The 127,467-nt window shown below is 38.8% G+C and overlaps 1 protein-coding gene and 1 long non-coding RNA gene across 10 annotated transcripts; one reads left to right on the plus strand and one right to left on the minus strand.

Moving 5' to 3' along the window:
- Positions 1-14,977: 14,977 nt before the first annotated feature.
- On the minus strand, positions 14,978-103,617 carry LOC143387324 (cyclin-dependent kinase 14-like). 8 transcript variants are annotated; one of them, XR_013089836.2, is made up of 6 exons: positions 91,634-91,645; positions 89,291-89,368; positions 41,923-42,058; positions 33,220-33,420; positions 21,195-21,296; positions 14,978-15,049 (listed from the first exon to the last, which is right to left on the minus strand). XR_013089836.2 is itself a non-coding variant. In XM_076841828.1 (4 exons), the coding sequence occupies exons 1-4, from the start codon at positions 91,642-91,644 to the stop codon at positions 33,400-33,402; spliced, it is 246 nt and encodes an 81-aa protein (XP_076697943.1). In that variant the 5' UTR covers position 91,645; the 3' UTR covers positions 32,968-33,399. The 8 variants fall into 8 exon arrangements, 1 of the variants encoding a protein (XP_076697943.1); XR_013089835.1 differs by lacking the exon at positions 14,978-15,049 and adding an exon at positions 20,178-20,320; XR_013089834.1 differs by lacking the exons at positions 14,978-15,049; positions 21,195-21,296 and adding an exon at positions 32,554-32,741.
- Positions 56,465-121,429, plus strand: LOC143387325 (uncharacterized). Of its 2 annotated transcripts, XR_013089843.1 has the most exons (4): positions 56,465-56,822; positions 111,934-112,069; positions 120,566-120,766; positions 121,242-121,429. It is a non-coding gene; the product is annotated as an uncharacterized LOC143387325 (long non-coding RNA). The 2 variants fall into 2 exon arrangements; XR_013089842.1 differs by lacking the exon at positions 121,242-121,429 and having other exon boundaries at positions 120,566-121,206.
- The last annotated feature ends 6,038 nt before the right edge of the window (positions 121,430-127,467 follow it).

The raw sequence follows: 127,467 nt of genomic DNA on the forward strand, positions 1-127,467 counted from the left end.
CCCAACAAAGGAGACCATTAAGAGTATGAAGAGAGCCTACAGAGTGGGAGAAAATCTTTACCCCCTGCACCTCAGACAGCGCATTAATCTCCAGGATACACAAGGAACTCAAAAAACCCTAACACCAAAAAAATAAGAAACTCACTCAATAGATGGGCAAAGGAACTGAACAGACACTTCACAGAAGAAACATACGAATGGTCAAAAAAAATATGAAAAAAAGGTTCAACATCTCTAGCAATTAGAGAAAAGCAAATCAAAACTACATTGAGATCCCATCTCACTCCATTCAAAATGGCAATTACTAAGAAAATGAGTAACAATAAATGTCGGAGAGGATGTGGGGGGAAAGGCTCACTCACACATTGCTGGTGGGACTGAAAATTGGTGCAACCACTCTGGAAAGCAGTATGGAGATTCCTCAAAACACTTGGAATACAACCACCATTTGACCCAGTTATCCCACTCCTTTTGCATATACACAAAGGAGTTAAAATCAGCAGACTACAGGGACACAGCCACATCAATGTTTATGGCACCTCAACTCATTAGTTAAACTATGAAACCAACCTAGGTGCCCTTCAGTGGATGAATGGGTAAAAAAAAGTGGTATATGCACACAATGGAATATTACTCAGCATTAAAGAAGAACGAAATGATGGCATTTACAGGTAAATGGATGAAACTGGAGACTCTCATGCTAAGTGAAATAAGCCTGTCCTGAAAATCCAAAGTCCAAATGTTCTCTCTGATATGTGGATGCTGACTCCCAACAAGGGAGGGTGGAGAGGGGAAGAATAGAAATCCACTGGATTAGACAAAGGGGACCGAAGGGAATGGATGGGGAGGGGAATAGGAAAGACGGTAGTTAATCAGACCTAAGTTCCCTCACTCTGTATTTGAAGACACCATCAGAGAAACTCTGCATCATGGACAATCACAAGAGTGGAATCCTAAATAGATTAAGTTATACTCTTATTTAAAACAAAACCAAACGAAATAAAAACACTGATATCTGCTCTAAAATAATTAAGTCAGTGGGGGCCACCCAAATATCCTGACAGGTCTAAACCACATTATTGCTAAATGGTGGGATCATTTACATATTAGAAAATGACATCGTTGGGACTTAAGGTGGTGGGGTCCCATTTAGAATATCTGGGAGACATTTACAGGACAGAACCCACACAGAGAGCTCATTGGTCACTTCTCAGCAACTGGAATCCCCATTCACTGGTTTCTGCCGCTGTACTTTTATTGCTGGTTTGAATATTTAGTGTTAAGTAACTGCTGATGGAAGGAATGGTAGCTTATAGCCAATAGCCCTCCTCCCTTTGTTCTTTAATAACAGAACCACCATTTTCAGTGTACCCAGGCGAGATACTACCACTGCTGGCACATGCCCAACTAATGTGATCGTACGACTATGTTCTGTCTTGAGAAACGTGAGCAGAAATCTGTGGTGGTAATGGGGTAGTGACTCTTGAGAAGTGTCTTTAAAGGGAGATGATTCAGCTGGTAACTGTTGTATATTGTCTTCCCCATCCCTTTCACTTTTTTTGCTACCTGGAATGCAGATGTAATGACTGCACCTCTGTTAGCTATCTTGGACCAAGTGGTGATCTTGAAGATGAAAGTAATATGTTACCATAGTGGAGAAAGTTAGTGGAAGAATCACAGGTCCTTAAGAGATGATTGTGGAAATACTATACTAACCATGGACTATTTATTAGGATTTTTTTCTCCCTTGAGACAGCAATGAACTTCTCTTTTATTTGAATAATAATAATAATAATAATAATAATAATAATAACACATCTAGTTTAAACCAATATTGATAAAGATCCATGAAAATTAAAGTTCCAGAAGATAACAAACACATAGAACTAAACCCCAATAAAATTCAGAAATTCATAAAATGAAAAGAGTCATTTAATTTTTCCTCTATCTTACTTAATTTTGAAAAACAGAAATACCTAAACTACTTATCACATGGAGACCGTGTACAAATTCTTAGAAAAGGGTGAGATCTGCTTACCTGAAGTACGTTTTCCATGAATAACATTCTTGTGGTCTGAAGCAGAGCTCTCTGCCCAACATTCATGAACTCCTTGAGGATTTATGAAAATTTTATGGGGAGCTACAATTTTCATTCCTGGGAGGAAGGTCGACCAAGCCATCAGCAAAATTTAGATATTCAAGACCGTGTCCAAAGTGGAGAGATGATGTTTATCAGGAGAAAGGGCTCCGTGGCTTTGCAGCACAGCTACAGAGATCATTTACAATTCCCATTTCAGCGTGATGATCAACATTTAATAGCCATGCCTACGTGTCCAAAATCCACAGGTCCTTCAAGTTCTCGTTTCAAACACCACTCCCTCGTGGAAATCATGCTTCAAAGTGCAAGGAGGGGAAATCATGGTTCCTCTTTTTTTCTAAATTCCAGGAGGTCTATTCAATTTTCTCTTAAAATATTAATCTATGGGATTCTTAGTTCTCCACTGGACTTCACGTCCCTTGAAAGCAGGTGTAAGACCTAGGTCTGTGTTCAATCCCTGACCCCTAGCTCATACGACTTATTCAATAATTGCTTGTTGGATGGATGCCTTGTTAAAAACAATTGCTTCCTTTAGGACTGAAGGCCTGTCCCTTTTTATATAGCTCTCATTTGGGTCTTAAAAAAAAACACACACACAACCAACTGATGCCAAGCCTCAAAAGTAATTTAGTGTGAAGGGCTCCACATTGGATCCCGAGCTCAGCCTCTTGAACGTGCTCAGAGGTGCAGCAGAATGAGGATCCGCAATGCATGGCTGAAAGGCACAGCTTGTCACTTATCTCCTGTCCCTAACCATCCGGATGACAAGAGCAATTAGATGTGGACATGGGCTTTCTCAGAAAACTTAGACTTAAAAAGAAACTGTTTTCCCCCCTGGGAGATGCTAGCCTTTAGCACACTCTACTCTGTGTAGTAGTTATGGAATAAAGGAAAGTTAATCAAATGCTTCCTTCAGACAAAAAAACCTAAATGTGTCGCTCCATCCGGAAGGCACTGTAAAACTGAACCCGACGTAAAGCCATTTATGCTCAATGACATTTGATGTACGTGGTTCATATGGGGTTATTTCTACTCGATTTTAATATCCCATTTTAATACCCCATTTTTGATGGGGCATTGGATGTCCTTAGAGATCCCATTAAAACATGGGGGTTTTAGAAGTTTTAAGAACAAGGCTAGCCGGGTGCAGTGGCCCATGCCTGTCATCCTAGCAGCTCAGGAGGCTGAGGCAGGAGGATCTTGAGTTCCAAGCCAGCCTCAGCAAAAGGGAGGCACTAAGTAACTTGGTGAGACCCTGTCTCTAAATAAAACACAAAATAGGGCTGGGGGTGTGGCTGAGATGCAGAACGTTCAGTGCTAAAACCTTAGCCCCATGTAGCTGGGGCACAGTGGTCCCCCTACTTTGAAGCCAAGGACCCTGTGTGTTGCGTTTTTGTATGAGGTGCCACTCTTTTCAGAGTTATGACACTTTGTGGTTTAAAAATGGGTCTTTCATCGAGTTGGAAAGCATGCATTCTGTTAGAAATAATGAAGTGCTGCAAGAAATCAAATGTATGCTTCAAAAGTGGCGAGGCAAACCTTAACTTTGGCACAGGGTGTGCTACCAGGGTCTGGCTAGCAAGCACCTGGGCTGCAGGTGTACCTGCTTATATTTCTAACCCCACGGCAGCCCCGCCCTTCACTCTGATTGGAGGAGGTCAGGATTACTCTTTACGTGATTGGCTATTTTTAGAATTAGGGCGGGCAAAAGGGAAGGGTGGATCTGATCAAGGCTGAATATTCTAAAAATGGACCCTCAAAGAATTTTATTTCTCACAATTCTGACATGGATCTTCATACGTCTTTCTTGCCAGCTACATTTATTTTGTAGCATATAATCTCATGAAACTGTCAGGTCTTAACTATATTTAATCATTTCAATCTGCTGACCTTAGGGTGGCAATAGACTTGGTTGATCAAGGTGATCTAAGGAGTTCTGTCATCTTTAGAAATGACATTGCTGGGAGCTGTAATATGTTTCTCTTTCTGTTTTCACAAATAAGTAGCTCACTGTTCCCTAGTTAAAATAAATGTATTGTGAATTTTAAGATTAATGAACAGATGATTTATTTTTTTACAGATTTGGGGGAATGTGATTTAGTTTTCCTTCTGTCAACAGGTATCTCTCAGGATTTTGAAAGTTGTGTTTATAGAGTTTTCTGCCATTGTTGGATCCTCCTGCAGGTGACATGTCTGTGTATCAATAGATTCAGGGTTTGCATCTTAGTGTGACTTACAAGGTGGCTGACATGGCTTTGGTGCCTTGAACTGTCTCTTTCTTTGACCTGGTGAAATTATTACTAATTTCTTTTTGCTCAACTTCTGGATTAATGTCTCTGATTTCTGATGAAGATGTGTGTCCCTGGTCTGTCCCATGCCATGTTGATGGTCAGACTGCTGGTTCTCTTCAGGGATACACCAGTCTTGAAGGCTGGTGACATAACTTTGTGAACTTGATAAAAGCAAAAAAAAAAAAAAAGAAGGCCCAGGTTTTAGCATGAGCCCACTTAGTCTGACATAGTTCATGGTCCTCTTTGGGACTCTACAATTCCTGAAATATGCTCTACTTCTCTCAAGTCCCAAATTGTTTGACAGTATAATATGTGATGCCTGTTTGACCTGATGCTGGTGTTGTTCTTGTTTGTTATTTTCTAAAATGGAAACATAAATATTTAGAAATGGCATGATACTCAAATCTGGCCCTCCACTTACCTTGTCAATAAAGTTTTATTGGCACATAACCATTGGCTTGCGTGGTCTCTGTGACCACTGTTAGGCTACAGTGTCAGGATTCAGATATTGCAATACAGGACAAAGGGACATGTGACACTAAAATATTTATGGTCTTTGTATTCCTATTACTAAATCTTTTACTTTGCATGATAGCTCCAACCTACTGTTCTCCCTTATTAGTATGTAAGTCATAGGTCATGCTCAAAAACAATCAATAACTTAACATTGTTAATTTCTCTCTTAAATCACAGTAAAATTTCAGAGAAATTCCTGTGATTCATCTGTATCTTATCATCGGAGTGTGTTTGTGAATGTGTGTAGGTACATGTGTGTATGTTATGCATTGAATAAATCTGAGGAATGCTAGCAATAATTGAGGAGTTTCCATTTTTAAAAATATGTATAATTTAAAATTATGTAAGTAGAATTCAGGAGTCTTATTAACTTTTGTCAAAGATTTACCTGGGCAAAAGCAAGTCACTCACTGTACTTGATCAAGCCCATTTGAGTCTCCTCAAGGACGGCATAGTTTACTTCCATTTACTATGGACTGACCTCATTAGCAAAAGGTTTTCTTTGCGTTCCCATCAGGTCTCATCCTTATGGGCCCTTTGTGTGAGTAGAAATAGTTCAAGGCATGATTTCTCCAGGAAATGAAGCCTCCTTAATGTTTTCCAAAAAGCAGGGACTCAGATGTCACGCTTGACGCTTTTTCTCTGTATTTGCCACTTGGGCACTCAGGCTCCTAGGTCAAGAAATGAGCAGGAGGCAGCATCAAGGCAAGCCGTGGAGCTGAGGTTAAAACCCATGCGGTGCGCTAGATTATGGCGGTGAACACTGAGTTTTGAAAGAGTTCATTTATTATGTATAGCCATATGCAGTTAGTGGAATGTGTCTGTTACTGAGTCTCACAAATGTTTAATAAACCCCACGGGATCAGCCGGATGTTCCTATGCACCATAAAAGGGAAGTGAATTTGATGTTAAATACATGCCATAATCTCAGGACAACAAGACCCCTAACTAAGCACTACCATGTACTACAGGCGACCCCCCAGTTGACCCCCGAGGGGCATTCATAGCCCAATTTCCATGTCCTATAATGATAGCTGTGATCATGTGACCCAGGCACTGCACGGAGGGCTTCCTGTATCAAGTTACAGACCGACTGGTTGCCTTTCAGTCATTCAAACACTTGTGAGTTTCCCCAGAAGGCTGGAACAAATCGGTTGGGGGTGAGCATTCAGGGTAGTGCTTTTCTTTCCTCTGGTAAAATATGTCCCTCCAGGCCCCAGAAGCATGCTCCACAGGCTCTGAGAATCACGAGGCCATCCAGACCCACTCAGCAAGCTTCAGGTTTGCACCTCTGTCCACAGTGTCATGAAAAATTCCTAAGAGGACTGTCCAAGGGCTCTTAGTGGGAATTTCACCTGTGGAAGTTACATTTACCAAGGATCCCAAAGCATCGAGCCATTTGGCAGGGATGGTAGGATCTCATGGTTCTTCAGAGCAACAGTGTGCCAGCCGCCCAGCCTGAAATCTGCCCTTAATTCTCTTGGCTCTGCCCAAGGTGTGTATCATCAGTGTTGTCTTTGTTTTAGGGGCATGAAATCAAGGGGCAGAAAAGCTGGGTAAGTTACTCGAGGTCCCTCTGTGAATGAGTACCCAGATCAGAATTGAAACACCATGCACACCCTCTTTGCCATCCATCCACACTGTCTTAAGTACCCAAACCATGGATAATTGAAACATTACAAGTAACGACAGATCTATTTAAGACTGTACAGTATCTGGCTTTGGCTTCAAGTTGCTTTATTAAAAAAAAAAAAAAAAAAAAAAAAAAAAAAAAAAAAAAAAAAAAAAAACTTCTGTATATTTATTGGTTCGTAGAAATCATTTAGCCATCTCGGTGTAAGCAATCCAGTCCTCTGAACATCAGCTATAGTTCACCAAGGTCCACTATCCAGCACACAGCCCTGGAGCTGTTCACAGGGCAGGTAGCGCCCCCTAGAGGCAGTGGATCTGTGCCTGTCCTGCCTGCTAGAGGTCGGATTCATCCAGAAGTTTTGCTGAATGGATAACCTTCTAGGACACACTAGGTACATTCAGGACTTTGCCTCCAAAGCCTGTTCCTGTCTATATTTAATACACAAAGATGTCAACACATGATCCAACTTTTTTTTTGGGGGGGTGGGCGGGTACCAGGGTTTGAACTCAGGAGCATTCAATAAAGGAGCCACATCCCCAGCCCTATTTTGTATATATTATTTAGAGACAGGGTCTCACTGAGTTGCTTAGCACCTTGCTAAGTTGCTGAGGCTGGCTTTGAACTCGAGATCCTCCTGCCTCAGCCTCCTGAGCCGATGGGATTACAGGTGTGCACCACTGCACCCCACTTACATGGTCCAACTTTTAAGTTGTGAGACCTTCTGTTTGGTGGCCTGGGGTGGGGGGTCCATCAGCCCATTGGCTTCTTGTCTTCATATAGAAACCCAGCCTTGACTTTGAGCTTCCTCCGACTGGAGACAGGCAGCATATCTTTTGATTGGGTGGAGATTTTTTGAAAAGTATCTAGCATGTCTGTTTCATTAGTAATAACAATGCAATCATGAAAACAGCTGGATCTAAAGTATCCTCTAAGTGGTCACACTCATCTTCAAACTGTCAGAGTCCCCAAGAAAGCAGAAGGATCGCATTCCTAAGCTTGCTGGCATGAGGTTAATTTCAAAAGTCAGTTGGTCTCTGCTCTTGACCTCAGAATCTACTTGCCCTGTAGGAAGGGGAAGGGGGACGGTGGGAGGGACCATTTCCTTTTGTCTCCGGTCAGGAAGTGAATGGAAGAAATGGGATACCCAGAGGAACATAATAGAGTGGAAACTCCCATTTTTTTCTACTTTCATTTCCATTTCCTTTTGATATTGTTGAGAGGGTCGGTAGATAAAGAAAGGCCCGCCTACTCTCTACAGATTCTCGGCTGTCCTTGACCACCTTGTGGTCTCGTGAGCAGGCGAGCATAGTAGTTGGAAAACCCATTTAAATGGTTTCCAAGTTCTTTAGAGAATCTCATGTAAATTCATTAGTAACTCGGGGAAACCATCTACTCTGCGTTTCAGGTAGTGAAAAATGTATTAGTTTCCCTACACAAATGTATTAGCATCCATTCTGTCCTTAAATGAAAAATGTATTAGCCTGATGTACAAATACATTAACATTCACTCTGTGGCATTTTTCTTAGACGTTACTCCACTTGAACTACTCTGTAAAGACTCAATACTAGAGAATTAGACTTTTAAAAAAATTCTCATAAGTAGAAAAAAAATTGGCCGCATCTGTAGTTGTACTTGTTTATTACAACAAATAAGATTTGCTTCCTGGGGTAACTGCTGTTTCAGAGACTCTTTGGTGCTAGTTGTAGAGGATTCTAGGGAAGGATCTTATCTTTAACAATGTCTACAAATAATCAGACTCATTAAACACGTGACAGGCAATTTCTTTCTAATCCAGAATTAGGGTGAAGATTATTTTCTTCAAGTTCAGACATAGCATGAATCAGTCAGTTATCCAAAGGATGACTTTTTATTTTATTTTATTTTATTTTTTTTAGTTGTAGGGGGACACAATAACTTGATTTTATTTATTTATATGTGGTGCTGAGGATCGAACCCAGGGCCTCACACATGTTAGGTGAGCCTCGATTGCCGAGCCACAACCCCAGCCCAAGGATGACTTTTGGGGTAATATCCAAATGTAGATCAGCATCCTTCTCTGAACCTCCAGGGGAATTTTCAGGTTTTCATGGAATACTTATTTTCTCTTGAACTATGTGGCTGGATGACATTTAAACTGAAATCTCTCCCTACCTGCTCAATTCTTTCATTCTGGCTAACTGTTAAAATTTCTTGGGTTGGGGGCTGTGGCTCACATACGGGAGGCACTGGGTTTGATCCTCAGCACCACACCAAAATAAATAAACAAAATAAAGTTATTGTGTGTATGTATAACTAAAAAAATTTTCAAAAAAGTTTCTTTCTGTCTATATCATTTTTAAAAAGTTGGTTGGATCAATGTGACAATCTCCAAAAGTCAGTTGGTCTCTGCTCTTGACCTCAAAGTTTGCACATGTCTTCCAAAGTTCAGAATGTCGTTACCATAGGAATGACTTAGTTATGACAACAGTAGGTTCCTGATGGCAACAGGAGGAGACCCCTGCCTTGCCCCGCTCCCCACCTCCCCAGCACTCACAGGTCTGTGTATTGCCAGCTCTTTTCCCTGTACTTCCCACCAGGGGGCGACACAAAAAGACGGCAAGAAGAATATAGGTCCCAGACCTGGGGCATCCCAGCCTCTAGAACCGTAAGAAGTCCATCTCTGTTCCTTATAAATTAGCCAGTCTGTGGTTTTCTGTTATAGTAGCCCAAAATAGACAGTGTGAAAGGCTCTCGCTAAGTTACTCAGGGCCTCGATAAGTTGCTGAGGCTGGCTTGGATCTTGAGATCCTCCTGCCTCAGCCTCCTGAGTCGCTGGGTTACAAGCATGTGCCACCGTGCCTGGCTTCCCAAACTTTCATTTGATATCAAATTTTTTTTTCTCTTAATTTTTCTAACTCCCACTCCTTTTTTTCATCTGTGAATAATTTTAGCCAGGCCCTATTCCCTGCTAAAATAGAATTTGAAAATTAAGATATTATGAGCAACAATAAAAGGGTCTATGGCACCTGTGTATCTATGTACGCCTTCGTGCGCCTGCATAATCTATTTTCCACATGTCTGTTGGCTCCTTCATGGTGAAATAACTGGATCCAGTGATCTCTTGGTCCTCCATTTATTTTCTCTTGAACGATGTTCAAAGGGGCCCACAGAAAGATTTGTTAGTTAGATGGCAGCCCCAACACCTACCCTGGTTTTTTTCTGTTCCATCTTTTCTGGTCCTTTTCAGAGCTTGCAAGAGTCTTTGATCTTGATAGGAGCTGCCACCGGCCATCAGGAGAGGGATGACAAGACAGCCAAACCCACTTGCTCTCAGAACCTCCCCATCACCCACCATGGGCATACACACATCCCCTCTCCCCTCTGACCCCTGCCTTCTTGCTGAGCAGCATGAAATGTGTCTAGTTCAATTAGACATGGACAGCGAACACTCACAGCCTTTAGGGACCATGCCGTCACTCGACAGGAGAAGTGTGAGACCTGTTAAGAGACCTACTCACTTCATGCAGGATGCACACCAGACACCATCTCTGCTCTCCCCTACCTGAGTTCACCTGGAAAAAGAAATGGCTTAGAAAATAAATAGAAAATTCTTCTCAGGGCATTTTATTATCAGGCGAGATCCAAGCTCCCTGATCTGACTTTACACCTGTTGATGACTTTATAAGTACTCTCCTCCTCATATCCAAAATGAAACCCAAACGGTGCTATCAAATCCTAACCGAATCCTAAGCAGGGGAGTTTTAAGGCGTCAGACTTTATGAAGACTCTTTCTGTTTTATTCAAAGACATTTGCTGCTGAGGAACAGAATAGCATTACCCATCTCAAATGCACTTGCTTTTGAATGGACAACACAGCCCTCTGTATGTTTCTGTATCTGTTTTTAATTATTTGTTAATGTGGTATATAATTTCCTCTTTCTATACTTGCAGAGATTTAAAAAAAACAATTTTAATAAGCTCATGTTTCCTTTGACTGATTCCTAAAATAAAGGGCACACATTTTAGCGATTTTTCTTCAGCTTGTGTAGTGCAAGAGCCGAAATAGGTCATCTGGGGTGGTCCTTGCATCAAGAGGAAATATCACTGAGCTTTGGAACGTCCCTCTTGGGATTTGTATCCCTCCCTCTGTTAATTTCTATTCTGCTTATTCAACTCCCGGGCATTCTCGATTCTTGGCCAGTAGCTCGTGTTCTTGAACTACAGCTGTCCCCAGGAATATGACCCCGGGGTATCTGCCTGACCTCCAAGGTCCCTCTAGACCTGCCATGTCCTGCTCATGCCTCTTGCTACCTAAGTGCCTTTCCAAAAATCTCTAGTCCCCAGTCGCAGAAGCAACTCCTAGTGATTCTTCCTCTCACTGCTCATCTGACTTGAACTGCATGTAGCAGTCATGCCTAGAATCAGACCCCTTGCACTGTTAATCTGCAAGACCTTGGTCCTTGGCTGATCCCTTCTTTGAATAAACTCTGCCTCTACAAGACAGGTAGAGAAATGGCCAGTCTTCAGTGAGCTACATGTAGGAACTTCCAAACTCAGTTCAACACCCACAAATAGTAGCTATTTTTTTTCTTAATCGACTTGAACTTCACCTTACTGGAAAATTTTCTCCATTACTTTCCACCTCGGGACCAACCCTCATTTGCCTGCAGATTCATGCATGAGTCTCTCCTTGAAGTCTTCCAGGGCTCCTTGGGTCCTAGAATCACTTTTTTCTCCCTTGTCCTTGTTTTGACCTTCAAACTTTTGATCCCGGGTGATTCAGGGCTGGACCTCTCCCTCCAGCAGGGCTATCGCAGTAAAGGGTGTGTCGTTTCAGCAAAATTTGGGTATGCCTTAAACACCTCTAAGCCCTTCAAATTAAGGAGAGAGTCTGACTTGATCAAAAAAGACAAGGTATACAACCGAAAGGTGTCTGTTGTGATTTTTTTTCACTTTCGACCATAAATTCAGACATGGCCCTAATGTGTGCGTTTCCCTGCCCCCCGCTTTGGGTATTAAAAAAAGCTATTAGCAATCAATAAATAATTTAAAATAAATTTTATTGTGCATATTAAAGTTACACAAAATGACATTAATGGGTACAGACAGATAGGTTCCTGTAGCGAAGCAAATTAACATATCCATCATCTCACGTAGTTAACCACGTTTTGCTTTATTTTATTTCATTTTATTTTTTTATTGTTGTTTTGGTGGTGAGAGCAGCTAAAATCACCTCATTTAGCATGGGTCCCACATGCAGTACCACTTGATTACCAATAGTCCTGCTAAACCTTAGGTCCCTTCCCTAGACTTATGCATCCCATATATCTGTTACTTTGCTTTCTATGACCGGCATCTCCCTATTTCTCCCCGATGCCCATTCCTGGGTGACCACTTTTCTGTTCTATGCCTCTGGATATTTGATTTTCTTTTAACTCCACATATAAATGATATCATGCAATTTTTCCCCTGTATCTAAACTATTTGACATAGCATAGGGTCCACCAGGCGCACGCATGCTCCGATAAAAGGCAAAGTCTCATTTCGTTGTTAGGGATGGATGATATTTCATCGTACATATGTTTCCTGAGCCGTTCATCCATCGATGGATGCTTAGGTTGTTTATGTATATCTTGGAAGATGCAAATAACAATGATCATGGGAATGCAGATGTGTTTTCAAACTAGTATTTGCGTTTCCTTGCTGTGTGTGTGTGTGCAGAAGAGAGATGGCTAGGTCCTATGGTAGTTCTAAGACTTACTATTTTCATTCTAGTTGCAACTCTAGAAGCATATCAGAGTGAATTTTTGTGCATAAAAAAATGGATAGTTTTTGGAATTATTTAGCCAGCCATACAGTTTGAGGTGCAATACTCTCAGGTCAGACTCAGTGGGTTTGCCCCACCTCTTCAATTTCTCTGGTTCACCCGCATTTTTTTTTTCCATCTCACTTGATAGCGACTTCTTCTTAGACAAAAACCTTTGATTCCTCTGCTGTTCTTTCCTTCCTGTTATGTTTCAAATATCTCCAGAATCCTGCTAGCTCTCACTGCGGTTCCTGCCACCATCCTGACCCGAGTCACCAGCCAATGTCTCTCTCCTGGTGTAGCAACACACCCTCTGAATTGGTCTCCTCTTGGCTCCCTACAGTCTATTCTCAACATAACCATCAGGGCAGTGGTTTTGAAAAAGTCAACTAGAGCATGCCTTTCCTCTATTAGAACATTTGTCTGCACTCTGCATTTTACTGAGAGCAAAGCCAAAGTCCTTCTAGAGTCTGCTGTGTGACCTTCCCAGAGCCCCCACCTCCAGCGAGTGCCTATCCCCTGATTCCGTTCCACTCTGTCCTTGCCCCAAATGAGATCAAGGCTCTATTCACCTCCGGGGCCTTGGAACCACTTTCCCATCATCTGCCATGATCTGATCTTCCTTGAGATCAGAGCTTGGCTAATTCCAAGCCCTCCTCAAAGCTCTGCTGAGGTCTCCCCTGCTTTATGGGGACCAGTCCTAAAAACTGATTTCCTCCTGCACCTGACCCACCTCCCTCCTTATTCATAAACCTCCTCCCCTACCCTCTCCTGCTTCTTCTTTTTCCTGTGATTTGATAAGCTTGGAACACTTCATACATTGTATTCAAGGACAGGTGTCTTCATTTGGTCTAAGACTGGCACAGTACATTTATTGAGTAATGAATGAATGAATGAATGAAAAATTAACCAATTTCACCTTTTCTGAAATAACCCAACCACTTGGGAAATGTTTAATACATTTATGTTTTACAAAAGTGGTTTTTTTCCCCCCCATTCTACTGCTATTTCTATATAAAGTTGAAATGCCAAAAAGGAAAAGAAAAGCCTCACTGGTTAGCTGGCATTGTGCAGATAAAGCCAAATGATTGAATGCTTAACTGAACTGACTTGTTGTTTCAACATTTTTTTTATAATAGCTTAAGGAGAAAGGAAGCTCTCTGACTCCCACCCCCTCACCCTTTGCTAGAGCTAGAGTTTTCAAAAAGGCACATAATACACACTTGGTTTTTAAAGAATTTAGTTAATTGAATTCAATGTAGCAAAAACACTCACAGTGAAAAATCATCAACATTTATATGTAAAACAAAATCTGTTTTTGTCTGGCTTGAAGGGGATGTAGCTGGGGGCTAAAGATTACAAATGAGAACCAGCATCGACTGATGCTGCTCTTCTTTGCATGCGAGCTTTCTGAACACTCAAAGAGCATCGTTGGGAAATGGGTTCCATGATGGTAGAATTGGACAATTTGGAGCTTACATTGAGGAGCAGAAGCAAACGCAGGCCCATTGTATGTGAAAACTGCTGTCGAAACAACAGATCAGACGCTGTACTCTAACAGCACAGGGATTCATAGGATTCGGCATGGCCTGTTGGCAGGGATCCTGTAAGGCCTTTGCCCATTAGCATGGGTGGAATGAGGTCTTAACCTGCAAAGGAGAAACTTTTTGAAGGGAAGTGTTTCTGGCAGGATAGTGCCATCAGGAGATGGTGGATTGGTGGAGCAGATAGGATGTCAAGGGAGCTTGGGTATGTGGTCAGGAGCCAGTGGTGAACCCGATGTGGTCCTTTAGGAAATGAAGATGGAGCAAGGGTAGATAGTCCCCGAGAGCTCTCCCCAAATAAACAGCAGCTGTGGTATAAACTAACTAGACACAGAGACAGTTACGTAAGGTCCTAGGATGGCTTCTACAGGTGTCTGTGCAGATACTTACACATGCACACAGACCTATCACACCCACTGATGAATATGTGTGTATATCCATATATAACATGCACACACATGCCTATCACACATCCATATATAAATACACACACATGCCAATCATGTGTACATATAGAAACACATATGCACATCTACCTATCATACGTATAAATACATGCATATGCACATGCATACCTCTCACATGCATATCTACAAACACATATACACACATACTTATCACATGTATATATAACTATATATGTTAGCACACAGCAATCACATGCATGTATTAATGCATATACATGCACACCAATCACATGTGCACACATAAACACATGTGTATGCACAAATACCTATTGCAAGTGTGTATATAACACATGTACATGCACATATCTATCACATGTGTGTATATTAATACATATATGTGCATGTGTATCTCTATCACATGTGCATATAAACACATAGATATTTAGACATGCCCATCACATGTGCATATATAAACACCTATACATGCACGCATATACCCATCACACATACACACGCTCACATATGTTGCATGTATTTATGTGGAGAACACAAACAAAAGTCCTTCATGAAAAATACAAAGACCCTCATTCCATCCTCATTATCAAACGTTCTGCCCTTGACTGCCAGGGCATTTTAGCTGATTGACTTTGGAAGCAGAGGCCCTTCTCACAATGCAGCTGTGTCTAGGATCCTACTGTCTCATCAATGGCTCTTTGGAAAGGTGTCACATTTATCAGGTCACTTTTCTCTCTGATGGGAGGTAACTTCAGAGAGCTGGACAGAGGATAAGAGAAGACAAAAATAAGGATGATTAACAAAGAGAACAATCGGACGGTGGGCCTGAAAATGTTCCTTGATTTCTCCATTCTGCCTAGGCCCATGGCTGGAAGAATTCTGCCGGATTGCTCGTTAAATCTCAATGTGTTCATTAATGCCCAAGAAATTAATGCACCACACCACTGTAAGTCTGTGTTTGTTCAAAATGCACCACATGCATCAGGTTTTAGTGATGGATGAAATTAAATGCTGTCACGTGCTTGACAGTTGCCAGATCATTCTATTAATTATGATAGGTATTTTCACAGTGACACGGATTAAAAACCCCATTGACGTCATCGATATGTCGATACCAAATGCCTTGCATGTCTTTTCTGAATGCTTTCAGGGAGATCACTTTATTTTCATTTTTTCACAGAGACACGAAAGCAGGAAATATTAAAATCATCCTGAAATCAGCCTTTGCATTTAAACATCCAGTTTGTTTTATTCCTGCCGACTGCAGGAACTCTCTCATTAAAACAATCTGCACATTTGTCAAATAAGTGCAAATAAATTTTCCAGCGGAGAATGACAGATGCATCAACTTTAGTTCCTCCACTCCCAGTGTTTTTAGTCTTACCCTTAAAACCCGGTTCTCATTTCCCTTTCCATTGCTATGTTTGCAGAGGAAGCCCACTGTCTTATTCCTGGTTGTATATGGTTCCTCTGAGTGGCCCACTCCCAAACTGGAGCAAGACCTTTGCAGCCCAATGAATAGCAACACCCTTGGGTATCCTGGAGGTGGATTTGTAAAAAAATTGTGTTCCTGGCTGGTTTGCCAGAGCTTATGTGGAGCCAGCAAGGAACATTTCTAGGATTCTGTCATAGCCTGAATCGACAGATGGCATTTTTAAAGCCAGTCAGATTGCAAGATGTATGTGCACGATGTCGAATAATACATTTCATTATATCTGTATTTCTCTCACACCTTAACTTTGGTGGAGCTCAAACTATTTCAGGACAACTTTGTAAAAAAAAAAGGATATACTCTCATTTCTCAAATAAATCACTTAAATTATAGAAAGTTCATTGCTGCTGTTGAGGGCCAATGTCTTCCAGCCTTAGGAGATTTTTGCATATACCTAGATGCAGGTATGTGTGTACATTTTCTGCATCTGTTTATATTATGGCCAAGTCTAAAATGCACGGCTTTTCTGTCTTTCATGCTTCCTGTCCTCAACTACTCTTATCTTGCCTGGTGATCACACAAATCTTTATTCCTGCCCATGAATGGTATAAACCTTACATATTTCTGTGTTTCTGGGTTTCTGACTGTTATTGCTTCCTTATCTCTATTTACTGAAATTCTCCTTGTGCTTTTAGATCCCACAGACTTTGATTCCTTGGGTCTCTGTTTGCAATCCACCAACAGAAGAGGCTGTGTGATTTAGTGATGCAGCCTAACCACTCTGAAAGTCCGTTTCCTCTTCTAGACAGTGGAGATGGTGGTAGAGTATATACTTCATGGGGCAGGTGTGAGGTTGCATTGAAGTAATCCCTTTGAAGCATTGCACATGAGACCTGTTGTGTAGGAAGGGCTTCGACTATGCAAGTCAAACGGTCTCATCTAGGTTCATCTCTTTCCGTCAGGCCACCTCATAATGCTTTGGTGTCAGGAAACTCTAATGGAGCCATGTTCTGTAGTGTGCATGCCCCACTAAGAGGGTTTCCCTAGTGCCTGGAGTGGAAAATAGCAGTTAAATTACAGACAAGATACCCCTGCTCGCCTTTCAGCTACAGAAGACGATACCAAATAATTATATAAATGGCAAAATTTCAGGTAGAGATCAAGAGCTTCGGCAGAAAAGGAAGAGGTGGTCTAGTAGCAAAAACAACACTTCAATGTCAAGACCTCAAATTCTGCTTTGCTGCAATCTGTTCAAGAGGTTCCATTTAAACGTCTGCATTTGGGTCTGTAGGTTGTAAACTGTGCTCCAAAGAGTAGAGAGAGGACCCACTACTTCTTGGCTGTCTTTCAAAGCCGTCCTGATCTCCTGGGTCAGGTCCCCAGCAGTGGCATACGAAGCTACCACTGCTGTCTGTTAAGAGTGGGGGTGAACTGTTCTGGGAGAGCTTCCTCTCATTCAAATCCATGTACTCTCATCAGATTCAAACTCCCTTGTATCTGATCACCCCATTTTCATTTCTGTTCTATTCCAATTAAAGGTGTCTGGTGTGGATGGCGGGTTCAGCCCAAGACACTGTCACCGACATCTCTGTTCCCTTCCGATTCCTTTAGCCTTAGCCCAGGAGCTAAGCACAGGGGCCCTGCATCTGCCCTTGAACATTGTTTGAGTCAACTTTTCACTGCTGTGACTAAAAGGACCAACCAGAAAAGTTGGAGAGGAGGAAGAGTTTATTTGGGGGGGGCTCATAGTTTCAGAGGTCTCAGTCCACAGACAGCGGGCTCCATTCCTCCTTGGGGCTCATGGTCAGGATGAACTTCATGGTGGAGGAGATTGGCAGAGGGAAGCAGCTCACATGGTGATCAGGAAGCAGAGAGAGACTCCACTGGCCAGTTACAAATATATACCCCAAAGCCACGTCCCCAGAGCCCACCTCCTCCAGCCACACCCACCTCTTCAGTTACCACTCAGTGAATGCCTATCCCAACCCCATCGTTTTTTTTGTTTTGTTTTGTTTTGTTTTTCCGGTGAAGATCCCCTGCATTAGGTCACATGTGAGCTTCTGGGGGGGACACCCCTCATCCAAACCATAACAGACTCACGTCAGCTTTGGGCTCTCCTTCCCAGTTTGTGTTCCTCCTTGCCAGGGAGGGAAGAGGAACAGAGAAGCAAGCCCCTAAAGGTACATTCTAATGGTGTCCCCAAAGGCACAGAACATTATCAAGAGATGCTCCCAACATCGGCGTCAGCTGTCAGGGCTGAGGGTCCCTGTAGAGGCTGAGCAGCAGCCGGACAGCCCTTGTTCTCACGATCAAAGAGGAGGGTCGTTGCACTGAGTAGGTCTAGGGTTCTGGTACTTTCCACAGTGCTTTTCAGAACCTCTCCCGAGTCTCAGAGCCAAAACTGAATGCCCGAGGGCAAAGGGCGATTACACCCTTCTTGCCGGGTTTGCCTGGTCTGTCTCTCTGTCTGTCTGTCACTCGGTTCAGATACATGCTCTCCTTCTCCATCCTCCAAAACACCACAGGATTAAATCTGAGTTGGCAAAACTGTGGTGGAATTGTATTTTTTAAAAGATTTCCATGGATTTGAGTCAACACGTCCTGTAGGATCTGTCTTTAGGAGGATCACAGAAACGTCGGACATTTGAGTTTTCTGGCCTCCCATTGTTGAAGATGGACCCAGTCTTAGGGTACCAACCCTGAGTGCCCTCGGTCAATACCCCTGTCTGGGGCCATGCTAGTAGTGCCTCAGCTACAGGCAAACACGGTGGCTCTACCTGGTGTCCAGAAAACCCATAAATCGCTCAACTCATGCCTTACTATGGCTCTGATTATGACCCTGTTTCCAAGACACAGGACTTTGGGAATGAATTCCTCCTGTCCCAGGGAAGTATTCCAAACTCTGTGGCAAAGAAAATGAATCTTCAAGATGGGTGGGAGAAGGGGGTTGTACTGAAAGTGGTTTATTGAAGAGATTGGAGAGCCACCGTCAAATGAACAGAGACTGAACACTTGATCCATTTCTCCTTCTGATTCTTTTCAGACTCGAAAATTGTTCAGACTTCCTGTCTAGGGAGTGAGATACCATTAAAGATTCCAGAAAACCAATATGTCCTATCAATCCATTGTGCTCTGGGTGGTGGGGGGGGGAGAAAGGAGACAGGTGACATTGTTCCCTTATACGCTAGAAACCTGATAACACCTTATTGTGCATCAAGGGTATAAGAAAATTTCATTGTAAAGAGGTTCTTGTGACAAGATCCATGAGGAATGTGATGTAATCAACTTGGATGTCGGCTCTTTACAGTGTACTTTTCTCCAAGACGGTCTTTTTGGGTTGGGCTACAGGTGGTTATTTAAGACAATCAATTTACATAGAACAATTTGTTCTTTTTTCATGCTGTTAAAGCAAATTGGTATGTAATTAGATTTATATACTGAATAATCTCATTTGCATATCCAATTAATTCTTCCTGTTTTAATTTGCTAGGGTTGAATTCACATTAGTAGTAAAAATAACACTTAAATCATCAAGGCCTCAAATTTTCCTTTGCCGCAATTTGTTCAAGATGTTCCATTTAAAAATTGGTCCCCAGTATCCTTTTTCTACACCTATGGGGAATAGGCAAAATACTTTTTTTTTCTTAAAAAGCACCCTTAGCCCAAACCCACAACATTGAGGTTTACCCTTTTTATGTGTGATCATGGGGTTGTGCGAGCTATGAGTCACTTTTTACACAATATTCTTCAGAAGAAAGAAAAGCTAGGTTCCACATTTGCAACCTCTGACTCTTTTTACATTTCAGAATCTCCAAAAACACAGACACAGGTGTGTGCAGAAATCACATCTCTTCCTACATGATATCTATATTTATTCTCAGTTGTACCCTGCCAACTCTTGTGGTTTATCTCCATAGACGTGTAGGTAGAGAAGGAAGGTATGGGGCACTAAGATTCCACTGCAGAGGACTCCAGATGGATTATTTCTGTCTTGGATTCTGTGGGTCAGTGGCCTCTTCTATTTAAATGAGGGAGAATAAGATTTACCACTTAGAATTACTACGATGCAAATGAAAGTATTATTGTGCATGCGTTGGTATCCTTGGTTTCTACATCTGCAGACCCAACAGCTCATGGATGAAAAATACTTGAAAAAACAAAAAGTAGGAACAGAGCATATGCAGATCTCTCTCTCTCTCTCTGTGTGTGTGTGTGTGTGTGTGTGTGTGGGTGGGTGGGTGGTGTGTGATTATTTCCTAAAACTATTCCTTTAGCATCTACATTGTACTATGTGTTGGAGGCATCTAGAAATGACTTTGTTTCAAGTCCATGGATCATAGGCAAATGCTACCTTATGGTATATAAGGGACTGTAGCATGGTCACATACGGAGGGGTCAAGTGTCCTAGATGGAGCTCATGGTACAAGATCGAGAGGAATTGTCTTTGGTTGGCACGAAAGGTTCAGGAAGACTGTGGAAATGACTATTCAGTTCATGGGACTCCATATTTAGATCAGTGAATATTAGATCCTGGACATAAACAGGGGCTGAGCAGTTTGTTCAAGTCACTGAATCCCTCTGGGCCTCAACTTCTCCATCTGTAAATAGCAATAACAATACTTGGTTCCAAGAACTGTGGTCAGCATTGAAAGTGTTCGAACAGGTTAAACCCTTAGCATATTTCCGGGGACATCCTAGGTGCTCAGTAAGTGTCCACTATGACTATTCCTGCTACCATCTTAAAATAATATATGCGCAGTTCAGTTTCTTTCTCGTTATCCATTACCAAGCCTGCTGGGGCTACCCCAGATGGGTGTGTTTAACAGCAGAAATTGAATTCCTTGCAGCTCTGGAGGCTGGGGAGTCTCAAGATCAAGGTGTGGGAAATTGGGTCTCTCCTGAGGCCTCTCTCTGTGGTCGCCTGCCCAGCCTGTGTGCATATGGACTTTCCTCTGAATGCATTCAGATTTCCTCCTCTTACCAGATGCCAGGTGGGATTAGGACTCACCCTCGGGGCCTCATTTTATCTTAACTGTGTTTTTTAAGGACCTGTCTTCAAGTAACTGTATTTGTACCCACTCTGAGGATGTGGGGATCAGGGTGTTAGGATGTGAACCTGGAGGGGGCAGGGATCAGCTCACATTCCCTGACATTGTGCCTTGACAAGTACTACCAGAATGGACACGTCCCCTCTTCTCAAAGGATTTAGAAAGCATAGGTCATCTCTGCCTTATTTCTAAACCTCTGCCTGCTTTCTGTGACCACAGTCATTATTTCAAAGCCATACTCTGGTTTTCTCCTCTCCCAATTTTAGCCTGGGTTCTGACCCAGGGAGTAGAATTCTCCTAACATTTGTGGTCCAGAGACCTAGGCTCTCATCTCGGGGTGGCTAGTTAGTTATACCGACAGGCACACACAACTTGTGTCAACTCAGACAATTTATTTCACCCTGTGACTCCGCCTTGTACTTACCTGTGAACAGGGACAGGCATCCTCACAAACCGATGTGAGCCGAGACAGGACAGAGGAGGGAATTGGGTAAATTCCAAATTGCTGTAAAAATCCCAGCCGTCTCTGCTTACCAAAAAAAAAAAAAAGAAAGAAAGAAAGAAAGAAAGAAAAAGAAAAAAAAAAGGTCATCTCGATCCTGCTTTCTATATTATGATCACGGTTAGTTTACAATTATTGATATTAAATGGTTTCATTGGTCACTTTAGAAAACACATGAAACTTTTTTTCATTAAAGTAGCACATTGAGATTTTGGATTCTTTGCAGATTTTAAGGAAATTGTAATCTGCAGCGGACACTTTGGCAGTGCCCAGCCCTCGTTGAGTGTGTATAACAAATACAAAGCAGGTGTCCTGGAGATTGTGCCTTTTATTTTATTTTTCCTCCCTCTGCCAAAGTGCCATGTCCCCTTGGGAATCACCCCTTAAAACATCACAGTAGTGTCACTCTGTTTGTTTGGATTGCTGATATCCTGTGCGTAACTCTCCAATAGACTACAGACACTTGATACAAACTATCCAATCTTCTTCCTCCTTTCACTTTGAGAAATGATACAGTTAGAAAGGTGTAGAATTGTCTAGGCTGTGCTTTGAAAACAAATGGGACTAGCATTTTTTTAAATATTTTTTTTAGTTGTAGTTGGACACAATATCCTTATTTAAATTATTTTTGTATGCAGCACTGAGGATCAAACCCAGTGTCTCACCTTTGCTGGGCGAGCGCTCTACCACTGAGCCACAACCCCAGCTCTGGTACTAATATCTTTTATTAACAGATACGAACTGACCACATCCGCAGATCAGAAAGATTATGGAGAGTCCTCTTGGGTTAATACTCAAGAGTGACCACTGTATCTATAACGGCTCCATGTATCACCAATCCATATCCATCTATCTATCTATATCCATATCTATATATCTAGACCAGATATAGATATGGATCTATATTTTGGTAAATTGAACACATTTATTTAAAAGCTAAAAAAAGCAAACATTATTTGTATAAATTCTCTTGCATTCAATGCAAGGCACATTCATCAAATAAATATTTAGAATAGCCTTCGTATGCACTCGGCATTATCAATTCATAATTTCATTCAATTAACAGCCCCAACAACATTGTGAAATGGGCATTACCACACTCTTTAATTATCATTTCTTTCTTTTTAAAAAATCTTTTATTTTATTTGTTATTTTTCAACATAAATGACAGTAGAATGTGTTTCGACAGACATACATGGAATATCACCTATTTTCGTAAGAATATTATTCTTGTGGTTGTGCATGATGTAGAGTCACGTATTCAAATACAAGGTTGGGAAATCTTGTATTTTAAAATCATCTTTGTCTCTTAGAAAGAGGCTGAAGTGAAAAAAGAAAGAAACCTTCCCTCTCTGATCCCTCTGCTTCTTCCATTTGTGGGTCTCCTTAGTAGCTCTGTGCCCTTCTCCCTCAATGTGACTTCTTCACCAGGGCCACCTGGGCATGTTGTCAGTCCCTATGACACTCACGTGGGACCTCCGAGACATGCACCCTTTTTTACATCTCCAAGAATGGACTCTCTGAGAGAAAGTCTAGAGCAGAAGAGACAGCCAGGGGCTTCATCTTATCACATGTCCATTCACAAAACGAATACGTCAGGACGCCTGAGCTGGTTCCTGAGAATTTGGCCTACCATAGGGTTTCTGCCCTCGGGGACCTGCTCATCTCAATAGACACCTCCACGAGAGAGAGGGGATGTGCTACTGTGTCTAGATGCAAAGAAATGAACAGGAAACTCTGTAAGGTCCCAAAGGGTACCGGAACTTGTCCAAGGACACCAGCAGGAGAGAGTGGCACAGGTCTTGGTGGGATTGGTGCCTCAGGATGAGAGGTCATTTTTTGGTGGTGCAGACTGGATCTCCTTTGGGTGCTTCATCCACGAGCACTTCCCAAACTCTGCACTTTTCTTCGTACTTTGACTATTATTTTAAACATCTCTGCGTCTTCTTCTCGGAATTTTCTTTATGACTTGCCCTTTCTCCCTCTGAGTATTTTAAGTTTCTGGGAAACCCTGTCCTTTGAAGTTGGATTTTATTTTTTGGCAACAGCGAAGCATCTTATTTTTGGAAACTTGTTCAGAGCCAAGTCAGAGTAAACCCTGGTGCTCACGCTGGGCCTTACCGGTTTTTCGTCCAGAATGAATTGTGACTATAAATTAATGAAGGTAATTTTCTAAGGTGTCTCTAGATCATGTTTTCAAAAAAAGAGTTTTTAAACTTGCATGAGAGAACACATGGGAAAGCTGAAGGTGGTAAATCGGTCCACACACGTCAAGACTCCATTTTCATGGAACTTGGGTGATGGTCAGTACATGGCCATGAGATTCATCAAGAAACAGAGGAGCAGAGAAAAGAGGTTTTTTTTGCGGGGAGAAATTCTACGGTGAGTGTGCAGCAAGACCATGAGAGAGACATCTGGCGAGGAACTCATATGGGGTGTGGATTAATATGTGCCTTTGAGTTCTTTGCCTTTGATGGGCTTTTTGCTAAGTGAAGAGTGATTGACAGATTCCTGGGTCTTGCCCATAATGTTCATTATACATGGGCCATTTGGGGCCATTTCCAGGTTTTACATTAGATACATGAGATACAGGAAGTAAGTGTGAGATCTTCAGTGTGGGGGGGTCTCCCTTGTGGGTTACAGTAGGTGAAACTGGAGTGTCTCTGTGCGTGCTTCCCAGCATGGTTGGGCAATCTTGTGATAAACAGAGTCTTCTTCTTTATAATCTGGGAAAGTTACCAATTCTGATCACAGGAGAGCATGAAAGATAGGTCCTTAGAGGTCCTTGGCTTCATGTTGGTTCTGCTGATGAAGGTAGAGTAGGGCCAGGGACAAGGGTCCCTAATTTTTCTCTTCTGCCCCATCAATAACTTTTTTATGCAGGGCTACTCAACTACTGAGCCACATCCCCAGCCCTTTTTATTTTTTAAATTCGAGACAGGGTCTCCCTGAGTTGCTTAGGGTCTCACTAAGTTGCTGAGGCTGACTAGGATCTTGAGACACTCCTGCCTCAGCCCCTTGAGCCCTGTGCCTGGCTCCTTAACAACTATTTGAAATCATCGATTGTATTTCAACATGCTGCTTTTAGCCTCAATATACTGAGCACGGTGGTGCACACCTGTCATCCCAGCGGCTCGGGAGGCTGAGGCAAGAGGATCGTGAGTTTAAAGCCAGCTTCAGCAACTTCGCAAGGCCCTGAGCAACTCAGTGAGACCCTGTCTTTAAATAAAATATAAAAAGGGCTGGGGATGTGGCTCCGTGGGTAAGGGCCCCTGAGTTCAATCTCGAGTACTAAAAAAAAAAAAAAAAAAAAAAGAGAGAAAGAAAAGAGAAAAAAAAAGACTCACAACACATACTTTAAATTATGTAACCACTAGCTGTTTCTTTAGTAACTGTTCCTTTGGTGTGGTGTCTACCAGTGAATCTGTAGATAGAGCTCTGTTCTATATTCAGACTGTGGTTCATTGGAAAATGTCTTAAGAGGCTTGTCAAGGGAGGAAAAGAAAGTTCAGAAAGGAGAAAAAAATATATGTACGTTTACAAGAGCAGCCAATGGACCTGAGTTGTGGGAGCTCCTAATTGTTTGGAAGCTTTGTCTTTAACAAGAACCAAGCGACGGGATCGTCTGTACTAAATCCAGGGTGTGTGTTTTTCTTGATTTGTGGGTTTTTGAGTTGTAAGTGGTTCCACAGGTCCAAGAAGCATCTGGAAAACAGTCAGTTTGGGAATATAGGCCTTTCTAGGGAAGCATAAAAGGGTTCTGGTGGTTGTTTCGATGCTGTTGTTAATTCTGTTTTGTTTTGTTGCTCTTGGCAGAGGAGACCACCATGATGATACAACTCGCTTTTGCCCAGTTACCCCAATGCCTTGCTTTCTGTCTTGAAAACAGTCAATGTGTCTCAGGGACCGAGTTTGGCCTCCTGAGCTCCAGAGCTGAGCTGCAGGAATTCAGTTGCATCTGGATCACCATTGCCAAAAGCATTCTTTATTCTTGGCCCAGTTGGTGGCCCAGCCGGATTCTTGGTTGATTGTTGAGAGCCTCGTCCAGAAACCCCCCTCAAGTGGGAAGCCCTTTAAACTATTCAGATCAGAAGGCCCCAGAAGGAAATCTTACCATTTTAATTATCACGCTGCTTTCAAAATTATACTGTTTGCAATCATGCAGGTCGAAATAGCCTAAAAATTGGGGCTTGATTATGTACTTCGGAACCACAAGATAGATTCCATCTCCTCCCCCCACCCATGATTTTAATTACCTGGGTCTCCTTTTTCTCAAAGACTTAAAGAGGCCATTCCAAGGGTGTCAATTCTGAGAATGAGACAACCCAGGGTTATTATTTCTCAAAACTGGGTTTGTTATAAGCGTTCAGCTCTGACGTGCAGCATGGATTTGAAGAATACATATTTCTTTAGGAAAGAAAAAGACTATTTGGAAAGAGAGTGGGGTAAATGATATGTGCTGTAACCTTTGAGTCTTTTATTCTTTTTCTCCTCACCCTTAGCAAGCTGGATAGAATTTTATAAAACCAAACAGGACTCTGAAGGTCTTATTGGAAGTTCATTCACTTTACTGTCTACTGCATATGACGAATATTATACCCAGCTAAGAAGGACTGGACCTGTGGACATTATTCAGGCAGCCAAACATTCTAGAAGCTGTAGGACCTTGTCAAGAAGGTGGTCAGTCTCTCACTCTGAAATCCGATGGCTGTTGTTTTTGTTTTTTAATTTTTTTTTCTTTTTGAATTTAAATTCTTTTCTTTTTTTATTAGTTACTCAGAACATTACAATGATTTTGACATATCATACATTTGATTCAAGTGAGGCATGAATTCTTTTTTTTCCATGTGTTCACCCAATGGCTTTTTAAGAAACTCATTTCCCTGAGCAAATGTTTTGGAGAGCTCTATCTACAGATAAAGGTAAAGAGTCCCACATGGTCCTATTCTCTCATAGAAGTCACACTCAAGGAGGGATCCAAATGCTGATTTTCAAAGAATTTAGATAAACCTTCTTGTTTGACTCCTACTCTCCCCAGAATGAGAATCTTCATGAGAAGTTAGTTGCCTTTTGAATCAGGAATTCAGAAGGCTCCGGGATGTTCCACTTGGAAGATTTAGGGCTGGAACTGGAAAAGAGAGATCTTGTAGGTGAAAGAATGTGCGTGCACTCTTAGGTCACCAAGTGTGGACGCGACTTCTTTCTATTTACAACATTTTTAATGAAAAGCTGTCTCCTGGGTTCGGTGTGCCCTTCACCTTTCCCAGAATGAGATTGCTAGTGAAAATTTCTCTGCTGTTCTCATGAAAGCAGAATCAAGGGTCTCGATGTTGGTTTAAGGCCCTACAGCCTCATCTCCCACTTATCTAGTGGTCTCCTCTCTGGATCTGTCCCCCACCCCCATATTCTAGCATGCACGGCCATTCCCGGGGATTGGCCAGGCAAAATAGAGGCTAGTCGCAGAGGAAGTCATGAATTCTGCCGGAAGGATAATATCACACTGAGATACCTGACATGTCTGTAATGTAGAAAAAAAAAAAGTCTTAAGAACTTAGCTAAAGGATTGGACTTTACCAGAGTTATTTGAAATGACGGAACGTGAATATTTCCACATGTAGTATAGTAAGGCCTCTTGACCGGAAAGATGGTCATAAGACAAATATATAAATTGCTGTCATATTACCAAAGTTCTTTTCACTCTTAAGTTTCAGAAGGTCCCCACCCCAAGTTATCAGCTTTCAAATATTTCAAGGCCCATCACGTGGAGAAGGAATTCGACTTATTGGCAGTGGCCCCAGAACTTGAAAAAAATTGGGGGAACATTCTAGCTCACGTTTAGCATTGGCTTTCTGATCATTAGAGATATCTCAAAAGTAGAATGGACTTTCTGGAATGGAAGAAACAAGAGCATTTTTATTGTCTAGGAGGAATTAGAATTGGGACCATATTTGGCCAAAAAAAAAATGTGGCGATTGGACCGTGCGTTCTATGGAATTTTAGAAGCAATTAGAGTAGAAATCAAGTGATGAGATTTTTACTTTACAACTGTTGATAAGGATGTATATAGTATCTCAAGACAGGAAAAATTGATGTAAAGCCCAAGAAAGTCAGGATAAATTCAAACCAAATATATATATATCAACAGAAGAATCCTAACTACTTCTGCGGGTGTAAAAAGAATTTTGGTCTAATGCCAGAAGAAATTGCCGCAAAGCATTTTGTGGGGTTCTGTCTTTAGAGCATGTTTCACCAGTTGTAATCAGAGATTTTTTTTTTGTGACTGATTAATGTGCATTTTTTTTCTCTCAGTGCACTGTATCTTACAAAGAGCAACTGTGACTCTCTGTTCTCCATTTAAATCTCCAGTTCTAATACAGTGCCTGGAACCCAATATGAACTAACTGAACATTTGAACCAATGAACACATGAGTGCTTTTGGGCAATTTAATGTGGCAATAAATTATTGAGAGGTCAAGTCTCTGAAAGGAGGACTGAGCTAATTAATGTTTTAAGAGTGTGTGCAAAAACAGCTTGCTTTGCAAAAGCCTTTTCTTTAGATGTGCATAGTGGAGCAGCCCCTGGAACTCAGTGAAGATAGATATACACAAATCTGGGTACCCTCTCATTGAAGTATGTTTCTCAGACCTTATCAATTGCCCCCATTTTCCTGGGGTGTGAGGATTAACCATGTCATCTAAGTGATTTGCCGTAGAGTTCAGATGAATAGCTCTTTGGGAGTTCTGGTAGGGTATTTCCAAATTCAAATGAGCAATCTCTTTGGGAAATCTACCTATAATGCAAAATACTTTCAGGTTGAAGGAGTGGCTGGGTGTGTAGCTGTACGCCTGTCATCCCACCAGCTCTGGAGGCTGAGGCAGGAGGACCCCCCAGTTCAAAGCCAGCCTCAGCAAAAGGGAGGTGCTAAGCAACTCAGAGAGACCCTGTCTCTAAATAAAATACAAAATAGGGCTGGGGATGGGGCTCAGTGGTGGAGTGCCCCTGAGTTCAATCCCCAGTATTAAAAAAAAAAAAATTTTAGGAGTGGTTTGATGTGATCTGGAACAGTTCACCCAATCAAGGTTAACAATAAAAATAAACTATGGAATGGGGATAACCAACTATTACAGTTTGGAAAACTGTAAAAGGCTGAAAATAAATTCACAGGTTAAGACCATGAACCACTTGACCCAACAAGCATATTTTTCCGATTCGAGGGCCAGAACGTATCTGTAAACATTCTCGTGTGTATAGAAAACTAAGGGAAAAATGACCTCTACCTTTGAGGCACTTATGGAAAACCTATTTTAAATCGAATACACCAAGCCAAGATAATATAGGCTGTTTGATAAGAAACATTAGAGAAATATATAACATGAGGCTTTTTATTATGGGTTTATTACATCAATCTCTCCAGTGGGCAATGGAACTTGTAAACATGCTGTTATGGAAGGAGTCTCCTTGCAGGCTTTTTATTCATGCCAAAGTAAGCGCAGCAAACTTATTTGCTGTCAGGGTACATTGAATTTAAGATTAGTATTTATTTTGGTTCTAAGGAGGTTTTGCTTTTGTGAATTGGAAGTTGGATCAGCTGCATGAAAACAAGATGGGTCTACCGGGAGTGCAGAAGTAAATTAGTTTTTTTTTTTTTTTTCTAAATATGCACTCCGTAAACCCACATATTCACTTAGGCTGGATGGTGCATGCACTGCTTCACGCACCCGAGGTGTGTGGTTAAGGTGCAGTGGTCTGGGGACAGAGAGACATTCAAACTGGCATTCTGCAGTGGCTGGTTTCTCATGAAAAAAGTTCTAGAGGAAGAAAAGAATAGATAATTTTTTTGTGTGTGAAGCCAATTCAGAACCTCTTTTTAACCAGGCGCTTCATTCATTCTAGGGGACGGGTGAAGTTAAGAGTGTCCCTGTCCATCTAGCCACACTATCCACTCAAGGCACATAGCATCGTCCAATTATTCTAACTTTTGATGATGCTCAAGTACGATGTATCAGGTGTCCCCGGTGCCCCTAGGAAGGATCCCCATAGCAATAACAGATATTATGCTAAGTGATCTATGCATTGCCTCATTCAATTCTAGGATTAAATGGCATAAATATGAAGGCAGATCTATTGATATTTCTGCTTACGGGGGAGGAAAGGTAAGATCTCAGGGAAGTAAAGTGATTTATTGAAGCTGAAAATCTATTTCCTATATTTGGACGTATTGTTATTCCATGATCTGACTTTATATCTGAATAGGATCCTCTTTCCCATTTTCTTAAATGCTAGATCATGAATATCATTGGTTCCATCCTTTATTTCTAATAGACATTTACAGTGCAAAATCCTTTTTGCCATGAATGTGGGGCTCACCCTGGAACTCCTCTAGACATCTGCCCTGGGATCTCTATTTTATTGGATCTTAACTCATCGTTGGGGAAGTGAGTGGCCTTCTTCAGATTTTATCTGAAGGAACTGAGACTTAGATGCAATGTCAGAATTGCTTCACTGGCTCTTAATTTTAATCATTTTCCCCCGGAGACCCAACATTGTCTCAACTAGAGCCCATTCAGGGTTGTAGATTTCAGTCACGGAGGGGATTAGCTGTATGCCTTCATGAGTTCGCGTTTATGTAAGCCATGAATCCGTGGGAGTCAACACTGCTTGAAAACAAAGTTTAATGCGGAGATTCACACAGAGCTATTAATTATTTCAGTTCTCATTAATTGTATTTGCTTTCAAAATACATTAATATCTGAGAGAACATGTTTAAAAAATAATAAAAAAATGTGTCATGCAAGACAAAGCTGGTAGTCTTTTCTTATCGAAGAGTCAAATTTAATAAGAAACTTCTTAGAAACAGAAGCAAAGTGGTAGGAATGGTGGTGATTGCCTATAATCCCAGCTGCCAGGGAGGCTGAGGCAGGAGGACCTTATATCCGAGGTTAGCCTCAGCAACTCAGCGAGGTCCTAAGAAACTTAGCAAGACTCTGTCTCAAAATAAAAAAAAAATTTAAAAAGGGCTGGGGCTTTAGATTAGTGGTAGAGCACCCCTGGGTTTGATCCCCAGTATGAGAGAGGTGGGGGGAGAGAGGGAGATGGAGGGAGGAGACATAGAGTAGAAGGCAAATCCATAGGCTACTAGTCTGCAGTGAGGTTGCTTTTCTCTTACTCTTACAGTGAGTGAGTTGTGATATCTTTTACGTTGATTTTCAAGTTGTTCTTTAGTTATTATTATCTGACATTTCACTCATTTTACTTGGCTTTATAAATATAAGATGATCACCCAGCAACCATTTATATGTGTGTGTGTGTGTATTTGTGTGTGTGTGTTTATTAATCCTCTGTAATTTTCTCATTGTATCCAGTATATATTTGATATGCACATGTATTTATTTAGTAGCCTCCATTGGATATGGAGGTCTGTGAATTCACCCTTAATACATATAATCATTTGAAAACATATTGTATTAAATATGGCAACATGTGAATTGCTGAAAAGGTTGCTCTTGTCCAGATACGTCAACCTGGAATGCTGATCAAGGATTGTTTGAAGAGCTTTATTTTCTCAGCTCTACCTCGTCCTCAGAAATCTCATTTCCAGTTGTCATTTAAGGACTTTTAAAATAGCATGACAATTTGATGCTATTTTTTTGCCAATTTCTGTTTTCCTTTGTGGTCACAAGAATTTTACATTCCTTCCCAGACCTCTCTGGCTGTGAACAGCCTGTGGAGGGGACACCTCGCTTTGGTTAAAAACACCCGACATCTTCAAAACTGTCATGCCACAGCCCTGGCAGATTTTCTGAGGTCAAAGAGATGATTTATAAGTGATAACAAAACTATAGCAACACACTCCAAACATTAAAAAGAAAGAAAGAAAGAAAGAAAAAGAAAGAAAGAAAGAAAGAGAGGACTTTATTTAAGAAAGATGGGCTAATATTGGGGGGTGGTAGAGTCAGTCACACTGTGATATCAAATAAGTATTTCATGTGTGCAAAGATAAAGCTGCAAAGTAGGCAGAATAAACAGCATATGTTCACCTTAGATAACCAGGACATTTTACTCTGGGTAAATTTGCTCTGCTTTTAAGAATTCAAGGCAGTATTGTCTGTTTAGACAGATTCTGCATTTGGTCTGCTTCAGGCCTATCTTAACCCTGCTATTAACTGGCCTAGGTCCAGGCAATTAGAATTACAGAATCAAGCAAATTAAGAAGGTGAATTAAAAACCGGAAAGTCATTGGAAATTCCAAGGTCAGATTGAAATGACATTGAATTACCTTCTTTGGGGAATTACCCCTTCCTCTGTGTGTCCCCACCAGCAGTGAAAATCTAGATTTGATTGCTAACTCCTTGCATCTTCAGATTGGGGGGCAAAAAAAAGTAAGAATGTAATTTGCCAAAGACCAGAATAAAAGATGGAGGACTGAAGTCGAAACAGAGTGAATCCCAACATGACAGTGCAGAGCTAGGAGTCAGAGGCAATGGAATCCCACCCTATTTTGACAGGAAGAACCCAGGCACAGAGCAGTACATGTGACTTGTTTAAGGTCATTACCACGGGGCTCCCCTTCAATGCTCAATTACTAATGATGGTAGATAACATTGAACTCTTGCCTGCATCAAGTTCTCCTTCAAACTCTTCCCATGTTTTGATCATATCGCTGGGGACACTGAGTTTGCTTTTCGTCATTCTCCAATGAGAACAACTTGTAGGAGGAAGAGTTCATATTGGTTCATAGTCTCAGAGGTTCGGTCCATGGCCGGGCAACTCCATCGTTCTGGGTCCAAGGTGAGTAGGAGCATCTGGCAGAAGGGCATGGTGGCAGACTACTGCTCTATTCATGGTGGCCACAAAGCAGATAGATCAGGGGCAAAGGGCTGAAGGGGAGATGCACCATTCCAGGGCAAACCCACAGTGACCCATCTCCTATAGTTACCACCCAGGAAGGGCGTTCCCATTAGGCTGGACTCATTAGGTCGGTTGCTCTTGCAGTCCAATTGTGTCACCTCTGAATGTTCTTGCATTAACCCAATGCAAGGGGGGGACACCTCATCTCCAACACTAACGTCCAGGGTGAGTTAAACCAGTTTCCACTCTAACCTTACTGACTTCCAGACGATCTTTCTAGCTGAGATAATAGCTGTAGTCATTCTGGCTCATTCTTAATTCAAGAAAGACAACAAGAGCAATGTACAAAGCATGCTAGATTTTATCCTCAAGTCCCTTTCTGTATGTTATTACTCATGGCAGAAAAATAACCCAATGCTAGGCATCCCTCAAGAAGGTGCACTCTGGTGTAGTGATTCTAGAAATTTATCAAACCCTGACTATTTCAGTTGACTCTCTGATTTATATATTTAGGATGGAAATATAACATTTCTGGGTATCCATGTAAGATTTTGCAATATTTATATTAGTCAAGGTCAGCTTTTTCCAAATATGCTCTGTGATTCATTCTTTCGAGATGTTCTGGGTGGAAAAAAAAAAAAGAAGTCTGTGACCAAATATTTTTGGGAAAAGAAAACCTATATCATCTTGATGATGCTCATTATCATGTGGAAGTTCAGAACATACCCATAATAAAGAAACACGATGCTTTGTTTAACCCAGCTTTTTTGCAAATTTAGATAAACAAAGATACCACACCCCTACGACCACTACCACCTTTAAAAAAAAAAAAAAAACTTGTGTTGATATTCCAGTGAAATAGATGTGGGGAGAGATGTCATTGTACCTTGAATTCCTTAAAATATATATATACTTATCAAGTAGGCTGGATTGTTATGGTAGATAGTGGCTTATAAAAATTAAAGACCCAATTCCCAAGACATTATGGAGCTCCAAGCTGGTGAAAGAGATAAGTTTGAAAACCACAATTACAGTATAAGGTGGTGAGTTGTGGGATGCATAAGAATGTGGAGTCTACAGAGTTAGAAATGAAGATCACCTGATTGTTAAGAGTATCGTGGACAGCAGCCTTGGGTTTAATGCTCAGTTCTGAGGCTCAATATTGCTAAGTTTTAGTTCTGACCCGTGGAAAATTCATTGGAAGAGAGAGGAGGGAAAAACTTTGGGCCAGGAGGTCATTCAGGCATGTAGACCAATCTTCAGGGAGTGACTTGCAGGATCACAGTTTTTGGACGTTGACCTAAATGGGAAAAGAAAAAGGCATAACGTTGTGAGGGGGACTTTTATGACCTAGACCCAGAAGATCATTTTCACTCATGGTCCAATGACTGGAGTTTACTCATGTGGCTCCACCTACCTGCAAGAGAGGTTGGGAAATGTGGTCTAACCTTAGATCCATCAAGGAGGGGGAGAGGATTGGAAAAGCATCTGACTAGTCTCTGCCTCAAGAGACAATGTGAATTTAGACAACAAAAGGTGGATACAATCCAGTTTGTGGGAATACCCCATCCAGTGACGTAAGGGGAGGGAGATCATAGCACTATAAACAACCTACAAAAACACCCTGATATGAGTAGAGAGGCCCCCTCTGGAAGCGTGGTTGGAGGTAGATTAGAGAAACGAAGAGCCAAGATCATGGGGCCATTTTGTATTCTGCTGAGGAGGTTGGATTTTGTTTTTCAATATAGTGAATTATTCAATCATCTAAAATAAATTAACCTAGAATCCAAAAAGTGAGTCATTAGTGTGGGATAGATATAAATGTTAGATATATCTCATAGATAAAATGAGAGGTAATGGATGACATGGATTAGTGATGGAGTCGAGACCCCTCAGTAGGCAGGTTATACATGGTTTGGGGATCCTAGAGGTGAAAGTGAGGGAGAAGAAGGAAGAACCAAGAAGATATCTTGAGGATGTCTGACTAGTTAGATCCTGGGCTGATTTATTAAGAACACGAGATTTGGATGGGAATGATAATAAATAGGAGAACCACACGGGCTTATAACAAACCTGCAAACAGAATTTAAAGAACTGAGAGAAGAGTCTTTCCACGAAGAGCCCTGATTTGGTCACAAGGAGAATTAAGAAAAGAAAGAATTCTTAGAAAAAAAGGTAGGAAACAACCCAAATATCCATCGGTTGATAATGCATGAAGACATGGGGTACATCGATAAAATAATATTATTTAGCCATATGAAGGAATGAAAAACTCTGATACACGTGCGATATGGATGAACCTCAAAAACATACTGCAAAGTATTTTGGGAGAAAAAAAAATATTCTAAAATTAATTTTGGTGATAATTGCATAACTGTGAAAATAGTGAAAACCATTGAAATTTGACTTCATTAGGTAAATTTCATGGTTTGGGAGTTATATCTCCATAGAGATGTCATTTAAGGAAAATAAAAGAGAGAAAGAAAGAAAGATGAGACCCCAGCAATGTCTTGAATCAAAAGAATACCAGATTTCCTCTAAGAACCTGTTGGAGGCAAAATTCTGTGATTTCTAAACCAGTCAGGAGCTTTTTTTGGGTGGGGAGAGGGAGCGGGTCCAGAATTATATTTAAATTTCTAGACAGAAATCACTTGTATTTTTCTCCTGTCATCAATGGTCACATTTGGGGGGTGGGTATTGAGGTCCTCAGCATTGACTTTTCCTTCTTTAAATGAAGTCTGGGTTTTCTGTGAATCCACATTGTGTTTTATGATAAGTAAATTGGCAAAGTTTTATTTCTAGTAATGTAACTTTTCCTATAAGATACCATATCAGAATCATCGTGGAAACTCTTCAGTGAGCTGCAAACACATTGCATCCCCGCATTCAAAGCTACGCAGTCTTTAGTCCCATCCTCAGGCATGCCTGGGACCCAGAGTGAACTCCGGCCAAATGTCTCAGAGGAAAACATGTGTCATTTCACATTGAAATTCTCACCCAAGATATTCTCCAGGTTTTCTTGGAACTGGAGAAATATCAACAGTTATACATTATTTAGTAACAAGGCTTGCTTTGCAAAGGTCAAGTTCATACTTAGTATGCGATAACACTAACAGATTTGTTGTTTTAGAGAAATAGAATTTGATGAGTGAAACGAACTTTTCTCTGGAAGGGAAAAAAAAAGTCACCTTTCCTGGGCATTTGATTTGCAAGTGGGTTTGGCCTCATTCATATTTAATCACCTTTTTAATCTGTATGTCAGCTTTTATTGCAGTCTGCTCCGAGGGAGATTTCCTTTTGAAATACCAATAACACCCATTCTTCACTCTAACATCCAAACAAGCACCCTTTCAGGGGGCCGGCTCGTGGTATTTCATCTCTGAGGATATAATTATTTTGTGTTTATCCACAGTTCCTCAAGGGGCTGATGATGTAGGACACCTTTCTTAAAGACCTTGGTGATTTTAAGGAACGGATCTGATCTGTTGGTGTTGCAAATATCAATTCTTGCATCATTCTCGCGAGTTGCCTGTTCGTAACCAAGTCTCTGCGAGTTCTCCTTTTTATATTTTATCAGCATGGTAGTTGCATGTTTGAAACTATATCAACAGATCTTTTCAAGAGGTCTTCATACGCCACCACCATGCTGGTAGAAAGGTAGAATTTGTACAGAGCTTCATGTGCTTCAGTCATTTAGAGAAGAGGGTGTCTCTTCTGTTGATGTGTTCTGAACATTTAAATTTGTTTTCCGGCTCAGGATAATTCTGAATAGAGAACAGAATTATCCTCAACCCACTCTGAACTATCAACACAATCATAGAGAGCAATAAAACTACAAACAGGAACTCAGAGTCCATATTTCAAGAGATTGATGTGGAGAAATGGAGGCTGACACTGCGGCAGCAAGCCTGAGTCTTTTTCATCAAAGTTGGTAATTGTTAATACCTGATCGCTCAGGAGAATCTGGGTGAAAAAATTGCAAATCACAGTTTTTTTTTTTCATTTCTAATAGAGGAAATCCATACGGTATGAGCTTTAAGTTAATTAGGTAACTGCTCTTGGTCCTCTCAGGAGAGAATTGTGAGGGTAGATGTATTGGGAGAAACTGAAGTACCTCTGGATCCATCCCACATTGATCTCCAGCTGCCATGTAAGAGAGGAAAAGGCATATGGCAGACACATGTTTTCCCACATTCTACAGAGAAGGCTTACCAAGATGGCCACTTACCAAGATGGCCACTTACCAAGATGGCCAGAGGCATCCACAGGATCTGCCTTATGAATGTCATTGTAGCATGGCCTTACCTTGATTTTTCAAATTTTCATCTGTTTTTAAAGAATAGTATTCCTCTGGAGGGGTATACTTTCAAGTTAGAATAGAACCTGTGATTAAGAAGGTCCAATCCCCTAGGTATGTATACAACTAATCAATAACCTGCATTGGGAACACACTCAAGCTAACAATAGAATAAATTTTCATGACCTTATTTTATAACTTTCCCTAGAAGAGGATTCACAATTAATCATCTTTTCCCCAGGCCAATTAATACTCTTCCTCTTTAGATTTCTCAGTTCCATTTACCAACCCTTCTTTTTGGTGTTAGAGGAACTCGTTTCACGTCCTTGGGGTTTTCACCTACATGTAGAGTCTTGTTTCTGTAGAGTAGCTTAAGCCTTTGTAGCTGTTGTTTATGATTCTAGGAGAATTTCATAAGTAAGCTCTGATTTTTGTGGACAGATATTAAGAAAATGAACATGATTGACAACAACCTGTTCCAGGGAGCTGCCATTTTGCTTTCCAGATCATAATGTAATAGTCGCCTCTTTTATGATCACCATTGACTTGTTCAAAATAAGACAAGGCTGATTTATTTTATCTGTGCTCGCTTTTTCCTTCTAAAAAAGAAAACCCCAAGGCAATTTTCCTCACAAGAAATAAAAAAATTTCAAAATATAAAACTTTCCATTGCCCAAGGCAGAAAACACCCTTAATTAGCTTTGCAACATTTTTTAATTCATTAAATCAGTAATAGTTATGTGAAGTCTGCTGTAAAGCAGTCACCCACTGTTTCAGGTCCCCAGGACACAGCAGATGCACAGATGATGAAAACCTTGTCGTTGACCTAAGGGAGCTTTCAATCTAGTGGGTAGAGAATCACATCATCAGGGAAACTTCAATGGAGTTTGATGACCACCATAGTTTTTCAAAGTATGAAAAACAGGACATCCTGGTTTCCAAAGGACTTTTGTATTTCGATGGTGGAAAGCATTCGATGTCTTAATTTTCCTCTCCTCTCCATATAATATAATGAGAAGCGGTTGAACATTTTGATTAAAAGTGCACAATCTGTGGCCATATTGCCCAGGATTTACTTTGACAAGGGTTGTTCAGCCTCAATTATTTATGTAACTTGATAGTATACACAGGAGAATGCCCTGTGGTGTATTTGGGAAAAGTAATGAATTTCTTCTAAATCAGCCCTCCATGTACTTTCCTGCAATTAAATCTTTGTGAAGAAGTGGGGCAAGGCTATTGGGGTTTTAGGACAGAGGGAGAATGATAGGGTGCCAGTGGAATGAACCAGTTTGAACTGCCAGACCCCAGGTAACTATATCATTTATTCTTGCTTGATGCATTTATAATTCTGCCAATACATTACTTCTAAATTTTGATGTTATGCAACTGCAATGAATGCTCAGTTTTAATGTGCTTCAGCATCCATTTTGAACATAAGCTGAATTTTCTCATACGTAAAGCAGGGCTCAGTTGCCCTGACACAATTTCCAGTTCTTACACACCCCCACTCTAGTTCCTCAATCTGCTCCATCTAGGCACCTGCCCTATATAGCTGCTCCCGGATGACTACTTCCCTATGGGCCTGCTGGACTGGCCCCATGACCCTCCCACCCTGCATGGACTGTGGGGACATATGTAGGAGCCACCGCCAATTACAATAAGACAAAAGGAATTCTTGTCTGTTTGGTTTAAATCTGCCAATTAAAACTCCCCAAGGGAAATCTGTTTGGAAGAAAACCCTGGACTACCCAAGGGTATTGACTTCAGTGTCCCCCTCCTCTTGGTGACTGTGCTCCCTGACTTCTATACTACAGACATGCAGTGCACCCCTCAGGACCTATAAGTACTAGAACTTGTAAACTTTCACATTGTGTTTGTATAACTGCAGCCATTTCTGAGATTTGTCTCCTGAGGGTAAAGCCTCTGTGAAGTGACCCATGCGGGTGGACCTCTGTGAGTACTCTACTGCCTGGGCCTCTAAGTTGATAAAGAAACCTGAAAGTTCCATTCACATCAGTAACTTGAAGAGTTTTTAGGAATAGTCAAATATCAAAGATATTACATTATTGTTTTCTTCCAAAGCAAATAAGAATCTAGCATAAGCATAACACTTTATTTTTTTATACAATTCTATGAAACAGCTGCCTGCAGTACCTAGTCTACAATAACCCAGATGCTCTTCTCAAGGGTCTGACAGATCAGAGCACACCAAGAAGGCTAGGGGGCACTAATATTTTTGTTCCCTGCCTTCTTTTTAAAATTATCATGATTATTATGATTATTATATTACTATTATAGTGGGGATTAAACCCAAGGGCACTTAACCACAGAACTACATCTCTAGTCCTTCATATTTTGACACAGGGTCTCATACTCTGTTTGTTTAGAACCTTGCTAATTTGCTGAGAGTGGCCTCAAACTTTGGATTGTCCTGCCCCAGCCTCCTGAGTGGCTGGGATTACAGGCATGTGTCACCATGCCTATAGTCTTTTACTTTTAACCTGGTTGAACTACTTGTTGAAATAAGTTTTTCTTTTTAGGGCTATAAGCCACCTTAGAGAATGAGAATGCTATGGACTGATTTGAGTCCCATTCCCAATCCAGGTATTGATGCCCTAAACCTCAACGTGATGTTACTTGGAGATGGGGCCTACAGAGGCGGTTAGGATTAAAGGAGGTCAGAAGGGTGGGTCACTCGTGATGGGATTAGTAGCTTTGTCAGAAGAGGAAGAGAGAAGTGTTCTATCTACTCTGTGAGGACACAGCAAGCAGGCCCTCTGCCAGACAGGAGGAGAGACCTCAGCAGGAATCATTCTGTGGGCACCTTCATCTTGAACTTCCCATCCCCAGAGCTGTGAGTAATAAGTGCGTATTGTTTAAGCCACCCACTCTGTGGTATTTTGTTATAGCAGTCTGAGCTGATGAAGACAGCGAGATTCCTGGAATTGGTGAGTCTGAACAATGACTTGGTTGCTAAGACAATCCATTTATTGATTCTGCAACACTTCTTCCTCCCAAGTGGACCTTCTTCCAACTCCCCTTGGAAGAGAAGTACTTGAGGGCTTTCAGCTGCTGCTACTGCAGCTGCCATGAAGTCAGATGGAGAACTTTCATAAGACTACAGTAACACGAAACTTAATTTTAAGAATTTCTAAACGTAGTCTGCATAATATTAACCCAGACAAGAGCGTCACCAAAACCAGTCACTTCACTTAAAGAAATAATGCTCAAAGTCTGTGAACCAGGGAATTCTTTGTTTTGTAAACATGTTTACAAGTACAGCTGCGTTGTTCTAAATGGAAATGACTATAGTATTTAACCTGGGATGTCCTTGCTTGCGACTGGATTTATGCTTCATAATGATTATCTTCTAGACACAGAAATAGCATTTCTGTAACTCAAAATTGTTACTGGAGGCATTTAGTAGAATCTTGCCTTAAAAATATAATGATTTTTCATCTTTATTCTCCCCCCTTCAAAAGGTTTTACTGCTCCTGATGTTTAACGTTATGCAAAGACGTGTTTCTGCCAATGAATATCGCCTTATGGTTATGCTTCTGCAAATAGCCTGCTGTGAGCTGATAAAGGGATTAATTCAGCCAAAATTCTTAATCTGTGAAATTACAAATTAAATTCTCATATTAAAAATACCACCCTGAGGTATTTTTTGTGGTTTTAATTCCCCTCTGGTGTTCTGCATACATTGTGCTTGTTAATGATGGGGACAAGGCTGTCTCCACTGGCAGTCTGCTGTGGAGTGATAATGTGTAGGCATTTACTCACTGATAGAAACTGGATTTAACCACTGCCTGATAAACTAAGTGGCAAGTGGGTAATAAGTCCATATTAGCAGAAAAGTACTACTACAGAATTCAGAATTCATAGACCATCAAAATCCTGGCTTAAACTCAATCATCAAGTCATATGGGATTGAGATGTCACAAAGGAGGGGTGATATCAAGTTACAAGTTCCACTAAAGAGGGAAAACAAGCCATATGCTTGAGTGTGGTGAGCAGTAAATGAATGAGCCTATATATGTCTTTTTTTTTTTTTCCTCAGTATAGTAAGATGTGTCACAAAATCATTATTTTCCATAGAAATTTCATGTTTTCTTTTTTTATTTGGGGGAATAACTGTTATAATGATGGCCAGTGGGTTGATTTTTAGAAAGGAGGTAGAGTAGAATATAGAGTAAATATGGTCAGGGACATTATGAAATGTTAATGAGAATTTGCTAGACACAAGGAGAGTAGTAGATTAATATATCTATAGTCACTTTCAGGTAAAAAAAAAGTTGTTGGAAGTAAGTGTGGGATAGCAAAAAGATTTAGGATAGGAATACTCAACAGGAGTTGCTACTTGGGGTTATGTTATAAAGTAAAGGGCTACTGTAAAGGAGAAACCAGTGCTGCAAAGAGGAGGGGAAAAAAATACAATTTAAGAGACAAAGGAAATTAGCTTTGTGTCTACTGTAAATGTTGTATACACAAGGATTAATATACATATCACAAATATTTGTGCACAGAGGCAGTATGTTATTTTAAGGCAATCAGAAGAGTATGAGAAAAAAATATAATGGGCATTTAAAAAAATGCATCACCATTGAACAAAAATATTCCTACTGCAACAGTGTTCTGCATAATTTCACAAGAATTCTGTTTCACACTTGGGAAGAAAGCTGAGATCCTCCCAGCCATAAATCCTCCCCCAAATATTTTAAATGTAATTGAAAAAGCCTGTCTAAGAAAGGATACTTTTGTAAAAACAAAACACAAACCCACCCAGGAATGTGTTTTGTTTTAAAAGATCTAGAGAAGAGCTGTCTGTACAAATAGCAAGAGCATGTGCAGTTAAAATAAATTACATGTCTTCAGTCTTTACATGTCAATTCAGTGCATTAGCCAATTGCCAACTCTGTTCCTCAGCTCACTGAGTATTCATCCTTTTTAAGGTCATTGTTACAACCAATATGGTTTCTGAGAATTAAACAGAAATGAATCATTTCTCCGCTGTGTACTGCAGCCAGTTAAAATAGTACTGTATGCATAAAGCACTAAATATGTAAATCATATATTCCTTTTTCCTTTATGAATGCTCAGATCATTTTTTGGACACACACATAATCAAAAACAAAGATGCACAGCTGCAGACTGCAGAGCAAAGATAGCAAAGAAGGAATCCATTTTCTTCCTGTGTCTGGGAAGCTAGAAATTGAATACCAGGATTCCACTAAATATATATATATATATATATATATATATATATATATATATATATATATATATATGTGTGTGTGTGTGTCCCCCACCCCTGCTCTTGTGCACTCACGTGCTTGTTCACTCTCTCTCCCTCCCCCCCACCTACCCACCCCCACACACAAAATGCAAACACATATATACATGATCTTGTGTTTGTGCAAACATAAGCAAATGAATCTCTCCTCATGTATGTTCTCTATAGATAGTAAAGTACTTTGATTGGATATGCAGATGTGTCATACTCACTATCAGTTCCCATAGCCATGGGGGAAGGTCACTAAAATACTCATGGCTCAAGGCAGCCTGTGCTGATAGTCTGTTCTTTGGGGAACACTGTAGGAGCTTAGAGGCCATATCTTCTGCATGATTCACATAGCTGAGCCTGAAAATAGAAACCAAAAAAGAAATCAGACCAAAGAAGAAAATCTACCAAATAAGACATAAGGATCATGTAATTTTTCTGTATTTCAAGTTATGCCTGGCGAGGAAGACAACTTAAATTACCTGATGAATTCACACTGGTTCTCAGAGTATCTTTTACTCAAACTGACATTTACTCTACTATCAGTGACATTAGGTATCATAGTACCAATGATTTAAAATGTTTCTACTGTAAGCAAAGGGTTGCAACTTTCAGAATGAATAAAACTAAGTCCAGAGAAAAAAAATTTCAGAGACAATTTACCAAATGGTTTCCAGCATTTTGTTCATAGGATCTATATACTGCATAGACATCTGGATATAGTTATAGGAAATTAATACCAAATAACTAGGATAATTAAAATAGTACTGCTATTAAAATCTCTAGTTACTAAAAATTACCTATCCTTTAAGAGTTTATATTTTTTTGCATTGAATATAAAAGTATGGAAACAAGTGCCCCTGACAAATATCAGCCGTCATGATATTACAGGTTAACAAAGGGGATATGCTGAAATGATATGGGGCAGAATCAATTCAAGATGACCTTTAAAACAACAGTAGACAGAAAATATGTGTCTCGAGATCATCAGAAAAAAAAAAAAGAAAGAAAGGACAGAAGTAAAGTCTTTTATAAGCTTTCAAACCAGAGGCAGCAAAACTCAGCCCAGTCCTGCCTTGGTTTCCAGAGAGTCTCTATTTTTCTGCTGGAAGCAATCAAATACTTATGATTAACATAATACTGATAAGAAGAGTATTCCTAATAACAGCTACTCAGGAACTTTTCCAGGCATTTTTCAGAATCTCATGTTTATTATGGTCCACAAGGTAACTGTCCCCATTTTCTAGGGGTACAAAGTAAGGAGGAGTCAGAGATGGTAATGGATTGCTCAGTTTCAATCCAGCATCTCTAAGGGCATTCAGCCAAGGACCCTGAGTTTGTGCAACACAGTGCAGTATGTGCTTTGATCCTCAGAGACAGTTAGGAGCGGGTGAGAGAAAGTTGCTTCTGTTGAGAGGGCTTTTTTTTCTTTGTGGAAAGCCTCCAAGCTATTAGCACACAATTAGTAAAGAAACATCTTTCCTCAATGACCAACACAATTCTCCTCATACAACTCATTAGTATTGATTTGAAATTATTACGGGGGGGAGGTGGTCAGGATTGAAAAAAAGGAAAGGAGGTAATGAATATAGGTTTCAAAACGGAGAAAAGCAAAGAAAGACAGTACCTCACAGATCCAGTCTAAGAAACTGCTCTGAATCTTCATGTATAGAAGATTCAAATAGGTTCAATGGTTACTGTGATGACTGTTTATTTATTTACAAATAGATCAACAGATTTATTTATTTTATTTTTGTTTGTTTTTGTGGCCCTGGGGATTGAACCCAGAGCCTGCTGCATCCTAGGCAAGTTTTCTGTCACTAAACTAAATCTCCAGCTCCAATAGTTTGGTTTAAAATGTTTCTTCCTGGCAAAGAGAAATTTGTTTACCAGAAAAGGAAATTATAAAATGACAAACTATATAAGGACGTTGTAAGAACCACTTGCTAAATCCACATAAGTAGTGTGGGTTGACACTTTTGGGAATCTACATTTTATCCTAATTAGAAGTTTTATCTGAAACCCTAATTGTGGCTTATCAGATTGCTAGAATGATTACTGTTCTCATTATCCTATTGTGATGTACATTTTTTTCAATCTTTCCTTGTTAGACTATCAATTTTTGTTTTATATATTGCAAATCTGTGTAATTAAAGGCCTAACAGTTTAACAATGTTATACCTCCTGGTAAATTAAACCTTTAATCCTTAGATTGAAATTTTTTTTCTTTAACAAAACTGTCTAAAGTTTGGGGGTTTTGTTTGTTTGTTTGGGTGCTGGGGATTGAACCCAGGGCCTTGGACATTCAAGACAAGCACTCTACCAATTGAGCTATATTCTCAGCCCAAAGTTTGGGGTTTTATTTCCTATTAATGTAATGACCTCTGCTTTTTTTTATTGTTGGTTGTTCAAAACATTTCATAGTTCTTGATATATCATATTTTACACTTTGATTCAAGTGGGTTATGAACTCCCATTTTTACCCCGTATACAAATTGCAGAATCACATCAGTTACACTTCCATTGATTTATATATTGCCATACTAGTGTCTGTTGTATTCTGCTGCCTTTCCTATCCTTTACTATCCCCCTCCCCTCCCCTCCCCTCTTCTCTCTCTACCCCCTCTACTGCAGTTCATATCTCCCCCTTGTATTATTTTTCCCTTTCCCCTCGCTACCTCTTGTATGTAATTTTGTATAACCCTGAGGGTCTCCTTCCATTTCCATGCAATTTCCGTTCTCCCTCCTTTTCCCTCCCACCTCTCATCCCTGTTTAATGTTAATCTTCTTCTCATGCTCTTCGTCCCTACTCTGTTCTTAGTTACTCTCCTTATATCAAAGAAGACATTTGGCATTTGTTTTTTAGGGATTGGCTGGCTTCACTTAGCATAATCTGCTCTAATGCCATCCATTTCCCTCCAAATTCTATGATTTTGTCATTTTTTTAATGCAGAGTAATACTCCATTGTGTATAAATGCCACATTTTTTTATCCATTCGTCTATTGAAGGGCATCTAGGTTGGTTCCACCGTCTTGCTATTATGAATTGTGCTGCTATGAACATCGATGTAGCAGTGTCCCTGTAGCATGCTCTATTTAGGTCTTTAGGGAATAGACCGAGAAGGGGAATAGCTGGGTCAAATGGTGGTTCCATTCCCAGCTTTCCGAGAAATCTCCATACTGCTTTCCAGATTGGCTGCACCAATTTGCAGTCCCACCAAAAATGAACAAGTGTACCCTTTTCACCACATCCTCTCCAGCACTTGTTGTTGTTTGACTTCCTAATGGCTGCCAATCTTACTGGAGTGAGATGGTATCTTAGGGTGGTTTTGATTTGCATTTCTCTGACTGCTAGGGATGGTAAGCATTTTTTCATGTACTTGTTGATTGATTGTATGTCCTCCTCTGAGAAGTATCTGTTCAGGTCCTTGGCCCATTTGTTGATTGGGTTATTTGTTATCTTATTGTCTAATTTTTTGAGTTCTTTGTATACTCTGGATATTAGGGCTCTATCTGAAGTGTGAGGAGTAAAGATTTGTTCCCAGGATGTAGGCTCCCTATTTACCTCTCTTATTGTTTCTTTTGCTGAGAAAAAACTTTTTAGTTTGAGTAAGTCCCATTTGTTGATTCTAGTTATTAACTCTTGTGCTATGGGTGTCCTATTGAGGAATTTGGAGCCCGACCCCACAGTATGTAGATCGTAGCCAACTTTTTCTACTATCAGATGCCGTGTCTCTGATTTGATATCAAGCTCCTTGATCCATTTTGAGTTAACTTTTGTGCATGGCGAGAGAAAGGGATTCAGTTTCATTTTGTTGCATATGGATTTCCAGTTTTCCCAGCACCATTTGTTGAAGATGCTATCCTTCCTCCATTGCATGCTTTTAGCCCCTTTATCAAATATAAGATAGTTGTAGTTTTGTGGATTGGTTTCTGTGTCCTCTATTCTGTACCATTGGTCCACCCGCCTGTTTTGGTACCAGTACCATGATGTTTTTGTTACTATTGCTCTGTAGTATAGTTTGAAGTCTGGTATTGCTATACCGCCTGATTCACCCTTCCTGCTTAGCATTGTTTTTGCTATTCTGGGTCTTTTATTTTTCCATATGAATTTCATGATTGCTTTCTCTATTTCTATAAGAAATGCAATTGGGATTTTGATTGGCATTGCATTAAACCTATAGAGAACTTTTGGTAATATCGCCATTTTGATGATGTTAGTTCTGCCTATCCATGAACAGGGTATATTTTTCCATCTTTTAAGATCTTCTTCTATTTCTCTCTTTAGGGTTCTGTAGTTTTCATTGTATAAGTCTTTCACCTCTTTTGTTAGGTTGATTCCTAAGTATTTTATTTTTTGGGGGGATATTGTGAATGGAGTGGTTCTCCTCATTTCCATTTCAGAGGATTTGTCGCTGATATACAGGAATACCTTTGATTTATATGTGTTGATTTTATAACCTGACACTTTGCTGAATTCATTTATTAGCTCTAATAGTTTCTTTGTAGACCCTTTTGGGTCTGCTAGGTATAGAATCATGTCATCTGCAAATAGTGATAATTTAAGTTCTTCTTTTCCTATTTTTATGCCTTTAATTTCTTTCATCTGTCTAATTGCTCTGGCCAGTGATTCGAGAACTAGGTTGAACAGAAGTGGTGAGACAGGGCATCCCTGTCTTGTTCCAGATTTTAGAGGGAATGCCTTCAATTTTTCTCCATTCAGAATGAAGCTAGCCTGAGACTTAGCATAGATTGCTTTTACAATGTTGAGGTAAGTTCCTGTTATTCCTAGTTTTTCTAGCGTTTTGAACATAAAGGGATGCTGTTTTTTGTCGAATGCTTTTTCTGCATCTATCGAGATGATCATATGGTTCTTATTTTTAAGTCTATTGATGTGGTGAATAACATTTATTGATTTCCATATATTGAACCAGCCTTGCATCCCAGGGATGAATCCTACTTGATCATGGTGCACAATTTTTTTGATATGTTTTTGAATCCGATTCGCCAGAATTTTATTGAGGATTTTTGCATCTAGGTTCATTAGAGATATTGGTCTGTAGTTTTCTTTCTTTGAAGTGTCTTTGTCTGGTTTAGGAATCAGGGTGATGTTGGCCTCGTAGAATGAATTTGGAAGTTCTCCCTCTTTTTCTATTTCCTGAAATAGCTTGAAAAGTATTGGTATTAGTTCCTCTTTAAAGGTTTTGTAAAACTCTGCTGTATACCAATCCGGTCTTGGGCTTTTCTTAGTTGGTAGTCTTTTGATGGTTTCTTCTATTTCCTCAATTGATATTGGTCTGTTTAGGTTGTCTAGATCCTCCTGCCTCAATCTGGGCAGGTCATATGACTTAAGAAATTTATCGATGCCTTCACTATCTTCTATTTTATTGGAGTATAAGGATTCAAAATAGTTTCTGATTATCTTCTGTATTTCTGAAGTGTCTGTTGTGATATTGCCTTTTTCATCCCGTATGCTAGTAATTTGATTTCTCTCTCTTCTTCTCTTCGTTAGCATGGCTAAGGGTCTGTAGATTTTATTTACTTTTTCAAAGAACCAACTTTTAGTTTTGTCAATCTTTTCAATTGTTTCTTTTGTTTCGATTTCATTAATTTCAGCTCTGATTTTAATTATTTCTTGCCTTCTACTTCTTTTTCTGTTGTTTTGCTCTTCTTTTTCTAGGATTTTGAGATGAAGTATGAGATCATTTATTTGTTGTTTTTTCTTTTTTTAAGGAATGAACTCCAAGCAATGAATTTTCCTCTTAGAACTGCTTTCAATGTGTCCCATAGATTCTGATATGTTGTGTCTGTGCTTTCATTTATCTCTAAGAATTTTTAATTTCCTCCTTGATGTCTTCTATAACCCACTGATTATGTAGTAACCTATTGTTCATTCTCCAAGTGATGCATGTTTTTTCCTTCCTTCTTTTATCCTTGATTTTCAGTTTCATTCCATTGTGATCAGATAAGATGCATGGTATTATCTCCACTCCTTTATATTGTCTAAGAGTTGCCCTGTGACATAATATATGATCTATTTTTGAGAAGGATCCATGTGCTGCTGAGAAAAAAGAGTAACTGCTTGATGTTGGGTGGTATATTCTATATATATCAATTAAGTCTAGGTTATTAATTGTGTTATTGAGTTCTATAGTTTCCTTATTCAACTTTTGTTTGGAAGATCTGGTTTTCTGTGGAGAACCGAACTGGACCGTTTCCTTCCCCCGTCTCAAACCCAGAATTCAGCTCTGAGCTCAGCAAATGCATAGCTGGCAGGAGCCCGCAGAATCAGCATCACTGTATCTCTGCGCTGCCAGCCTGTCGTTTCCCAGCGCGCTCCACAGACTCCAGCCGCGGGGCGATCTTACGAACAAGCAGCATGACGCTCCGTATGGACAGATCGCTCGCGTTTGAGCCCCCGAAGCTGATCCTCGTGCGATGACAATCCTTCCACTAGGTTTTGGAGCACCCCAATCTTGCTGGAAGTTCCTAACAAGATAGCTTTTAGCCCTTCTAACTCGTCATTTTCCTTCACAGTGACACAGTACACGGAGTTGATTCACTCCCTCCGCAGCCATCTTCCCTCTCCTAGTCGACCTCTGCTTTCTTTTGCTTAATATTTGCCTGGCATACCTTATGTCAACTACCTATTTTATTGTCTCATATCCTTAAATTTAAGGTGTTTCTTTTGTAAATATTGTGTAGTTGGTCTTAATTTTTATCTAATCCCTGTCTTCTTAAGAAGAAAGTTTAGTCCTTTTACATTTTGTGATTCCTGATATTTTTGGAATTACTGCTACCCACTTAATTTTGTATTATATTTTATCCTCCTTTACCTTTTTTCTTTTCCCCATCTTTTTTTTTCAAATCAAGTTTTAAAATTCAATATCTTCCATCTTGTGTTTTAGAAGTTCTACATTATATTTTCATATACTTAGTAGTGATCCTCAACTCTTTTTTTCCTATTTCATTATTTCCTGAGGAGCTTAAACTCTTGTAGTAAGTTTTTACAAGTTGGAGGACACTGAGAAATTTTTTCATCCACAGGACTACAATCACAAATAAACACTTTCCAAGTAGCACATGTATACAGATGAACTGACATCGATATAAATCATCATTTTATGGGTTATACAGCAAAACACATTATTAAACATGCAGCTATTATATCACATAGCTCAACAGCATATAAAGTATTAAATATCTGCTGAATTCAACAGTAGAAATTCACTTCTATCTTTGCAAGAGAGTTTGGGAAGAGAACGGAAAAAGTTACACTTCTAACAAAAATAGTTGGCAAACAACTTTCAATAGATATGGAAAAAAATTACAAGATTAAAAAAAAATATGATAAAGTATTATTTTGGTTACAGCCACAAATCATCTCTACTTTAAAAGAATATTTACAAAATTAAAGGGCATATGTCCTGCAGAAGGCAAACACATTTTGCTAAAAATATTTAATGGTTCAATGGTTCAGTCCAACTTTTTCTTTAGTACCTCTTTCAAGTTGTGCCCAAAAGTGCAAACATTAAATTAAACTTTAAGACTTTTCTTTTGTCTGGAGACACTAAAGATATGTGCTTCTGTACAATGTGGACTTCACATGAACTTTTCAACTAGAGGTTTGTGATTTTCAAAATGGAAGTTTCATAGCAGAACAAAACAGAATTCATAGAAAGACATTAAGAAATCATCATAAGACTTGGACAAAGGCCAACAAAATCAATGGTTACACAAACCTGATGTGTACTGTTTTAAATGTGGTAGATATAAACATAAAGTAGCAGGCAAACAGCCACACAGGCCTTACTAGCAACATGTGAACTGACTGAGGGGATAGACCACAGAAGGTCTAGGCTGTTGTTCATGACTTGTGGGATTTTAATTCTCTATGTGATGCTCAGTATTTTGTTACCTAGTCTCTCTTCATTTCTTACATAATGAAAAGATTTGGGTGTGGGAATAGATTTGAAAAACACATAAATCAGGCAGGTCAGTTGATAGAAAGGGCAAGCACATTTTAAAGATTGGACAGCAAGGCATTTTATGCTAAGTTGATCATAATTTGAAGACAGAAGTTGCAATTCTGCCAAGCTTGAGGCCTGGTATAACTGATATGCCTACGGAAGCTTCATTAGACTTATCATTCAGTAAGCCTGCATTTGGCTAATACATACCATAAATCTGGTCCTACCTTAAATTCCATCTCCAAACTAATAGCATCACACAGTTCAGTTTATTGACTGTAACAGTTGCTTCTATGACTACTGATGTCAATGAAGTGCAGCTGTATTTTAGGGCAATATTTTTCTTAATAGAAATGTTCTACTTCACTTTTGTCTTCTGAACTTCATATGCTGTTCCACCTTCAAATAATGCAAGGGCACCAAGCACTAGTGCTCTCCTAGGGCCTTCAGCCCAGTGACAGCAACATCACAACCAGGTTCTTCAGGAAACTTTATTTTATAAGACAATTCCAACCTTCCCGTCTGGTTGGATGGCAGCATACCATCATCAGATGGCCATTCCAGAACCTTCCTTAATAGAAGAGCAGTGTTGGGAATTGCTTCACTTATGCTCACCACTGTGGTATTGCCATACTTCTGAAAGTTTTCTGCAACTTCATTTAAGGTCACATGGGTTGGATTACCCTGTGTGTGACTTCACAAGAGGTGGCTGATTCATTTGAGTCACACTAGTTAAAACACACTCAGTAGGATTATTGAAAATTAGAAGAATTTGAATACAGAACACAGAACAGATGTAAAGACACTGAAGTCTGCTTTGGTACACCACATTTGGACTTCTCGGTGCTTTGAGTATTGAACTGGAGCCACAGGAAGGGAGACAAACCTCCTCAGGAGCAGCAGCAATTCTTTCATCCAGTACTGAGGTGAGAGAAAGGACATTCCTCCAGGTTTACCCATGTAGGTCAGAACACTTGCAAAATGCTTTCCTGGTTTTAATTCAAACATGTGGTGTCCTAGTTAGCCCCTCTGTGGGGTTTCTTGGTGGGAGAGAAGTGAAAGTTCACTGACTGCACTCAAGTCATGCAGTGTGCCTCACAAGAACCCCACTGCCCTTCAGATTCTTCACAAACCCACACCAGAAACACCACAGAGTACTTGACTTATGGCTAGCAGTGGCTTCTCTTGCAACAGGGTGACTTCACGCCTTTTTTTTTTTTTAACCATCAGGGATATTTGAAGAACCTTCACACTTTATGCTCTCACTTCCAAGTCAATGATTCTTTAACTTTTATTTATTTATTTATTGGGTACTGGGAATTAAACCCAGAGGCTCTCTGCCACTGAGCTATATCCCCAGACCCCATTTTTTTTTTATTTTGAGACATGGTCTTTCTAAGTTGCTTAGAGCTTCACTAAGCTGCTGAGGCTTTTCTTGAACTTGTGATCTCCTGTCTCAGCCTCCCAACATTTATCTCTGGATATCTAATTAAAAGTTTACCGTTAAATTTTAATTTTACTCACCTGGAAAACAATTCATAAAAATTCCAATGCTTTAAATCTTATGAAACTTGTACCATCTCTTATTAGGGTCTAGCATTATATTTTTATTGTCTTTGTTTATAAAGACACATATTAGACACTTTTATTTTATTTTACTTATCTATATTTAGTAATTTATCAAATCATCTTCCTTCTCATGCTTCATCCCTTGAGTTCTGTTTGTTTCCATTTGAAATACAAACTGTATAAGTTCTTTCTAAGAGGATAATTTGTTGGTAAATTCTCCATTTTGTTTTCATTTTGGATAATAATTTGGCAGAGTATATTATTCCATTTTTCCTTCACCTTTTGAAAATATTATCCTATAGTCTTTTTTCAGTTGTTGCTGTCTCCCTCCCCTTATGAGTTCAACCATTACAATGAAAGATGTTCTTTTTATTTAACCTGTTTTGTATTCATTATGTTTCTTGAATTTGAAGTTTCAAATCCTTCATCAATTTCAGAAAAAATATCCTAGCCAATATCCTATGAATACTTTCTTTCCCCAGTTTTCTCTTTTCTATCGCTTCCTAACTCCAATGTAATGACATATCATTAAATTTCTGTTGTTACACACTCATATTGTGTGCTAGTCCCTCTGTTTTCCTGTCTGGATAGTTATTCCAGAGTCATCTTCCATTTCAATTAATTCTCTAATCAGTTGCCTATAATATACTGTTTTCCCTGTTCAGGCATATTTCATGTTCAAGTTTTTAATTTGATTTTTAAATTGTTTAAATTTAGGTATAAAACATATCTGATAATTCTCAACATCTGAAGTTCTGGGTGAAGGGAGAGTTCATTTTTATTTCTTTTGCTACTGACCATTACCCCCAGTGTGGTTTTCAAACATACTTTATAATTTTTGATTGTGAGCTCATTCTCAGTTAAGGTTGTTCTGTGGGAATCCTCAGGAACCTAGGTTGAGAATGTACTTCTCCATAGGGATTTTCTTTTGTTTCTGCCAGGAGTTCTGGGGCTCTCTAAAGACCTATGCACTCCAAGTTCTTGCTGCTGGTTTCTGAAACCCTGCCAAGTTGTGTAAATTTAAGCCAAACCTGTAGGAAGTCTCAGGGGAAACTTTTTCATCTTCATCTAGAAATAAGGCTGGCACAAACCAATTGTTCTTGCAGGCTTTCTTTGTTGGAAGTAGATTTTTTTCCTTTTACCCTAGCCCTTTACAGAAGTTGAATTGTATTATAGAAGCGCTTCTCTGTGTGGAGAATCCCAATTCCTATGTTCTTTCTCAGGTCTAAACCTTTGTTTTTATGTTCTTATTAAAAAAAAAAAAAACAAAAAACAAAAAAAAACTCTAGGGCAACTGAAACTTTAGCACTTGCTTAACACTCTATTCTTCTTTCTTGACCCTACTGAAGAATTCACTTATTTTCTTCTTGGTTCAGCTGTGCATTTGAAAGGATGTGCTTGCTGTATTTGATCTAGTATGGCAGGTGGTTTTTAGTAGTACTGGAGATTCTTTTTCCTCTATTCGATTACATGTGTGATTTCCACAATTTGATTAGTTTTTATAAGCTCATCTACATTTATAAATTTTGGATCTTTCTCCCTCGAATAATCATTAAGTTGGTGTTATTTTCTTACCTCCCTCTTTAAACAAATTATAGGTCCCCTCTATTGAACCTCAAACCAATCATCAGAAGTTGAGTCAGGCTACTATTTATTTGCCATACTAATTTTAGATGAATCTCAAATGTATTATCCTAAGTATAAAAACTGAATAAAATCATTCATTTATAAAACATTTTGGAAAAGCCAAAATTATAGAAACAGAAAACTGATCAGTGGTTTCCAGAGGCTGGAGAGTATATGAGAGGAGTTACCAAAGGGTAAGCTGGAGAAACTTTTTGGATGGCTGTACATCTTAATCTAGAAGGATGGACATAGGGCCATGTGAGAGGATAGGGTTGGAGTACATTCAAGGAAATTCAGAAAAGGGAACAGTTTAGAGCAGTGAAACATTACAGATATCTTGCAAGGAAACTTCAGGCATTAAGAATGGAGAGCTGTTCTCAAAGTGGCTGAAATTGGGACTTCCCGTGTCTTAGAATGATTCCCAGTGATATATCAAGGGATATTCTGGTAAATGGGGAGATGCTGCTGTGAGTGGTGAGGCCCTCCTTTGATTTCAGTGCTCCTTTCCAGCCACTGGGTGGGGGATCTGCCTCAGGCTAATGGAACTGTGTCTAGGTTGGTTAGGGTGTACTCAGTAAGCCTCTATGTTCATAAAGGGTCAGAGAAATATAGCAGATATGAGGGACAAGAGAGTGTTATGTTCATTCCACATTCATTTTTTATAAAGAAAAAATATAATTGGTTGTTTATAGAAACATTTGGGGCAAGTCCTAAGGAATTTTAAATTTATAAATCTAGATGACACGACATAAATAATCCTTACTGAATTCAGAGTGTGTATGGGAAGAGAATTTTATACGAAGAGCCACTTTCAAACAGATGCTTTTAGGAGAACTAAAAATAATGGTATGCTGCTATTTAAATCATGACAAATTTTACACATTTCTCTAGTTCTTACCCATGTGCACGCATGTGTGCACACACACACACACACACTCACATACACTTTACCTGTGTTCTATTTGAAAAGGCATTAGAGAAGATAATTAAGTAGTGAAAAGCAGTGTTGGACCATGAATATCAAGCAAGATATTCTCTCTATTCTTTGCTTAAGACCCTATTTACATCTCAGAAATGAGGAACATAAAACAAATAGACTTTTTGGCTTTGTTCTAGCTTTGACATTACATGTGTCCAATCTAAGAAGAACTTGACGGTGAACTAGAGGCAAGAAGGTTTAGAACAGCTGCACTGGCCTGCCAGGGCTGACCTACAGAGTTTTTCCCCTGTTACCAATGAAAAGACAAAATGGTGCCTTTCATTTCTCTCCACTTAACCTGCAATTAACTCTTCTTCAAAAGCTCACCTAAATTTCTCAGCCTTCCTGAAGACAGACAAAGAGTAGATCCAGAGTTCTTTGTCAGACTACAGGAGACTGCCCAAGTTGAAAACAGAAGGGAGAGTAGAGGAGAAAATGATGATGAAAAAAGGAAGAGGAGGGTAACAGTGGTTCTGGCCACTTTCTATAAGGCAGAAAGTGACAATGTGGGACACAACATTTGTTCAGGACTGATTATAACAATGTGTGTTATACCTATACAGGTTCTGTTTAACTTGAAAGGGTACACAAACAACCATTTTTGAGTCAAAACATGTTACGTTCAAGTCTTGGGTCCTTAAAGAAACACACACACACACACACACACACACACACACACACACACACCTGGGAAAAACTGTTGGGACAAAGTGGTTGCCAAAGCAGTGACCTCATTCACTTCCCTGAAGGAAGTGACCTCACCTCACTTCCTTGGTGATAGATCTCTCTGAACTTGGGATCCAGGAGGCGAGGCATCCAGAGGCAGTTCCACTCCCAGTGGGCTCACTTGATTGTCTATACCAAGGCCAGAGTCATTCTTTGTTGGTACCTAGTGATGTGTGCATAGTCAAATGCTTTGAATGGTCTCAAAAGGGGCCTTTCCTGAGAAAGAAGTGTTGGCTCATTGCTGGCTCCTGACAACTACACAGAGATGGCCAAGGAGACCAGAGCTGAGACAGGACAGGCCACAGCCGAGGAACATATTTTCACCCACCAGTCAGAGGACAGAGTGGATAGATGCAGACCAAATACAGGGGTGGTTTGTGTGTCTCAGTGGGTGTGTATTTAAATTTGTCATTTTGTCTCCTGTTCTGAGAACATGAGGAAAAACTTTTTTGTTGTTGTTGTTGTTGTTGTTGTTGGTTTGAAATGGACTGTTAAAAAGTGAGCCTGTTTATGTCAGTGGATCCCACTGGGTTTGTGGTTAAAGAGAGTAGAGAGAAGAATGCAGCCATAAATGTGTTCTGTCTAGTGGAAAACTTTGCAGGACTCCTCATGGCCAATTTATGAATGGACTGCTACTTGCCTTACAGATGGGCAACACCTACCAAGATCCTAAGTTCCTGTATTCTTCCTGAATTTTGGCCACTCTCTGAAGAGGTTCATGGTTTTGTGTCCAAGATGTGTACCACATTCAAGCTCTGTGACATGGCCATGGACTGGATTGCTGAAGGGCATGCCAAGCATCTCAGAAAACTCAAAAATTAGCATGACTGGAAAGGATCTCTCTGGAGAATCCCTGCTTGGATAGATAGTAACCCAAGTTGCATGATTAGGAGCTGTCAGTGCCACAGTGTTCAATTAAAGTTTTTCTCCAGGCTTCTTTCTTCCCTATTGTTCTGTTCCCCTGAATGTCAGGGAGGTGTTTGCCTTAGGGCACTCCTTTGTAACTCCTCAAGAAAAGAGTTTCAAATGGAAATGAAGAGGCCTAATCTGTGACTTTGAAGTAAAGTGCTTTGTAAAAGCTGTGTCTGTATCAGACTCCTGGCCCTGTGTGTGGCTGTGAATTACATTCTCAGCACCCCAGGAAACTCGGGAAAAATCCCATATGTTCATCCCAATCTAAACGGATGAAAAACAAGTGTACTATTGGATGAAGTCTCTCGCCTTCCTCTGGTCAGACTTCTGACCCCTATGATGTCAGAACAGGGATCCTCTGGGTCAAATGAGTTGTTGCAAGCCCTCCAGTAACTAGCACACAGGTGTTTGGGTTTTTTCATGAGTCTAGGAAACATAAAGAATCTACCCCTGGCAGGCAAGAGGCCTCTAATTTGAGAAGCAGAGCAGTATGAACTACAGGCCCATTTTATCTATCCTGTTTCTCAGTAAGGGTGTCCAGGCCACCATGACATTTGGCATATCATGGGCATGAGAGCTTACTTTGCACACCATCTAAGACTGCTCACCCTATAGAAACCACCAGCCAGAATGTTATGATGAGTGTCTGCATGGAAGAAGATGAGGGCCATGTGGGAGTGTTTTTGTTATAATAGTGGTTTTTTGTGTGGTGGTTGGAAAAGATGACTGGGTTCACCTCAGCTTGAACTCTGGTGTGATGTCATTAGAGACTGAGTTCTGGAACTGATATCAGAGAACTATTGGCATGAATTGTGTTGGGATTTTAGAAGGTCAGGCATTAGAGGAGCCTTTGGAAACTGAGATCTAGGCCGAGGGTGGCTTTCTTCACAACACTGGGAATCTCAGCCAGGATTTCACATGATTTTGCTGTGAAAGCCTTTTCTGCTATAGTTGAGAGCCAAAACTCACAGGAACCTCTTATTTTAGACCCCAATATACCTGGATTCCTGTGACCTTTCACCACTCCTTGGGAACCTTGCCTGCATGTGATCTCCAGAGCTTTTACTGAAAGGAGATTCCTCAACACTTGATGGCTCCTGAACGAATCAAAACCCACATTGTCAACTTCTTCATTATTGAAATATGGCTAGGCCAATACCATGAAGTTTTTGAGAATCTCATGACCAGAAATTCCTGGAGAACTTTAGATCTCCTGTTGCTCATCATGATTCAACGAGCTAGTGCCATTGTTGACTGAGTGGAATTCATGACCATGGTGAAGAACAGAGATGGCAGTGAGTAGGAGCCAGCGGAAAACTGGGCCTGGAGCAATGGAGTGCAGGTGTGTGATCCAACATCTGTGGTGGGCCCCTGTGGTTCTGTCATTGGCTTCCAAATGCCATGTGACTGACAAGGTACAGTTAGGAGACCCGAAAATATAAAATCATGTTGTTGTGGGGAGAGGATTTGGTGCGATGCTCAAAAATATCTTGCTATGCTCAAGTGGGAAAGATATATGGGGTAGCAGCCCAGTTTGTGTTTTTGCCTTCAGACCCTGACTCACGCTACGTGGCAGAGTTCCCTCCAGCATTGTGTCCTGGTTGGCCTTTTTGTATATCAAAAACAAACACCAATTTTCCAGGGAAGCTGTAAGAAATTAAAACTGGGCAGTGAGCCAGAGGCTTCACAATGCACCCAGGGAGACACTCATGCCCCAAAGGCCACAGTCACCAGCATAGAGAGGATTCAGCTCTGCTGCCTCCTGTTCCTATTGGAAAATATGAACCCATATCCTCCTGTTCACATAGACTCAGACAAAGCTTTCATGATCTCACTACAAAGGAAGCTAAAACACAAAGGTATATTTCTAGTGGACGAATGTCAGAGGCAGATAGTCAAGAAGTCAGTAGGCCAGCAAAGGTCCATGTTTGTGGAATGTTTACCCTGTCCTCTACTTTTGGGATCTCTTCTGCCACACCCAAGTTTGTGAGCTCCTCAGAATTTCCAATTCCAGATATGTATTCACAGATTTTTTTCCTCTTCTCCTCTCATTGTGTCTTCTTTAGGGTGATAGTAATATCCAGGCATTGTGGTAAATGACAGTGGAAGCTTTTTATGTGCCACGTGCTCCCATATGTATTAGACTCATTTTCCGTTTTGCCATGTGAAATATTGAATCTCTGACACTAATCCATAACCTTGTAGGCTCTGACTACTTATCCTAACATCGATAAAAATAATCCTAAAGAATAGAAGTAGAGGCATTTGATAGGAGGCATGGTGTATACTTGGACTTGCCTTTTGCTTCATCAGAGATACATATTATAAAACCTGTGACACATTTTTCTCATTTTACTTCTCCAAGAATTTTCAAAATTAATGAATGTGTAACTTCCTGACTCCCTGTCTCTGTCGCCTGGATCACAATGGGTATTTTTATATACATATATATAATCCTACTGCCATCACAGGTATATTTTTGAGAGTACTCTCACTTTGGTAAATACGAATTTCTGAAGAGATCACTGCCCCCCAATACACTGAGGTAACTGAAAATTCAAGCTGTGGTGAGCGTTATACTTCAACCAGTTTAGACATGACACAATGTAGAGGAAAATGAATATTTTGGGTACATATGTGAAGGATATATATATCCCCTTATGAATTTCGATTGGCATACATACTATTACATTTTAGTTTATTAAATATATATATATATATATATATATATATATATATATATAGTATGAATTTGCAAACATGAAATATATGTGTCATATACTTATACTACCTTGATTCTTTCATGTCCATCTGCGTGGATTTATAATCAACTTTTCAGGAGCTATTTTTCAGAAATATTCATTTTCTTGACATACATATTCATTTCAGAATACTCAGAATGAACTTCAGTGTATATTGAGTACTAACCCTAATATTTCTGCAGTAAGTGACCCCGTTTACATTCAATGAAAGTATATTCATATGGGACATGATGTGTATTTTGAATTAAATTTTTATTCAAATGTGTTATATTCTTATTTCTTCAGTATATATACATCATAGGATGTATCATTTCATCCACAATTCACAAATTGATAAGCATATGATTCACTTTCATTCACTCCCTGTATCAGATCCCATGTATTTCTCCATGTTGCTTTACTTGCATTTTCATGAGATTTCTTTTATATCACATAACTTTTGAATTCCATCATCATTTTCGAAGCAAAACTCAAACAGAGTTGGTTATAATTAGTAACCCTAATATTACCACTACATGTATAACTACTTGGATTGAATGTTTGTATGTGAATACCAGATTTCATGTATTTTTTAAAATATCAATTCAATCCATTATTTAAAATAGTAACCTGTTATATTCTTTATTCACCCTATGGTCTATTCATGCATAATCTCTATATACATAAACCCAGGGTACACCTATTTTTATCCCCAAACTCTAAATGACAGTGTCTCAAAACATGCTCCCAGAAATGGTGGAAGAAATACGCATGTCACCTGATCCATATATTCCTTTCATCACATCATGTTCTGGACACAAAATGCAAAACTCACACTTATCTTATTCTTCTCCCAAAGCCTCATTTTAAAGAGAGCATGGATTACTAAAATCATCTACTTCTGCATTGCCTATTGTTTTCAAATTTCAATCCTATGGTGAGTATGCACTTGATTCTTTCAAGGATAGTGTGTTGAACTACACCCCTGTTTAAATTATCCCTGATCTTATCACTCATTTTGTACTTTGCCTGATCTCCTAACATCCTTATTGATATCTATTTTCCCAAGTGCCTTGTTGTGACTGACTCTTCATGTGTGCTGACATTCCCATTTACATTTTAATAGAAAATCATTGGATTGCAAAAACGGCCTTTGATCCAAATCCTAAACTCACTATTCTTCCTTACCCTACACTGGAATCCTGCCTACTCTCTCCATTTCACTGCAAGCTCTCTTTTACATTCAGTAGTCCGAGGTACAAGATCTCAGGCAATTGTCTATGGATTTAGAGGATTCATCTCTGCAGAACATAATTCAAAACTATGTATCCAAATCAAGGCCCCAACAAACTTGTGTGCTTCAGATCTTACCTAGTTTTCTATTTTCATACTTACATTTCACCTTACATTCCTATAAATATCCCAGTTGCCCAATACCTGTATTCATCCAGCAGAATGACTTTTAACCCAAATCGAACATGATATGACCCTTAACCATACTCTGTTCCCTCAATCTATTTTCACATAACAGCAGGTGCTGAGTTGATCTTGCCATACAGGTATGTAGGGAATCCTACAGCTGCTGAGAAGCTCAAAGGTAGATGCAGAAATGATCCCTGGAGCAAATGTAGGCAGCTAGGTAGGACCTGTGAGGTCTAAAGTCATCTTCCATGGCCAACAACCCAGTCAGGATGAAGGGATGAGGCTGAATCAGCCTCTCTCTTCTCAATGCAAGGAATAGGGACACAATCAGGTCTGTGTGGATTGCTGATCCCGGGCTCCTAGGGTGTATAGACCTTTATGTCTTGTGAAAATGTCACAGGAAGGTGGGGCAGCCTCCATCTCATGGGACCCTTGGAAACAACTGTTAGGACAAAGTGGTTGCCAAGGCAGTGACCTCATTCACTTCCCTGAAGGAAGTGACCTCACCTCACTTCCTTGGTGATGGAACTCTCTGAACTTGGGATCCAGGAGGCGAGGCATCCAGAGGCAGTTCCACTCCCAGTGGGCTCACTTGATTGTCTGTACCAAGGCCAGAGTCATTCTTTGTTGGTACCTAGTGATGTGTGGATAGCCAAAAGCCTTGAATGGTCTCAACAGGGGCCTTTCCTGAGAAAGAAGTGTTGGCTCATTGCTGGCTCCTGACAACTACACAGAGATGGCCAAGGAGACCAGAGCTGAGACAGGACAGGCCACTGCCGAGGAACATATTTTCACCCACCAGTCAGAGGACAGAGTGGATAGATGCAGACCAAATACAGGGGTGGTTTGTGTATCTCAGTGGGTGTGTGTTTAAATTTGTCGTTTTGTCTCATGTTCTGAGAACATGAAGGAAAAACGTTTTTTTTTTTTCTTGTTGTTGTTGGTTTGAAATGGACTGTTAACTAGTGAGCCTTTTTAGGTCAGTGGATCTCACTGGGTTTGTGGTTAAAGAGAGTAGAGAGAAGAATGCAGCCGTAAATGTGTCCTGTCTAGTGGAAAACTTTGCAGGACTCCTCATGGCAAATTTATGAATGGACTGCTGCTTGCCTTGCAGATGGGCAACACCTACCAAGATCCTAAGTTCCTGTATTCTTCCTGAATTTTGGCCACTCTCTGAAGGGGTTCATGCTTTTGTGTCCAAGATGTGTACCACATTCAAGCTCTGTGATATGGCCATGGACTTGATTGCTGAAGGGCATGCCAAGCATCTCAGAAAACTCAAAAATTAGCATGACTGGAAAGGATCTCTCTGGAGAATCCCTGCTTGGATAGATAGTAACCCAAGTTGCATGATTAGGAGCTGTCAGTGCCACAGTGTTCAATTAAAGTTTTTCTCCAGGCTTCTTTCTTCCCTATTGTTCTGTTCCCCTGAATGTCAGGGAGGTGTTTGCCTTAGGGCACTCCTTTGTAACTCCTCAAGAAAAGAGTTTCAAATGGAAATGAAGAGGCCTAATCTGTGACTTTGAAGTAAAGTGCTTTGTAAAAGCTGTGTCTGTATCAGACTCCTGGCCCTGTGTGTGGCTGTGAATTACATTCTCAGCACCCCAGGAAACTCGGGAAAAATCCCATATGTTCATCCCAATCTAAACGGATGAAAAACAATTGTACTATTGGATGAAGTCTCTTGCCTTCCTCTGGTCAGGTTCCTGACCCCTATGAAGTCAGAACAGGGATCCTCTGGGTCAAATGAGTTGTTGCAAACCCTCCAGTAACTAGCACACAGGTGTTTGGGTTTTTTCATGAGTCCAGTACACTGTCAGGCAGGAGGCCTCTAATTTGACAAGCAGAGCAAAATTAACTACAGGCCCATTTTATCTATCCTGTTTCTCAGGAAGGGTGTCCAGGCCACCATGACATTTGGCATATCATGGGCATGAGAGCTTACTTTGCACACCATCTAAGACTGCTCACCCTATAGAAACCCCCAGCCATAATGTTATGATGAGTGTCTGTATGGAAGAAGATGAGGGCCATGTGAGAATGTTTGTGTTAGCATAATGGTCTTTAGTGTGGTGGTTGGAAAAGATAACTGGGTCCACCTCAGCTTCAACTCTGGTGTCATGCCATTAGAGACTGAGTTCTGGAACTGATATCAGAGAACTATTGCCATGAATTGTGTTGGGATTTTAGAAGGTCAGGCATTAGAGGAGCCTTTGGAAACTGAGATCTAGGCCGAGGGTGGCTTTCTTCACAGCACTGGGATGCTCAGCCAGGATTTCACATGATTTTGCTGTGAAAGCCTTTTCTGCTATAGTTGAGAGCCAAAACTCACAGGAACCTCATATTTTAGACCCCAATGGGCCTGGATTCCTGTGACTTTTCGCCACTCCTTGGGAACTTTGCATGCATGCGATCTCCAGAGCTTTTACTGAAAGGACATTCCTCAACAGTTAATGGCTCCTGAATGAATCAAAACCCACAATGTCAACGTCTTCATTCTTGAAATATGGCTAGGCCAATACCATGAAATTTCTGAGAATCCCATGACCAGAAATCCCTGGAGAATCTTTAGATCTCCTGTTGCTCATCATGAGTGAACCAGCAAGTGCCATTTTTGACTGAGTGAAATTCATGACCATGGTGAAGAACAGAGATGCCAGTGAGTTGGAGCCAGCAGGGAACTGGGCCTGGAGCAATGGAATGCAGGTGTGTGATCCAACATCTGTGGTGGGACCCTGTGTTTCTGTCATTGTCTTCCAAAGGACATGTGACTGACAAGGTGCAGCCAGGAGACCTGAAAATATAAAGGCATGTTGTTGTGGGGAGAGGATTTGATGCGATGATCAGAAACAAGTTGCTTTGCTCAAGTGGGAAAGATATATGGGGTAGCAGCCCAGTTTGTGTTTTTGCCTTCAGAACCTGACTCACCCAATGTGGCAGATCTCCCTCCAGCACTGTGTCCTGGTTGACCTATTTGTATTTCAAAAACAAACACCAATTTGCCAGGGAAGCTGTAAGAAATGCCATTACAACTGGGCGGTAGCCAAAAGCTTCACAATGCACCCAGGGAGACATTCATACACCAAAGGCCACAGTTACCTGCATAGAGAGGATTCAGCTCTGCTGCCTCCTCTTCCTATTGGAAAATATGAACCCATGTCCTCCTGTTCACATAGACTCAGAGCAAGCTTTCATGATCTCACTACAAAGGAAGCTAAAACACAAAGCTATATTTCTAGAGGACGAATGTCAGAGGCAGATAGTCAAGAAGTCAGTAGGCCAGCAAAGTTCCATGTTTGTGGAATGTTTACCCTATCCTCTACTTTTGGGATCTCTTCTGCCACACCCAAGTTTGTGAGCTCCTCAGAATTTCAATTCCAGATATGTATTCACAGATTTTTTTCCTCTTCTCCTCTCATTGTGTCTTCTTTAGGGTGATAGTAATGTCCAGGCATTGTGGTGGATGACAGTGGAAGATTTTTATGTGCCACGTGTTCCCATATGTATTAGACTCATTTTCCGTTTTGCCATGTGAAATATTGAATCTCTGACACTAATCCATAACCTTGTAGGCTCTGACTACTTATCCTAACATCGATAAAAATAATCCTAAAGAATAGAAGTAGAGGCATTTGATAGGAGGCATGGTGTATACTTGGACTTGCCTTTTGCTTCATCAGAGATACATATTATAAAACCTGTGACACATTTTTCTCATTTTACTTCTCCAAGAATTTTCAAAATTAATGAATGTGTAACTTCCTGACTCCCTGTCTCTGTCGCCTGGATCACAATGGGTATTTTTATATACATATATATAATCCTACTGCCATCACAGGTATATTTTTGAGAGTACTCTCACTTTGGTAAATACGAATTTCTGAAGAGATCACTGCCCCCCAATACACTGAGGTAACTGAAAATTCAAGCTGTGGTGAGCTTTATACTTCAACCAGTTTAGACATGAAACAATGTAGAGGAAAATGAATATTTTGGGTACACATGTGAAGGATATATATATCTCCTTATGAATTTCGATTGGCATACATACTATTACATTTTAATGTATTAAATATATATATATATATATATATATATATATATATATATATATATATATAGTATGAATTTGCAAACATGAACTATATGTGTCATATACTTATACTACCTTGATTCTTTCATGTCCATCTGCGTGGATTTATAATCAACTTTTCAGGAGATATTTTTCAGAAGTATTCACTTTCTTGACATACATATTCATTTCAGAATACTCAGAATGAACTTCAGTGTATATTGAGTACTAACCCTAATATTTCTACAGCAAGTGACCCAGTTTAACATCAATGAAATTATATTCATATGGGACATGATGTGTATTTTGAATTAAATTTTTATTCAAATTTGTTATATTCCTATTTCTTCAGTATGTATACATCATAGGATGTATCATTTCATCCAGAATTCACAAATTGATATGCATATGATTCACTTTCATTCACTCCCTGTATCAGATCCCATGTATTTCTCCATGTTGCTTTACTTGCATTTTCATGAGATTCTTTTATATCACATAACTTTTGAATTCCATCATCATTTTTGAAGCAAAACTCAAACAGAGTTGGTTATAATTAGTAACCCTAATATTACCATTACATGTATAATTACTTGGATTGAATGTTTGTATGTGAATACCAGATTTCATGTATTTTTTAAAATATCAATTCAATCCATTATTTAAAATAGTAACCTGTTATATTCTTTATTCACCCTATGGTCTATTCATGCATCATCTCTATATACATAAACCCAGGGTACACCTATTTTTATCCCCAAACTCTAAATGACAGTGTCTCAAAACATGCTCCCAGAAATGGGGAAGAAATACGCATGTCACCTGATCCATATATTCCTTTCATCACATCATGTTCTGGACACAAAATGCAAAACTCACACTTATCTTATTCTTCTCCCAAAGCCTCATTTTAAAGAGAGCATGGATTACTGAAATCATCTACTTCTGCATTGCCTATTGTTTTCAAATTTCAATTCTATGGTGAGTATACACTTGATTCTTTCAAGGATAGTGTGTTCAACTACCCCCTTGTTGAAATTATCCCTGATCTTATCACTCATTTTGTACTTTGCCTGATCTCCTAACATCCTTATTGATAACTATTTCCCCAAGTGCCTTGTTGTGACTGACTCTTCATGTGTGCTGAAATTCCCATTTACACTTCTCTGCATGGTCAGACAGATTTGCAGGGAATTGTTGGGCGGTGTGCTAGGTAGGACTTTTGGGTGCAGGTGGACGTGGGGCAGCTGTTTTCCTGTGGACAGTGGCTGCTTCATCCACAAAAGCAACTGGTTGTCCCCCACCAGAGCTGTCCAGAGTGATGGCCTTTTAATTTTATTATCAGGACCATGAGTCTTCTAGCAGGGATCACACCTCCCTAAGAGGTTGTAAGGAAACTCTGAATAGAAATCCACATAGTGGTGGAAAGATCTCAGACCAGCCATCCCTTGGGAGGTGGAAGTTAAAGGTTAGTTTCACTCAGTTGGCAGAAAAGTTTTGAGGGAAAAGTTAATTTTCATAACGTTTCTTTTAGCTGGAGATAGGATAAATGGGGCAAAGATGAATGTGCTTTTGTACATTGGGCTAATTGGGTTAGATTAATGAATGTGGTTACATATCCAGGGCACAATATGAGCTACTTTTGTATGTACAGATTCTTTTACTTGCCACTGTAATCTCAGAGGGTAGACATCATCACTCCCCAGTTCTTACAGATTCTTTCCCTTTGTACTTTCTGGATGCTTATAGGACATTGATTCCTCTCCAATCTGCTGGGCTTCTGCAGGAGTTCCAGATTTTTCTCCCCACTGTGAGAGTTTTGTGCATTGAGTGCAAAGCTTCAGTTACCAAGTGCTTAGTTTAGCTGTGGTTTGTCCACCCAGGGTTCCTGTGTTGGAAGCTTGCTCCTGAGTGTGGTGATATGGGGGATGGTGGAACCTTGAAGAGGTGGAGCTAGTGGTAGGTCACTTGAGGACACTGCCCTCAGAAAGGGAGACCTGAAGTTGCTGCCCTTAGAAGAGACTCTGGTTAGTTCTTGCATCTTGAGAGTCATTATGAAAGAGTAAGACTTCTCCAGTCTCTGGCTTCCTAGCTCATCATGTGCTCTCTCCTTTTTGCTTGTATTCCTGCAACTATGCGATCTGCCATGATGTTATATAGCCAAAGAAGGAACCCTCATCAGAGGCTGAATTAATATGAACATCTGATTTTGATTTTTTCAGCTTCCCAAACTGTAATATATAAACCTCTTTTCTTTATAAAGTACATAGCCCACAACCTCAAATATACGGGTCACTGGAGGAACCCAGAAACACCATGGAGGAACCCAGCAACACCATCAGGGTAGTGCCCAGGACACATTATCCATCAATCTCTCATCAGACGAACCAGAGGGAGCACAGGGTTGGACATCTGCACCTCCACCAGCACAGTACTAACACCAGAGATGGGAGTTCAAATCATTCCCACAGGAGTAAAAGGACCTCTTCTCCAAGGAACAGTAGGCTTATTATTGGGACACAGTTCTTCTACTACAAAAGGACTTATGGTAAGTCCTGGGGTAATTGATCCCAATTATGAAAGTGAAATAAAAATTATAGCTAGTTCTCCAAAGGGTATATCAGTAATTTCACCAGGAGACAGAATAGAACAGCTATTAATAATACCCAGCCTACATGATAAATTTTCCAGTAGTACAATAGAAAGAGGTTCCAGGGGATTAGGCTCCACAGTTGTAGATTGGTCTCTGCTGTCTTTAAATTTAGATTCTCGCCCAATGCTACTAAATATTCAAGGATATGAATTTAACGGGCTACTGGTCACATGCAGACCTTAGCATCATATCTCATCAAGAATGGTCAAAACATTGACCATTACAACAAGCCAGTCAAACACTTTGAGGCCTAGGAGTGGCAACTAATCCCCATAGAAATGCAATGGTGTTAGATTGGAAGGATCCTGAAGGATGTGAAGGAACTATACAGCCATCTTTATTGGATCATCTTCCTATAAATTTATGGGGACGAGATGTCCTAGATCAATTAGGTTTGCAATTAACAAATAATAGCAATCCAAATGCGCCCACTATTATGGCTAGACAAGATTTGGGGAAAGAAAAAAGATTAGGAGAACAAGAACAAGGCATAGCAGCACCAATTCAAATAGATCAAGGAATAAATAGACATGGATTGGGTTTTCAGAAGGGGTCACTGAGACAATAAAAATTACTTGGAAATCAGAAAGACCAGTATGGGTTTCTCATTGGCCCCTGAGTAAAGAAAAGATACAAGCAGCCCATGACCTGGTCAAACAACAATTAACGGAGGGACATATACAACCTTCCATATCTCCCTATAATACTCCGATTTTTGTCATTAAAAAGAAATCTGGTAAATGGAGATTATTGCAAGATTTAAGAGCCATTAATAATGAGATGCTTATTATGGGACCTGCTCAATCAGGGATTCCCCAATAGTCTGCTTTGCCAAAAACCTGGTATGTTTTAGCTATAGATATTAAAGATTTTTTTTTTTTCGATTCCAATTCATCCTGAGGATAGTCCACGTTTTGCATTTACTATCCCTGCACTAAATCATGAAGTTCCTGATCAGAGATATGAATGGAAAGTACTCCCTCAAGGGATGGCTAACAGCCCAACTATGTGTCAAATTTTTGTTAACAAAGCAATCCAGGCACTTAGAAATCAAAATCCTGAACTACAAATATTTCACTATATGGATGATTTATTATTAGCACATAAACTTAAAAACACATTGCTAGAATATTATGCCACACTTACAAATTTAGTAAAAAATTATAATCTAGAGATAGCAATAGATAAAGTAAAATTAGATTTTCCAATTAATTATTTAGGAGTTCTATTATCTTCAACCATGGTGCATTCACCAAAAATTCAAATAGAAGTAGATCAACTCAAATCACTGAACGACTTTCAAAAATTATTAGAAGACATAAATTGAATAAGACCTTATCTAGGCATACCAACGGGAGAGTTGGGACCTTTATTTGCTATCCTAAAAGGCCCATCAGATCCAAATTCACCCTGCATGTTAACGCCTGAAGCAAGAAAGGCATTAAAAATCATTGAAACATATATGGAAAATATGCATTTGGATAGAATTGATATAAGTTTGCCTTTATTATTTATTGTAACACCAACAAAAAAATATTCCTACAGGAGTATTTTGGCAAGAAGGTCCATTATTGTGGATACATTTATCTTATTCTTTTAACACTATTCTTATTAGGTATCCTGAGGCTGTAGCACAATTAATACTCAAAGGAATAAAAAGCAGCAAAGGGAGTGTTTGGAATTTCTCCCAATAAAATTATTACTCCATATACTATGGATCAAATTGTTGAGTTAGATAATGAGTGAAATACTTGGGCAATAATCATTTGTAAATCTAATATTTCATTTGATAACCACTTACCATCTAATCCTTTATTGTCTTTTTGGTCTTCGCATCCTATAGTTTTTCCAAAAATGACAAGAAAAACACCTATCATGAATGCTCCCAATATATTCACTGATGGGTCAAAAAATGGTACAGCAGTAGTAGGTACCCCGATCAAACTTTTACATTTTCAGTACCCAAACAATCAGCTCAAAAGGTAGAGCTTAATGCAGTATTACAAGATTTTGTGATGTTTAAAGATTCTGTATTTAATTTATTTTCTGATAGTCAGTATATAGTTAATGCTATAGTATCCCTTGAAGATGTTGGTAGGATTTCCCCTTCCTCTACTGTTTTCTCTTTGTTTTTCACTATACAAAGTCTAATCTGGGACAGAAAAGATCCATTCTTTATAGGACATATCAGGGCACATACAGGATTGCATATACATAGTCTTCGTTTTCACCCAAATTTAATTTGCCCAGTTATACCTCAGTGTTGTAGCAGTGCTGTGTACCTGACATAGTGCTTTGATATTATCATACCATTGTAGTGACCTGGAAGAGATTTAAGAGTCCTTTCTCTTTTTGAGTTTGAATCATAGCTTTGATGTGGTCTTTCTAGTTTTATGTTCTTGTTCCTAATGTAAAAGTGTTTAACGCTTTTTGGTTGTTTGGGTAGTAGGGGGATAAGGTTTTAACTGATTATTCTTGAATTGCTTTTACAATAAGCCAATTTTATAATCTTTAAATTCATCAACTTTATATATATATATATATATATATATTTAATTTAGGACTTCTTAACTCTACTTATGATTGATGGAACACATTGATTTGGAATTTCAGATCTTCCAAAGCGGTATTTGTTGTAATATTATTTTTTAAATATAGTGCCTTTTAAAAATAACATAAGGAAGTGACTGTAATACAAAAAATGTTGATGTTTCAAGTTCTACTCATTTTTGGTAGATGCATTCTATATAGAACATGGCAGAAAGATGAAAAACAACAGTAATTGTGTATTCAGAATTCATACCAATCAGTGGTGAAACAGTGCAAAAGCAGGAGGCAATATCCATTGATTGATTTCACAGCTTTTGTATATCTGAGAAATGAGTGCTCCGATGAATTTTATCTTTTCAAGCATGTTTTTGTAAGAATTGTAGGTTTGCCTATCTTAACATTTATTTTCTGTATTTTAAAATCAAGTATTCTCCACGTTTTAAATGTTTTATATTAGAGACTTCTCTAATGCACACTTGTACCAATATTGTACCTTTTGTTTTTAGATGTTAAGCACATGCTCATGTTAAGTACTTACAAATATTGTTACATTATGTTTTCTTATGTAATTTATTTTTGGTTTGTTTATGTGATCCAAATATATTCTTTCCTTAAAAAAATCATGCTAAAATAAGTAGAGCACATCTAAATTTACATTTAAATACAAATGGAATTCTAATTTAGTGACCTGAAAACATATGGACCTGTCCTTAAAATAGCCCCCTTTCCAAAATTAGTTATCTCTCTGCCTAAATTGTGCTTAACAATGTTTTTAAAACTTAAATATTCTGAGTTAATTTGCATATTAGATTACTTAAGAATTACAATAACATTTTATTTATTGACATAAAATTGCTTGAACGACTAGTGTTTTTTTTTTTTTTTGCCATCCTAGATATCTTACTGTAGTTTAATAAATATTAGCCAAATTGGAGTGGAAGTTAACTTATATATGAGTGTTGTATTAAGAATGTTGCTTTACATTTCATGCAAAACTATTGATGATTTTGCCATTTTTAAGTAGAAAGCTTAAGACTTTACTACAGCAATTTAAAGTTACCTCAGTATAAAATACAAATAGCCTTATCTGTTATTTCCTGTTTACTCAGTATGGTATTGCTAAATTCAGTGATGTTTTGAAGTTTAAAAATTATTATTTCTGAATCTATGTAAGTGCACCTGAACCGGTATTTAAAATAACCCCCATGGGAACACACTTTAAGAAATACCGTATTCCATGGAGTGTGGTGGTGCACCCATGTAATCCCAGCTACTGTGAGCCTGACTCACAGGTCATGTCAAGGTCAAAAGGGTAGAATTTAAACCCTGCTGAAGCAGGGTTTTGAATTTGAGGCCAGCCTCGGCAACTTATTGAGACTTGGTTTTAAAATATACAGTTAAGAAAGGGTCTACAGGGGTAGCTCAGTGGTGGAACAACCATGGATTCAATCCCCAGTATTGTAAAAAACACAAACACATTCCATAAACATTTGTCTTCATATTTTTCTAAATATGCAACTGTTGTAACCGCAGGGCAGGCATGTTTAGAACAGTATTTTCTGCTAGATGAACAAGGAATTTCTGAGTTGTGAAGCTTCCTAAGCTGCTTGTTTTAAGAATGTATAGTTCAGGTCCGGGATTGTGACTCAGTGAGCAGAGCGCTTGCTAGCATGCATGAGGCACTGAGTTCAATCCCCAGCACCATATAATAGTACACAAATGAAATAAATGTATTGTGTCCATCTATAATTAAAAAAAAGAAAGAATGTAGACCTCTTCATGAGTCTTGCTGGATAGGCCTCCTGCTTTTTGTGCCATGGTTCAGTGGTTCTGATGCCCATCTGTGCATTAGAATCACAGCGGGACCTTAAAAAAATCTAGGTACATTTCAATAGATCCTGATTTACAGGGTATGGGGTAAGGACTGAGAATTGTTAGTTTTTAAACTGCTACCCAGGTGGTTTTAATGTGCATCCATGGGTAAAAACTATCATCAGCCTTGGAGGAGAATGTTAGCAAACAGACTCAATGTCTTTTGAGTTTTAACACTCAGCTCACTTCTTCCCAGACCCCAGCGGCAGACAAAGGCAAAGCTTTCAGGCTCTGAGTCCTACACCTTGGCGCAAGGTTATCTCCAAGAGATGGCAGTACAGGAAAATTCATCTAAACTTATTTGTGTTTTCTTTAATAGCAGGTAATTTTTGGAGGTACTGAGCTATATACTTGCTGTCAGAATCATGTTTAATTCTCCCCGAAACCCTACAAAGTAGTTAGAATTATAATTTTACAAGGAGAAAACAAAAGGGCAGAATGAACAAGGAAAGAAATATGTCCAAGCTTACACAACTAGTAGACGGTAGAATTGAAACCAAAGGAAGTCTGACTGCAGTATTTACATGATTCACCTTCACACCAAGGGAACCCAATAAGGATATTCTTGATATAAGACAGGGAGCAGAAATGAAGGTTGGACTTTAGGGAGTAGTGGGGTCTGGGGAATGCAGAGACTCATTGCCACTCAGCTCTTGCCAGTTGTTACCAGGCCTGGACATGATCCCCAGTATAGATGAGACATCTCATTTCCTAGGAAACAATATAAAGAGTTTAAAATTTTAAGCATGAATATTTTACAACTTTAAAACAAGCCATTCAACCTTCATTACAGACTACATTCTCTTCATTATTTTTCATTCTTGCTAAAGAAAGCTCTAGCCAAGACAGAGGTGCTGAATGATAGCACAAATAATACATTAAGCTTTGTACTTTCTTGGTGAGGGATTGATATTTCCCATAGACAGGGTCTATACTGACCTATACTTGCTCTTTATCTTTCTTTCTCTGGAATTGCTATAGACAAGTATTCTGGGAAGTCAAAGCCGAGCTGTGAATACTGAAAAACCATTATGTTCTGAAGGTTATGATGTCAAGGTCAAGGCCCAGTTTCCTTGCCATCTCTATGGTCAGCAAGGATGAGAATATTATAATGTCATAGACAGGTGTTAAGATATAAACCTTTAGCCAGGTTAGTGATGCAGAACTGTAATCCCAGCTACTTGGGTGGCTGAGACAGGAGGATCACAAATTCGAGGTCACCTGGGAAACTTACTGAGAGACAATGTCCCAAATAAAATAAGTTTCGGGGGTATACTTGGTGGTAGAGCATTTGCCTCACACGTGTGATGTCCTGGGTTTTAACTCAAGTACCAAGAATGTTGTAGGTATATAAACAGACACACACACATGCACATTCACACACACACACACACACACACACACACACAGACATACACACTCACACACACAAAGCAAACATAAAAGAAAAAAGATACAACTCTCTAATCACTTTACTGCAGAGCATAGATTTTGCTCTATTTTCTTGTATCATTTTCTAATTTGTGTATATTAATTAGGCATGGCTGAGAAGCATGATTAATGTTTCTCTAGCATGTATTCATTCAGTAAGCATGTAGGCTGAGAAGCATTTTAGAACTTGGAGAAATATAGCATTTGTAATTTCATGGGGCATTGCTTAAAATCTGACTTGATCAGATGTGGACCTTTTCTTTTTTTCCCCTGTGTACTGGGAATTGAACCTAGCTAGTGCTACTATATGCAAGGAAAGTATTCTACCACTGAACTACATTCCTAGCCCTTTTTTTTTTTTGAGACAGTGTCTCCTGAAATAGATTTTGAGCCTTTTTATAAAAAGAATTTCAGACTAAAGAGTATCAAAAGCAAATTTTAAGACATTCATTTCTTTTTCATTATAATGCATTAGGTATTTTTAAAAAACAGTGCAGTATGTTGCAACAAATACATCATAAGTGGATATATAACTACAGGATCTGAATGTTGGCACTTTGATGTTGAAGAGGACAAAAGCTTATTTCCATAACCGCTATAGCAATGGTCCAGATTCCTTTAGTTTGGGTTATTCATCTGAACATAATAGTAGCTGTCTTCTTGTTAGCAGAACCAAACTTTATTCTTTCAGGGGATATAGGGAGTCATAACTGGTACCCTACAAAAACAGATGCAATGTAATTAGTTATTCTTAAGGAGGAACTTCAGATAAACACATATCAGTTGAAAATTCTAAGGTCATTAAAAATTGCAGTTTTTAACTTGAAGGAAAATACATATTTGAAGAATATGAATGGCTTATTTCAGAGCTTGAGCCATTTGAAAATAGTGTGGATTATGCTTAGAAGAAAATTTCAGAATGTTCTGGATTTTTTTTAGTAATGAAAAAACAATGATTTAAAGTGGTTCTGGATTTTTAAGTATTTATAGATTAATGTTATAACTAATAATTCTGTACAAATCTGCATCTTTAAATACAAATAGTTTCTCAAATTAAAACCTTGCTTTGGCTGTATTTTCTAATATTCACAACCTGTTTTATTGGATCATCCATGTATGCCAGGATGCCTTTAGAATTTATGACTGAGAATGATATATTTAATTTGTAATTAAATGTTTCAATTTGCAGTTTCTTAGAATGCTACCTCTTGCAATTATTTTTTTGACATTTTAACTGTTACTTCACTTCAGTAGCTGTTTATTGAATATTTTATACAGTGCCAAATCACCATGGGAGCATTTGAATATTAAATGATAAATAAGCATTTTATCTATTATGTTCTATCAGTGAACTAATTAAGAGAAAAATGTCTGGGTTAAGGAATTAGGAGAAATATTCATGGAGAAACTGGTCTTTGACTTAGGGATTCAGGGATGGGTTGATGGTATATAGACAAGTGGATGCATTTGTTAATCAGTGTTTAACTTGAATAAAATAGATATTTGAAGAATATGAATGGCTTATTTCATAACTTGAGGCACTTGAAAATATTGTTGGATTATGTTTCAAAGAAAATTTCAGAATATTCTGTAACACTGATGATGGCGATTGAAGGGAGAAGTGATTAGAGTGACTGTAGGAAAGTAATTTAAAGATAATATTAAATTAGGTAATAGATAATGTTTGAAAAGGCAAATTAAGTACTGTAGAAATTGTGCATAGCAATTGTATATATCTTTAAAATGAGTACTACTCAGTAATTGTCAACTGGTTCTTGGTGATTCCATTGATAAAACATATTTCCAATGGACGTGTTTGCTCTGGTCCAAGATGATAGACAACACTTAACTGCCTCAGAAACATGCCTCTGCAGGTGAAGTGGCGTGATCACCACTATTCCGTTAAAGAAGAAAGCCTGTGTTAGTCCAGGTCATCTTGTTTGCTTTTGGCAGATATTACACCCTGGTGTGGATAGAAAAACAAAAGTTCAGTTGTTGTAATCACCTTAAATTATTACTGGATGTGTTATTTTAAATTTGGGAGGGTAGAGTTATAAGAGGAGGGTAGAGAACAGAGGAGATTCATTGATTGCAGACTTTATATTTCAACTAGTTGGTTTCCGTATGTATAGAATGAAGTATCTTTCTATACTTAAAGAAGATAAGGCTGGTTATGAACTATTGTCACATTAATAGTGCATTAAAAATTGTTGGAAATATCAATTCAGAAAGAAACCTTAGAGAAAGAAAATATTTGCATACTGTGAATTTAGCGTGCCAGTGTTAAGCATTTGATTTTATTATCTAGTGTTGTGCTAGATTCTGTAGACAAATCAGAGAAATAGATTTAATGTTGGTCTTGAATTTTATCAATAACCTAGCATTCCTGACTACATTTTCAGGGAGACAACTTCACCATAAGGTGGAGGCAGTGAGTTAGCACAGGTAAATCCTATGTTCCAGGCACAGTCAAATTTGGGGGTAATTAAAAAAAATAAAGAAATAAACTATGAAAATGAAAACAAAAAAAAAAAGAAAACATAACAACAGAAATAGGAAGTTTCTCTGTAGAGTTCCTAGGGGTTAGTTCCCAGAAGACATTTTATACTAACAGTTCTATGAGATTTTAGATAATTCCACATGTGTATAGCTCTACCTAAAACTGAATTTTAAGCATGATGAGGGGAGGGGCTTTATTTCCTTTGTGTGTGTGTGTGTGTGTGTGTGTGTGTGTGTGTGTGTGTGTATGCGGTGCTCGGGATTGAACCCAGGGCTCTATACATGTGAAGCAAGCACTCTACCAATTGAGCTATGTCCCCAGCCACTTTGTTTCCTTTTATTTATTTCTTTTCTTTTTATTTCTCTTTTTTTCCTTCTACAGTCTTCTCTTATTTCCCATTTTAAGACTGATGACTTGATGAAGTCTTTATGTCTACTGCTCTCCAAACACAGGGATGCCTAAGAAATGTTTTATGAATAATGAAAGTATACATTTAGAATTATGTAAAGCCAAATAGAATTTACATGGCATTTCATTATTATGTTCTTTATGTTGAATACAATGACTAATATTTTCTTTTTATAAGCCCTTTTATTACTAGTTTTAAGTTTTTATTTTCATTAATATGAATCACAAACAGAATATAAGGCCCTGATTTGAAGATAATTGATGATTGTCCCTTTAACTTATTTTTGTATTCTAAAAAAAGCCATATGCACTTGATTATGTAATACTGCAATCTGAAGATAGTTATCTTTGCACAACAGATCAAATTAGTTTGTTCTTTCACTGTGTTTCATTATCCATGCTGAACCTATTTAGAGAAAACTTTATTTACTTGGAAAACTTTCAAGTCAACATGAGTGCAAAACTATTGAGTTGTTTCATTAGATATGTAAATATTTACTTAATCATTAATAACTTAAATATATCTTAGTAGATACGATTTATGATAAAAATTGACATGCTCACTCATGTTTATAGCACATAATGAAACATAATTTACTTATTCATTCGCTATTTGACAGATGTTTATGTTGTTTCCAATTCTTATCTATTATGAATTAAAGGTTCTATGAATGTTCCAACATGAATCTTTGCTTTGATGTATATTTCTAGTTTTCTTAGGTGAATTGCAAAGAGTGAAATGGATGGGTCATACAGTAACTATATATTAAACTTTTTAAGAAGCAGTTTCTTTAAAGAGGTCATGCTTACTGTTTTACCTTCTCTGCAACAATGTGTGTGAGTTCTATTTGTTCCATATCCTTGCCAATGCTTGTTATGTCAGTGTTTATAATTTTAGTTCATGGTATTTATTTAGTGGTGTCTTATTCTAATTTTCATTTGCACTTTTGATAACCAATCATCTGAAGCATCCTTTCATATACTAATTTCTATCTTGTTCTTACATTTATAAATTGGGTAGCTTTCTTTTTCTAGTATTGACTTTTAGTATTTTAAATATATTGTACATAAGGAAATGTGTGTGTGTGTATATGTATGTATATGTGTGTGTGTGTGTGTGTGTGTGTGCATGTGTGTGTGCATGTGCATATATATGTATATATGAATGATACTGATGATACTGTAATGCAATCTGTGGCCCAAAGGGTTGTTTTTCATGACAAGAGTTTTAAATTATGATAAAAGCTGTTGCACATGTTTGTCCTAAAAATATTTGCCTATCCCAAGATCATGTTATATTTTTCTACTTTTTCTTATTCTCTAAGTTCTATATTTCCACCTTATTTATTTAGGTCTGTGATAACACTATGATTTTTAGTAAGGAATGAAGCAGGAGTTGAGGAGTATTTTATTTTCCACATATGAATATACACAGCTCTGACAACGTGTATTAAAGTGACATTTTCAAGCCCAGGAATCATCTAGTTTGCATTTGACAGATATTCTGTTCTATAGATTTGTCTATTCTATGCGCTTGCTACGTTGTTTTGATTATAGTACCTCTGCAATAATTCTTGAAATCATGTTTTCTAAGTTCCTAATTTTGTAAATATTGTTTTGACCATTCTAGAGCTTCTGTTTTTCCAATAAAATTTAGAAATGCTTGTCAATTAAAAAAATAACTTACAAAAATATTGATTGAGTTTGTGGTGAATCTATAAGTCAATTTTGGGAAGATTGAGGGCTGGGGTTGTAGCTCAGGGATAGAGCGCTTGCCTAGCATGTGCGAGGCCCTGGGTTCGATCCTCAACACCACATAAAAATAAATAAATAAAATAAAGTTATTGTGTGCAACTAAAAAAATAAATATTTTAAAAATCTTTTGGGAAATTTGATATCTTACTCTTAAAAATAGGTCTCTTATCTGTGAACATTGGCTGTCTCTCCATTCATTTGTATATTTTCTATGTCTTTTAGCTGTGTTTTATAATTTTCAATGTAGAGATCTTTCACTTCTCTCTTTAGATTATTTGCAATAGCTTGATTTTGCTTAATTTAAACTATAACATTATTTTAAGCTTTTTAAAATTTATTTAGTTGTAGATGAACACACAGTATCTTTATTTATTTTTATGTGATGCTGAGGATTCAACCCAGTGCCTCAGTTATAGGAGGCAAGCACTTTACCACTGAGCTACATCCTCACCCCCTATTTTAAGCTTTTTATTAATGATATTTAAAAGAAGCTGTACCTTATACTCATTTTTCACTACTATCTTTAAATGTTTTGAATGTGGGTCAGGATTTCCTCTTCTGCTGGGCTTGGGCTTTGGTGTGCTGTTGAGTGAGGATCAGGAGATCCCTTTGTATTTTTCAGTCCAGCCTCCAGCCTGGGAGAGTTCAGCATGCTCTGCAGTCCTGCTGTCAGTTTATAATGTAGTGTGTTAGTCCCTCAGCTGGCTTCTGCACCTTAGCAGTTCTCTTTATGTCCAAATACTCCTGAGTCTGACATTCTGAGGGCTACTGCATGGTGCCTGTGAAGAACTGAAGGTCTTCAAAAGGGTTCCTCTCCGCTCATCTGCCCCATCCCCTGCTTTAAGTAGGTGCCTGCCTTGCAGTGGAGAAGGCTCTGTAGGTCTTTTTCAATTTGGCTGCTCTGCCTGCAACACACTTCAGCACTTGGTGAAGGCTTGTGGAACTCAACCTGTGACTAGTACTCCTTGGGATTCCAATTTTAGATGAAGCCTATAAAAGTCCCTTAATCATGTAGCTGATTACCCTGAGCCTGAGCTATAGCAGGTTCTTATTCCTCTTGTTGTTTCTCCAGGTATGAGAGCAGCTATAGCTCTATGTGTACTTAGTCAGGTGCATCACTTTCTAGAATGCATTCAATTCAAGTGTCTTTGCATCATTTAGCTCTCTGAAAAATCTGTGAATGTACTGAAATATGGAAGTGTAATGTAAAGTTTTAAAAAGTATTCACTTAAGATGCACAGAGAAGAAACTAATTTTCTTAATACATTTGTCCCTGTCTTGGTAAAAGTATTTGGTGTATTGCTTGTAATATGTGAGCTTATTGGTAATATATTTGTAATATGTGAACTCAAGAAATTTAAATAGCATTCTTAGGTGGATTTTTTTTTGTACTGGGGACTTAAACCTTAATGTTCAGTAGAACTACATCCCAGCACTTCTTATTTTTTATTTTGAAACTGTGTCTCGCTAAGTTGCCTACGGCCTCACTAAGTTGCTGAGACTGTCTTTGAACTTTCTATCCTCCTTCCTGAGCCTCCTGAATTGCTGGGATTATAGGTCTGCAACGCTGTGTCCAGCCTTAGGTGGACTTTCACACTCCTTCCAACTCCATTTTCTTTGTTCTTTTTTGTGAGCAGCATTTCCTAAAAATGTGCTGCAAAATGTATGTAGAACTTCCCAAATTTAAGAGATTTGGAAGCATAATGCCAGTTGCATGGTAGAAAACAATTTGTTTAATGCTTGGCTTGTGAAAAGTGGAAGATATTACATAGTTTGATGAGTCAGTAAATCTAGTTACATGACTGTTCAAATTATGAATTTCAAAGAAGTGCAAGTAGGTAGAGTGTGTTGTTTAAGGAACTCACATTTTAACATTGTACAGGGAACAAATAGCTCTCCAGAAGATAGATGATTACTATGATAATTATAATTAATTTTGGGGATGGTGCCAGGAATTGAACCCAGGTTCACTCAACCACTGAGCCACAGCTTTAGCCCATTTTATGTTGTATTTATTTTTTAAAATTTATTTATTTATTTTAATTAGGTATATATGACAGCAGAATACATCTTGATTCATTGTACACAATTGCAGTTACACTTTACATTTCTATGGTTGTACACAATGTAGTGTCACACCTTATGTGCAGTCATACATATACCTAAGATAATGCTATCCATCTTTTTCCACTATCTTTCCTGCCACCACACATTCTCGCTCCCCTCCCTCCCCTTTGCCCAAAGTTTCTCCATTTTCCCCATACCTCCCCCATCCCCATAATGGATCAGCATCCACGTATCAGAGAGAACATTCGGCCTTTGGTTTTTGGGGATTGGCTTACTTCGCTTAGCATGATATTCTGCAACTTCATCCATTTACCAGCAAATGCTATAATTTTATTCTCTTAATGCTGTGTAATATTCCATTGTGTATATATACCACAGTTTCTTTATCCATTTGACTATTGAAGGGCATCTAGGTTGCTTCCACAGTTTAGCTTTTGTGAATTGAGCTGCTATGAACATTGATGTGGCTGCATTACTGTAATATGCTGATTTTAAGTTTTTTGGGTATAGACCAAAGAGTGGTTTGTGAATCAACTTAACAGAAGAGGTGAAAGACTTCTACAATTAAAACTACAGAACAATAAGGAAGGAAATTGAAGACCTTAGAAGATGGAAAGATCTCCCATGCTCTTGGATAGACAACATTAATATTATCAAAATGTCTGTACTACCCAAAGCGCTTTACAGATTCAATGTGATTCCAATTAAAATCCTGAGGTCATTCCTTATAGAAATAGAAAGAGCAATCATGAAATTTATTGGAAAAATAAGAGACCCAGAATAGCTAAAGCAAGAAGGTTAGTAATAATAGCTGCTTCAGAAAAATGGAGAGGATTACATGGAGGTCTTTGTAGTTGGCACTTGGCACAGTACAAAGACACAGCAAGGGGCCCAAAAAAAGTGATAGCTGGTATGTCTGCTCCTGCCACTACCATCACTATCTACATCTACAGCCATATTTCTTCATCCTAACACTGAAAAGAACAAACCTACAAGGGAAATCCACTGCTTTCTCTTCTCTGCTCCTCTGTTAATACCAAATCAATCTAAGGGACTCTTACTTTTGGATAATTCCTTAATATCAAAACAAACATAATTCAGACCTCTGGTGGAAAATTTTACAAAATTTACAGAATATCCTCAATTTATGGAGGGGGTCACATGTTGACAAACCCAATGTAAATTTGAAAATATCCTAAGTCAAAAATTATTTCGTTCACCAAACGTACAGAACATCCTTGCTTACAACAAAGTCCTTTGTACAGTATGAGTTGTTGTCCCTCAAGATCAATCACAGAGGTTCATTTGGCTGCCCAGGAGCTGGGCTCAAGGTCACGGCCCAGCATGGTGAGAGGACCAGAGTGCACAGCACTACCAGGAAAATGATTCAAATTTGAAATTCAAAGAATGATTTCTATTGAATACACAATTGTTAAATCAAAAACTCCCAAATCAAACCATTATAAATCAGAGGCTGTGTGTGGTCTAAAATATTGGATCTTTCACAATGTATTGGATTCCAACTTGTCCCCCCCCCAAATTGTGCATACATATCAATCTTTCTATTCATACATTTAATTTTTTAACATTCCATAAATTTGGAAATTCACCAAGAGTGGAAGTGAGGGGGGAAAAATCAGGATCAAACTAAAAGATCTCACAGAGATTGATGTCTGCCTCCTCAATTCTTGACAGGTCTTAGGGTACAAAGTACTAATAAAAATTGGGTAACATACATGAAGCACAGCTAGAGCACAGCTTTTATTTTAGTGAGATGCTACAAGGTCTAAGTTTAGATGAGAATCACATAGGCTGATTGAAGGAATATGACAGGCCAATCTCAGATGGCCTATTCAGAAACAATGCATGACCACTAGTCTGGAAATTGCCTTTGTTCTTCTCTATTTAGCATCCAAAGAACAATGACACAGTGACAATTGCTCAGACTGGTTTACAAAAATTAAAACAAAATGTATTCCTTTATGTCTGACAAATCATTACTTTTGTAAAGGCACTTAACATTGGAAAAAAACAATAAACTTTTAATGAGGTTAAAAAAGAAAGAGAAAAAAACACACACAAAGAAATAAAGAGATTTCAAGTACCCCATAATTATTCTGGTGGTATTTCACATAAAAGTGTGTTGCACAGTGTCAGATGGTAATCATCATGGAAGAAAATGGATATCTAAAAGTAGTTCACAAGCTTACATGGACGTATTTGTGAATTGTTTTTCCTTAGTAAGACATTGGCAACACAGCCTTATTTTTATTTTTACAGAAATATTTATACTGAGATGTCAGTGGACTATTGTGGCTCTGATATAATACTTCATATTGTGCTGGTTAGGAATTTACATGGATAGCAGATAAATAACACAGCACAATGAAAGAAAAGGCAAAGCGGGAAGTACGAAGTACACTATAGAGATAATATTCTCAGACACAGACTTTTCTCTAGCACAGGAAATGGTTCATTTTCTAAATTTAAAGTGCAGAACACTATTCCTGTTAAAGTCCTTATTCAAGAATTTGGTTCCCATGAAAAGGAAAGGTTAGCAGATGGGGGAAGGAAAAGTATTTGATGCTGAAAAACAACCCAAAGAAATGAATCAGTAGGGCAATGTGAAGCCCTCTTTCCTCTCCCTCTACTCCAATTCACTTCCCAATCCTGTGAGGGACAGAGAGAGGATTTTCAAATGGCTTCATGATAGATGTTTGCTCCAATTAATAAAAGGACCTTTTTTTATTCTTGAAATTTACTATCCACTTTGCCTCTAAGTTTTATACCTGAGAAATTTAGGTACCTATGTTACTGGTTCTTTAAAACTGACTACCCTTTTCCTGAAAACCCACAACTATAACACAGGGCAATACCCTCTGGCTCCTTCTATGCTGCCTGTTTCTTAGTCTATATTTTTGTTTCCCTTCCTTCTTAATTCTACTCATTCTCTATTCCTTTAATATTAGTAATTTCATAAAAATATACACAATGTTTTTCATTTCTGAATTCATATACCCTCAAGCATTGACTTTTGGTATCAGGAGGTTTTCATTTATTTATGTCACTTCGGAATAAGAATTCTAAACCAAGCATGATCACATCTCATTCTCAATTTACATGTAGAAAATAAGAAATGAATTGCTATTTACTATTACTATTAATGCTATTTACTAGTAATATGTTTTGAATACTTCCCTTAATTTGGTATGTAGAACAGAAGGGTATTTTAATGAGATAAGAAACAAAACAGATGAAATAGCTATGCATTTGTTCATTAGTTGGTGTTTTAAAAATAATTTTTAGAAATAGAAAAGACATTCCTTGGATAAGTGCTTATTAATTGATATTATTTTTGAGTGGATTGAGTTTTCCCTGCTGATTCAGGTACTGCTTTGGCAGGATTAGATCTGTTGATGTTTTTCCCTCCAACTCTGCCATCCCCTGTCCTTCCCAGTAAATGGCTCCAGTTTTCACTAAGTTGCTCAGACCAAAAATTTAGGAGGCAACCTTGCTTTTTCTCTTTCCCTTACAAGTCTACATGAATCTACCTGCAAATCCTTCCAACAATAACTTCAAAACACATGAAGACCACTTATCATTTTAGCCACACACAGCATCATCTCTACTTGTCTTATTTCAATTGAAACCCAGTTGGTCTCCTCCATGGTCAGTCTCTATTCAGTAGTGGGAATAATCTTTTGACCAACTCCTCTGCTTACAATACTGCAGTCAGACTTGCTTTGGTTTCAATTCTACCGTCTACTAGTTGTGTAAGCTTGGACATATTTCTTTTCTTGTTCATTCTGCCCTTTTGTTTTCTCCTTGTAAAATTATAATTCTAACTACTTTGTAGGGTTTCGGGGAGAATTAAACATGATTCTGACAGCAAGTATATAGCTCAGTACCTCCATAAATTACCTGCTATTAAAGAAAACACAAATAAGTTTAGATGAATTTTCCTGTACTGCCATCTCTTGGAGATAACCTTGCGCCAAGGTGTAGGACTCAGAGCCTGAAAGCTTTGCCTTTGTCTGCCGCTGGGGTCTGGGAAGAAGTGAGCTGAGTGTTAAAACTCAAAAGACATTGAGTCTGTTTGCTAACATTCTCCTCCAAGGCTGATGATAGTTTTTACCCATGGATGCACATTAAAACCACCTGGGTAGCAGTTTAAAAACTAACAATTCTCAGTCCTTACCCCATACCCTGTAAATCAGGATCTATTGAAATGTACCTAGATTTTTTTAAGGTCCCGCTGTGATTCTAATGCACAGATGGGCATCAGAACCACTGAACCATGGCACAAAAAGCAGGAGGCCTATCCAGCAAGACTCATGAAGAGGTCTACATTCTTTCTTTTTTTTAATTATAGATGGACACAATACATTTATTTCATTTGTGTACTATTATATGGTGCTGGGGATTGAACTCAGTGCCTCATGCATGCTAGCAAGCGCTCTGCTCACTGAGTCACAATCCCGGACCTGAACTATACATTCTTAAAACAAGCAGCTTAGGAAGCTTCACAACTCAGAAATTCCTTGTTCATCTAGCAGAAAATACTGTTCTAAACATGCCTGCCCTGCGGTTACAACAGTTGCATATTTAGAAAAATATGAAGACAAATGTTTATGGAATGTGTTTGTGTTTTTTACAATACTGGGGATTGAATCCATGGTTGTTCCACCACTGAGCTACCCCTGTAGACCCTTTCTTAACTGTATATTTTAAAACCAAGTCTCAATAAGTTGCCGAGGCTGGCCTCAAATTCAAAACCCTGCTTCAGCAGGGTTTAAATTCTACCCTTTTGACCTTGACATGACCTGTGAGTCAGGCTCACAGTAGCTGGGATTACATGGGTGCACCACCACACTCCATGGAATACGGTATTTCTTAAAGTGTGTTCCCATGGGGGTTATTTTAAATACCGGTTCAGGTGCACTTACATAGATTCAGAAATAATAATTTTTAAACTTCAAAACATCACTGAATTTAGCAATACCATACTGAGTAAACAGGAAATAACAGATAAGGCTATTTGTATTTTATACTGAGGTAACTTTAAATTGCTGTAGTAAAGTCTTAAGCTTTCTACTTAAAAATGGCAAAATCATCAATAGTTTTGCATGAAATGTAAAGCAACATTCTTAATACAACACTCATATATAAGTTAACTTCCACTCCAATTTGGCTAATATTTATTAAACTACAGTAAGATATCTAGGATGGCAAAAAAAAAAAAAAAACACTAGTCGTTCAAGCAATTTTATGTCAATAAATAAAATGTTATTGTAATTCTTAAGTAATCTAATATGCAAATTAACTCAGAATATTTAAGTTTTAAAAACATTGTTAAGCACAATTTAGGCAGAGAGATAACTAATTTTGGAAAGGGGGCTATTTTAAGGACAGGTCCATATGTTTTCAGGTCACTAAATTAGAATTCCATTTGTATTTAAATGTAAATTTAGATGTGCTCTACTTATTTTAGCATGATTTTTTTAAGGAAAGAATATATTTGGATCACATAAACAAACCAAAAATAAATTACATAAGAAAACATAATGTAACAATATTTGTAAGTACTTAACATGAGCATGTGCTTAACATCTAAAAACAAAAGGTACAATATTGGTACAAGTGTGCATTAGAGAAGTCTCTAATATAAAACATTTAAAACGTGGAGAATACTTGATTTTAAAATACAGAAAATAAATGTTAAGATAGGCAAACCTACAATTCTTACAAAAACATGCTTGAAAAGATAAAATTCATCGGAGCACTCATTTCTCAGATATACAAAAGCTGTGAAATCAATCAATGGATATTGCCTCCTGCTTTTGCACTGTTTCACCACTGATTGGTATGAATTCTGAATACACAATTACTGTTGTTTTTCATCTTTCTGCCATGTTCTATATAGAATGCATCTACCAAAAATGAGTAGAACTTGAAACATCAACATTTTTTGTATTACAGTCACTTCCTTATGTTATTTTTAAAAGGCACTATATTTAAAAAATAATATTACAACAAATACCGCTTTGGAAGATCTGAAATTCCAAATCAATGTGTTCCATCAATCATAAGTAGAGTTAAGAAGTCCTAAATTAAATATATATATATATATATATATAAAGTTGATGAATTTAAAGATTATAAAATTGGCTTATTGTAAAAGCAATTCAAGAATAATCAGTTAAAACCTTATCCCCCTACTACCCAAACAACCAAAAAGCGTTAAACACTTTTACATTAGGAACAAGAACATAAAACTAGAAAGACCACATCAAAGCTATGATTCAAACTCAAAAAGAGAAAGGACTCTTAAATCTCTTCCAGGTCACTACAATGGTATGATAATATCAAAGCACTATGTCAGGTACACAGCACTGCTACAACACTGAGGTATAACTGGGCAAATTAAATTTGGGTGAAAACGAAGACTATGTATATGCAATCCTGTATGTGCCCTGATATGTCCTATAAAGAATGGATCTTTTCTGTCCCAGATTAGACTTTGTATAGTGAAAAACAAAGAGAAAACAGTAGAGGAAGGGGAAATCCTACCAACATCTTCAAGGGATACTATAGCATTAACTATATACTGACTATCAGAAAATAAATTAAATACAGAATCTTTAAACATCACAAAATCTTGTAATACTGCATTAAGCTCTACCTTTTGAGCTGATTGTTTGGGTACTGAAAATGTAAAAGTTTGATCGGGGTACCTACTACTGCTGTACCATTTTTTGACCCATCAGTGAATATATTGGGAGCATTCATGATAGGTGTTTTTCTTGTCATTTTTGGAAAAACTATAGGATGCGAAGACCAAAAAGACAATAAAGGATTAGATGGTAAGTGGTTATCAAATGAAATATTAGATTTACAAATGATTATTGCCCAAGTATTTCACTCATTATCTAACTCAACAATTTGATCCATAGTATATGGAGTAATAATTTTATTGGGAGAAATTCCAAACACTCCCTTTGCTGCTTTTTATTCCTTTGAGTATTAATTGTGCTACAGCCTCAGGATACCTAATAAGAATAGTGTTAAAAGAATAAGATAAATGTATCCACAATAATGGACCTTCTTGCCAAAATACTCCTGTAGGAATATTTTTTTGTTGGTGTTACAATAAATAATAAAGGCAAACTTATATCAATTCTATCCAAATGCATATTTTCCATATATGTTTCAATGATTTTTAATGCCTTTCTTGCTTCAGGCGTTAACATGCAGGGTGAATTTGGATCTGATGGGCCTTTTAGGATAGCAAATAAAGGTCCCAACTCTCCCGTTGGTATGCCTAGATAAGGTCTTATTCAATTTATGTCTTCTAATAATTTTTGAAAGTCGTTCAGTGATTTGAGTTGATCTACTTCTATTTGAATTTTTGGTGAATGCACCATGGTTGAAGATAATAGAACTCCTAAATAATTAATTGGAAAATCTAATTTTACTTTATCTATTGCTATCTCTAGATTATAATTTTTTACTAAATTTGTAAGTGTGGCATAATATTCTAGCAATGTGTTTTTAAGTTTATGTGCTAATAATAAATCATCCATATAGTGAAATATTTGTAGTTCAGGATTTTGATTTCTAAGTGCCTGGATTGCTTTGTTAACAAAAATTTGACACATAGTTGGGCTGTTAGCCATCCCTTGAGGGAGTACTTTCCATTCATATCTCTGATCAGGAACTTCATGATTTAGTGCAGGGATAGTAAATGCAAAACGTGGACTATCCTCAGGATGAATTGGAATCGAAAAAAAAAAAATCTTTAATATCTATAGCTAAAACATACCAGGTTTTTGGCAAAGCAGACTATTGGGGAATCCCTGATTGAGCAGGTCCCATAATAAGCATCTCATTATTAATGGCTCTTAAATCTTGCAATAATCTCCATTTACCAGATTTCTTTTTAATGACAAAAATCGGAGTATTATAGGGAGATATGGAAGGTTGTATATGTCCCTCCGTTAATTGTTGTTTGACCAGGTCATGGGCTGCTTGTATCTTTTCTTTACTCAGGGGCCAATGAGAAACCCATACTGGTCTTTCTGATTTCCAAGTAATTTTTATTGTCTCAGTGACCCCTTCTGAAAACCCAATCCATGTCTATTTATTCCTTGATCTATTTGAATTGGTGCTGCTATGCCTTGTTCTTGTTCTCCTAATCTTTTTTCTTTCCCCAAATCTTGTCTAGCCATAATAGTGGGCGCATTTGGATTGCTATTATTTGTTAATTGCAAACCTAATTGATCTAGGACATCTCGTCCCCATAAATTTATAGGAAGATGATCCAATAAAGATGGCTGTATAGTTCCTTCACATCCTTCAGGATCCTTCCAATCTAACACCATTGCATTTCTATGGGGATTAGTTGCCACTCCTAGGCCTCAAAGTGTTTGACTGGCTTGTTGTAATGGTCAATGTTTTGACCATTCTTGATGAGATATGATGCTAAGGTCTGCATGTGACCAGTAGCCCGTTAAATTCATATCCTTGAATATTTAGTTTTAGCATTGGGCGAGAATCTAAATTTAAAGACAGCAGAGACCAATCTACAACTGTGGAGCCTAATCCCCTGGAACCTCTTTCTATTGTACTACTGGAAAATTTATCATGTAGGCTGGGTATTATTAATAGCTGTTCTATTCTGTCTCCTGGTGAAATTACTGATATACCCTTTGGAGAACTAGCTATAATTTTTATTTCACTTTCATAATTGGGATCAATTACCCCAGGACTTACCATAAGTCCTTTTGTAGTAGAAGAACTGTGTCCCAATAATAAGCCTACTGTTCCTTGGAGAAGTGGTCCTTTTACTCCTGTGGGAATGATTTGAACTCCCATCTCTGGTGTTAGTACTGTGCTGGTGGAGGTGCAGATGTCCAACCCTGTGCTCCCTCTGGTTCGTCTGATGAGAGATTGATGGATAATGTGTCCTGGGCACTACCCTGATGGTGTTGCTGGGTTCCTCCATGGTGTTTCTGGGTTCCTCCAGTGACCCGTATATTTGAGGTTGTGGGCTATGTACTTTATAAAGAAAAGAGGTTTATATATTACAGTTTGGGAAGCTGAAAAAATCAAAATCAGATGTTCATATTAATTCAGCCTCTGATGAGGGTTCCTTCTTTGGCTATATAACATCATGGCAGATCGCATAGTTGCAGGAATACAAGCAAAAAGGAGAGAGCACATGATGAGCTAGGAAGCCAGAGACTGGAGAAGTCTTACTCTTTCATAATGACTCTCAAGATGCAAGAACTAACCAGAGTCTCTTCTAAGGGCAGCAACTTCAGGTCTCCCTTTCTGAGGGCAGTGTCCTCAAGTGACCTACCACTAGCTCCACCTCTTCAAGGTTCCACCATCCCCCATATCACCACACTCAGGAGCAAGCTTCCAACACAGGAACCCTGGGTGGACAAACCACAGCTAAACTAAGCACTTGGTAACTGAAGCTTTGCACTCAATGCACAAAACTCTCACAGTGGGGAGAAAAATCTGGAACTCCTGCAGAAGCCCAGCAGATTGGAGAGGAATCAATGTCCTATAAGCATCCAGAAAGTACAAAGGGAAAGAATCTGTAAGAACTGGGGAGTGATGATGTCTACCCTCTGAGATTACAGTGGCAAGTAAAAGAATCTGTACATACAAAAGTAGCTCATATTGTGCCCTGGATATGTAACCACATTCATTAATCTAACCCAATTAGCCCAATGTACAAAAGCACATTCATCTTTGCCCCATTTATCCTATCTCCAGCTAAAAGAAACGTTATGAAAATTAACTTTTCCCTCAAAACTTTTCTGCCAACTGAGTGAAACTAACCTTTAACTTCCACCTCCCAAGGGATGGCTGGTCTGAGATCTTTCCACCACTATGTGGATTTCTATTCAGAGTTTCCTTACAACCTCTTAGGGAGGTGTGATCCCTGCTAGAAGACTCATGGTCCTGATAATAAAATTAAAAGGCCATCACTCTGGACAGCTCTGGTGGGGGACAACCAGTTGCTTTTGTGGATGAAGCAGCCACTGTCCACAGGAAAACAGCTGCCCCACGTCCACCTGCACCCAAAAGTCCTACCTAGCACACCGCCCAACAATTCCCTGCAAATCTGTCTGACCATGCAGAGAAGTGTAAATGGGAATTTCAGCACACATGAAGAGTCAGTCACAACAAGGCACTTGGGGAAATAGTTATCAATAAGGATGTTAGGAGATCAGGCAAAGTACAAAATGAGTGATAAGATCAGGGATAATTTCAACAAGGGGGTAGTTGAACACACTATCCTTGAAAGAATCAAGTGTATACTCACCATAGAATTGAAATTTGAAAACAATAGGCAATGCAGATGTAGATGATTTCAGTAATCCATGCTCTCTTTAAAATGAGGCTTTGGGAGAAGAATAAGATAAGTGTGAGTTTTGCATTTTGTGTCCAGAACATGATGTGATGAAAGGAATATATGGATCAGGTGACATGCGTATTTCTTCCCCATTTCTGGGAGCATGTTTTGAGACACTGTCATTTAGAGTTTGGGGATAAAAATAGGTGTACCCTGGGTTTATGTATATAGAGATGATGCATGAATAGACCATAGGGTGAATAAAGAATATAACAGGTTACTATTTTAAATAATGGATTGAATTGATATTTTAAAAAATACATGAAATCTGGTATTCACATACAAACATTCAATCCAAGTAATTATACATGTAATGGTAATATTAGGGTTACTAATTATAACCAACTCTGTTTGAGTTTTGCTTCAAAAATGATGATGGAATTCAAAAGTTATGTGATATAAAAGAATCTCATGAAAATGCAAGTAAAGCAACATGGAGAAATACATGGGATCTGATACAGGGAGTGAATGAAAGTGAATCATATGCATATCAATTTGTGAATTCTGGATGAAATGATACATCCTATGATGTATACATACTGAAGAAATAGGAATATAACAAATTTGAATAAAAATTTAATTCAAAATACACATCATGTCCCATATGAATATAATTTCATTGATGTTAAACTGGGTCACTTGCTGTAGAAATATTAGGGTTAGTACTCAATATACACTGAAGTTCATTCTGAGTATTCTGAAATGAATATGTATGTCAAGAAAGTGAATATTTCTGAAAAATATCTCCTGAAAAGTTGATTATAAATCCACGCAGATGGACATGAAAGAATCAAGGTAGTATAAGTATATGACACATATAGTTCATGTTTGCAAATTCATACTATATATATATATATATATATATATATATATATTTATATATTTATTTAATACATTAAAATGTAATAGTATGTATGCCAATCGAAATTCATAAGGAGATATATATATCCTTCACATGTGTACCCAAAATATTCATTTTCCTCTACATTGTTTCATGTCTAAACTGGTTGAAGTATAAAGCTCACCACAGCTTGAATTTTCAGTTACCTCAGTGTATTGGGGGGCAGTGATCTCTTCAGAAATTCGTATTTACCAAAGTGAGAGTACTCTCAAAAATATACCTGTGATGGCAGTAGGATTATATATATGTATATAAAAATACCCATTGTGATCCAGGCGACAGAGACAGGGAGTCAGGAAGTTACACATTCATTAATTTTGAAAATTCTTGGAGAAGTAAAATGAGAAAAATGTGTCACAGGTTTTATAATATGTATCTCTGATGAAGCAAAAGGCAAGTCCAAGTATACACCATGCCTCCTATCAAATGCCTCTACTTCTATTCTTTAGGATTATTTTTATCGATGTTAGGATAAGTAGTCAGAGCCTACAAGGTTATGGATTAGTGTCAGAGATTCAATATTTCACATGGCAAAACGGAAAATGAGTCTAATACATATGGGAACACGTGGCACATAAAAATCTTCCACTGTCATCCACCACAATGCCTGGACATTACTATCACCCTAAAGAAGACACAATGAGAGGAGAAGAGGAAAAAAATCTGTGAATACATATCTGGAATTGAAATTCTGAGGAGCTCACAAACTTGGGTGTGGCAGAAGAGATCCCAAAAGTAGAGGACAGGGTAAACATTCCACAAACATGGAACTTTGCTGGCCTACTGACTTCTTGACTATCTGCCTCTGACATTCGTCCTCTAGAAATATAGCTTTGTGTTTTAGCTTCCTTTGTAGTGAGATCATGAAAGCTTGCTCTGAGTCTATGTGAACAGGAGGACATGGGTTCATATTTTCCAATAGGAAGAGGAGGCAGCAGAGCTGAATCCTCTCTATGCAGGTAACTGTGGCCTTTGGTGTATGAATGTCTCCCTGGGTGCATTGTGAAGCTTTTGGCTACCGCCCAGTTGTAATGGCATTTCTTACAGCTTCCCTGGCAAATTGGTGTTTGTTTTTGAAATACAAATAGGTCAACCAGGACACAGTGCTGGAGGGAGATCTGCCACATTGGGTGAGTCAGGTTCTGAAGGCAAAAACACAAACTGGGCTGCTACCCCATATATCTTTCCCACTTGAGCAAAGCAACTTGTTTCTGATCATCGCACCAAATCCTCTCCCCACAACAACATGCCTTTATATTTTCAGGTCTCCTGGCTGCACCTTGTCAGTCACATGTCCTTTGGAAGACAATGACAGAAACACAGGGTCCCACCACAGATGTTGGATCACACACCTGCACTCCATTGCTCCAGGCCCAGTTCCCTGCTGGCTCCTACTCACTGGCATCTCTGTTCTTCTCCATGGTCATGAATTTCACTCAGTCAAAAATGGCACTTGCTGGTTCAGTCATGATGAGCAACAGGAGATCTAAAGATTCTCCAGGGATTTCTGGTCATGGGATTCTCAGAAATTTCATGGTATTGGCCTAGCCATATTTCAAGAATGAAGACGTTGACATTGTGGGTTTTGATTCATTCAGGAGCCATTAACTGTTGAGGAATGTCCTTTCAGTAAAAGCTCTGGAGATCGCATGCATGCAAAGTTCCCAAGGAGTGGCGAAAAGTCACAGGAATCCAGGCCCATTGGGGTCTAAAATATGAGGTTCCTGTGAGTTTTGGCTCTCAACTATAGCAGAAAAGGCTTTCACAGCAAAATCATGTGAAATCCTGGCTGAGCATCCCAGTGCTGTGAAGAAAGCCACCCTCAGCCTAGATCTCAGTTTCCAAAGGCTCCTCTAATGCCTGACCTTCTAAAATCCCAACACAATTCATGGCAATAGTTCTCTGATATCAGTTCCAGAACTCAGTCTCTAATGGCATGACACCAGAGTTGAAGCTGAGGTGGACCCAGTTATCTTTTCCAACCACCACACTAAAGACCATTATGCTAACACAAACATTCCCACATGGCCCTCATCTTCTTCCATACAGACACTCATCATAACATTATGGCTGGGGGTTTCTATAGGGTGAGCAGTCTTAGATGGTGTGCAAAGTAAGCTCTCATGCCCATGATATGCCAAATGTCATGGTGGCCTGGACACCCTTCCTGAGAAACAGGATAGATAAAATGGGTCTGTATTTAATTTTGCTCTGCTTGTCAAATTAGAGGCCTCCTGCCTGACAGTGTACTGGACTCATGAAAAAACCCAAACACCTGTGTGCTAGTTACTGGAGGGCTTGCAACAACTCATTTGACCCAGAGGATCCCTGTTCTGACTTCATATGGGTCAGGAGCCTGACCAGAGGAAGGCAAGAGACTTCATCCAATAGTACAATTGTTTTTCATCCGTTTAGATTGGGATGAACATATGGGATTTTTCCCGAGTTTCCTGGGGTGCTGAGAATGTAATTCACAGCCACACACAGGGCCAGGAGTCTGATACAGACACAGCTTTTACAAAGCACTTTACTTCAAAGTCACAGATTAGGCCTCTTCATTTCTATTTGAAACTTTTCTTGAGGAGTTACAAAGGAGTGCCCTAAGGCAAACACCTCCCTGACATTCAGGGGAACAGAACAATAGGGAAGAAAGAAGCCTGGAGAAAAACTTTAATTGAACACTGTGGCACTGACAGCTCCTAATCATGCAACTTGGGTTACTATCTATCCAAGCAGGGATTCTCCAGAGAGATCCTTTCCAGTCATGCTAATTTTTGAGTTTTCTGAGATGCTTGGCATGCCCTTCAGCAATCAAGTCCATGGCCATATCACAGAGCTTGAATGTGGTACACATCTTGGACACAAAAGCATGAACCCCTTCAGAGAGTGGCCAAAATTCAGGAAGAATACAGGAACTTAGGATCTTGGTAGGTGTTGCCCATCTGCAAGGCAAGCAGCAGTCCATTCATAAATTTGCCATGAGGAGTCCTGCAAAGTTTTCCACTAGACAGGACACATTTACGGCTGCATTCTTCTCTCTACTCTCTTTAACCACAAACCCAGTGAGATCCACTGACCTAAAAAGGCTCACTAGTTAACAGTCCATTTCAAACCAACAACAACAAGAAAAAAAAAACGTTTTTCCTTCATGTTCTCAGAACATGAGACAAAACGACAAATTTAAACACACACCCACTGAGATACACAAACCACCCCTGTATTTGGTCTGCATCTATCCACTCTGTCCTCTGACTGGTGGGTGAAAATATGTTCCTCGGCAGTGGCCTGTCCTGTCTCAGCTCTGGTCTCCTTGGCCATCTCTGTGTAGTTGTCAGGAGCCAGCAATGAGCCAACACTTCTTTCTCAGGAAAGGCCCCTGTTGAGACCATTCAAGGCTTTTGGCTATCCACGCATCACTAGGTACCAACAAAGAATGACTCTGGCCTTGGTACAGACAATCAAGTGAGCCCACTGGGAGTGGAACTGCCTCTGGATGCCTCGCCTCCTGGATCCCAAGTTCAGAGAGTTCCATCACCAAGGAAGTGAGGTGAGGTCACTTCCTTCAGGGAAGTGAATGAGGTCACTGCCTTGGCAACCACTTTGTCCTAACAGTTGTTTCCAAGGGTCCCATGAGATGGAGGCTGCCCCACCTTCCTGTGACATTTTCACAAGACATAAAGGTCTATACACCCTAGGAGCCTGGGATCAGCAATCCACACAGACCTGATTGTGTCCCTCTTCCCTGCATTGAGAAGAGAGAGACTGATTCAGCCTCATCCCTTCATCCTGACTGGGTTGTTGGCCATGGAAGATGACTTTAGACCTCACAGGTCCTACGTAGCTGCCTACATTTGCTCCAGGGATCATTTCTGCATCTACCTTTGAGCTTCTCAGCAGCTGTAGGATTCCCTACATACCTGTATGGCAAGATCAACTCAGCACCTGCTGTTATGTGAAAATAGATTGAGGGAACAGAGTATGGTTAAGGGTCATATCATGTTCGATTTGGGTTAAAAGTCATTCTGCTGGATGAATACAGGTATTGGGCAACTGGGATATTTATAGGAATGTAAGGTGAAATGTAAGTATGAAAATAGAAAACTAGGTAAGATCTGAAGCACACAAGTTTGTTGGGGCCTTGATTTGGATACATAGTTTTGAATTATGTTCTGCAGAGATGAATCCTCTAAATCCATAGACAATTGCCTGAGATCTTGTACCTCGGACTACTGAATGTAAAAGAGAGCTTGCAGTGAAATGGAGAGAGTAGGCAGGATTCCAGTGTAGGGTAAGGAAGAATAGTGAGTTTAGGATTTGGATCAAAGGCCGTTTTTGCAATCCAATGAATTTCTATTAAAATGTAAATGGGAATGTCAGCACACATGAAGAGTCAGTCACAACAAGGCACTTGGGAAAATAGATATCAATAAGGATGTTAGGAGATCAGGCAAAGTACAAAATGAGTGATAAGATCAGGGATAATTTCAACAGGGGTGTAGTTGAACACACTATCCTTGAAAGAATCAAGTGCATACTCACCATAGGATTGAAATTTGAAAACAATAGGCAATGCAGAAGTAGATGATTTTAGTAATCCATGCTCTCTTTAAAATGAGGCTTTGGGAGAAGAATAAGATAAGTGTGAGTTTTGCATTTTGTGTCCAGAACATGATGTGATGAAAGGAATATATGGATCAGGTGACATGCGTATTTCTTCCACCATTTCTGGGAGCATGTTTTGAGACACTGTCATTTAGAGTTTGGGGATAAAAATAGGTGTACCCTGGGTTTATGTATATAGAGATGATGCATGAATAGACCATAGGGTGAATAAAGAATATAACAGGTTACTATTTTAAATAATGGATTGAATTGATATTTTAAAAAATACATGAAATCTGGTATTCACATACAAACATTCAATCCAAGTAGTTATACATGTAGTGGTAATATTAGGGTTACTAATTATAACCAACTCTGTTTGAGTTTTGCTTCAAAAATGATGATGGAATTCAAAAGTTATGTGATATAAAAGAAATCTCATGAAAATGCAAGTAAAGCAACATGGAGAAATACATGGGATCTGATACAGGGAGTGAATGAAAGTGAATCATATGCTTATCAATTTGTGAATTGTGGATGAAATGATACATCCTATGATGTATATATACTGAAGAAATACGAATATAACACATTTGAATAAAAATTTAATTCAAAATACACATCATGTCCCATATGAATATACTTTCATTGAATGTAAACGGGGTCACTTACTGCAGAAATATTAGGGTTAGTACTCAATATAGACTGAAGTTCATTCTGAGTATTCTGAAATGAATATGTATGTCAAGAAAATGAATATTTCTGAAAAATAGCTCCTGAAAAGTTGATTATAAATCCACGCAGATGGACATGAAAGAATCAAGGTAGTATAAGTATATGACACATATAGTTCATGTTTGCAAATTCATACTATATATATATATATATATATATATATATATATATATATATATATATATTTAATAAACTAAAATGTAATAGTATGTATGCCAATCGAAATTCATAAGGGGATATATATATCCTTCACATATGTACCCAAAATATTCATTTTCCTCTACATTGTGTCATGTCTAAACTGGTTGAAGTATAAAGCTCACCACAGCTTGAATTTTCAGTTACCTCAGTGTATTGGGGGGCAGTGATCTCTTCAGAAATTCGTATTTACCAAAGTGAGAGTACTCTCAAAAATATACCTGTGATGGCAGTAGGATTATATATATGTATATAAAAATACCCATTGTGATCCAGGCGACAGAGACAGGGAGTCAGGAAGTTACACATTCGTTAATTTTGAAAATTCTTGGAGAAGTAAAATGAGAAAAATGTGTCACAGGTTTTATAATATGTATCTCTGATGAAGCAAAAGGCAAGTCCAAGTATACACCATGCCTCCTATCAAATGCCTCTACTTCTATTCTTTAGGATTATTTTTATCGATGTTAGGATAAGTAGTCAGAGCCTACAAGGTTATGGATTAGTGTCAGAGATTCAATATTTCACATGGCAAAACGGAAAATGAGTCTAATACATATGGGAGCACGTGGCACATAAAAAGCTTCCACTGTCATTTACCACAATGCCTGGATATTACTATCACCCTAAAGAAGACACAATGAGAGGAGAAGAGGAAAAAAATCTGTGAATACATATCTGGAATTGGAAATTCTGAGGAGCTCACAAACTTGGGTGTGGCAGAAGAGATCCCAAAAGTAGAGGACAGGGTAAACATTCCACAAACATGGACCTTTGCTGGCCTACTGACTTCTTGACTATCTGCCTCTGACATTCGTCCACTAGAAATATAGCTTTGTGTTTTAGCTTCCTTTGTAGTGAGATCATGAAAGCTTTGTCTGAGTCTATGTGAACAGGAGGATATGGGTTCATATTTTCCAATAGGAACAGGAGGCAGCAGAGCTGAATCCTCTCTATGCTGGTGACTGTGGCCTTTGGGGCATGAGTGTCTCCCTGGGTGCATTGTGAAGCCTCTGGCTCACTGCCCAGTTTTAATTTCTTACAGCTTCCCCTGAAAATTGGTGTTTGTTTTTGATATACAAAAAGGCCAACCAGGACACAATGCTGGAGGGAACTCTGCCACGTAGCGTGAGTCAGGGTCTGAAGGCAAAAACACAAACTGGGCTGCTACCCCATATATCTTTCCCACTTGAGCATAGCAAGATATTTTTGAGCATCGCACCAAATCCTCTCCCCACAACAACATGATTTTATATTTTCGGGTCTCCTAACTGTACCTTGTCAGTCACATGGCATTTGGAAGCCAATGACAGAACCACAGGGGCCCACCACAGATGTTGGATCACACACCTGCACTCCATTGCTCCAGGCCCAGTTTTCCGCTGGCTCCTACTCACTGCCATCTCTGTTCTTCACCATGGTCATGAATTCCACTCAGTCAACAATGGCACTAGCTCGTTGAATCATGATGAGCAGCAGGAGATCTAAAGTTCTCCAGGAATTTCTGGTCATGAGATTCTCAAAAACTTCATGGTATTGGCCTAGCCATATTTCAATAATGAAGAAGTTGACAATGTGGGTTTTGATTCGTTCAGGAGCCATCAAGTGTTGAGGAATCTCCTTTCAGTAAAAGCTCTGGAGATCACATGCAGGCAAGGTTCCCAAGGAGTGGTGAAAGGTCACAGGAATCCAGGTATATTGGGGTCTAAAATAAGAGGTTCCTGTGAGTTTTGGCTCTCAACTATAGCAGAAAAGGCTTTCACAGCAAAATCATGTGAAATCCTGGCTGAGATTCCCAGTGTTGTGAAGAAAGCCACCCTCGGCCTAGATCTCAGTTTCCAAAGGCTCCTCTAATGCCTGACCTTCTAAAATCCCAACACAATTCATGCCAATAGTTCTCTGATATCAGTTCCAGAACTCAATCTCTAATGACATCACACCAGAGTTCAAGCTGAGGTGAACCCAGTCATCTTTTCCAACCACCACACAAAAAACCACTATTATAACAAAAACACTCCCACATGGCCCTCATCTTCTTCCATACAGACACTCATCATAACATTCTGGCTGGTGGTTTCTATAGGGTGAGCAGTCTTAGATGGTGTGCAAAGTAAGCTCTCATGCCCATGATATGCCAAATGTCATGGTGGCCTGGACACCCTTACTGAGAAACAGGATAGATAAAATGGGCCTGTAGTTCATACTGCTCTGCTTCTCAAATTAGAGGCCTCTTGCCTGCCAGGGGTAGATTCTTTATGTTTCCTAGACTCATGAAAAAACCCAAACACCTGTGTGCTAGTTACTGGAGGGCTTGCAACAACTCATTTGACCCAGAGGATCCCTGTTCTGACATCATAGGGGTCAGAAGTCTGACCAGAGGAAGGCGAGAGACTTCATCCAATAGTACACTTGTTTTTCATCCGTTTAGATTGGGATGAACATATGGGATTTTTCCCGAGTTTCCTGGGGTGCTGAGAATGTAATTCACAGCCACACACAGGGCCAGGAGTCTGATACAGACACAGCTTTTACAAAGCACTTTACTTCAAAGTCACAGATTAGGCCTCTTCATTTCCATTTGAAACTCTTTTCTTGAGGAGTTACAAAGGAGTGCCCTAAGGCAAACACCTCCCTGACATTCAGGGGAACAGAACAATAGGGAAGAAAGAAGCCTGGAGAAAAACTTTAATTGAACACTGTGGCACTGACAGCTCCTAATCATGCAACTTGGGTTACTATCTATCCAAGCAGGGATTCTCCAGAGAGATCCTTTCCAGTCATGCTAATTTTTGAGTTTTCTGAGATGCTTGGCATGCCCTTCAGCAATCCAGTCCATGGCCATGTCACAGAGCTTGAATGTGGTACACATCTTGGACACAAAACCATGAACCTCTTCAGAGAGTGGCCAAAATTCAGGAAGAATACAGGAACTTAGGATCTTGGTAGGTGTTGCCCATCTGTAAGGCAAGTAGCAGTCCATTCATAAATTGGCCATGAGGAGTCCTGCAAAGTTTTCCACTAGACAGAACACATTTATGGCTGCATTCTTCTCTCTACTCTCTTTAACCACAAACCCAGTGGGATCCACTGACATAAACAGGCTCACTTTTTAACAGTCCATTTCAAACCAACAACAACAACAACAACAACAACAAAAAAGTTTTTCCTCATGTTCTCAGAACAGGAGACAAAATGACAAATTTAAATACACACCCACTGAGACACACAAACCACCCCTGTATTTGGTCTGCATCTATCCACTCTGTCCTCTGACTGGTGGGTGAAAATATGTTCCTCGGCTGTGGCCTGTCCTGTCTCAGCTCTGGTCTCCTTGGCCATCTCTGTGTAGTTGTCAGGAGCCAGCAATGAGCCAACACTTCTTTCTCAGGAAAGGCCCCTTTTGAGACCATTCAAAGCATTTGACTATGCACACATCACTAGGTACCAACAAAGAATGACTCTGGCCTTGGTATAGACAATCAAGTGAGCCCACTGGGAGTGGAACTGCCTCTGGATGCCTCGCCTCCTGGATCCCAAGTTCAGAGAGATCTATCACCAAGGAAGTGAGGTGAGGTCACTTCCTTCAGGGAAGTGAATGAGGTCACTGCTTTGGCAACCACTTTGTCCCAACAGTTTTTCCCAGGTGTGTGTGTGTGTGTGTGTGTGTGTGTGTGTGTGTGTGTGTGTGTTTCTTTAAGGACCCAAGACTTGAACGTAACATGTTTTGACTCAAAAATGGTTGTTTGTGTACCCTTTCAAGTTAAACAGAACCTGTATAGGTATAACACACATTGTTATAATCAGTCCTGAACAAATGTTGTGTCCCACATTGTCACTTTCTGCCTTATAGAAAGTGGCCAGAACCACTGTTACCCTCCTCTTCCTTTTTTCATCATCATTTTCTCCTCTACTCTCCCTTCTGTTTTCAACTTGGGCAGTCTCCTGTAGTCTGACAAAGAACTCTGGATCTACTCTTTGTCTGTCTTCAGGAAGGCTGAGAAATTTAGGTGAGCTTTTGAAGAAGAGTTAATTGCAGGTTAAGTGGAGAGAAATGAAAGGCACCATTTTGTCTTTTCATTGGTAACAGGGGAAAAACTCTGTAGGTCAGCCCTGGCAGGCCAGTGCAGCTGTTCTAAACCTTCTTGCCTCTAGTTCACCGTCAAGTTCTTCTTAGATTGGACACATGTAATGTCAAAGCTAGAACAAAGCCAAAAAGTCTATTTGTTTTATGTTCCTCATTTCTGAGATGTAAATAGGGTCTTAAGCAAAGAATAGAGAGAATATCTTGCTTGATATTCATGGTCCAACACTGCTTTTCACTACTTAATTATCTTCTCTAATGCCTTTTCAAATAGAACACAGGTAAAGTGTATGTGAGTGTGTGTGTGTGTGTGTGCACACATGCGTGCACATGGGTAAGAACTAGAGAAATGTGTAAAATTTGTCATGATTTAAATAGCAGCATACCATTATTTTTAGTTCTCCTAAAAGCATCTGTTTGAAAGTGGCTCTTCGTATAAAATTCTCTTCCCATACACACTCTGAATTCAGTAAGGATTATTTATGTCGTGTCATCTAGATTTATAAATTTAAAATTCCTTAGGACTTGCCCCAAATGTTTCTATAAACAACCAATTATATTTTTTCTTTATAAAAAATGAATGTGGAATGAACATAACACTCTCTTGTCCCTCATATCTGCTATATTTCTCTGACCCTTTATGAACATAGAGGCTTACTGAGTACACCCTAACCAACCTAGACACAGTTCCATTAGCCTGAGGCAGATCCCCCACCCAGTGGCTGGAAAGGAGCACTGAAATCAAAGGAGGGCCTCACCACTCACAGCAGCATCTCCCCATTTACCAGAATATCCCTTGATATATCACTGGGAATCATTCTAAGACACGGGAAGTCCCAATTTCAGCCACTTTGAGAACAGCTCTCCATTCTTAATGCCTGAAGTTTCCTTGCAAGATATCTGTAATGTTTCACTGCTCTAAACTGTTCCCTTTTCTGAATTTCCTTGAATGTACTCCAACCCTATCCTCTCACATGGCCCTATGTCCATCCTTCTAGATTAAGATGTACAGCCATCCAAAAAGTTTCTCCAGCTTACCCTTTGGTAACTCCTCTCATATACTCTCCAGCCTCTGGAAACCACTGATCAGTTTTCTGTTTCTATAATTTTGGCTTTTCCAAAATGTTTTATAAATGAATGATTTTATTCAGTTTTTATACTTAGGATAATACATTTGAGATTCATCTAAAATTAGTATGGCAAATAAATAGTAGCCTGACTCAACTTCTGATGATTGGTTTGAGGTTCAATAGAGGGGACCTATAATTTGTTTAAAGAGGGAGGTAAGAAAATAACACCAACTTAATGATTATTCGAGGGAGAAAGATCCAAAATTTATAAATGTAGATGAGCTTATAAAAACTAATCAAATTGTGGAAATCACACATGTAATCGAATAGAGGAAAAAGAATCTCCAGTACTACTAAAAACCACCTGCCATACTAGATCAAATACAGCAAGCACATCCTTTCAAATGCACAGCTGAACCAAGAAGAAAATAAGTGAATTCTTCAGTAGGGTCAAGAAAGAAGAATAGAGTGTTAAGCAAGTGCTAAAGTTTCAGTTGCCCTAGAGTTTTTTTTTGTTTTTTGTTTTTTTTTTTTTAATAAGAACATAAAAACAAAGGTTTAGACCTGAGAAAGAACATAGGAATTGGGATTCTCCACACAGAGAAGCGCTTCTATAATACAATTCAACTTCTGTAAAGGACTAGGGTAAAAGGAAAAAAATCTACTTCCAACAAAGAAAGCCTGCAAGAACAATTGGTTTGTGCCAGCCTTATTTCTAGATGAAGATGAAAAAGTTTCCCCTGAGACTTCCTACAGGTTTGGCTTAAATTTACACAACTTGGCAGGGTTTCAGAAACCAGCAGCAAGAACTTGGAGTGCATAGGTCTTTAGAGAGCCCCAGAACTCCTGGCAGAAACAAAAGAAAATCCCTATGGAGAAGTACATTCTCAACCTAGGTTCCTGAGGATTCCCACAGAACAACCTTAACTGAGAATGAGCTCACAATCAAAAATTATAAAGTATGTTTGAAAACCACACTGGGGGTAATGGTCAGTAGCAAAAGAAATAAAAATGAACTCTCCCTTCACCCAGAACTTCAGATGTTGAGAATTATCAGATATGTTTTATACCTAAATTTAAACAATTTAAAAATCAAATTAAAAACTTGAACATGAAATATGCCTGAACAGGGAAAACAGTATATTATAGGCAACTGATTAGAGAATTAATTGAAATGGAAGATGACTCTGGAATAACTATCCAGACAGGAAAACAGAGGGACTAGCACACAATATGAGTGTGTAACAACAGAAATTTAATGATATGTCATTACATTGGAGTTAGGAAGCGATAGAAAAGAGAAAACTGGGGAAAGAAAGTATTCATAGGATATTGGCTAGGATATTTTTTCTGAAATTGATGAAGGATTTGAAACTTCAAATTCAAGAAACATAATGAATACAAAACAGGTTAAATAAAAAGAACATCTTTCATTGTAATGGTTGAACTCATAAGGGGAGGGAGACAGCAACAACTGAAAAAAGACTATAGGATAATATTTTCAAAAGGTGAAGGAAAAATGGAATAATATACTCTGCCAAATTATTATCCAAAATGAAAACAAAATGGAGAATTTACCAACAAATTATCCTCTTAGAAAGAACTTATACAGTTTGTATTTCAAATGGAAACAAACAGAACTCAAGGGATGAAGCATGAGAAGGAAGATGATTTGATAAATTACTAAATATAGATAAGTAAAATAAAATAAAAGTGTCTAATATGTGTCTTTATAAACAAAGACAATAAAAATATAATGCTAGACCCTAATAAGAGATGGTACAAGTTTCATAAGATTTAAAGCATTGGAATTTTTATGAATTGTTTTCCAGGTGAGTAAAATTAAAATTTAACGGTAAACTTTTAATTAGATATCCAGAGATAAATGTTGGGAGGCTGAGACAGGAGATCACAAGTTCAAGAAAAGCCTCAGCAGCTTAGTGAAGCTCTAAGCAACTTAGAAAGACCATGTCTCAAAATAAAAAAAAAATGGGGTCTGGGGATATAGCTCAGTGGCAGAGAGCCTCTGGGTTTAATTCCCAGTACCCAATAAATAAATAAATAAAAGTTAAAGAATCATTGACTTGGAAGTGAGAGCATAAAGTGTGAAGGTTCTTCAAATATCCCTGATGGTTAAAAAAAAAAAAAGGCGTGAAGTCACCCTGTTGCAAGAGAAGCCACTGCTAGCCATAAGTCAAGTACTCTGTGGTGTTTCTGGTGTGGGTTTGTGAAGAATCTGAAGGGCAGTGGGGTTCTTGTGAGGCACACTGCATGACTTGAGTGCAGTCAGTGAACTTTCACTTCTCTCCCACCAAGAAACCCCACAGAGGGGCTAACTAGGACACCACATGTTTGAATTAAAACCAGGAAAGCATTTTGCAAGTGTTCTGACCTACATGGGTAAACCTGGAGGAATGTCCTTTCTCTCACCTCAGTACTGGATGAAAGAATTGCTGCTGCTCCTGAGGAGGTTTGTCTCCCTTCCTGTGGCTCCAGTTCAATACTCAAAGCACCGAGAAGTCCAAATGTGGTGTACCAAAGCAGACTTCAGTGTCTTTACATCTGTTCTGTGTTCTGTATTCAAATTCTTCTAATTTTCAATAATCCTACTGAGTGTGTTTTAACTAGTGTGACTCAAATGAATCAGCCACCTCTTGTGAAGTCACACACAGGGTAATCCAACCCATGTGACCTTAAATGAAGTTGCAGAAAACTTTCAGAAGTATGGCAATACCACAGTGGTGAGCATAAGTGAAGCAATTCCCAACACTGCTCTTCTATTAAGGAAGGTTCTGGAATGGCCATCTGATGATGGTATGCTGCCATCCAACCAGACGGGAAGGTTGGAATTGTCTTATAAAATAAAGTTTCCTGAAGAACCTGGTTGTGATGTTGCTGTCACTGGGCTGAAGGCCCTAGGAGAGCACTAGTGCTTGGTGCCCTTGCATTATTTGAAGGTGGAACAGCATATGAAGTTCAGAAGACAAAAGTGAAGTAGAACATTTCTATTAAGAAAAATATTGCCCTAAAATACAGCTGCACTTCATTGACATCAGTAGTCATAGAAGCAACTGTTACAGTCAATAAACTGAACTGTGTGATGCTATTAGTTTGGAGATGGAATTTAAGGTAGGACCAGATTTATGGTATGTATTAGCCAAATGCAGGCTTACTGAATGATAAGTCTAATGAAGCTTCCGTAGGCATATCAGTTATACCAGGCCTCAAGCTTGGCAGAATTGCAACTTCTGTCTTCAAATTATGATCAACTTAGCATAAAATGCCTTGCTGTCCAATCTTTAAAATGTGCTTGCCCTTTCTATCAACTGACCTGCCTGATTTATGTGTTTTTCAAATCTATTCCCACACCCAAATCTTTTCATTATGTAAGAAATGAAGAGAGACTAGGTAACAAAATACTGAGCATCACATAGAGAATTAAAATCCCACAAGTCATGAACAACAGCCTAGACCTTCTGTGGTCTATCCCCTCAGTCAGTTCACATGTTGCTAGTAAGGCCTGTGTGGCTGTTTGCCTGCTACTTTATGTTTATATCTACCACATTTAAAACAGTACACATCAGGTTTGTGTAACCATTGATTTTGTTGGCCTTTGTCCAAGTCTTATGATGATTTCTTAATGTCTTTCTATGAATTCTGTTTTGTTCTGCTATGAAACTTCCATTTTGAAAATCACAAACCTCTAGTTGAAAAGTTCATGTGAAGTCCACATTGTACAGAAGCACATATCTTTAGTGTCTCCAGACAAAAGAAAAGTCTTAAAGTTTAATTTAATGTTTGCACTTTTGGGCACAACTTGAAAGAGGTACTAAAGAAAAAGTTGGACTGAACCATTGAACCATTAAATATTTTTAGCAAAATGTGTTTGCCTTCTGCAGGACATATGCCCTTTAATTTTGTAAATATTCTTTTAAAGTAGAGATGATTTGTGGCTGTAACCAAAATAATACTTTATCATATTTTTTTTTAATCTTGTAATTTTTTTCCATATCTATTGAAAGTTGTTTGCCAACTATTTTTGTTAGAAGTGTAACTTTTTCCGTTCTCTTCCCAAACTCTCTTGCAAAGATAGAAGTGAATTTCTACTGTTGAATTCAGCAGATATTTAATACTTTATATGCTGTTGAGCTATGTGATATAATAGCTGCATGTTTAATAATGTGTTTTGCTGTATAACCCATAAAATGATGATTTATATCGATGTCAGTTCATCTGTATACATGTGCTACTTGGAAAGTGTTTATTTGTGATTGTAGTCCTGTGGATGAAAAAATTTCTCAGTGTCCTCCAACTTGTAAAAACTTACTACAAGAGTTTAAGCTCCTCAGGAAATAATGAAATAGGAAAAAAAGAGTTGAGGATCACTACTAAGTATATGAAAATATAATGTAGAACTTCTAAAACACAAGATGGAAGATATTGAATTTTAAAACTTGATTTGAAAAAAAAAGATGGGGAAAAGAAAAAAGGTAAAGGAGGATAAAATATAATACAAAATTAAGTGGGTAGCAGTAATTCCAAAAATATCAGGAATCACAAAATGTAAAAGGACTAAACTTTCTTCTTAAGAAGACAGGGATTAGATAAAAATTAAGACCAACTACACAATATTTACAAAAGAAACACCTTAAATTTAAGGATATGAGACAATAAAATAGGTAGTTGACATAAGGTATGCCAGGCAAATATTAAGCAAAAGAAAGCAGAGGTCGACTAGGAGAGGGAAGATGGCTGCGGAGGGAGTGAATCAACTCCGTGTACTGTGTCACTGTGAAGGAAAATGACGAGTTAGAAGGGCTAAAAGCTATCTTGTTAGGAACTTCCAGCAAGATTGGGGTGCTCCAAAACCTAGTGGAAGGATTGTCATCGCACGAGGATCAGCTTCGGGGGCTCAAACGCGAGCGATCTGTCCATACGGAGCGTCATGCTGCTTGTTCGTAAGATCGCCCCGCGGCTGGAGTCTGTGGAGTGCGCTGGGAAACGACAGGCTGGCAGCGCAGAGATACAGTGATGCTGATTCTGCGGGCTCCTGCCAGCTATGCATTTGCTGAGCTCAGAGCTGAATTCTGGGTTTGAGACGGGGGAAGGAAACGGTCCAGTTCGGTTCTCCACAGAAAACCAGATCTTCCAAACAAAAGTTGAATAAGGAAACTATAGAACTCAATAACACAATTAATAACCTAGACTTAATTGATATATATAGAATATACCACCCAACATCAAGCAGTTACTCTTTTTTCTCAGCAGCACATGGATCCTTCTCAAAAATAGATCATATATTATGTCACAGGGCAACTCTTAGACAATATAAAGGAGTGGAGATAATACCATGCATCTTATCTGATCACAATGGAATGAAACTGAAAATCAAGGATAAAAGAAGGAAGGAAAAAACATGCATCACTTGGAGAATGAACAATAGGTTACTACATAATCAGTGGGTTATAGAAGACATCAAGGAGGAAATTAAAAATTCTTAGAGATAAATGAAAGCACAGACACAACATATCAGAATCTATGGGACACATTGAAAGCAGTTCTAAGAGGAAAATTCATTGCTTGGAGTTCATTCCTTAAAAAAAGAAAAAACAACAAATAAATGATCTCATACTTCATCTCAAAATCCTAGAAAAAGAAGAGCAAAACAACAGAAAAAGAAGTAGAAGGCAAGAAATAATTAAAATCAGAGCTGAAATTAATGAAATCGAAACAAAAGAAACAATTGAAAAGATTGACAAAACTAAAAGTTGGTTCTTTGAAAAAGTAAATAAAATCTACAGACCCTTAGCCATGCTAACGAAGAGAAGAAGAGAGAGAAATCAAATTACTAGCATACGGGATGAAAAAGGCAATATCACAACAGACACTTCAGAAATACAGAAGATAATCAGAAACTATTTTGAATCCTTATACTCCAATAAAATAGAAGATAGTGAAGGCATCGATAAATTTCTTAAGTCATATGACCTGCCCAGATTGAGGCAGGAGGATATAGACAACCTAAACAGACTAATATCAATTGAGGAAATAGAAGAAACCATCAAAAGACTACCAACTAAGAAAAGCCCAGGACCGGATTGGTATACAGCAGAGTTTTACAAAACCTTTAAAGAGGAACTAATACCAATACTTTTCAAGCTATTTCAGGAAATAGAAAAAGAGGGAGAACTTCCAAATTCATTCTACGAGGCCAACATCACCCTGATTCCTAAACCAGACAAAGACACTTCAAAGAAAGAAAACTACAGACCAATATCTCTAATGAACCTAGATGCAAAAATCCTCAATAAAATTCTGGCGAATCGGATTCAAAAACATATCAAAAAAATTGTGCACCATGATCAAGTAGGATTCATCCCTGGGATGCAAGGCTGGTTCAATATATGGAAATCAATAAATGTTATTCACCACATCAATAGACTTAAAAATAAGAACCATATGATCATCTCGATAGATGCAGAAAAAGCATTCGACAAAAAACAGCATCCCTTTATGTTCAAAACGCTAGAAAAACTAGGAATAACAGGAACTTACCTCAACATTGTAAAAGCAATCTATGCTAAGTCTCAGGCTAGCATCATTCTGAATGGAGAAAAATTGAAGGCATTCCCTCTAAAATCTGGAACAAGACAGGGATGCCCTGTCTCACCACTTCTGTTCAACATAGTTCTCGAAACACTGGCCAGAGCAATTAGACAGATGAAAGAAATTAAAGGCATAAAAATAGGAAAAGAAGAACTTAAATTATCACTATTTGCAGATGACATGATTCTATACCTAGCAGACCCAAAAGGGTCTACAAAGAAACTATTAGAGCTAATAAATGAATTCAGCAAAGTGTCAGGTTATAAAATCAACACGTATAAATCAAAGGCATTCCTGTATATCAGCGACAAATCCTCTGAAATGGAAATGAGGACAACTACTCCATTCACAATATCCCCCCAAAAAATAAAATACTTAGGAATCAACCTAACAAAAGAGGTGAAAGACTTATACAATGAAAACTACAGAACCCTAAAGAGAGAAATAGAAGAAGATCTTAAAAGATGGAAAAATATACCCTGTTCATGGATAGGCAGAACTAACATCATCAAAATGGCGATATTACCAATAGTTCTCTATAGGTTTAATGCAATGCCAATCAAAATCCCAATTGCATTTCTTATAGAAATAGAGAAAGCAATCATGAAATTCATATGGAAAAATAAAAGACCCAGAATAGCAAAAACAATGCTAAGCAGGAAGGGTGAATCAGGCGGTATAGCAATACCAGACTTCAAACTATACTACAGAGCAATAGTAACAAAAACATCATGGTACTGGTACCAAAACAGGCGGGTGGACCAATGGTACAGAATAGAGGACACAGAAACCAATCCACAAAACTACAACTATCTTATATTTGATAAAGGGGCTAAAAGCATGCAATGGAGGAAGGATAGCATCTTCAACAAATGGTGCTGGGAAAACTGGAAATCCATATGCAACAAAATGAAACTGAATCCCTTTCTCTCGCCATGCACAAAAGTTAACTCAAAATGGATCAAGGAGCTTGATATCAAATCAGAGACACGGCATCTGATAGTAGAAAAAGTTGGCTACGATCTACATACTGTGGGGTCGGGCTCCAAATTCCTCAATAGGACACCCATAGCACAAGAGTTAATAACTAGAATCAACAAATGGGACTTACTCAAACTAAAAAGTTTTTTCTCAGCAAAAGAAACAATAAGAGAGGTAAATAGGGAGCCTACATCCTGGGAACAAATCTTTACTCCTCACACTTCAGATAGAGCCCTAATATCCAGAGTATACAAAGAACTCAAAAAATTAGACAATAAGATAACAAATAACCCAATCAACAAATGGGCCAAGGACCTGAACAGATACTTCTCAGAGGAGGACATACAATCAATCAACAAGTACATGAAAAAATGCTTACCATCCCTAGCAGTCAGAGAAATGCAAATCAAAACCACCCTAAGATACCATCTCACTCCAGTAAGATTGGCAGCCATTAGGAAGTCAAACAACAACAAGTGCTGGAGAGGATGTGGTGAAAAGGGTACACTTGTTCATTTTTGGTGGGACTGCAAATTGGTGCAGCCAATCTGGAAAGCAGTATGGAGATTTCTCGGAAAGCTGGGAATGGAACCACCATTTGACCCAGCTATTCCCCTTCTCGGTCTATTCCCTAAAGACCTAAATAGAGCATGCTACAGGGACACTGCTACATCGATGTTCATAGCAGCACAATTCATAATAGCAAGACGGTGGAACCAACCTAGATGCCCTTCAATAGACGAATGGATAAAAAAATGTGGCATTTATACACAATGGAGTATTACTCTGCATTAAAAAAATGACAAAATCATAGAATTTGGAGGGAAATGGATGGCATTAGAGCAGATTATGCTAAGTGAAGCCAGCCAATCCCTAAAAAACAAATGCCAAATGTCTTCTTTGATATAAGGAGAGTAACTAAGAACAGAGTAGGGACGAAGAGCATGAGAAGAAGATTAACATTAAACAGGGATGAGAGGTGGGAGGGAAAAGGAGGGAGAACGGAAATTGCATGGAAATGGAAGGAGACCCTCAGGGTTATACAAAATTACATACAAGAGGTAGCGAGGGGAAAGGGAAAAATAATACAAGGGGGAGATATGAACTGCAGTAGAGGGGGTAGAGAGAGAAGAGGGGAGGGGAGGGGAGGGGGATAGTAAAGGATAGGAAAGGCAGCAGAATACAACAGACACTAGTATGGCAATATATAAATCAATGGAAGTGTAACTGATGTGATTCTGCAATTTGTATACGGGGCAAAAATGGGAGTTCATAACCCACTTGAATCAAAGTGTAAAATATGATATATCAAGAACTATGAAATGTTTTGAACAACCAACAATAAAAAAAAGCAGAGGTCATTACATTAATAGGAAATAAAACCCCAAACTTTGGGCTGAGAATATAGCTCAATTGGTAGAGTGCTTGTCTTGAATGTCCAAGGCCCTGGGTTCAATCCCCAGCACCCAAACAAACAAACAAAACCCCCAAACTTTAGACAGTTTTGTTAAAGAAAAAAAATTTCAATCTAAGGATTAAAGGTTTAATTTACCAGGAGGTATAACATTGTTAAACTGTTAGGCCTTTAATTACACAGATTTGCAATATATAAAACAAAAATTGATAGTCTAACAAGGAAAGATTGAAAAAAATGTACATCACAATAGGATAATGAGAACAGTAATCATTCTAGCAATCTGATAAGCCACAATTAGGGTTTCAGATAAAACTTCTAATTAGGATAAAATGTAGATTCCCAAAAGTGTCAACCCACACTACTTATGTGGATTTAGCAAGTGGTTCTTACAACGTCCTTATATAGTTTGTCATTTTATAATTTCCTTTTCTGGTAAACAAATTTCTCTTTGCCAGGAAGAAACATTTTAAACCAAACTATTGGAGCTGGAGATTTAGTTTAGTGACAGAAAACTTGCCTAGGATGCAGCAGGCTCTGGGTTCAATCCCCAGGGCCACAAAAACAAACAAAAATAAAATAAATAAATCTGTTGATCTATTTGTAAATAAATAAACAGTCATCACAGTAACCATTGAACCTATTTGAATCTTCTATACATGAAGATTCAGAGCAGTTTCTTAGACTGGATCTGTGAGGTACTGTCTTTCTTTGCTTTTCTCCGTTTTGAAACCTATATTCATTACCTCCTTTCCTTTTTTTCAATCCTGACCACCTCCCCCCCGTAATAATTTCAAATCAATACTAATGAGTTGTATGAGGAGAATTGTGTTGGTCATTGAGGAAAGATGTTTCTTTACTAATTGTGTGCTAATAGCTTGGAGGCTTTCCACAAAGAAAAAAAAGCCCTCTCAACAGAAGCAACTTTCTCTCACCCGCTCCTAACTGTCTCTGAGGATCAAAGCACATACTGCTCTGTGTTGCACAAACTCAGGGTCCTTGGCTGAATGCCCTTAGAGATGCTGGATTGAAACTGAGCAATCCATTACCATCTCTGACTCCTCCTTACTTTGTACCCCTAGAAAATGGGGACAGTTACCTTGTGGACCATAATAAACATGAGATTCTGAAAAATGCCTGGAAAAGTTCCTGAGTAGCTGTTATTAGGAATACTCTTCTTATCAGTATTATGTTAATCATAAGTATTTGATTGCTTCCAGCAGAAAAATAGAGACTCTCTGGAAACCAAGGCAGGACTGGGCTGAGTTTTGCTGCCTCTGGTTTGAAAGCTTATAAAAGACTTTACTTCTGTCCTTTCTTTCTTTTTTTTTTTTCTGATGATCTCGAGACACATATTTTCTGTCTACTGTTGTTTTAAAGGTCATCTTGAATTGATTCTGCCCCATATCATTTCAGCATATCCCCTTTGTTAACCTGTAATATCATGACGGCTGATATTTGTCAGGGGCACTTGTTTCCATACTTTTATATTCAATGCAAAAAAATATAAACTCTTAAAGGATAGGTAATTTTTAGTAACTAGAGATTTTAATAGCAGTACTATTTTAATTATCCTAGTTATTTGGTATTAATTTCCTATAACTATATCCAGATGTCTATGCAGTATATAGATCCTATGAACAAAATGCTGGAAACCATTTGGTAAATTGTCTCTGAAATTTTTTTTCTCTGGACTTAGTTTTATTCATTCTGAAAGTTGCAACCCTTTGCTTACAGTAGAAACATTTTAAATCATTGGTACTATGATACCTAATGTCACTGATAGTAGAGTAAATGTCAGTTTGAGTAAAAGATACTCTGAGAACCAGTGTGAATTCATCAGGTAATTTAAGTTGTCTTCCTCGCCAGGCATAACTTGAAATACAGAAAAATTACATGATCCTTATGTCTTATTTGGTAGATTTTCTTCTTTGGTCTGATTTCTTTTTTGGTTTCTATTTTCAGGCTCAGCTATGTGAATCATGCAGAAGATATGGCCTCTAAGCTCCTACAGTGTTCCCCAAAGAACAGACTATCAGCACAGGCTGCCTTGAGCCATGAGTATTTTAGTGACCTTCCCCCATGGCTATGGGAACTGATAGTGAGTATGACACATCTGCATATCCAATCAAAGTACTTTACTATCTATAGAGAACATACATGAGGAGAGATTCATTTGCTTATGTTTGCACAAACACAAGATCATGTATATATGTGTTTGCATTTTGTGTGTGGGGGTGGGTAGGTGGGGGGGAGGGAGAGAGAGTGAACAAGCACGTGAGTGCACAAGAGCAGGGGTGGGGGACACACACACACACACATATATATATATATATATATATATATATATATATATATATATATATATATATATTAGTGGAATCCTGGTATTCAATTTCTAGCTTCCCAGACACAGGAAGAAAATGGATTCCTTCTTTGCTATCTTTGCTCTGCAGTCTGCAGCTGTGCATCTTTGTTTTTGATTATGTGTGTGTCCAAAAAATGATCTGAGCATTCATAAAGGAAAAAGGAATATATGATTTACATATTTAGTGCTTTATGCATACAGTACTATTTTAACTGGCTGCAGTACACAGCGGAGAAATGATTCATTTCTGTTTAATTCTCAGAAACCATATTGGTTGTAACAATGACCTTAAAAAGGATGAATACTCAGTGAGCTGAGGAACAGAGTTGGCAATTGGCTAATGCACTGAATTGACATGTAAAGACTGAAGACATGTAATTTATTTTAACTGCACATGCTCTTGCTATTTGTACAGACAGCTCTTCTCTAGATCTTTTAAAACAAAACACATTCCTGGGTGGGTTTGTGTTTTGTTTTTACAAAAGTATCCTTTCTTAGACAGGCTTTTTCAATTACATTTAAAATATTTGGGGGAGGATTTATGGCTGGGAGGATCTCAGCTTTCTTCCCAAGTGTGAAACAGAATTCTTGTGAAATTATGCAGAACACTGTTGCAGTAGGAATATTTTTGTTCAATGGTGATGCATTTTTTTAAATGCCCATTATATTTTTTTCTCATACTCTTCTGATTGCCTTAAAATAACATACTGCCTCTGTGCACAAATATTTGTGATATGTATATTAATCCTTGTGTATACAACATTTACAGTAGACACAAAGCTAATTTCCTTTGTCTCTTAAATTGTATTTTTTCCCCTCCTCTTTGCAGCACTGGTTTCTCCTTTACAGTAGCCCTTTACTTTATAACATAACCCCAAGTAGCAACTCCTGTTGAGTATTCCTATCCTAAATCTTTTTGCTATCCCACACTTACTTCCAACAACTTTTTTTTTACCTGAAAGTGACTATAGATATATTAATCTACTACTCTCCTTGTGTCTAGCAAATTCTCATTAACATTTCATAATGTCCCTGACCATATTTACTCTATATTCTACTCTACCTCCTTTCTAAAAATCAACCCACTGGCCATCATTATAACAGTTATTCCCCCAAATAAAAAAAGAAAACATGAAATTTCTATGGAAAATAATGATTTTGTGACACATCTTACTATACTGAGGAAAAAAAAAAAGACGTATATAGGCTCATTCATTTACTGCTCACCACACTCAAGCATATGGCTTGTTTTCCCTCTTTAGTGGAACTTGTAACTTGATATCACCCCTCCTTTGTGACATCTCAATCCCATATGACTTGATGATTGAGTTTAAGCCAGGATTTTGATGGTCTATGAATTCTGAATTCTGTAGTAGTACTTTTCTGCTAATATGGACTTATTACCCACTTGCCACTTAGTTTATCAGGCAGTGGTTAAATCCAGTTTCTATCAGTGAGTAAATGCCTACACATTATCACTCCACAGCAGACTGCCAGTGGAGACAGCCTTGTCCCCATCATTAACAAGCACAATGTATGCAGAACACCAGAGGGGAATTAAAACCACAAAAAATACCTCAGGGTGGTATTTTTAATATGAGAATTTAATTTGTAATTTCACAGATTAAGAATTTTGGCTGAATTAATCCCTTTATCAGCTCACAGCAGGCTATTTGCAGAAGCATAACCATAAGGCGATATTCATTGGCAGAAACACGTCTTTGCATAACGTTAAACATCAGGAGCAGTAAAACCTTTTGAAGGGGGGAGAATAAAGATGAAAAATCATTATATTTTTAAGGCAAGATTCTACTAAATGCCTCCAGTAACAATTTTGAGTTACAGAAATGCTATTTCTGTGTCTAGAAGATAATCATTATGAAGCATAAATCCAGTCGCAAGCAAGGACATCCCAGGTTAAATACTATAGTCATTTCCATTTAGAACAACGCAGCTGTACTTGTAAACATGTTTACAAAACAAAGAATTCCCTGGTTCACAGACTTTGAGCATTATTTCTTTAAGTGAAGTGACTGGTTTTGGTGACGCTCTTGTCTGGGTTAATATTATGCAGACTACGTTTAGAAATTCTTAAAATTAAGTTTCGTGTTACTGTAGTCTTATGAAAGTTCTCCATCTGACTTCATGGCAGCTGCAGTAGCAGCAGCTGAAAGCCCTCAAGTACTTCTCTTCCAAGGGGAGTTGGAAGAAGGTCCACTTGGGAGGAAGAAGTGTTGCAGAATCAATAAATGGATTGTCTTAGCAACCAAGTCATTGTTCAGACTCACCAATTCCAGGAATCTCGCTGTCTTCATCAGCTCAGACTGCTATAACAAAATACCACAGAGTGGGTGGCTTAAACAATACGCACTTATTACTCACAGCTCTGGGGATGGGAAGTTCAAGATGAAGGTGCCCACAGAATGATTCCTGCTGAGGTCTCTCCTCCTGTCTGGCAGAGGGCCTGCTTGCTGTGTCCTCACAGAGTAGATAGAACACTTCTCTCTTCCTCTTCTGACAAAGCTACTAATCCCATCACGAGTGACCCACCCTTCTGACCTCCTTTAATCCTAACCGCCTCTGTAGGCCCCATCTCCAAGTAACATCACGTTGAGGTTTAGGGCATCAATACCTGGATTGGGAATGGGACTCAAATCAGTCCATAGCATTCTCATTCTCTAAGGTGCTTATAGCCCTAAAAAGAAAAACTTATTTCAACAAGTAGTTCAACCAGGTTAAAAGTAAAAGACTATAGGCATGGTGACACATGCCTGTAATCCCAGCCACTCAGGAGGCTGGGGCAGGACAATCCAAAGTTTGAGGCCACTCTCAGCAAATTAGCAAGGTTCTAAACAAACAGAGTATGAGACCCTGTGTCAAAATATGAAGGACTAGAGATGTAGTTCTGTGGTTAAGTGCCCTTGGGTTTAATCCCCACTATAATAGTAATATAATAATCATAATAATCATGATAATTTTAAAAAGAAGGCAGGGAACAAAAATATTAGTGCCCCCTAGCCTTCTTGGTGTGCTCTGATCTGTCAGACCCTTGAGAAGAGCATCTGGGTTATTGTAGACTAGGTACTGCAGGCAGCTGTTTCATAGAATTGTATAAAAAAATAAAGTGTTATGCTTATGCTAGATTCTTATTTGCTTTGGAAGAAAACAATAATGTAATATCTTTGATATTTGACTATTCCTAAAAACTCTTCAAGTTACTGATGTGAATGGAACTTTCAGGTTTCTTTATCAACTTAGAGGCCCAGGCAGTAGAGTACTCACAGAGGTCCACCCGCATGGGTCACTTCACAGAGGCTTTACCCTCAGGAGACAAATCTCAGAAATGGCTGCAGTTATACAAACACAATGTGAAAGTTTACAAGTTCTAGTACTTATAGGTCCTGAGGGGTGCACTGCATGTCTGTAGTATAGAAGTCAGGGAGCACAGTCACCAAGAGGAGGGGGACACTGAAGTCAATACCCTTGGGTAGTCCAGGGTTTTCTTCCAAACAGATTTCCCTTGGGGAGTTTTAATTGGCAGATTTAAACCAAACAGACAAGAATTCCTTTTGTCTTATTGTAATTGGCGGTGGCTCCTACATATGTCCCCACAGTCCATGCAGGGTGGGAGGGTCATGGGGCCAGTCCAGCAGGCCCATAGGGAAGTAGTCATCCGGGAGCAGCTATATAGGGCAGGTGCCTAGATGGAGCAGATTGAGGAACTAGAGTGGGGGTGTGTAAGAACTGGAAATTGTGTCAGGGCAACTGAGCCCTGCTTTACGTATGAGAAAATTCAGCTTATGTTCAAAATGGATGCTGAAGCACATTAAAACTGAGCATTCATTGCAGTTGCATAACATCAAAATTTAGAAGTAATGTATTGGCAGAATTATAAATGCATCAAGCAAGAATAAATGATATAGTTACCTGGGGTCTGGCAGTTCAAACTGGTTCATTCCACTGGCACCCTATCATTCTCCCTCTGTCCTAAAACCCCAATAGCCTTGCCCCACTTCTTCACAAAGATTTAATTGCAGGAAAGTACATGGAGGGCTGATTTAGAAGAAATTCATTACTTTTCCCAAATACACCACAGGGCATTCTCCTGTGTATACTATCAAGTTACATAAATAATTGAGGCTGAACAACCCTTGTCAAAGTAAATCCTGGGCAATATGGCCACAGATTGTGCACTTTTAATCAAAATGTTCAACCGCTTCTCATTATATTATATGGAGAGGAGAGGAAAATTAAGACATCGAATGCTTTCCACCATCGAAATACAAAAGTCCTTTGGAAACCAGGATGTCCTGTTTTTCATACTTTGAAAAACTATGGTGGTCATCAAACTCCATTGAAGTTTCCCTGATGATGTGATTCTCTACCCACTAGATTGAAAGCTCCCTTAGGTCAACGACAAGGTTTTCATCATCTGTGCATCTGCTGTGTCCTGGGGACCTGAAACAGTGGGTGACTGCTTTACAGCAGACTTCACATAACTATTACTGATTTAATGAATTAAAAAATGTTGCAAAGCTAATTAAGGGTGTTTTCTGCCTTGGGCAATGGAAAGTTTTATATTTTGAAATTTTTTTATTTCTTGTGAGGAAAATTGCCTCGGGGTTTTCTTTTTTAGAAGGAAAAAGCGAGCACAGATAAAATAAATCAGCCTTGTCTTATTTTGAACAAGTCAATGGTGATCATAAAAGAGGCGACTATTACATTATGATCTGGAAAGCAAAATGGCAGCTCCCTGGAACAGGTTGTTGTCAATCATGTTCATTTTCTTAATATCCGTCCACAAAAATCAGAGCTTACTTATGAAATTCTCCTAGAATCATAAACAACAGCTACAAAGGCTTAAGCTACTCTACAGAAACAAGACTCTACATGTAGGTGAAAACCCCAAGGACGTGAAACGAGTTCCTCTAACACCAAAAAGAAGGGTTGGTAAATGGAACTGAGAAATCTAAAGAGGAAGAGTATTAATTGGCCTGGGGAAAAGATGATTCATTGTGAATCCTCTTCTAGGGAAAGTTATAAAATAAGGTCATGAAAATTTATTCTATTGTTAGCTTGAGTGTGTTCCCAATGCAGGTTATTGATTAGTTGTATACATACCTAGGGGATTGGACCTTCTTAATCACAGGTTCTATTCTAACTTGAAAGTATACCCCTCCAGAGGAATACTATTCTTTAAAAACAGATGAAAATTTGAAAAATCAAGGTAAGGCCATGCTACAATGACATTCATAAGGCAGATCCTGTGGATGCCTCTGGCCATCTTGGTAAGTGGCCATCTTGGTAAGTGGCCATCTTGGTAAGCCTTCTCTGTAGAATGTGGGAAAACATGTGTCTGCCATATGCCTTTTCCTCTCTTACATGGCAGCTGGAGATCAATGTGGGATGGATCCAGAGGTACTTCAGTTTCTCCCAATACATCTACCCTCACAATTCTCTCCTGAGAGGACCAAGAGCAGTTACCTAATTAACTTAAAGCTCATACCGTATGGATTTCCTCTATTAGAAATGAAAAAAAAAAAACTGTGATTTGCAATTTTTTCACCCAGATTCTCCTGAGCGATCAGGTATTAACAATTACCAACTTTGATGAAAAAGACTCAGGCTTGCTGCCGCAGTGTCAGCCTCCATTTCTCCACATCAATCTCTTGAAATATGGACTCTGAGTTCCTGTTTGTAGTTTTATTGCTCTCTATGATTGTGTTGATAGTTCAGAGTGGGTTGAGGATAATTCTGTTCTCTATTCAGAATTATCCTGAGCCGGAAAACAAATTTAAATGTTCAGAACACATCAACAGAAGAGACACCCTCTTCTCTAAATGACTGAAGCACATGAAGCTCTGTACAAATTCTACCTTTCTACCAGCATGGTGGTGGCGTATGAAGACCTCTTGAAAAGATCTGTTGATATAGTTTCAAACATGCAACTACCATGCTGATAAAATATAAAAAGGAGAACTCGCAGAGACTTGGTTACGAACAGGCAACTCGCGAGAATGATGCAAGAATTGATATTTGCAACACCAACAGATCAGATCCGTTCCTTAAAATCACCAAGGTCTTTAAGAAAGGTGTCCTACATCATCAGCCCCTTGAGGAACTGTGGATAAACACAAAATAATTATATCCTCAGAGATGAAATACCACGAGCCGGCCCCCTGAAAGGGTGCTTGTTTGGATGTTAGAGTGAAGAATGGGTGTTATTGGTATTTCAAAAGGAAATCTCCCTCGGAGCAGACTGCAATAAAAGCTGACATACAGATTAAAAAGGTGATTAAATATGAATGAGGCCAAACCCACTTGCAAATCAAATGCCCAGGAAAGGTGACTTTTTTTTTCCCTTCCAGAGAAAAGTTCGTTTCACTCATCAAATTCTATTTCTCTAAAACAACAAATCTGTTAGTGTTATCGCATACTAAGTATGAACTTGACCTTTGCAAAGCAAGCCTTGTTACTAAATAATGTATAACTGTTGATATTTCTCCAGTTCCAAGAAAACCTGGAGAATATCTTGGGTGAGAATTTCAATGTGAAATGACACATGTTTTCCTCTGAGACATTTGGCCGGAGTTCACTCTGGGTCCCAGGCATGCCTGAGGATGGGACTAAAGACTGCGTAGCTTTGAATGCGGGGATGCAATGTGTTTGCAGCTCACTGAAGAGTTTCCACGATGATTCTGATATGGTATCTTATAGGAAAAGTTACATTACTAGAAATAAAACTTTGCCAATTTACTTATCATAAAACACAATGTGGATTCACAGAAAACCCAGACTTCATTTAAAGAAGGAAAAGTCAATGCTGAGGACCTCAATACCCACCCCCCAAATGTGACCATTGATGACAGGAGAAAAATACAAGTGATTTCTGTCTAGAAATTTAAATATAATTCTGGACCCGCTCCCTCTCCCCACCCAAAAAAAGCTCCTGACTGGTTTAGAAATCACAGAATTTTGCCTCCAACAGGTTCTTAGAGGAAATCTGGTATTCTTTTGATTCAAGACATTGCTGGGGTCTCATCTTTCTTTCTTTCTTTTATTTTCCTTAAATGACATCTCTATGGAGATATAACTCCCAAACCATGAAATTTACCTAATGAAGTCAAATTTCAATGGTTTTCACTATTTTCACAGTTATGCAATTATCACCAAAATTAATTTTAGAATATTTTTTTTTCTCCCAAAATACTTTGCAGTATGTTTTTGAGGTTCATCCATATCGCACGTGTATCAGAGTTTTTCATTCCTTCATATGGCTAAATAATATTATTTTATCGATGTACCCCATGTCTTCATGCATTATCAACCGATGGATATTTGGGTTGTTTCCTACCTTTTTTTCTAAGAATTCTTTCTTTTCTTAATTCTCCTTGTGACCAAATCAGGGCTCTTCGTGGAAAGACTCTTCTCTCAGTTCTTTAAATTCTGTTTGCAGGTTTGTTATAAGCCCGTGTGGTTCTCCTATTTATTATCATTCCCATCCAAATCTCGTGTTCTTAATAAATCAGCCCAGGATCTAACTAGTCAGACATCCTCAGGATATCTTCTTGGTTCTTCCTTCTTCTCCCTCACTTTCACCTCTAGGATCCCCAAACCATGTATAACCTGCCTACTGAGGGGTCTCGACTCCATCACTAATCCATGTCATCCATTACCTCTCATTTTATCTATGAGATATATCTAACATTTATATCTATCCCACACTAATGACTCACTTTTTGGATTCTAGGTTAATTTATTTTAGATGATTGAATAATTCACTATATTGAAAAACAAAATCCAACCTCCTCAGCAGAATACAAAATGGCCCCATGATCTTGGCTCTTCGTTTCTCTAATCTACCTCCAACCACGCTTCCAGAGGGGGCCTCTCTACTCATATCAGGGTGTTTTTGTAGGTTGTTTATAGTGCTATGATCTCCCTCCCCTTACGTCACTGGATGGGGTATTCCCACAAACTGGATTGTATCCACCTTTTGTTGTCTAAATTCACATTGTCTCTTGAGGCAGAGACTAGTCAGATGCTTTTCCAATCCTCTCCCCCTCCTTGATGGATCTAAGGTTAGACCACATTTCCCAACCTCTCTTGCAGGTAGGTGGAGCCACATGAGTAAACTCCAGTCATTGGACCATGAGTGAAAATGATCTTCTGGGTCTAGGTCATAAAAGTCCCCCTCACAACGTTATGCCTTTTTCTTTTCCCATTTAGGTCAACGTCCAAAAACTGTGATCCTGCAAGTCACTCCCTGAAGATTGGTCTACATGCCTGAATGACCTCCTGGCCCAAAGTTTTTCCCTCCTCTCTCTTCCAATGAATTTTCCACGGGTCAGAACTAAAACTTAGCAATATTGAGCCTCAGAACTGAGCATTAAACCCAAGGCTGCTGTCCACGATACTCTTAACAATCAGGTGATCTTCATTTCTAACTCTGTAGACTCCACATTCTTATGCATCCCACAACTCACCACCTTATACTGTAATTGTGGTTTTCAAACTTATCTCTTTCACCAGCTTGGAGCTCCATAATGTCTTGGGAATTGGGTCTTTAATTTTTATAAGCCACTATCTACCATAACAATCCAGCCTACTTGATAAGTATATATATATTTTAAGGAATTCAAGGTACAATGACATCTCTCCCCACATCTATTTCACTGGAATATCAACACAAGTTTTTTTTTTTTTTAAAGGTGGTAGTGGTCGTAGGGGTGTGGTATCTTTGTTTATCTAAATTTGCAAAAAAGCTGGGTTAAACAAAGCATCGTGTTTCTTTATTATGGGTATGTTCTGAACTTCCACATGATAATGAGCATCATCAAGATGATATAGGTTTTCTTTTCCCAAAAATATTTGGTCACAGACTTCTTTTTTTTTTTCCACCCAGAACATCTCGAAAGAATGAATCACAGAGCATATTTGGAAAAAGCTGACCTTGACTAATATAAATATTGCAAAATCTTACATGGATACCCAGAAATGTTATATTTCCATCCTAAATATATAAATCAGAGAGTCAACTGAAATAGTCAGGGTTTGATAAATTTCTAGAATCACTACACCAGAGTGCACCTTCTTGAGGGATGCCTAGCATTGGGTTATTTTTCTGCCATGAGTAATAACATACAGAAAGGGACTTGAGGATAAAATCTAGCATGCTTTGTACATTGCTCTTGTTGTCTTTCTTGAATTAAGAATGAGCCAGAATGACTACAGCTATTATCTCAGCTAGAAAGATCGTCTGGAAGTCAGTAAGGTTAGAGTGGAAACTGGTTTAACTCACCCTGGACGTTAGTGTTGGAGATGAGGTGTCCCCCCCTTGCATTGGGTTAATGCAAGAACATTCAGAGGTGACACAATTGGACTGCAAGAGCAACCGACCTAATGAGTCCAGCCTAATGGGAACGCCCTTCCTGGGTGGTAACTATAGGAGATGGGTCACTGTGGGTTTGCCCTGGAATGGTGCATCTCCCCTTCAGCCCTTTGCCCCTGATCTATCTGCTTTGTGGCCACCATGAATAGAGCAGTAGTCTGCCACCATGCCCTTCTGCCAGATGCTCCTACTCACCTTGGACCCAGAACGATGGAGTTGCCCGGCCATGGACCGAACCTCTGAGACTATGAACCAATATGAACTCTTCCTCCTACAAGTTGTTCTCATTGGAGAATGACGAAAAGCAAACTCAGTGTCCCCAGCGATATGATCAAAACATGGGAAGAGTTTGAAGGAGAACTTGATGCAGGCAAGAGTTCAATGTTATCTACCATCATTAGTAATTGAGCATTGAAGGGGAGCCCCGTGGTAATGACCTTAAACAAGTCACATGTACTGCTCTGTGCCTGGGTTCTTCCTGTCAAAATAGGGTGGGATTCCATTGCCTCTGACTCCTAGCTCTGCACTGTCATGTTGGGATTCACTCTGTTTCGACTTCAGTCCTCCATCTTTTATTCTGGTCTTTGGCAAATTACATTCTTACTTTTTTTTGCCCCCCAATCTGAAGATGCAAGGAGTTAGCAATCAAATCTAGATTTTCACTGCTGGTGGGGACACACAGAGGAAGGGGTAATTCCCCAAAGAAGGTAATTCAATGTCATTTCAATCTGACCTTGGAATTTCCAATGACTTTCCGGTTTTTAATTCACCTTCTTAATTTGCTTGATTCTGTAATTCTAATTGCCTGGACCTAGGCCAGTTAATAGCAGGGTTAAGATAGGCCTGAAGCAGACCAAATGCAGAATCTGTCTAAACAGACAATACTGCCTTGAATTCTTAAAAGCAGAGCAAATTTACCCAGAGTAAAATGTCCTGGTTATCTAAGGTGAACATATGCTGTTTATTCTGCCTACTTTGCAGCTTTATCTTTGCACACATGAAATACTTATTTGATATCACAGTGTGACTGACTCTACCACCCCCCAATATTAGCCCATCTTTCTTAAATAAAGTCCTCTCTTTCTTTCTTTCTTTCTTTTTCTTTCTTTCTTTCTTTCTTTCTTTTTAATGTTTGGAGTGTGTTGCTATAGTTTTGTTATCACTTATAAATCATCTCTTTGACCTCAGAAAATCTGCCAGGGCTGTGGCATGACAGTTTTGAAGATGTCGGGTGTTTTTAACCAAAGCGAGGTGTCCCCTCCACAGGCTGTTCACAGCCAGAGAGGTCTGGGAAGGAATGTAAAATTCTTGTGACCACAAAGGAAAACAGAAATTGGCAAAAAAATAGCATCAAATTGTCATGCTATTTTAAAAGTCCTTAAATGACAACTGGAAATGAGATTTCTGAGGACGAGGTAGAGCTGAGAAAATAAAGCTCTTCAAACAATCCTTGATCAGCATTCCAGGTTGACGGATCTGGACAAGAGCAACCTTTTCAGCAATTCACATGTTGCCATATTTAATACAATATGTTTTCAAATGATTATATGTATTAAGGGTGAATTCACAGACCTCCATATCCAATGGAGGCTACTAAATAAATACATGTGCATATCAAATATATACTGGATACAATGAGAAAATTACAGAGGATTAATAAACACACACACACAAATACACACACACACACATATAAATGGTTGCTGGGTGATCATCTTATATTTATAAAGCCAAGTAAAATGAGTGAAATGTCAGATAATAATAACTAAAGAACAACTTGAAAATCAACGTAAAAGATATCACAACTCACTCACTGTAAGAGTAAGAGAAAAGCAACCTCACTGCAGACTAGTAGCCTATGGATTTGCCTTCTACTCTATGTCTCCTCCCTCCATCTCCCTCTCTCCCCCCACCTCTCTCATACTGGGGATCAAACCCAGGGGTGCTCTACCACTAATCTAAAGCCCCAGCCCTTTTTAAATTTTTTTTTATTTTGAGACAGAGTCTTGCTAAGTTGCTTAGGACCTCGCTGAGTTGCTGAGGCTAACCTCGGATATAAGGTCCTCCTGCCTCAGCCTCCCTGGCAGCTGGGATTATAGGCAATCACCACCATTCCTACCACTTTGCTTCTGTTTCTAAGAAGTTTCTTATTAAATTTGACTCTTCGATAAGAAAAGACTACCAGCTTTGTCTTGCATGACACATTTTTTTATTATTTTTTAAACATGTTCTCTCAGATATTAATGTATTTTGAAAGCAAATACAATTAATGAGAACTGAAATAATTAATAGCTCTGTGTGAATCTCCGCATTAAACTTTGTTTTCAAGCAGTGTTGACTCCCACGGATTCATGGCTTACATAAACGCGAACTCATGAAGGCATACAGCTAATCCCCTCCGTGACTGAAATCTACAACCCTGAATGGGCTCTAGTTGAGACAATGTTGGGTCTCCGGGGGAAAATGATTAAAATTAAGAGCCAGTGAAGCAATTCTGACATTGCACCTAAGTCTCAGTTCCTTCAGATAAAATCTGAAGAAGGCCACTCACTTCCCCAACGATGAGTTAAGATCCAATAAAATAGAGATCCCAGGGCAGATGTCTAGAGGAGTTCCAGGGTGAGCCCCACATTCATGGCAAAAAGGATTTTGCACTGTAAATGTCTATTAGAAATAAAGGATGGAACCAATGATATTCATGATCTAGCATTTAAGAAAATGGGAAAGAGGATCCTATTCAGATATAAAGTCAGATCATGGAATAACAATACGTCCAAATATAGGAAATAGATTTTCAGCTTCAATAAATCACTTTACTTCCCTGAGATCTTACCTTTCCTCCCCCGTAAGCAGAAATATCAATAGATCTGCCTTCATATTTATGCCATTTAATCCTAGAATTGAATGAGGCAACGCATAGATCACTTAGCATAATATCTGTTATTGCTATGGGGATCCTTCCTAGGGGCACCGGGGACACCTGATACATCGTACTTGAGCATCATCAAAAGTTAGAATAATTGGACGATGCTATGTGCCTTGAGTGGATAGTGTGGCTAGATGGACAGGGACACTCTTAACTTCACCCGTCCCCTAGAATGAATGAAGCGCCTGGTTAAAAAGAGGTTCTGAATTGGCTTCACACACAAAAAAATTATCTATTCTTTTCTTCCTCTAGAACTTTTTTCATGAGAAACCAGCCACTGCAGAATGCCAGTTTGAATGTCTCTCTGTCCCCAGACCACTGCACCTTAACCACACACCTCGGGTGCGTGAAGCAGTGCATGCACCATCCAGCCTAAGTGAATATGTGGGTTTACGGAGTGCATATTTAGAAAAAAAAAAAACAAACTAATTTACTTCTGCACTCCCGGTAGACCCATCTTGTTTTCATGCAGCTGATCCAACTTCCAATTCACAAAAGCAAAACCTCCTTAGAACCAAAATAAATGCTAATCTTAAATTCAATGTACCCTGACAGCAAATAAGTTTGCTGCGCTTACTTTGGCATGAATAAAAAGCCTGCAAGGAGACTCCTTCCATAACAGCATGTTTACAAGTTCCATTGCCCACTGGAGAGATTGATGTAATAAACCCATAATAAAAAGCCTCATGTTATATATTTCTCTAATGTTTCTTATCAAACAGCCTACATTATCTTGGCTTGGTGTATTCGATTTAAAATAGGTTTTCCATAAGTGCCTCAAAGGTAGAGGTCATTTTTCCCTTAGTTTTCTATACACACGAGAATGTTTACAGATACGTTCTGGCCCTCGAATCGGAAAAATATGCTTGTTGGGTCAAGTGGTTCATGGTCTTAACCTGTGAATTTATTTTCAGCCTTTTACAGTTTTCCAAACTGTAATAGTTGGTTATCCCCATTCCATAGTTTATTTTTATTGTTAACCTTGATTGGGTGAACTGTTCCAGATCACATCAAACCACTCCTAAAATTTTTTTTTTTTAATACTGGGGATTGAACTCAGGGGCACTCCACCACTGAGCCCCATCCCCAGCCCTATTTTGTATTTTATTTAGAGACAGGGTCTCTCTGAGTTGCTTAGCACCTCCCTTTTGCTGAGGCTGGCTTTGAACTGGGGGGTCCTCCTGCCTCAGCCTCCAGAGCTGGTGGGATGACAGGCGTACAGCTACACACCCAGCCACTCCTTCAACCTGAAAGTATTTTGCATTATAGGTAGATTTCCCAAAGAGATTGCTCATTTGAATTTGGAAATACCCTACCAGAACTCCCAAAGAGCTATTCATCTGAACTCTACGGCAAATCACTTAGATGACATGGTTAATCCTCACACCCCAGGAAAATGGGGGCAATTGATAAGGTCTGAGAAACATACTTCAATGAGAGGGTACCCAGATTTGTGTATATCTATCTTCACTGAGTTCCAGGGGCTGCTCCACTATGCACATCTAAAGAAAAGGCTTTTGCAAAGCAAGCTGTTTTTGCACACACTCTTAAAACATTAATTAGCTCAGTCCTCCTTTCAGAGACTTGACCTCTCAATAATTTATTGCCACATTAAATTGCCCAAAAGCACTCATGTGTTCATTGGTTCAAATGTTCAGTTAGTTCATATTGGGTTCCAGGCACTGTATTAGAACTGGAGATTTAAATGGAGAACAGAGAGTCACAGTTGCTCTTTGTAAGATACAGTGCACTGAGAGAAAAAAAATGCACATTAATCAGTCACAAAAAAAAATCTCTGATTACAACTGGTGAAACATGCTCTAAAGACAGAACCCCACAAAATGCTTTGCGGCAATTTCTTCTGGCATTAGACCAAAATTCTTTTTACACCCGCAGAAGTAGTTAGGATTCTTCTGTTGAGATATATATATTTGGTTTGAATTTATCCTGACTTTCTTGGGCTTTACATCAATTTTTCCTGTCTTGAGATACTATATACATCCTTATCAACAGTTGTAAAGTAAAAATCTCATCACTTGATTTCTACTCTAATTGCTTCTAAAATTCCATAGAACGCACGGTCCAATCGCCACATTTTTTTTTTGGCCAAATATGGTCCCAATTCTAATTCCTCCTAGACAATAAAAATGCTCTTGTTTCTTCCATTCCAGAAAGTCCATTCTACTTTTGAGATATCTCTAATGATCAGAAAGCCAATGCTAAACGTGAGCTAGAATGTTCCCCCAATTTTTTTCAAGTTCTGGGGCCACTGACAATAAGTCGAATTCCTTCTCCACGTGATGGGCCTTGAAATATTTGAAAGCTGATAACTTGGGGTGGGAACCTTCTGAAACTTAAGAGTGAAAAGAACTTTGGTAATATGACAGCAATTTATATATTTGTCTTATGACCATCTTTCCGGTCAAGAGGCCTTACTATACTACATGTGGAAATATTCACGTTCCGTCATTTCAAATAACTCTGGTAAAGTCCAATCCTTTAGCTAAGTTCACTTTCAAGGGCTAGACACTGTGAGAGATAAATGACATCTCCCCAAAATATATGGCTAAAACTGTAATGTCTAGCATCTGTGAATATGAACTTAGCTTTTAAATAAATGTGTTCAATTTACCAAAATATAGATCCATATCTATATCTGGTCTAGATATATAGATATGGATATAGATAGATAGATGGATATGGATTGGTGATACATGGAGCCGTTATAGATACAGTGGTCACTCTTGAGTATTAACCCAAGAGGACTCTCCATAATCTTTCTGATCTGCGGATGTGGTCAGTTTGTATCTGTTA

This window comes from Callospermophilus lateralis, unplaced genomic scaffold, assembly GCF_048772815.1.
Source record: "Callospermophilus lateralis isolate mCalLat2 unplaced genomic scaffold, mCalLat2.hap1 Scaffold_260, whole genome shotgun sequence".
Classification (NCBI taxonomy): domain Eukaryota; kingdom Metazoa; phylum Chordata; class Mammalia; order Rodentia; family Sciuridae; genus Callospermophilus; species Callospermophilus lateralis.

Coding starts and splice junctions, on each gene's coding strand:
- LOC143387324 (XM_076841828.1), bottom strand. Junction 42,059..89,290: donor TTTCAAATTTCAATTCTATG/GTGAGTATACAC, acceptor TTCTATTTTCAG/GCTCAGCTATGTGAATCATG. Junction 33,421..41,922: donor CATGGCTATGGGAACTGATA/GTGAGTATGACA, acceptor TTTCCCATTTAG/GTCAACGTCCAAAAACTGTG.